Raw genomic sequence first — 106083 nt, forward strand, 5'->3', positions numbered from 1 at the left:
TCTTCCCTTAAAAACCCACCGCTGCATTTTAAGGGTGGGGGGAGAGAAGGGACAGGATCCGAGCCTCTTGGAAAGGACCAGGGTGGCTCTGGGACTCTGTCCCTCTCGCCCTGTGTCTGGTTCGTTTATTGGCTCCCCGGGCAGGAGCTGGCGTGGCGCCGGCGGGCGGGGAGCCGGGCGAAGCGGGGAGCCTGCGGCCGAGCGGTCCCGGGATGCGCTGGGCAGGGATCCAGCCTGCCCGGCCCGGCTCGGCTCGGCTCGGCCCGGCTGCGGGCCACGTGGTGCGGCTGGCGGGGGCTATTCCGAGCGGAGGAAAGGGGCGGCAGGAAAAGGGAAGCGGCGGAGCCGGAGCTGAGCAATTCCCGGGGAGGAGACAGAGCGAGCGAGCGGGTGGGGGGCCAAGGAGCCGCCCCACCCCCGGCCCGGCGCTGCTCAGGGGTGGGGTGGGGAAATCCGGCCGTGCCGAGGATGGAGCCCGCCTGGCAGCGGCTGCGGTGAGTCGGTTCTGCCTCGCTCGCCGCGTCCGGCCGGGGGCCTGCGGCCGGGGGGGGATCGGGCCCTGCCCCCGCGCGGGGGGCCCCCACGGGGAGGGGGGTGTTGTCTCCTCTGGGCGGGGGGGGGGTCAAGGTCCGAGAAACACGCGCTGTACCGGACCCCGGGCTCTGCGCCCCCCAGCCTGCCCCTCCCCCGCCCCCACTGCACACCGGCCCCTGCCTGCCCGGCCCCCGCATCCCGACCCTTCCCCGGCCCCCCTGCACCCCGGCCCTCCCCTGCCCAGCCGCTCCAGCTCCGCTACACTCCAGTCACTCCCTGCCCCCCGACCCTCCACCAGTCTCCCTGCACCCTGGACCCTTCCTGCCCAGCCCCCCTGCACCCTGACGCTCCCCTGGCCCTACTGCACCCCGACCCATCCCTGCCCAGCCCCCGAGTCCAACCATCTCCCCTCCCTGCCCAGCCCCCCCCCCAGCCCGACCCTGCCTGCCTGGCCCCCCCATCCCAATCCTCCTCTGGCTCCATTGCACCTCGACCCCTCCCTACCCAGCCCCCCCAACACGACCCTCCCTGGCCCCACTGCATTCCTGTCCCTCCCTGCCTGGACCCCCAGTCTGACCCTCTCCCAGCCCCCCTGCACCCTTCCCCAGTTCCCTGACCCCACTGCATCCCTGGTCCCTCCCTGCCCGGAACCCCAGCCCGACCCTTCCCTGGCCCCATTGCATCCCTGTTCCCTCCCAGCCCCCTATGTTCGGGAGTCCTCCACACCCCAATCTCCCATAGTCCCCAGACTCCATTGCATACTGACGACCCCCCCCCTTCAATCCTGGACTGTTGCATCTGTGATGCCCCATCCCTCTGGCATCTGTAACTCCTACCACTATCCAATTTCATAGTGATCCCATTGCATGTCTCATCCCTGCCCTCATCCCCCAGCCTCTGCATCTGTGACCCCCCAATTCTGATCCCGCTGGCCAACTGCTCCATAGCATCCTAGCACCCTGCATCCGTGATCCCCCCCCATCCTAACGCCCTGCATCCATGACACCCCCTCCATCCTATCCATGACCTCCCCATCCTAACACCCTGCATCCATGATACCCCCTCCATCCTATCCATCGCATCCGTGACCCCCCATCCTAACACCCTGCATCTGACACCCCCTCCATCCTATCCATCGCATCCGTGACCCCCCATCCTAACACCCTGCATCTGTGACACCCCCTCCATCCTATCCATCACATCCGTGACCCCCCCATCCTAACACCCTACATCCGTGACATCCTCTCCATTGTATCCATGACTCCCCCATCCAGCACTCTGCGTCTGTGACCCCCCATCCTAACACCCTGCATCCATGATACCCTCTCCATCCTATCCATTGTATCCATGACTCCCCCCATCCTAATGCCCTGCATCCATGATACCCTCTCCATCCTATCCATTGCATCCATGACCCCCCCCATCCTAACACCCTGCATCTGTGACACCCCCCCAACCTCTGCTGAGCTATTGCATGCTGACCCCTGCCTATGTGACCCCCACACCCCTAACTCCCTGACCCCATTGCATCTGTCCCCCCATTGCTTACTGACACCCTAAATCTGTGACCCCCTCTAACCCGACTCCCATCCTGTTGTGTCTGTGATCTTCCCCCATCCTGATCCCAGGGCACCACTGGGCCCTCCATATTCTGACCTCCTGCATCCTAAGACCTGTGACCCATTGCATCTGTGACCCTTCCATCCTAACTAGCGGGACCCCATTGTGTCTATGACGCTCTCCAATCCTGATTTCCCTCACACACAATCGCATCGTTGTCCCCCCATCCCTGCCTCTGTGACCCCCCCATGCATTCTGACCACTCTCTGCATCTGTAACTAATGCAGCTGCACATGCACACACACACCCCGCACACCCAGACCCATTCACTTGACCCTTCTCCCCGAATACAGCAAGCATGACCCCCCCATTCTGCTCCCACTGTATGTGTTCACCCCACTCCCCAAACACTAGTGGGATCATCTAGACAGACCCTTCCCCTCCCTCCCACATCAGCTCTGCTTTGGGCTCAGGGGGCAGACATCTGGAAGCAATTGCAACATCTGGCTGCTTGGGATGACTCTGGGTGGGGTGAGAGGGAGGGGTCGGGAGTCTGTGCTTGCCGGCTGATCTCTATGAAGGCTCACAGCAGGGCTTGAGCAGGGAGCCGGGGCTTCGTCAGCCAGGTAACGGTAGTTTATTATTTGCAAGCATCTTCCCGGCTGACTGGAGTGGATGCAGGATGCCCGACTGGCTCCCAGGCCTGCTCTGGTGCCTTCCATTTGGGAAGCTGAGTGTTTGCATTGTGGTTAGCAGAGCAGAGAGGAAAGGGTTAATGGTTCTGCCACCTGCTCTCACACAGGCTTGTTCTCACAACATCGCTGTTGCCTGCACAGTCAGACTCGCACCTTGCACGGGATGTGGGTCACAGGCCCACGTGCATGCTCAGGGCCACAATGTTGCACGTTCACACTCAGTGTTACACACCCTGATGCACGCGACTCTCCCACACTCAAGCTCACAGCCTTCCACACTGGCATGCTCAACACTGCTCTGATGCGTGTGACAAAGCAGACACTCAGGGCCACAACGTTGCACGTTCACACACAATTACACACCCTGATGCATGCTACTTTCCCACACGCAAGCTCACAGCCTTCCACACCCGCACGCTCACCGCTACCCTGATGCGCGTGACAAAGCACGTGCTCAGGCTCACGCACGCACATTTGTACAGTTAGTCACACACACTGGTGCACTCTTTGCACACAGACGCACTCTCTCTCGCTCATCCATACCAGCTGGCAAACTTCTCTCCCACATTGCACACACTGGTCCGATTTTGCTCGCACACTTGATGCTCACGGCTGCACACCCATGCGCAGAGGGGCTGGAACTAGGGGGGGCCGCTGCACCCCTGGGCTTGAAGTGGTTTCTGTCGTATCCAGGGCTTTCAGTTTGGTTCAGTGGCTGTCAGCCTCCTCCCCCCCACCCCGTACAAAGGGTTCCAGCACCCCTGCCCATGCGTGCCATCTCTGCTGCCTTCCCTGATACCTGAAGTGATCTCTGTTGCACGGTGAGTTACTGCTGCTTCAGTCACAAAGTGAAAGAGAAAGCAGCCAAGGGAGATAAAAAGCAATTAAGGGAGGAATCTTTCCCATCACCGCTGAGTAACCAAGAAGCTCAGGGCAGGTGAGAGATTCAGATCTGCACGGCCGCAGCTGTGCTTTTGTAGGGGCTGGGGGAGGTACGCTATTATAGGGGGTAACTCTTGAATCATCTTCCCCTGGTGTTTAAACTACAGGGCCTGGGAAGCTGTTATTATCCAGGATGGTACCATTGTGACCTGGTGGCTGTCAAATGTTGGTATTGGTGCCAACACTTAGTGGGAGACAGCTGGGTGTAGGCAGTGAAGCCAGGTGCCGAGGAGGGTCCTTAGTCCCTCTAGCCCCTGAGCGATCTGCAAACCAGAGCTGTGTTTGGTGCTGCTTGAAATGTACCAACCAGCCGTCATGCTGCATAGCTGAGGCCATGTCTCCCCTTGGGACAGGAGGGACTCCCACTGCTTCCTATAGGATTGATCCTCTCCTGTAGGAGAGAACTGTAGACCATGGAGATGGGCAGGGTACGATAAACTAGTGAGAATCAAGCCGCCCTTGGGGAATTGTGGCCAAGGAGTCTGGCCCTTGCTTGGTGTTTGGGATTGCGTGTTCATGCTGGAAATTGATCCTACCGGTTACTTGCCTACCTGCTTTTGAGGCTCAGGTGCGCCGTGATTCTGCAGCTGGGGAATGTTTGGCTTCTTGTTCACTCAATGTGGGAAAAAAAAAAAGGTTTCTAGGCCTTATGGTTGCAAAGTTCATCACCCAGACGTAACTGACGCAATCATGCTTGTCAGTGGCACCAGGTCAGGTATTTCGGAGGGATTCAAGTTCCTGTCCCTTCCCCCCACAGAGTCTGCAGACAGCCTGAAACCATAACACGGGAGAGGCGAACTGCCTTGTTCATATCAGGTGGTGGTGAAGTCTGAAATCAGTGACGTCGCAATCAGTGTCAGCTATTAAACTTTTGTTGACTATTTAATTGCCAATTAGTATACCTACTACAGTTTATCACAGTTTGCCACCCACACCTTTCCGGGTGCCAAAAACCTCACCTGTCCCCTCCCCAGCTTCTAAAATCCACAGCTGCAGCCATGCCAAGAACTCCTGCAAGGCAGTGATGCATTTTAACTGCAAAGTTCTGCAGCAGACCGACGATTAAAAACGTAGAGGCCATGTAAAATAAACGGCATGAAATAACTGGGGAAGCTGTAGTGTTTACATTATTTGCTTTCCTGTTGGATTCAGTGAACGTCTCGATGTTTCGATTTATCCAACGCTGCTGCAGACTCTCTGGTCAGTCATACAGGGCTGCTGGAGAAGGTAGGGGATTGCTGGAGAGGGCACAAGCCCCACTGACGCTCAGCACACATGCGGTGCATTGTTGAGTGTGTTTCATTATTGTACGGAGGGGGAAACTGAGGCACAGAACGGCAAAGTGATCACACTGTGAGTCCATGGCAGAGTGGGGACTAGGACCCAGCAGTCCTGCTCTAACCCAAATCCCTTTCCAGATTCAAGAATGGAACCCAGGAGTCCTGCTTCGCAGTCCATTCTGTTGTAACGACTCGAACCAACTGCCTGCTTAGCAGCAGGAATAGAACCCAGGAGTCCTGTTCACTGGGCGATGCTGCCTTTGCTTGTCTCAGTCTCACATATAAGGGTTTCCTGTTCAGCTTGGGTTAGGACAACTGCATGTTTTAATGCCAGCCTCTCCTAGGTCTGTCGTGTCCAGGCTTTGGGGTAAGCTCAGGCCTCTTAAGGAATTAACCTGCGAGCAAAACAAATGTGCCACCTCAGGTTGGGTGCAAGCCAGAACAAATAACTGAAAAATGAAGGACTCCAAAGGGTGAGTGAACCGTTCTGAAGGGTGCCCGGTGTCTCCTAGCGATTTCTTGCAGACCGTTGAGTCATCACCCACTGCTGCCTGCGCCGGCAGAAAGTCAGACCAGCATGTGGCCCGGGTGGCACAGAGGGGAGATTTAGATCTGGAAATGTGGATGGAGGGAGAGGGAAGAATCTGGTGTTGGAGGAAGTGTGGGATAGTGGTCAGAGGAGAGAAGTGAGACTTGGGGCTCCTGGTTTCTCGTGCTAGCTCAGGAGATTGGGAGTCCGGGCTCTGGGGTCTCTTCCTGGCTTTGACACACATTCTCTTTGTGACTAAGAGCTACGTTTCAGGTGGCTGGTGATTTCTGGGCATTTCCAATTTTTAGGGAGCCCAACTTGAGATGCCTTAAGGGGCCTTTGCTTTCAAAGGAGCCTAACCCCTACAGATCCCATTGACTAGAGCAACCGTCACTCAGTGTCCCCCAAAAGGGTGGAGGTGCTGGGGATCTGTGGCCACTCTTGGATAAGCTAGGCTTTAACCCTCCTGTGCCTCAGTTTCCCCATCTGGAAAACAACTCGAACAACCCCTCCATCCCCCAAGACCTCGTGGCAGTGGTCTCAGGATGAATTCCTCTTTCCAGGGTCCGGTATAAATGCCAGGGTTTATTACTAACTCCCTTAGTCGCCTGCTCCCCTAACAGACGATGTGTTGTGCTGGCTTTATGGCCTCTCTGTAAATACAGCATCTGAGCAGACAAGTATTATGGGAGCGTGTAAAGGTCATGTAGTGCCCCGAGGTTGCCTTCTCTTTTAGCTTTCCTCGGCCCCGTGGATATAATGTAATGGCTTTTTCTATAACCCCAGCGCCTGCTCTGTGACCGGCTATTCCAGCCTGGCTTGGCTTGCGCCGTCCTTCCCTGCAATGACCTGCCGTTCCCAGCGATGCCCTTTGGCCCTCTTATCGGTGCTGGGCCAGTGCCAGCTGGGCGCAGGGCGGGCTATGAGAGGTGGTGGTGGAGCAGTCATAATATTTTAATAGCTGTGCAGCTTGAAATGGAACCCGGGATTATGAAAAGCTCAATTAGCGTCAATTGTGGATGGAGGGATTTTGAGTCAAAAGGGCTTGAAATCATTCTAATGGGCTTGTTTCAACCCCCCCCCTTTTTTTTTTTTAAATGTAATTCGGCCTGTTGCAAGGCAGTTGGCTCTGATTCTATATTGTTTGTATTACAGTAGTGCATACAGGCCTCGACAGTGAGGGCTAGGTCTTACAGAGACAGTGTGGTGCAGTGGTTAGAACACAGAACTGGAACTTGATAACCCTGGGTCCTGTTCCCACATCTGCCGCTCACCTGGAGCAAGCCACTTTCCCTCTCGTGCTGGTGGCGTTAATGCTTTGTATGACCCCTTGTGCTCTGTTCAGGTTGTTGGCAAGCCTGGTGTTCTCCTCTGGACATGGACAGCGCCTGGCACAATGGGGCGTGCTTGGGACCTCTCTCGTTAATAACACAGCTTGAGAGACAGTCCCTGGCCCAGAAAGCTCGCAATCTAAACAGGCAAAGGGCGGGGGATCAAAGCGGTTTAATGAAGAGAACGGAATGTCTGAATTTCACATGGCAGGTCAGGTCCCCTGCCTCTGCCTGCCCGGAGTGCTTGCTTGGATGCAAAGTGCAGCGCACTGCAGGTAGCTGACCCGGTGTACCACGGGCCGCCATCCCATGCAGTGCCCTTTGGGCTGTTTTCATAATGCGTTGTGGGGTAGAAATGAGTCGTGCAGGGATGCCTGGAAGCAAGGAGTCAAGTTCCCATCGTGCAGTTTTCTCTATCCCATAATGCCATCCGTATCCCATAGACTTCTGAGGCACATCCCACAGCTGTTAGCGCTGCAGGAGGGATTCTTTCCCTGAGACGTATGGGACAACTTGTCTGTCCTTTCTGGGCGTGTGGGGAAAATGGTGAGAAGGCATTGGGGGATGGGCAGTACTCGGATGGCGCTAGCCCAGCGTTTCTTGAATGTGGCCACTGTGGCTGCATGCGGCCACCCCCACCAGGGGCTTTTCTTGCAGCCACAACCACCTGGGCAGTGAGTGGGGGAGGGAAGAGGGGAAAGCAGTGGCCCCTCCCCTGCCCCCTTCTGGAGCCACAAATATCAGGGCAGCAGGCGGCCAGTGAGTTCCCCACCTCCCTGGGTGCGGTGAGGCTCTGGCTTCAGGCTTCAGCCCTGGAGTGGCAGGCAGCAGGCTCTGGTCTTGGGGCTTTGGGCTCTGGCCCTGGACCCAGGCTGCGGATGCCAGGCCTCGGCTCACGCCTGCCCCCCCCGTATCATCCCTGGCCCCCACTGCCTTCCTGGCCCCCCTCTGTCTGCCTATCCAGGGCTTAATTCTGCTATGAAAATTGATCTTAGTATATTTGTTAATATCACTTTTCACAGCCTCCCAGTAAGTCTGCTGTGTAAAGTGATATTAACAAATATTACTTTTCGCAACAGCAGACTTACTAGCTAGCACATTTTGTTTTTTTTTAAAGCAACCAAAAAGCAAAAGAAACCACCACCACAACAGAGGACAAGAATGTGCAAAACACCTTATTTGTGCTTCTATTCTGTTTAGGTCCAGTAAAGAATAGAAACAACTGTACGTTATTTTTATCAATGAGCCTGCAAAAAAACCCCCAACCCTCTATGTAAATAAAGGATAATGATTTGGACTTGTATATGTGCATATTTATCTGTTTTCCATAAAGTTAATTAAGTATTTTAGGAGAAATCGTCAGAGTGGCCCTCAGCAAGAGTAGATGGCCGCGCTCTGAGGTCACTGAAAAATTTGTCGAGAGGACCCCTGCGCTAGCTGGCATTCACACTGCAGAGAGTCTGGGGCAGCCGCTGAGGGCTCTCTCTCTTTGGACTGGCCCAACTCCAGTTACCAGCAGCGGGCATTTGAGCGAAGGGTTTGTGTGCGAATGGGACTTGAGTTATAACTTCTCTGTTAACTTGGCAGTGAAAGCAAGTCCTCTGCCTTTCCCCTGAGTTCTGGGGGAGTGAAGTGGGGTGGCATCTGGGGGTTTGTGAGGCTGGGTCTGGGAATTTGTAGGATTTTTTCCCCCCATGTTGGTTCATAGTGTGTTTTCTGTGGTTGGTTGGAGTTGTTCGTTTGCCCTCTGGGCTGGGTTTGCCGTTGTGATGATGTCATGCTCTTTGTAGGCGTTATTTAATTGAATGCATTTAAGTGCTAATTAGCGAAGAGAGTGGCACTGTAGCCGTCCTCTGGCACATGCAACAGAAAGATCTTTGGGAAAAGCTGTTTGAAGGGGGCCTTAAAGCCCCTCCCAAGAGCGGATTCGGCTCTAGGCACTGTACATACGCATGGTACAAAGCCAGGTCTGCTCTAACAAGTGAAGCAGATAAAGATTGGGAGGGAATGTGTGACTCCCCTGAAGTCGCATTGTGCAGCTGGGGCTAGAAGAACCCACTTTTCCTGACTCCTAGCCCACCCTGCTCTAATAACCCCACCTGTCAGGCTGCATAGACATCTACTCAGAGTTATTCTCCCCCATTTTACAGAGGGGGAAACTGAGGCACGGAGGGTCTAAGTGACTTGCCCAAGATCATGCAGAAAGGCTGTGGCAGAGCTGTGAGTTGATCTCAGGTCTCCTGCATGCTGGGGCAGTGCCTTAACCCCCGTGTCACCGTTAGTTACGCATGGAAGAAAGACATTCCCACATGCCCTGGCCCTTTCCCTGGAGGGACCCGCATGGTGGTGAGAGAGAAGTCTTACCAGCCCATTCCTTTCCTGAGGCTGCCAACAAAGGGGCTCAGCTGGTGTCAGAGGCACCTCTCCGCTAAAGCTCTGGGTTGCAGCCCCCGTCTCATTCTCCTAGTTCCATAAACAGCTGGGCGGAACTTCAGGCCCTACTAATCAGGGTTGGATTTGAACTGGTGGCCTGAAGAAAAGAGGGTGCGCCACCTCCTCTGCAGGTATAATGCAGGTCTGCGGCACCTGGGCAGGCGAGCGATGGGGGTGGGGGTGTTGGTGCCAGGAATCAGAAGGCTCTTGGTGATGAGCGTGTCTTTCTACAGGGCGAGTTGGATTCCTGCCTTGTATTTCTAGGGAGTAAGGGGAGCCTTGTGGCTAAGGCACCAGCCTGGGAGACATCGGGACAGGGATCTATTTCTGGTTCAGCCACAGACTTCCCGTGGGACCTTGAGACAGTCACTTAATCCCCCTCGGCCCCAAATCAGAGAGGAGTCTTACGCTGCTGTAGTTTACACCTTCCTTTGGCCCACTCAGCACGTACATAACACCAACTCAGACTTCCTTCAGCTCGCCCCCACCGGCTGACACGTCATGCATCCCCCCCGTGCTGTGAGAGCCTCGTGCGACACTGGGCACGGCTTGGTGCCAGCTTCAGTTCACGCAGCCTTCTGTCTGAATGCCTGCTGTAGTAGCTCTATCTATGTCACGAGGAGCCTGGGGCTCACATCTTGTCTACACACGAGCGGTGCCGCTTTAACTACACCGGTGTAGTTAAAATCCTGCACCCCCCTCGCAGAGTGGCCACAGGTTTACTGGTATCAATGTGCTTGTCCTGGTGTAGCTTAGACCCTTATGAGGAAGGGATTATGCTCTACCAGTATAAGCAACCTTTTTACCAGGATAACTGCGTCATCCATGCTAGAAATTGTACTGGGATAACTGTAGCCATAAAGAAAACCCCTCGCCCCTAACTGACATAGTGATACCGGGACACAGTCCCTGTGTCGTGCTTTGAGATCTACCGAGGAGCAGGCCTAGCTTTTAATTATCATCAGGTCTTAGCAATGACTTAAATTGCTTTCATCCTCTCAGCTGGAAGGTGATAAAGCCAGCAGAAAGTTTGCTCATCGGCCTCTGTCTTCATCCGCCCCCTTTGCCATGACGACTCGTGTGTGTCATGTCCCCAGCTCCCATCTTTTAGTGTGTGGGGGGGAGGTATTTAGATAGTTCGGGTTCCTCTTCCAGGCTCCCTCCCCTTTTTAGCCGTTCTATTGGCAGAGGTTTCACCGTGCTGAGATCTTTTAAATCCACCATTACCTGGGTTTGTTATGTATCTGCCTCCCGTGTTCCTGGATTTCTCTTGTTTTCCAGGACAGGGGGTTTTCGTTTTTTTGTTTTTTTTTTTAAAATGGCAGTTCATTAATAAACATAAGCTGGTTTCCCTGCCAGTGTGAGATGGGCACCCCTCACTGCCCATTTCCTGGTCTGCTTTAAAAAAAAATCTCGGACACCATCCACCAGCAACCACAGGTCTCTCCCCCGCAGGGCTAATGCCGTGGTTAAGTGGCACGTCTGCATGCTTTGTTCTTGTGGCTGGGCCAGGACTTGAGAGATTTGGGTTTGATTCCTGCCTCTGCCACAGACTCCTTGGGTGATTTCAGGCAAATCTCCCTGTGCCTCAGTTCCCCACCTGTAAAATGGGGATAATGTTTCCTTGGTCAGCTTCTGGGGGTTGCAAGCACTCTGGGGCCAGGATCATCTCACTGTGCATTTGTATGTTGCTCAGCTGCCGCGGGGAGATGACAGGGTCCCTAGGTGCTACTGGAACACTGATGATTAACCACTAGGCCCTGCTTCCTCTCTTCACCCTGGCTCTTGTCATTCTCTTGCAGTCAGGAGTCGCTGTGCCCTGGCGATTCCCGCTGAAGGCCCATCCCGAGCCGTGCGATGGACTCCATGTTTGAGGATGACATCAGCATCCTCACCCAGGAGGCCCTGTGCCAGGATGAGGAGTGGCTGGACAGCCCCAACACGGACCTCTCCAGCGAGATGTGCTCGGCCTCTCACTTCGCCCTCATCACGGCCTACGACGACATCAAAAACCGCCTGACCAGCCTGGAGAGGGAGAACTCCACCCTCAAGAGGAGGCTGAAGATGTATGAGATCAAGGTGAGGTGCGGGAGGGCGAGTGTCCCCTCCCACCCCCAATGCAGCCAGATCCAGGGTGGACCTGACCCCGACCAGGTGAATGGAACTGCTGGGACAGGTGCCAGGAGTCCAGGATAACTGTAACAGCAGCTGTCACAGTGAGGTGTGGGGTGTGCGGCTCTGGGGTCACGCACACAGTAATACACAGCCGGGTGTGCCGCTCTAGGGTTGTACGCCTGTTTACAACTTTGTGGGCAGCAGCTCTGGGGTTGTAGATTTGATTAGACACACCAGGGCAAGGCAGTGGTGTTTCTGGGCTCACATGCGTTTCTGTGGGTTGTATACGCAGTGTGCAGCTCTGGGCTTGTCCCCGGGATTATGCACCGCTAGGCGTGCAGATCCTGTGTCTCTAGCACAACGATGATTAACCAGAGCGCGTCTCTGTTGTGCTTGGTGCTGGCCTGAGCAGAAGGCCACTCTGAGACAGCCACATCCATGGAGCTTTGGGAGTCCCTCTGAACCGAGCCGAGCAGCGCGCTGTTCTCCTGGGCCAGCCTGTAACTTGGTCCACTGGATGCTAGCTGGGGGGCAGCCCCCAGGCTCTTGGGGAGGTGCCGGGGCTGCTATCGGCAGGTTCCTTGATGCCCGTGTCTGCTTTCGCCCCGTGGCTGCAGTACCCGGTGATCAGCGAGTTTGGGGAGGAGCACCTCTTCTCAGTCTACAACACCCAGGAGTGCTCCCTGCTGAAGAGCGAGAAGGCCAGCCTCCAGCAGCAGCTGAACCAGTTCCAGCATGAGGTGGGTGGCTCGGGGGGCGTGGCACCTTGCTTGCTTGGGCCTGTTGGTTCCTAGCTGAAAAGATCAGAGTTGTGGTGAGGTCTGAGAGATGGAGTTAGCCAGGCCCTGTGCTGCAGAGGTGTATGTATATCTGTGGCTTTAAGGGGGTTTGGAGGGCCCAACAGAGGGGGATTCTCTGTCCCAGTGATTGTGTGTGTGGGGGGATTTGCAGAGCCCAACAGAGACAATTTCTCAACCTTTGGGATAGAAGGATCTGTAGGCCCCTATGGAGGAGGATTCTCAGATGCGGGGTGGGGGGTAAGCCTGGCATCCTGGCATATTCCAGCTCCGATAATTATACTTTGCCAACCAAAAAGCCCCTTCCCGAGCCTTTTAAGCCAGGCATGCCATTTTTCTTCTCTTCCGGTCCAAAACATTGCTGGGTGCTGTTAAACAGCTGCTGTGTTTAACCCCAGAGGTGGCTGCATTTCAGAGGCGGTCTCTCCATAGATAACGCTTGTAAAGCACTGTGGTTGCAAGCGGCGGGGGAAAGGGAAGCTATTTATTATCTGCTCTCATCGTTCCTGTGTGCACTTCTTTCTGGCTGGAGCAGGATCAGTGTCTCCCCCACTGCTCAAGTATCCAAGGACCCCACGGCAGAGAGGCTTGGACCTCGCCTTTAGTACCTGTAGCATGTGTCCATAGATGCGGCGTGTCTCTCTTGGCTCCCTGCAAACAGCTCCCTTTGCTTCTTTCCAGCTGCAGAAGAGCAAAGAGAGGGAGGAGCAGCTGGATGAGATGATCCAGGCGTATGAGAAGCTATGTGTGGAGAAGGCTGATCTGGAGTCGGAGCTGGGGGAGATGGTAGGTTCCGACGAGTGCCCTGCATGTGCCACAAACTCATGGCCTGGGATAGTCTTCAACCACTCAAAAATAGGCCAGAGGAAACCAGATTGAATAACCCTTTGGTGGGAGGCAGATAGCTAGGAAAAGGAAGGGTAGTCAGGAGGTTATGGGGCTGGCCTGGGACTTAGGAGACCCAGGTTTGATTTCCTGATCTGCCACAGATGTCCTGTGTGCCTTGGTCAGGACCCTTAATCTCTTTGTGTCTGCTCCCCGTCTGTGCAGTGGAGTAACAACATGGTTGTGAGGATAAATGCATTAAAGGCTGAAGCGCTTAGATGCTGTGGTAATAGGAGGTGGCATAAAGTACCAGAAAGTTTGTTCTGTCCTTTGATCTTGGAGTGTCTCTGGTGGCTAGAACAGGGGAGTGAGAGACAGGACTCTTGGGTTCCATTCCTGGCCCTCACAGGGAGTATGGCCCGGATCCCCAAAGGGATTTCAGCCCCTAACTTCATGGGAGTTTAGGTGTCTAAATACCTTTTGCGGCTCTGGACCCGTTTGCAGGGAACCAGTGTCAGGATTCTATTCCCAGGACTCCTGGGTTCTATTTCCAGGTCTGCTGCTGCCTGTTGCTGGGCAAATCGCTTCACCTCTCTGTGCATCTGTCAAGCAGGGCCGATGATACTGACCCGCTGTACTCTCCCTTGCAGGGCTTCGCTCGTTTGAGCTCTGTGCTAGGGGAATGCAGAGTGCTCCAAGACACAGTTCTTATAGTGGCTGAATTCATGCATCAGGCAGTATAACTCGATTACTTACCTCGGTTAATGCCTGAGTCAGAACCCGCTGCAGTGCGGCTTTGAACGTGACTTTTATTAATGTGTCTTATCACTTCCCCTTCGCTTTTAAAGTGCTCTCGGCTCCCTTGGGCAGCAGAACCTCTTTGCTTCCAGCTGTCCCTCGGCCTCGGGTTGCTCTCAGAGCTTCATGAAGACTGCGAAAACGCTCCCACGGCTGGTCATTTGGGCCCAGATCCACAGGGGTATTTAGACTCCAAATCTCCATTGGAAACCTAGAGCTTAACCACCCTGAGAATTAGAAAGTTTTCCTAATATCTAACCTCCATCTCTCTTGCTGCAGGTTAAGCCCATTACTTCTTGTCTTAGCTTCTGCGGGCACCATAGGCACCAACTTTCTCCAGCGCCGGTGGGTGCCCGTGCCCCCTGCCCCTTTCTCTGCCCCTGCCCTGACCCCACCCTTTCCGTGCCCCAGGCCCTGCCCCATCCCCAAAGTCCCTGCCCTAACTCCACCCCCTCCCTGCCCCTATTGGATCCCTTCCCCAAATCCCTGCCCCGGCCCTGCCTCTTCCCCCAGCACGCCATGTTCCCCCTCCTCCCTGCCCCGCGAATCAGCTGTTTTGCAGCACAAGCGCTGGGAGGGAGTGGGGAGAAGCAGGGCGCGGTGGCGCACTCGCGGAGGAGGCGGAGGCGAGCACTCACCAATTTTTTTCCGTGGGTGCTTCAGCCCCGGAGCACCCACAGAGTTGGCGCCTATGGCGGGCACGCAAAATAGTCAATCGCAGTCGTCTTTGTGACAGCCCGCACCATATTGCAGATTGTTCTCAGGTCCCATCTCTCAGTCTGCTTTTTCTCAAGACTAAACACGCCCAGGTTTTTAAAAACTTTTTTCCCCATGGGTCGAGTTTTCTAAACCTTTGATCATTTTTGTTGCTCTCCTCTGGATTCTCTCCAGTTTGTCCATGTCATTCCTTAAGCGCGGTGTCCAGTGCCGAGCAGAGCGTGATAAATCCCTTCCATGGCTTAGGGCTTGTCGTCTGCACTTAAAATGCTGCAGCGCTTCACCAAAGACGCTGCCTGTGTTGATGGGATTTCTTCTCCCGTTGACCTCCGTGAGTGGCAGCAGCCAGAATTCTCCCATCAATCTAGCTCTGCCTACACCAGCGACGTAGTTACACCAACCTAACTTCCTGGTGTCGACCAAGCCTCACACCTGGCCCCCTTGTTAACACGCCCCAGAATGATCTTCGCCTTTTTGACAACTGCATCACACTGCCGACTCGTACGCCGTTTGTGATTCACCGGAACCCCCAGATCCTTCTCAGCAGCACAAACATCTAGCCAGTTGTTCGATCAAAAGAGAGTTGATATTTTTTTCCCCCCAGTCCTACATACTTTGCGCTTGTCTTTATTGAATTTCATCTGGTTCATTTCAGACCAGTTCTCCAGCTTGTCGAGGTCTCGTTCTGTCCTCCCGAGTGCTTTTAACCTTATTGTTGTTATGTGGGCTGGGTAAAAACCTCTTGCGTTCATTAGTTTAACAACTGCTCTTCATTTTGGTGGAATGTAAGTAACAAAAGCCGTCTCCAAGGCCACCCAGGAATTCAAAAGATCAGGCAAAGAGGATCCAGCCGAGTGTTGTTTTTGGGGTGCGGACATGTCTGTGTGGGTGGGACAAACCGCACAAGAGAAGAGACACAGGGACTGTGGTTTATGCAGCACTCAGGTGTGACGATTGAGCTGGCGGCTTTTGGTGCGGTTGACAGTCCATTGCTGAGATGTTCCTAAGGTGGGATTTTTCTGAAATGTCTAAGGGAGTTAGGCACCCAACTCCTATTGTAATTTGAAAAACTGCCCCCCGCGCTGGGTGTATTTCAGCTACTGAATCTCATAGGTGTTTGTGTAGCCGCCTGGTGAGTGCGCATTACAGGTACTGATCTGTGAGGGATCAGAATCTGTTACACAAGCCAGCTGCAGAGCTTTCACTCAAGCTGTAACAGTTCCTGGTTTTAGTTCAGGAGGTCCCCAGTTGAATCCCTGGTGTGTCAGCCACAGTAGTGGCCATAAGATTAGCTCTCGGGCTCTGGCGTGTAAATTCAGATTGTACAGCCCCGTGTACCACATGGGTCCGGGCCTCATGCAGAAAGGGCCCACAAACCACGTGGTGTGAAAAGGGTTGTATGTATAGAGGGGGGGATATATTTGCAGCACAGATCTCTTCCCTTCACCCTCTTTCTGCAATCCATTTTTTCCCCTCCTCCCCAGAGAGCTTTGGTGGAGACTCATCTGAATCGGATCCGGAGCCTGGAGCAGCAGCTGAGACAGAGAGATGGCAACTCCTTCCAGAACCTCAACTCCCAGCTGCAGAACCAGGAGGTCCAATACCTGTCACTCCACGGAAGCCCTGGCCTGACACATGGTGAGTTTTTCTTTTCTGCCCTAGGAAGATGTTTGGTCTTCCCCAGCGTGGATCCTGCGTAATGTTGGCCATTGTAGAGGGACTTGTAATACTTGGGGGCTTATGCCCTCACTGGCCTGGATTCCCAGCTCCTTAAGGCCACTTTTCTGCTCACTGCATTCTGGGGCACACATGGGCCTGCCCAGTCATTGGTGTTTAGAGCAGCCTCAGGGTTGCTCTAACTTACACTCTGCTTTGCATGGTCCTGTATCGGCCCTGGGAAGCAGAGAATAGTTGGAGTATGCTGCCCTCTCCCTCCTCATCCCGGCCCCCAGAATGGAGTCCTGCTATGAGGTGTTCTTTAGCCCAATGAATATTTTATAGGGTTTCTAGATTTTAGCACCAAAAGGCATCATTATGACTATCTAAACCAATTGATTCTCAACCCAAGACCACTGGCTGCTTGTGGCCCAATCAGCACACAGCTGCGGCCCATGTGACATCCTCAGGGCCATATAGGTAGTATATATAGTGTGTGGATGTGGCCCACATAAGACATCGAGAGCTGCATATGCGGCCCACGTTGGTAAATAGGTTGAGAGACATTGAGCTAATCTGACCTCCTGCACAACGCAGGCCATGGAATTATACCCTACATAAGAATGGCCAGACTGGGTCAGACCAAAGGTCCATCTAGCCCAGCATCCTGTCTTCCCACGGTGGCTACTGCCAGGTGCCCCAGAGGGAATGAACAGAACAGGGAATCATCAAGTGATCCATCCCCTGTCGCCCATTCCCAAGTTCTGGCAAACAGAGGCCGGGGACACCATCCCTGCCCATCCTGGCTAATAGCCATTGATGGACCTACTCAGGGTTGGTTCTGAGTCGGGCCTGTTAGCTTGCAGAGTACTGTGGGCTGTTGATGCTTTCGATATCTTTATGTCACTGCTGAAAAGAAGAACTCTATGGCACAGCTCTGGGCCGCTCGAAGGGATGGGGATCAAACCACGCCAGGGTCCCGTGCTAAGGCACGGTGCTTTCCAGCCAGCAGAGGGCACTGCAGCCCCTTCGATTGTCGCTTCTGTTTCTGAAGCCCACAAGCCCAGTTAATGGCCCGTTTCAGACTCCCTGCCCCCCGGGAACACGAGTCCATTTCCATGGCTTTAGTGGGGCAGATGGCACAGGCCAGCTGTTCACAACTGGGTGGTAGCTCCCGCCGTCGGCGCTCTGATAGCACTTGGATCTCTGAGCGGGAGGGTAGCTCTGGGGACACTGGCCAAGCTGTGCCACGCTCTGGGAGCGAGACATCGTTCTCCTCCAGAGTCACGGGATGGATGCGTGGGGCGGGGGGGAGAAGAGAGGCACAGGGGCGGGGGAAGCGAGCTCCTGCCTCCCAGTTCCGTTCCTGGTCCCCATCCCTCTGTGAGCTGGTGCAAGAGCAGCCTGTAAAGCAGACCCACCGGCTCTTTGATCACCAGCTGCTTCTCCTAGTGGAGGGGTCTTTGGTGGTGGTGGGAGAATGACTGATTCCCCCCCATGGGTGGGAGAATGACTGATTCCCCCCCATGCTGCTTGTGGCTTGACACATGTTAAAGGTGCCCAAGACTTGAAGGATCCCCCTAGGGTGACCAGACAGCAAATGTGAAAAATCGGGACAGGTTGTTGGGGTAATAGGAGCCTATATAAGAAAAAGACCCAAAAATCGGGACTGTCCCTATAAAATCCGGACATCTGGTCACCCTAGATCCCCCTGCCATAGAAAAGGGAACCCTGGCCACCCCTTGTGACTTCTTCACCCCTGAGAGCCACAGCTGCCAGCCTCATCCGTCTGGCACAGGCACTTCCGGGATGAGCTGCAGCGGAATAAAGATGCTCTAATCAGGGCAGCTAATTACCTAGCAGCGCGACTCACTGGGGCAAGCATGAAACCTGCCGTTAAATACAATTAAAGGAAGGGATCATTGAAAACCAAAGAGGAAGCTGCCACCTTGGGTGTCTGGGCACCAGATGTGGACTGCTAGCCAGTTCCTCAGCTCAGGCATTGCTGTCCGTGGAGCTGGATCGATTGATGCCCGCTGGGGATCTGGCCCCTTAGCGCCAGTGGACTGACGCTGGTTTACCCCAGTGAGGGATCAGGCCCCAGGGCTGTCAAGCCAGAGTTCTCAGGCAGGTTCTTGCTGCTCTTACTGGGAGCGCGCCTGGACTGCCTGGGACCATGTGTAACACAGACATGGGGTCATGTCTCCTCCTAATGGCCGGCCCCAGCGAGGAGCGGGGCCTGCCTCAGAGGTGCAGGGCCCTGGTTTTACCCTGGCTGCAGACTGGAGTGCCCGTTTGTACATGACTTCTGTTCCCTGGACAGTTCTTGCTTTGGTTTGTTACCGAGACAGAGCCGGTTGTTGGCTTTTTTCTGTGGGGCTGACCCCAATAAGGCTTTTGTGTTCTGACCTCCTCCCCGGGAGAGAGATGCTGGCGGAAGAGAGACAGGTAGAGAGAGCCACCCTGTGTCAATTGGGGTGGGTCTGCCTCCCCCCAGGGCCTCCCTTCACCAACATTATCCCATCCCCCCAGTGCTGGATCACTCGATGAGCTGGCAGAGCTCCTGCAGCCTGGAGCAGCCCAGCGAGCTGGAAGTGCACAGGCTGGAGGCCAAGCTGGAGGAGGCCCGGCACGAAGCCCAGAGCTCGCAGCGCCGGGAGGAGCAGCTGAAGGCGGAGTGTGAGAGGCTGCAGTCTGAGCTGAAGCAGCTCCAGGAGACCCGGGCGCAGGTGAGGGGGCAGTCGGGCCGCTGCGGGTGTTCACCTGGGCCCGATCCTGCCCCAGACTCCTTGCAGGATCAGGCCTTGTGAAAGAGCAGAGGCCCAGTCCTGTACTGGGGCCTTGCTGCCATTTGCAATCGGGGCTTCTGTTTGCCGGGAGCACCCAGGGATGGCTGTAAACCTGTGCCTCTCCCCCACAAGCTGAGAGCTCGGGCAGGGGCAGGTCCCGCTCTCGGCCCCACTGCTGTAACTCTGGAGCATCCCCCTGGGCCGGGTGGAGTCATGATGGGCAGAGACCTGAGCCTGGTCCTGGTCTCTGTCCCTGGCAGAGGGGGCAGCTGCCCATCGACTGGAACTGAGATCTCCAAGCATGCAGGGATTGTTGGCTTTGCCTGATCCCTCTGGCAGGGGGCTCACACTTGACTTCGTGCCCCCAGGATCCCGTCTCTGGTGCGGAGACGTGGGGCTGGTAGTACTTGTGCAAGGTTTGCTCTGCTGGCCCTTGCTTAGTCCGGAGACATTAGGGGAGGTGGCTGTGTCCTTTCTGTGGCTGATCCACGGATGATAGCCTGCCACTGCCCTCTGCTAGCCGGCCGAGTCCTGTCGCTCAAATGCCAGACAGCAGTTCTCCGGGGCTAGAAGCCCTTGGTCCAACCCCTGCAGCTTTGCCTCTCCTGGGGAAGGGATTACATGTGGTGGCTTGATAGGAGTGTGTGGCTCTTGGTCTATCCTGAGAGAGCAACAGCAGGGGAGAGAGGGGATGGCTGGGTTACCAGCTGGGGAGACTGGGAAATCCACCGGGACCGGATGAGAGGCACCCCAGAGTCTGTGCGTGAAGGATTGGGGCCTCCTGCTGATGGTAATGGGGGTTGTCTGATGTTCCCTAGGACCTGGCGACCAGTCAGTCGGAGCGGGATATGGCCTGGGTGAAGAAAGTCGGTGATGACCAGTGAGTGCCCGTCAGTACGGACGGACATGCTTCTGCATAACCCAGGGGGGAGGGGGAGAATCCTGCCCCGCCCGATGCAGGATGTGGGTGGCCAGATCTGTGAGGCGAATGACTTGGCAGCTGGCTGCTTCTCTTGCCCTCAAGATGGCCCAGGAGCCTTGGTCTGAACTGGCCCTTAGTGGGAGAGAAACGACAAGAGACATGGCACAAGGGCCCCTTCCGCCAGCTGTTTGCCTGCTCTGAGTCTCTGGATCAATAACGGCTGTGAGCCCAGGCCCCAGCCCTCCCTCCCATTGGTGTCACAGAGCAGGAGGGCTGCGGGATCAGGCCCTGACTCTGTTTCCACCAGACCCAGCTCTGAACCACCCCTGGCTTCAGCTCATCAGGAGGCCCTGACTCTTCAATGTTTCTGTATTTGGCGAGGGGGAGCCCAACTTGTGACCCCTTCAAAGGAGCCTGATTTTCCAAAGGGGTGGAGCACCTGGAGCCACTGATTGAAGTTGGCAAGAGTGCAGGTTCTTGGCACTGTGAAAATGGGATCGTCTTTTAGCGGCCTCAGGTCGGGCTCCCTGGACAATAGAGGTGCTCGAAACCCCTGGCTGAAAACACAGCTGGGTGTTCCTTGCCCAGGGACTAAGTGCAGAGCAGGGCAGAGAACCCAGGAGTCCTGGCGTTTAGTTCTTTGCTCTAACCGTTGGCCAGCACTTCCTTCTGCTAGCCCATTCTCCCTCCTGGGTCTTAATCGGCAAGCAAAATCTCCCCTTCCATCCGTTGCTACCCCACCAGGATGGGGAAATGCTCAGCCGTCTTGGGAAAGAGAGATCGTGAGGCTCCCCTGCCCGGCACTCTGGCTGGAACGTGCCTTGGGAGCCAAACAAGCCGTTAGATCGACCCTCTGCTGCCCAGCTGAGCTCTCAGAGCCCCATAGCTCCTTTCTCCTTTCCCCTACGGGTTCCCGCTGGCCCCCTCCGCCCGGCAGTGGGATTCCCGGGATGAGTGTCACCGCAGGAGCTGTGTGTAGCTGGGGATGGGTTTAGCCGTGGGAGGTTGGGGGCTGCAGTGTGTGGCGTTGGGATACTTTGTGCGTGTGTGTGTGTGGGTGAGTGCATAGGGGTGCCTCGGGGGAACGGTGTGTGGCATAGGGATATCTCTCGGGTGAGGGTGTACACGTGTGGCATAGGGGTACCTCGGGGGAAGTGGTGTGTGACATAGGGATACCTCGGGTGTGGGGGCAGCGTGTGGCATAGGGATATCTGATGGGAGGAGTGTGGACTCTGGCATTTGGCATAGGGATACCAGTCCCTTGCCGAATAGGGATACCAGTCCCTTGCCGAGTAGGGATACCAGTCCCTCGCTGAGTAGCTGCAGCATGGCACTGCCTGGCCGCCCCTGGGGACCGGTGTAGGGAGTCTGGCTCGTTCAGGGATCTGGATCTCCTTGTGCTACGTCTTGTGCACGTGCCCCCAGGGCCCCCTGACGACATTTGTGCCCGATGGCTGGCATAGCAAACCCTGTGAGAAAAGCCCGGCGGGTTCGGCTCCTAGAGTCCTTCTCCCGCATGGTTTCTCCCGAGTGCCCTCACCCGGAGTGCCACCCTGGCGCCTGGTATCACATATCACCCGGCTGACACTTCTTGTCAACCCGTCGGGGATCGTCTCCTGGGAGAGCTGTCGCAGGCCGACAGGCGAGGCGCGTGAGCAGCCCCTGAGTGGCGGAGCTGCCTGCGCTGAGGAGGGCAGCCGAGGTGAAGCGGCTGGGTGGGTGCACTCCAGGGGGCAGCAGCAAGCTTGTCCTGGTACCTGGCGTGACCAGTGTTTGAACTTCCCTTCCCCACCTTGTGACCCTGGCCCAAAGGGTTAAACCTTGCAGTACCCGGTGAGGGCGGTATCTACTCTTCTGTCCAGTGCACAGAGGGGTAAACTGAGGCACCGAGTGAGACGGTGACTTTGCAAAGATCCCATTGGCTGCTGTGGGAGCTCGGTACTTGTTCACTTGGGCAGGGACAGAACCCAGCAGGCCTCTGCTCTAACCACTAGCCCACAATGTGGATCATTGCTCTAGTGGGTAAGGCAATGGATAGCATTTAGTAGACCCTGGGGGCTGTTTCTGCCTCTGCTACTAACCTAGTGTGCAACCTTAAGTCCCAGAGGGTAGCCGTGTTAGTCTGGATCTGTAAAAGCAGCAAAGAATCCTGTGGCACCTTATAGACTAACAGACGTTTTAGAGCATGAGCTTTCGTGGGTGAATACCCACTTCCTCAGATGCATGAGGAACCTTAAGTCCGTCCCTTCCCCTCTCTGTGCTTCTCTCTCCCTTCCCCACCCTGTGGCTTCCTTTGGGTAGGGACCTCTCTCCTGTATTTGTACAACGCCTAGCACCATGGGGGTCCCAATCTCAGTGGAGAGTTCTAAGTGCTACTGTCATGTCATGCCCCTCCTAGTGAGTGTCCTAGCGAGTTCTAGATGCCAGATCTCTCTTGCTCTTGGGGCACTGGAGAGACTCAAACCTACCTGGTGGCTTTTCTGTCACTCTCAAAGGATTATCTCCTGTTCAGTGTGGCAACAGAAAGGTGGGAATATTACACTAAGCCCTGCTAACACCCCGGTGTGGTTACTGAATGGGCTGCCCCCAGTTCAGCCATCCCCATCTCGGGAGCACCTGTGACTCCCGATTGCACACCAGCTGCTGAAGAGTTGAAAATAAACAGTTCAAAGCCACTTGGCCTCACATCCTATTCCCAAGGCCCTGGAAGCCAATAGACTGTCTGAACTCTAACAAGCTGGGCGTGCTGTGTGGAGGAGGGGATGGGGAGGAGAAGGGGGAAAGGCTTTTAAAAAATCCCCCTTTCTCACCAATGTCCGAATCACTTGTGCCAGACTCTGTGTGTGTGAGAGAGAGAGACTGTATTACTGGTGCTGTCTGCTTCTGTTGAAAAATACCTGCCATGGCTGTGAAAATGGAGAACTCGCCTCTCTCCTGCTGTTGAACTGATGGTGGGTTTTGTGACGATGGCTGAGAAGTCGAGGGCAGAATGCAGGGGAGCTGCATGCTTTCAGGGGCTTTTGGGTGTCTATCTCCCGGCTGCCTGTTGCCTTGCCCCTTATGGTGGTGTTCATACCGGAGCTGGCAAGCACCCCCGCCGTGCCTGACCTGCAGAGGGTGTGAGCCAGCTGGGGGCACTTGGCTATTTCGCTCAAGCAGTAGCAGCTCCTGCTTTTAGCTCTGGAGTTCCTGGGTTCAGTCCCTGACGTGTCTCACACAAGGGGAAGGCACAAGCAGACCAGCTGTGTGTGCTGGTAGTGACATAGACCGACAATTTCCTGCAATATCCTGAATGGACTTCAAAGGCGTTAACCTAATTCAGTGGGGTCCATTGTTTTAAAAATGCCTCTATGTGTGTGTGTGTCCCTTGTGAGATTGTCTGTGTCTCCACAGGAAGGGTGAACAGGAGAACAGCAGGGGGCGACTGACACTGAGGAAGGGTGAACAGGAGAACAGCAGGGAGCGACTGACACTGAGGAAGGGTGAATAGGAGAACAGCAGGCGGCGACTGACACTGAGAAAGGGTGAATAGGAGAACAGCAGGGGGCGACTGACAGGGCAAATTCCCTCAGGTTGTAACAGAAAGGGCCCCCTGGAAAGGAGCATGGATTCTCCAGGGAGCAACAGACAAAGCAAGGGAGTTTGGATAAGGAGCCTGGTTTTAAACGGGCCTTCTTCCTGATCCAGCAAGCGGACAGGTCCAGAGAAGGCCCCGAACCTTAGGGAGGTTTGGAAGGACTGGGGCTTGTTCGGCGCTGAAGCTGTGATGAACTGGTAACCTCAAGAACTTCCCTTGGGTGGGTGGGCGGGTGTTGAAGGACTTATCCTGCCTGAATCCCTGCTGGCGTCGGGGCGAATTCTGGTGAGCTCATTAGCATGCACGTGGGTTCTTTCGTTATTTGTAATGTTTTTTCTGTAATGCTTTTTACTGTCAGAGCAAAGTAGGCTTGCCTGGGAAGTGCTGCGTGGTGACTTCTAACTGTTGACAATCGCTCTATTGTCAGTCTCAGACAGCCTGTCTGTGCTGGGAAATACACAGTGAAAGGCAGGGAACTGGGCAGCCTGGGAACACCCCGGCCTGAAGGGAGAGAGACACGGGGCTCTGTCCAAAAGAGGCTGGGGAGCTGGCAGCCTGACGACAAGTGCCCTGAAAGTTGCCCTGAACTAGGGTAACTGATCATACAAAGGCCCTGATTCTGTTCCATGGAGGCTTGGTCAGGATGCTCCCTGAGCTTTAAGAGGACTGGAGTTGGCTGTAAACAGCCCTTCAGAATCCCCCGTCCTGGTCCCCCCCCCCACCCCATCCCAAGCAGGGACTGGGTGGAGGTCAGTTAGAGCAGCCCCGAGTCACCTTCGCCCTCTCTGTCCCAAGTGAAAGAACAGAGTCACTGAGAATCAGGCCCCAAAGTGGAGAATCGGGCCCGTGGTTCCTGCTGGAGGCCACAGCAGAGACGGGCCCGGCAGCGAAGGAATCGTGACTCTTGCTCCATCAGGACACCATCCAATCCTTCCATCAAGCCCGTGTCACCCAGGTACTGGGTGCTCCAGGCTGTAACAGGGCCTGGGAAAACAGCGCCTGCAAGGCAGATGGGTATCTGAGAAACATGGGGAACAGCTGGGATGGCTGGAAGCTGTTTGGAGGCCTCCGTGAAATGAACTGGCGGGGGTGTCTCAATCCCATTAGCTGGCACCTTCGTTAGCAGTCTCACCGGAGAGGCTGTGGATCGAAAGGAGGGGTGGTTGGATCTCCATACTTGCCCTCAGCAGTGGTGTCTCTGGGGCAGCGGGCACAATGCTCGGCCTGGCTCTGAACTGCAGAGCGGGGACTCCCGATTTCAGTGCTCTCCACCTCGAGCAGCCAAGAGAAAGTTTCAGGGCTCCCATCTGATCCTGGTCGCACACTGGCCTGGCTCCATGGGCTTCGATGAAGCTCCTGGCAGCTGGCTTCAAGTCTGCCCGAGACGGGAATTGGCCTCTTTGAACCATGCAAGGCGCAGCTGTCCGCCCTGGGAGAACACCTCCGTAATTAAACTGTCGCAGAGTCAGCCCCCTGGAAAACAGCCCACGCTGGCTTGCCTGCTCCAGCGTCTGGGATTCCGCCACCCCCTGTGCGTCCTTGATTATCAGCTGGGTAAACATTTGGTGTGTTTCCAAGTCGGCTCCTCCGCTCATGAAGCTGATTACTGGATTCCCTCTTTCATTATCTCTGCTCTGCTGGGAATCCCTCCCCACGGGATCCTCGGGCTCATTTCCTGCACACAAGGGCCATGCCAGTGCTGCTGTTGCAGCTAATCAGGCAGAAGCCGAGGCAGGCTCTAAAGGAAGCGGGGGAGGGAAGATGCACCTTCCAAACTGTGTGTGTGGGAGTCCCTCATGGAGCACCCCTCCCCTCGACCGTCATACTAACGAACTTCTCCTTTGGGGCTGGTGTTAGTGAGGCCTGGTGGGGAGAAGAGAGTGATAGACAGCAGCAGGTGGTGGTTCTGGGTTGGTGCTAACTGCTGGGATGCCTGCTCCCTGTCCCCTCTGACTTCCTAACTAGCCTGGAAGTCGGTAGCCAGTGAGCCCATCCTGTGTTCCCACGCGGCAGGTGCGCGTAAGAGATCAGTGGGTACCAGCCCCGACAGGATGCGCACCGCCGTCATTCCAGCTTCTTGCCGTTTCGGGATGGATTTGTACCTTGTGATGCTTTGCACTTCCGGGGCTCTTTTCACACCAGGCTCCAAAAGTGCTTTAACGAGCGCTAATTAACGCAGCCTGTCTGCACCACTCTGAGTTGGGGGATGGGCCAGGACTAGGAGTTGGGCCATCTGGGTTCCGTTCTTGCCTTCTCTTGTGCAACCCTGGTGCAAGTGGCATCCCTGCTCTGTGCCACAGTTTCCCTATTTGTAAAAGGGAGCAGGGGATGGTGGTATGAAGCATCCTGACACTGACTCCAGGTACGTTGTAGTAAGAGTCCGAGTGATTCTTCTTTCCTTAGCCTGTTTTGCTGACAAGGAAACTGAAGAGCAGTGAGTTAGTGGCACAGCAGGGACTATAACTGGAGTCCTGGTTCTTGGTCTACATCTGCGTTTGAGTCAGGAGGTGAGGTGCGATTCCCAGCTCGCGTCTGTGGACCTGTGTTAGCTCAAACAGAGCTAGTACACTGAAAACAGCAGCGAAGCCAGGACAGCCTGGGCAGCAGTTTGGGCTTACTCCTGGAGTACGTACCCCAGGGGTCTGGGCAGGACATACTCGGGTGGCTGAGCGCCCCCCGCACCCCAAGTTCCAGCATCTATGAGCGCAGGTACATGGACATGAGCTGCAAATCAAACGTAGTCTTGGGGTCTACTAACCGATGCTTCCCCCACCTGCCTGCGTGAACCACTTGGGTTTTTCTGGCCCTCAGAGTAGGAATCATTAACGCATCATACGCGGCTTGCACATATGCATGCCCTCCCTGTCGCCTCCCAGCATTGACGCACAACCCTATTAAATTGTTGGTGAAGAATGCATGTCATCTAAATCTGTCGCATCAAAATCTATACTCTGAGAACGCCAGCGATACCTTCCCCTGCCATCCCCTCCAGGAAGGAAGGAAAGATCTTTGCACCTTGAATGTGTCATTCAGCTAATGAAATTCAGCTCTCCTGGGTCCTTAATTTAGAAGACATGGTGGCATGAGAAGTTGCCAGCTGAGAGAACTGTATTTTACACCCTGCTAGACTCGGTGTGTTCGGATCATCCAGTCGTTTGTCTGATTGCTGCTGCTTTACTGGCAGACAGTAACCATTTCTTTATCTCACCCTTGTGCTTAATAATACCTTCATTATAGTCTTGTCTGGGCCTTGCTGCCTGGCGGTTCATTTAACACAGGGGTATTGTTTGTTCGTTTGTTTCACCATAAGTGGCATTGGCCGGACAATGCCGTGGGGACGTTTGCAGGGGTGCTTTTTTTTTTTTTTTTCCTTGCAACACACCCTAGCTCAGAGAGGTGTGATGCGAGCTTTTGATCTCCGGGAAGCCAGCTGCATTTGCATGAGCTCATTCTAAAAGTGAGCGTGAATCAAATGTGTGAAATGCATAACACCACTGGCATTCTCTAGCTGTTTGTGCTGAGCAATGAGAGCCCTTAGCAGAGAGCCAGGATGCCTCTGCAGCTAGACGCAGGGAGAGGAGATTAAAGATTTTGAATGAACTGTAAGTACATACTCCCATTGATCGACTCCTCTGCAAAAGACAGATGGTGCTTGGTTGCTGGTCTGGCTGTGCTGGGACCTAACCGTGAGTGCCTCTCGTGGCTAAATGAACTCCCCTGCCCTTCCTCCTTAGGTTTTGAAGAGTGTTTGAGTTTATGTGGCCCTCTTGCATACAGCGGGGCAAATGTGGTCTCTCGTTGTTTGCAGAGACCCAACTGCAGTGTCTGCAAGTCTCGACTGCTGTGAACTCTTCGCTAAGCATCTTCAGCTTTGCTTGCTGCTCCCCTTGGCCTTAAGCATGGCATGAAGTTACGGCAGAGATCCGCTCAGCATGAGTCCATGTGTGTAAGAGAGGCACTGTGGCACTAGAGGCAAAGCATGTGGGTTCTGCTCCCTGCTATGCTGCCTGGCCTTTGGCAAGCGTTCTTTGCGGTAGCACCCAGAGGTTTCAGCTCAGGGTGCCTGGGTTCTATTTCTGACTTGTTTGGGGTGAAACTTACCCCTGTGCACCAGAGAGCCAGCACCAGATGTAGTTGCTACCAAAGCCTTGAAAGGTTTAAAATCGGGCAAGCCGCTTAATCTGTCTGGGCTTGATTCTACCCAGGTGTCAGTGGAGTGGATTTCATGGATGTCAGTAGAGTTCACTCCAGATTTACACGAGCACAAGCAGATACTGGAGCCCATTGTGTGGTCCTAAACTGGCTTCAGTGGTGACTTCTGTTTTAGTCAGGACTTGCGTGGTTTGATCTTTCCAGAGGGTGGAACCTGGATTTATTCTGGCTAGTTCAGTGCGGGTATTCATCTTGGTTTCTCACTGGCCGTTTTTAAATTTGCCAGTTCACGGTGCCGAAAATAAAGCTGGATCTGCTGTCCATGGGGTGTTACTACCGCGCGATGGTAGGAAATGCCACAAGAAGATAGCATCTTGCTTTTGTTCAGTTCTGGGGCATTAAGGAACCTTTGTGAAAAAGATAATCACAAGTAAAAAAAGAAACAAACCACATGTAACTGAAATAACAGATATGGAACACCCCCAGTCCTAGCTTGTATCCACTAATTGCAGGATTCCTCTCCTATATCTAACATTGTAACGCGTCTGTGGCCTCTTAGAAATTGACAACAGAGTAGGATCTGGATCCTCCTGCTTCAGAACCGAAGGAGACCCTCCTTCAGCTACATGCAGGTAGAGCTGGGTACAGGGTGACCAGATGTCCTGATTTTATAGGGACAGTCCTGATTTTGGGGTCTTTTTCTTATATAGGCTCCTATTACCCACCCCCCCACCATCCCATCCTGCAAAAAACTTTGAGAGTAAAATAAATGCCCTGTTCCACACTGGGGACAAAACCAAGACTTTTGCTCGTTTTTTGAACAGTGAGAAACCGACCGACCTCACCCCAGAGCATGGCATGTGCAGGATCTACCTTCAGGCCCTGCTCCAAACCCAGGCAGAACGGGCACCTGAACCTGTCCCTCCTAAATTGCAGGGGAGCACCCAAGCCATTTGTGATTGGGAGATATTGTTCTTGCTTTGATGAGAAAGTCCCTCCTGCACCTGAAATGCTTTTCTGCCAAAGCTTTTCCTACAAAAAGTTTTGGTTTCAGCAAATTGGCCCTTTCTGACCCCCACCCTCGCCCCAGAAAAGTTGAGTTGAAAAATTCTGAACCAGTGCTAGCTGCAGTACAAGGCCTATGGCAGGCAGTTATGCAGTTCCGATGGTATCCAGCAGAGGGCAGCGGTGACTCAGCTACACTAGCCAGTTCATTGCACTGGCTGCTCAGGGAATGGGCCTTTAGTTGCGAAATCAATGAAATGACAACAGAGCAGAATTCTGGAGATGAAACATGTGAGCCTTTAGTCCTGGTCTTACTCCCACTGAGGTTAAATGGCAGGCTCTCCAGGTCCTACATCTGGATCAGATCCTCAGCCGGTATCAGTTGGAGTAGCTCCATGGAAGTCAGGTTTGCTGAGGGAGATCTAGCCCAGGGGATGTTGAAAAAAGCCTGGTGGTAAAAATGCCGCTGAAGATAATCAGGCCTTTAGTTTGTGAAACTCATATGCGTAATTCTGCCACACATTCCCTTCCACTTGCCCTGACTTCAAAAATCACCTTGGAAAATTAAAAAGGAATCAACAAACACCCTCCAGAGTTTTGAAAGAAATAACGGTGCTGAGAAAAATGGCCATAGTTAAACAAACAAAAAAAGAGCAGTTAAGGTCAGTTCTTCTGCGTAACGCTGCAAGACGCTCACTGATTTCCCCGCAGGCCGAGTCTCTGCTCCGGCGTGCTGCTGGGAAAGCATTGTGTGGAGTTACGCTGCTCTACCAATGGGAAGATTCCTGGCTCTGTGGAGGGAAGGGATGGAGCAGAGGTAGTCCATAGAACTAGGATTGGGATTCAGGGACTGATTTTAAGGAGGGCCTGAATAGCAGGAAAGGCTGGTAGACACTGAGCTCTGCTGAGGTGTGGGATTGTCTCCCAAGGGGGGGCAGGGCATCCTGTGACTCCTGGATGGCCTGATCCTGAGCCCCCTGTAGGGCCCGATTCTGGTCTCATGCCACCTGGCACAAGTGAGAGCCGAATCAGAGCCTGATGTTCAGAGACGCCATGTTAAGTCAGTGGGAGCCGCAGGTGGGCATCACCCTCTGAACATCAAGCCCTGAAAGCAATGCGTGGAGAAGGCATGATTAGCTTGTGGTGGTATGTCCTTGGGGATTCTTGCAAGGGGTGCAGGGGAGCATGCCCTCTGAGCGGGTTTATAAGACTTCCTGTCCTGCCTCTGCTCCTCTCTCGGTTTGAGAGGGTAAGTCTCTGAGACAGAAACTGACTCAACAGAGGAGTTTGACAGGGTAAAAATCTCAGAGGCTGACCCGGTTTTCCAAGTAACGCTTTTGTTCTCTAAAAAATAAATGGGCCTGATTCTGATCCTCTGCCAGAGAAGTGCCACTGAAGGCAATGGAGTGTAATGTGAGGCCACTGTGGGTGGGGATGGATGGGTGGAAGCATTTTAGCCAGGAATCCCACTCTCACACTCTGCATGTGTTGTAGTATTTCTCTTTGCTTATTAAGTAACCCCCAAATATCAGGAAGAATGTTGATTTACTAGAATTTCTTCAGTATTGCCGACTGCAACCGTTCCACAGTTGTGAGTCCCAGCCCCAGAAAATCGTGAGATTGGCTTTAAAATCATGAGATTTTTAAAAATAATATAACGAATTTGGGTTTGTTTTTTTGCTTTCTGATTGTTGAGCCTGTCCTCCATGCTCAGGTCACATTTTCTGGCTTCTATCTGCAGCCATAAGGGCTAGAAACATTTTTTTTGTTGTTTTTGAATGAAAGCCAAGCTTTTCCCATATTCACATGTCTCCAGGAGCTGGGTCTTTAATACACCCCAAATACCACAAGACTCATGGTAAAATTGCAAGAGTTGGCAATGCTGCTTTAGACAGTTGCAGTGGGTCAGATCCTTTGCTGTACTGGATTTTACACCATAATTCCCATTGAAACCAACTAAGAGTTCTGCCTAAAGACAAATATGTGCTGTGGATTCCCACCATGGTCAATAGGAGGTCTTGCTACTCAGCATCATTGAAGATATGGGCCCTTCCTTTTTCCCCCTCTGATTGGGGATCAGATCCTGGACTTTGCTTGAAGGGTTGAGAGTCAAATTAAGGTCTTGGATCCACCGGGATTAAGCCAAAGTCATTCCACACACCAGTGTAAATGGAGAGACTCCATATTGATGCTGGTTTAACCGAGAGCAAATTTGTGCCCCAGATGCAGCTGAGTGCTTTCTGATGAGATTGAGAAAAAGAATCCCTTCATGTGTTTGAGGCTATGGGTTTCTTTCCCCACGATCACGCATCAATCATCCTTTAAGCTTTTCAGTGAAACCAATTGCTCAGATCGTCCGTCCTGTGGTTTCTACATTCATGTTGGTTTCCCACTGCTGGATCTGCGTCCGGAGGGGGTTAGCCCCACATGGGTCTAAGAGGGAGCCTTGCGTAGCTAGGAGAAGTAGCCGGAAACCCCCCCCCCCCCACCCCGGTAACATGAAGCGGAATCCTACACGGTTAGGGAAAGTCAAGTTGTCTGTTCCTGGCATGTCAAATCGAACCTCGTCCAGAGGGACAGGACAATGCCGGCGAGGGGGGCCTGACAAGCAGAACAGATGAGTTTTCACAGACTAGATTAACTCTGCGCTGCTAAGATTAGCAAGCATGCCGCCTCTGCTTTGTGGACAGATAAAAGATGACATGGAGCACAAGGGCTAATTCTAATGTGGCGGAGTGTAGATGGGAAAGGTGCTAGTAGGGCTCCAGGGTCTGTTTGGTTCGGTTTGGTTTCACGGCCAGTAAAAGAATGCGATTGATAGGCGAGGTTGTGAGCAGAGGTAGAAAAGTAAGCAACCGAGTTCCACGCGGCAGCCGAACTAAAGTCAATGTAGGTCACGGAAGTCAGAGCCAACTTTTTTCTTCTGAAGCGAAGGGCCCGCTTCTCCATTCGCTCAGCTCCTCAGCCGTGTAAAGCAGTGTCGCTGTGTTGTCTTCAGTGGAGCTAGCCAGAGTTACTCCAGTTGAGAATCTGGCCCTGATTCGCCTGTTCACTTATTATTGGATGAGATCTTCATCTGGTATAAATCAGATTAGCTGCTAGGGACACAGGAGTGGAAGAGACTTCCTGGGTGACTGAGTCCTCTCCCCCCCACACCCCTCCGGAATTGCAGGCAATTTCATTATTCAGCTCCACCCACTGGCTTCAGTGAAGTACGCTCACGTACACCAGCTGAGGATAAGGCCTGTTAGTAGAGGCCACAACTGAGATCAGGGCCCTGTTGTGCAAGGTGCTGTACATCCAAATCTAAATGTATTATCTGCATTTTACAGATGGGGAGCTGAGGCACAGGGAAGTGAAAGGACTTGCCCAAGGTCATAGAATCATAGAATATCAGGGTTGGAAGGGACCTCAGGAGGTCATCTAGTCCAGCCCCCTGCTCAAAGCAGGACCAATCTCCAACTAAATCATCTCAGCCAGCGCTTTGTCAAGCCTGACCTTAAAAACCTCTAAGGAAAGAGATTCCACCACCTCTCTAGGTAACCCATTGCAGTGCTTCACTACCCTCCTAGTGAAATAGTGTTTCCTAATATCAAACCTAAACCTCCCCCACTGCGACTTGAGACCATTACTCCTTGTTCAGTCACCCAGGAAGTCTCTGGCAGAGGCTGGTCTTCTGATGAGCCACCACACCATCCTTCCTCCTCCACCAGCGTGTTCTCACCTCAGGGCAGTTTTTGTTCCCTCTGGTGTATATAGCAATAGGCTGAGGCTGCACAGTCGGCGTCCTCTGGACGTGGATTAAATTTTAGGTCTGTGGTTTAGCGTGGGAGGCCGAAACGATGGCTGAGGGTTGGATTCAATTTGACGACGCTTGACATCATGCAGTCTGTTCTTGTGACGTCCGCTCTTTCTCCCGTTGGGCGTATACATTTTTCTGGATCACCTGATTTGGTGCAATTTTTGCGGTTCTGGGTCAAAATCTCATGAGACTGGCTGAGTTTGGGAGATTTGAGTTGCATCTAAACCAGTAGTAACTGGGCATCGTCCAGTTCTCCATCTAACCTGGAACCCCAATTATAAAGAGGTTTAGATCCATGGAGTGCCGTTGTCCACATGTGATTTATATACGGATTGCTCAGAGGATGGAGTACAAGCCACAGAGCTTTTTATTTTTAAGTCATCAATTCACATCTACCGTGGTTAGCAGCAGCCCAAAGTCCGTTCCAACTGACAGCTCTTCAAGGCCTAAGAGAAATAACTATGCATAAGCTTCTCCATTCCTTTCCATGCAAGGATGTCAAATTATGTAATAAAGATTAATAAATTAAGCAGAGTAGCCTGCCCCACTTGGTGTTTTTCTTAAAGCCCCAGCTCCCCGAGTTCTGTGATTTGGTGAGACTCTTGACATTCATTTACATAAAAGTAAGCGTTTAGCCCTTGTAGGTTGCAGAGCAAAGCTTGAAATTGTGGCCGCAGTGTATCTTAAAGGCTCAAAAGCCAGAAGGCAAATAACAATGAAACCCATGTTTATTATTATTTTTTAAGCCAGTCATGAATTTTGAGGCCTGACTCATGTTTTTTTGGAACATAGGGGTGGGGGTGGTGAGGGTTAATCAGTATTGACAACCCCTTAACTCTCTTGGGACGTAGATCAATATATCCTTTCCGTTTAGCAGATGGGGAAGCTGAGGTACAGATAGGTGACCCAAGGTCGTCCAGTGAGCCGGAAATAGAATCCACATCTCAGGACTCCCAGAGTGGGGTTTTAACCACTACGCCTTCCTTCCTCCCTGGCAATGTGCTTGAGAAAGATGCTCTACATTTTGCAAGGCAGGATTTCCCCCCCCCCCCCCCTTTGTGTCAGGTCACTTGCTAAATTTCTAGAATTTTTGACTGTGCAGTGAGCCCCCCCCCGCACACCCCCCTTGCATGATGAGTGCAAGCAACCAAAATTCAACTATTTTTTTTCTTTAAGAGAAATAAATCAACATTATTTTTAGAAGCCACACACGCCCACTCACACTCCCCCGTAAAGAAAAATCAGATTCGGTTTTAATTTTGGAACAAAATTTACCTCCTCAGAGTTCTCTTTTCTTGTAAATAAGGCTCATTTTTGTAACCTGTTCTTTTCCACCTCTTTTGGGTGTGAACTGTACACTATCTGTATTTTTAATCTTTGGCTGACTTTTCTTTCTTTCTTTTAGCCGACTTAGTCATTCTGCCTCTCTAGTGTAGGGGCAGAGAGAGTTTTAGATTTGCATCACTCTCCTGTTTCAATATTTTTCTTTGAATGGAAGATTGAGAAGATTTCCAAAACCCTTACGGGATATAGGAACACAACTTCCATTGACTTTCTGAAATCTCCCCCAAACAGAATACCTGTGTAAAAGAATGATATTTTGAGTCCAGTCCTCAAATCCTGTAAATTGGCAGCGCTGCACTGAAGATCCTCAGCTCGTGTTGAAGTCAACAGAGCTACATCAGTTTATTCCAGCTAAAAATACAGTCTTTTCTTTCTTAATTTGTTTGGCGAGTCTAAGGATCTTAGTAAAACCAGACAAAATATAACAGGGAGCAATACACGCTAATCAAAGAAATTGACAAGATTGCAGATTTGCTCTGAGAAAAATCTTTATTTCTGTCCATTCCTCTGCACCTTGTGTTGTCATTTATATCAGTGCAAAAGTGTAAAGCTTTTAGCCTTCCTTTGCACTCACGTAAGAAGAAATGGCGAATCAGACTCCCAGTGTTAAGAGCTACATCTGATGTAAACGTAAACACATTTTTAATGTCACTTAAACTACAAACAGAATGTTCTATCTCTGCCTAAAATTTTAACACTCCCAAAAGCTGTCATGTTTTGTTTGGGTTTGTTGTCTTTCTTCTAGCCTGTTTTCTTTTCTAGTTTGGCCAAAAGGTGGTTCAGAGTTTGGACGGGCAGTCGGATTTATTCGAAAACGTAATGCACATTTTGATTCATAACTTGTTCCAAATGTAGAACCCAGGTGGAGGTGGCTTCTGAGCCACACGGTTAAGAAGTAGCAGAGATGGAAAGTAGTGGCAATGATTAAATTGTAACTTTTCCTTCGAAGGCTCTGATCCAAAAAAGCCTTTAAGCACATGCTTAAGTAGCTTAAGTATCCCATTTATTTCCATAGGACAAGTCGTGTTAGGTTAAGTATGTTCTTAAATGGATTTGCTTGCGTGGGCTCAGTTCTAGATCGGTTGTCAGTTACCCTGGTGCACCTGGGCACTGTCTCCATAGACATGAATTTCACTGAGAGCAGAATATGGCCCCCTCACAGTGCAAGGCACATCGTGAATATCAAAACAGGCTTTTTACAGGTTATAGAAAAGTTACTGATGGAAAAATATTGACCCTTCAGAAGTAAATTTTACAATTACAGGTTCCTGTAGACATCACTCTGATGAAAAACACTGAAGTCAATTGGGCTTCTCATGTGAGTAAAGCTACTCGTGTGCACTGGTGCTTATAGGAATTTAACTGTGACATCCATGGGCCTGATCCTCAGCTGATATAAATTGACATTGCTCCATTGAAGTCCATGGTTTGTTTGTTTGTTTTTATCTCATTGACTTCAATGGGAGCTAAATCAGACCTTGTACCTTAGGATTGCTATGTTTAAAATAAGATCTGTCCCAACTCCCCTGAACCGCACTCTTTGATTCTGACTGACTGGCATTCTGCAGAGGTCAGTTTGATTTCAGACTCTCTTGCTGGGAAATGCTGTGTGCTTTCTTCCTTCTTAATTTCTTGTATGTTTGCATTTTGTAGTTGGTTTTCTTGCTCTAAATGCTGCAAAGGAAATCCATTTGCAAAAACAAACACGAGAGAGGTATAAAATAATCTTTAGGTAAAAAAAATTTAACCAGGTTCCTTTGCGTGGGAAGGGAAACTGGGCTGGATTGGGGAGATACAAGAGGATTTGAATAAGGCGTGTTTTTTTGTTTTTTGTTGTTTTTTTTTGCAATGGAAGGGAGAATACATGCTGCATCTGAACCATCACGTATTAGGAGTCTGTTACAGCTCCCAAGCCAAGCAGGCAGAGATTGAGACAGAACTCAGATAGGAGACCTCTGGTGCGGCGTAAGGAAAGATCATTGCAGTTCAGCATGGGATACTTTTCACTGGGAATGGGGGCAGCAAGGCAGGGCCCCGGTCTGGGGTTAAGGACGGTGCCTGTCTTTCAGACATGAGGTTACACCAACATCCCAACTGCTTGTCGCTCTTCCAAGGGAGGGATGTTAAACACGGATGTCCTGCCTTGAGGAATAGCATTTCTCCTCCATGGATTCCTATGTTGGGTACAGTATTCTGCACTTCCTGTCCTAAACTCTTGGCAGGGTCACTGTGTGTCACTCCAGGGCTAACTGCCATTCAGCAGTGGGCTAGGAACTGATTACAAAGTGCTTTGGGCTCCTTCCAGCCCTAGAACTGGAAGCTCTCCCTGCTGATGGTTCTGTTCTCCTGCCGCTGTTCACGTGAAACTCCCATGGATCCCGATGATGGGCAGAAAGCTACATTTCACCCCGCAGGGATCTCTGCACATTTCACAAGTCCCTAATTAGCGAATTAACCCTCCCAGCACCCACAGCTGGGTGGCTTGTTAGCATCATCCTCTTTTTACAGATGAGGAAATCGAGGCCACTGGAAGTAACTCTCCTGGAGTCACTAAATGCGTTCAGAGCTGGGAGGAGAACCCAGGAGTCCTGACTGTGTGACCCTGGGCAAATCACTTAAATTGCTCTGGGCCTCGGTTTCCTCTGTCTATGAAATGGGAAGAATTGATAGTGACTCTCCATGTGCAATAGGCTGGACGCAGGAATCACCAGGTGAGATTCTCTGGCCTGTGTTGTACAGGCGGTCAGAAGAGATGATCAGACAGTCCCTTCTGGCTTTAAAATCTCTGAACCTGCCAAGCTTGCCTTCACAAATGTCTCTTGAACACTTTGAAATCCTAGCGTGGGTTGCGGCAGAGCTGTTGTTATGGCTACTCTGTGCTTGTACAGCACCTGACATAATGAAAAATAATCATATTATTCTTCCATCTGGCAGGCACACAGAGCCCCATGGCACTTTCTGCTTCCCGATCCCATCGGGGTGGGGTTAATTGTTCTCGGCCATTTCCCTCCCCACCCTACCCCAGTGGCTCTGGCTTACGCTGCTGCTTTGCCCACCCCCCATGTTGAGATGGTAGATAAGACTGTGGTTTGTGCTTTTATTTTTGCTCGGGTTTGTGCTGTTTAGCAGGAGTGCTATTCACTCACACCATCTTGGCTTTTTGGCAGTTCTTGAGTAGGTCGTCTTCCCCTCCGGCCCCCGATAATGCTGTGTAGGATGGGGAATTGGGGACTGGCCTTGCTGCAGGCCGGCCTGCAGGGAAGAGTGGAAATGTCTCCTCGACCTGTCCTGGTCTGACCGAGGCATCATCTCGGCCAGCAAAAGCAGGGTGGGTTTTAGTGCTGCATGCTGCCTTGAGGTCAAGGGGTAAAGGTCGTAGAGCTTAAGGTCAGAAGGGTTCTTGCCTGACCTCCTGTATAGGACAGGGCACTAAATCCCACCCAGCTGCCCCCCGCACCAAGATGAACAACTGGAACGAGACCAAAGTATTACAGCACTTAGAAGACTAAATCATCGCTGTGACGCTGCTAGTGTACCCGGGGCTGTGACACGCCACGTTACCACCTGCCCTTAGCGTGATGAACCTGGCTCTGTGTCCACAGGGGCCAGCCATTTGGCTCTCCCAGCCATGGGCATCACGCAGGCTCAGAGAATGGGTCTTTAGTTGCAGAATCAATGAAATGACAACAGAGCAGAATTCTGGAGATGAAACGTGTTTGTGCACATCTCTCATTAGAGATGCCATGTGATTGGGCAACATCCGTCAGATAATAATTCCTAACTACCTCTTTTCATCATCAGATCTCACAGTGCTTTACAAAGGAGGTCAGTAGCATGAGCCCCATTTTACAGAAGGGGTAACTGAGGCATAGAGAGGCAAAGTGACTTGCCCAGGTTCACTAGAAAACCACTAGCAGAGCCAGGACTAGACTCCAGTCACCTAAATCCTAGCCCTATCTATTAGCCCTAGAGACAGATCTGGGGCTCAAAGCATGAAGGATCTTTGGAGCTGACATTTCTGGTTCAGTGGCTGTTTCTTTTGATATATGCATTCAGAAGACTGGGCCAGGTCTCTGCTGATGTAAATCAGTGTAACTCCATTGACCCCAGCTGTTAATTTGTCCCCTAAAAGGGGCAAGTTCATTGGTGAGAGATGGGTTTCAAATTAGCACATAAACCTCTCCCTGGCCGTGGTTAGCAACCTTCTCCAATTTCCTCGGAAGGTGATCCGCGTTTTGCAGAAGGAAGCATTAGACCTCAAAATAGCCAGCAGTTTTGTTTTTAATAAGAGAGACTTTTTTTAAATTGGGGTTTTTTAACCTTTGCAAGCCTTAGAGGCAACCAGCTTTTAATTCGGTGGTTTCCTCATTTCAGTCTCATAGGCAGAGCTTCAGGAACCTCTGACACTGCAATATCACACTGCAGATATTCATCACAATCACAGCAATTAAAAAAAAATCCAAAATAAGTAACTTAATTGCACATATTTTCTGTACACACAGCACCTTCCAACCCAAAGCACTTTATGGACTGTACATCAATTTCAGTTGCACCCAACTGATATCAGGGCCCTGTACATAACAACGCATGAGAAACAGTCCCTGCCCCCAAAGCGCTAGCAGTCTAAATAGACAAGGCCGATGGAGACTGGAAGGGGAAGCATAAGTGAAGTCTCTTGTCCAACTGCAAGTCAGTGACAGAGATGGGACTAGAACCCAGGTTTCTTGAATCCATGTTCAGTGCGCTACATGTTAGCGTCTCTGTTGTGTAGACATGCAGCATTCAAATGCAGCCACCTCTGAGGTAGAAGAGAGCCAGAGTGCCAACTCCAAGCAAAATAAATGAAGGCTTAGATTCTAGCGTATTCACATGACTCCAGAAGTTGGGGCTGTCAGGCAAACACCCAGGTATGGTGAGATTTCTGATAGAAGCTGGAGAATTGGTAATACTTAGGCATTGTATAATAGAAGGGTGAGGGGTGGAGTGTCATTTTTTAATCTAGGACACTAATGCAACCCTGCCACTCACTCCAAAAAGTGTCCCTTAAATGATCGCTCAGCGTTTTCTTCTCTCACGAAATCCTTCCAACCCACTCTCAATGCGCTCGCTCTGGGCGTAAATAGGGGAGCCCATTCAAGTGACCTCGCGCATTTGCCTCTCAGCTCCTGTTTCCCTCCCTGCAGTGCTTGGGGGCTGGCGATGGTAACTGTGCACCTTAAAAGCATGCACAGCAGAGCTGCAAAGCCTCTGCTCCGTCATGAAGGCAGTTGGGAGCATCAGTTGCTCATTCACCCATCAGTCGCTATTGACCCGCCGACCCTTTCTTCGTAAACGGGCGCTTCCTAACATGGTTTGGGTTGGAGCCGGGCCTGGCTCTGAGCGTGGGAGGAAAGGGGTTGAAACCCAAACTCTGGACTAAAATTTGCAAACCTCCCCTCCCAGCCTTTACAATGGGCCGAGCAGACTCCCAGATCTTCCTTCCTCATTCCCTGCTAAAACAGTAAGGTTCTTCGTCAACTACTCCTGTCTTAGGATGGGACTAAAAGTAAAGAGCACAGGCCCCTCACCTCTGCTAAAAGCTGAGGGTAGCTCTGCTTTTTAACCATCAGACTGAGGGTCTGGAACAGCATCCTACTGGGATTTGTGGGGACAAACCACTTCATTAGTTTTAAGAGAAAGCTGGACAGATTGTATGATGAGGTTGCTTGTGATGCTGGTGGCCAGGGCTCACTTCCAGTTGATGTCTTACGTATCTAAAACTCAGGCTTCAGGATTTCAGCCAGCTGCCAGCAGAGGTCAGGAAGGAATACCTCCCTCCTCCGAATATATTTTATTATCTCCCTCCTTTGAAGCATCAGAGATGGCCCCCGCTGGAGGTGGGACCTGGGGTGGGGTGGGCCAGGGCTCTGAGATGACACTGCGTATTTTCTCTCTTGGGGACTTGACTGACTGAGTCTTGCTCCCATGCTGAGGGTCTCCCTGATCGCCACATGTGGGGTCGGGAAGGAGTATTCCCCCAGATCAGATTGGCAGCGATCTTGGGGGGGGGGGGGGGTTTCACCTTCCTCTCCAGCGTGTGGGTCACTTGCCAGGATTATCTGGGTGTGTCTCACCTAATTTCTCTACTACTGCGCGGGCCTCGGCCCCTCCTGTTCTCTGCCTGTGGCACAAAACAGTCGTGTCTCCTGTGCAGTGCTTTGATCTCCTGGCGGTGGCTGGGTTTGGTGGGTGGGGGGCTGGCTGGTGTTGGTGGCCTGTGATGCACAGGTCAGACTAGATGGTCTGGGGAGTCACTTCTGGCTTTAAACTTTATGACTCCCTGAGTGAGCAGTGCTCCTTCTCCGACACGCTGAGAGCGCCCCCTCCTCTTTCAATCTGCTATAACCACGGGCCTTAGTGTTGTGGTAGCCACTTGGCGGCTGATCAGTAGCCAGGCCCTGCGGCACCCCCTGCTGGCAAACCCAGCCTGAGCGCAGAGCGGGTGGGCTGGATCCCCTTAATCTTGCCTTCCTGTTTATTTCACAGCTGTTCAAGGTGTAAATGACCCTTCTTCCCCCACTAGATCCCAGATGCTCCCATGAAACCAGGCCTCCTTGCTAAACATCTCAACCCCTTCCACCCCACCTCCGCCACCCACGCCCACGGGTCACTGCTGTGCTCTCTGCTGACGGAGAGCATGAGGCATGGGGGAGGGGGACGTGTGGGAGTGGGGGCCAGGGAAGGGCTGACCACAGCATTTTATTAAAAGGGTTGAGGCTTGTGGGACTGGGGGAGGAAGCAGAAGCAAAATAACAAAAGAGTAAAAATGAGCGCGTAGGAGCCAGCGCAGCTGCAGCCTCTGCCTGATTTCCCATCTCAGCCCAGCAGCGTGCAAACCCCGTGAGTGCTGCCCGTGTGTGCGAAAGAGAGAATGGCCGGGGGGGGGGGGAGAAATCATTGTATTGAGAAACTTACCACAGCTTATCGGCAGCGCGCTGCTTCCCGCTGATTTGTATCTTGCGATCTGAGAAAAAATAATTTGTCTTGAACTCCTGGTGACTCAAATTATGGTATTCAAGAGGCCCGGGTGTGCTAGATCGTGGGGGATTGTTTTCGAGGGACATGGCCTCTGTCTTCATAGATTCGTCGATTTCAGGGGCAGAGGGGACTGTGAGGTCATCTAGGCTGACCAGGCCCTCACGTTTCACTCAGATTCCCCTCTCGAGTCCAATAACTTCTTTGGACTTGTCTACACTTAAAACACTGCGGCGATGCTGCCAAAGCAGTTCAGTGAAGATGCTGCCTTTGCCGACAGGAGAAGCCCCCGTCGGCGGAAGTGATCTGCCTCGTAGCAGGTCGCCGGGAGAATTCTCCCATCCACCTAGTGCTGTCTACACCAGGGCTTGGGTCAGTTTAACTGCGCCGCTCAGAGGTGTGAGGGGTGTTACACCAGCCTAATTTCCTAGCGTCGACCAGGCCTTTGACTAAAGCAGAGCTACTCAGTCTGAGTCTCCTGAGCTGCAAGTGACTCTTTAATGTGTCTCCTGTGGCTCTTTGCAGCACATGATATTAAAACACCGTGTGATTTAATGATTAACTGATCTAAGTTATTAACCAATCAGGATGCTTTTCCTCTGTTATCAGCCAATTGTACTTGATAAAATAATAATACTTGGTCAGTGATTTTGCTGTGATTATGTATATTTTTATTTATATATCTAATAGTAGATGAAACAATGATCACACGACTGACTCTTTTGGGGAATGTTGATCACTAATTTGGCTCCTGAACCCTTGAGGTCTGAGTACCGCTGGACTCTGAGGTTTTGTCTACCCTGGAACCGGAACGACAGAACTTCAGTCGTTTGGAGGTGTGAAAAAAGCACCCGAACAACAAAAGTTTTGCCGACGAAAAGCCCCGGCGCTATCAGCGTTTTGTCAGCAGGAGGTCTCTCCTGCCGGCTACACTCCGCGCCTTTCAGCTGTAGCTGTATCGCTAAAAGGTGCGTTGTGTTGACATACCCTGAAGCATATCTTTCAGGAAGACAAGAGGGCGAGGCGATATCTTTTATCGCCAAGAGACGAGCTTTTGAGCTTACACGGAGCTCCTCTTCAGATCTGGGAAAGGCAGTGTCACAGCTAAATACAAGACAGAACAGATTGTTTAGCATAAGTAGTTAGCACATTTTCTAAGGGACCACTCGAGGGCAAGTGGCTAAGTAAACACCTCTGCAGACGCAGGACGAAAAAATGGAGGAGTGAGTTAGTTACAGTTTGTTTATTGCAATAAGCCATACATCCAGTGCCTTTATTAAGGCCGTGGTTTTTAGTGTCTAGCAAAACTATGAATTTAAGTTCCCAGGTTCATCTTTTCAAGGTGTTGTGCGGGTTTCCTTTGAGGATGAGCACTGAGAGGTCAGATATGGAGTGATCACTTTGGGAAGAATGTTCACCCACAGGGGATGGGCGTGTTTTTTTGTCTCTGGTCCTTTTTCTGGGCGAGTTCTTTTGAGAGTGTAGTGATGGTCTAGTTTTGCACACATAGTTATTGGGGCGTTTAATGCTGTAGAATGAGGTACACCGTACGTTGTGATAGGCATGTTTGAGACCCCTCGATCTTGAAAAGTAGGGATCACCTCCCCCACCTTGTCTCTCTCATACTCTGGGACACACACGGCTACAACAACACTGAAAAAACCAGTGGAAAATACCTTCCAGGAAGGCATGTGGTCTTGATCTGACAACATCAACAAATGGAGCATCTACCACTCTCCTTGGGAATTTGTTCTAAGGGTTAATCACCTTCATTGTTAAGCATTGGTGCTGTATTTCTAATTTGAATTTGTCCAGCATCAGCTTCCATCCATGGGTCCCTGTTTATGCCTTTCTCCCCTAGATTAGAGTCCTTTAGTACCTGGTATTTTCACCCTGTGAAGGTGCTTTGACACCAGGATACATCACTTTTCAAGTAAGACCATGTGGTCTGGTGCACAGGACTAGGATTTAGAAAACTTGTGTTCTGTTCCCGCATCTGCAACTAATTTGTTGTGTGACTTTAGGCAAATCACTTTCCTGTTCGGTGTCGCAGTTTCCTCCACACCCTTTTTCTATTTACACTGTAAATTCTTTGGGGACGGGGACTTTTTCTTGCCAGGTGTACAGACGGTGCCTACCACCATGGGTCCCTGAACTTGGCTAGCCCTTCAGGGCTTGCTATAATGGGACAGAAGTACAAGTGGTATAAAGGTCCATGGCAGTGGTTCGGAGGCTGGGAAAGCGAGAACGAAAAGCTTTGGATTGTTTAATTAGAGAGGGGACAAACAAGAGGCATGAAAGAGAGAGAAAATGAAGAATGGAAGCAAGACAGTAGATCAGGCGCTCCTATTTATCCTTTCCTATAATATGTGGACAAGGAATGTCCAGGGTCAGTGAAATGCAACATTTTGGGTTTTATGCCCAGGGAACTTCCTGTTTCTGGATATTTATCATAGCCAAAAGCTTAGAAGGATTCCAAAAAAGTTTGGCCATTTACATGGAGAATGAGCATGGCCGCAGTTCCATTACACGGGGTAAACGCTTCATAGAAGTAATCCCCATGCTTCAGGGCATGAGTCAACCTCAGATTGTCTGGGGTCAGGAAGACCTTCTCTCTTATGGGAAAGCACTGCGTGATTTTTCAGTATGGGGGTTTATAGACTTTCCGCTGAAGCTGCTAGTGCTGAGGGGCAGGAGATAATGGCCCATTGCTCTGACTCAGAATGGGCTGAGAACTTTTATTGCATTCAGTCGGAATTTGCATGAGGATTCACCCCACCCCCCCGCGTGAGATGAGTAACAATCACTTATTTATTATTGCCCCTATTTGGCCCTGGGAGAAGCTGAAGTCGAGAGATCTTAAACAACGCACCCAAAGTGGCCATGACAAATTAGCAGCGGAGCTGGGACTGGAAACCAGGAGTCCTGGCTCCCCCTTCTCAGACCCTGCTAGACCCCATTCTGCTGTTCCTATAGTTGTACGGTGCTGCTGGCCGCTCGCTCGAGGAAAGAAGGGATCACATCTCTTTCTGTTGCGAAGCACCAAGTACTTTTGTAAGCAGCAAACAATTAGAAGAGGCTGGTCTTGTGGTTAAGGCAGTAGGTGCATACTTGGAAGACTGAGGTTCAATGCTGCTACTCACTGTGGAGTTATTTAGGGCCAGACTGTCCAGTCTCAGACTCTAGGACTGGAAGGGACCTCGAGAGGTCATCGAGTCCAATCCCCTGCCCTCACAGCAGGACCAAATACTGTCTAGACCATCCCTGATAGACATTTATCTAACCTACTCTTAAATATCTCCAGAGATGGAGATTCCACAACTTCCCTAGGCAATCTATTCCAGTGTTTAACTACCCTGACAGTTAGGAACTTTTTCCTAATGACCAACCTAAATCTCCCTTGCTGCAGTTTAAGCCCATTGCTTCTTGTTCTATCATTAGAGGCTAAGGTGAACAAGTTTTCTCCCTCCTCCTGATGATACCCTTTTAGATACCTGAAAACTGCTATCATGTCCCCTCTCAGTCTTCTCTTTTCCAAACTAAACAAACCCAATTCCTTCACCCTTCCTGCATAGGTCATGTTCTCAAGACCTTTAATCATTCTTGTTGCTCTTCTCTGGACCCTCTCCAATTTCTCCACATCTTTCTTGAAATGCGGTGCCCAGAACTGGACACAACACTCCAGTTGAGGCCTAACCAGCACAACTCTTCCCTTTGGGGCCAGAGAAGTAACACTGCCTGAGAGCTGCCGTTGTGACACACACAGGTCACAATAGGCTGCCCTCTTTGGCAAATCTGTCCCTTGATTTCTCTCTGTCCCTCCATCTGTAAAATGGGGCGATTGCCTATTTAGAATGTCAGCTTTATGTGTCTGTACAGTGCCTGGCGCAGTGAGGCTCCGATTTCAGGTCAGGCCTGTAGGCGCTACCTCAGCACAAATGGTCATAGGCCTCTACCATGTCAGTGGACACGAATACAGAGATTGGAGGTGGCTGGTCTTCTGGAGCTGGTTTGTTCTAAGATCTCTTGTCTTCAGCTACTTATCAAAACCCACTTTCTATTTTGAAATGAATTTATTGGCTGGGGGGGTCATGTTCAGAAACTGTCGAGATTTTCCGTTTTCCAAGCAAGGTTCCTGTTGGGGAGGAGATTAATTACAAACAGCTTTTCTGCTGCCTCAGACTTCCTGAAAGGCTGTGAAATATTTAGGGTGGAAAAATAGATCTTGGTGCTGTTTCTTTCTGCCATTACCATCTGTTCGGGGAGGGAGCTAACACGTTATTCCCCCTCCCGCCCTGTCCCTGCAGTTAGCTGTTGCCGGGGGTACTGCCATCAATAGACTGTGCCTTGTGAACACGGGGCGAGGTGGAGAAAGGATCGCGCCTTATGCACGTAAAAGTTCCCTTTCACTGTGGCGGGTTGAGCCGGCGCGGCCGTTCAGCGAGATGGTGCTGAAAATGCAGCAGCGTGGCTACCGGTTGCCTCCTGCACCTCGGCAGCTTTCGGTGCACACAGCTCGCCTCCCTGCCTCAGCATGTGCGGGCTCTGTGGTTTTGGCAGTTCCTTTGTTAATTTCAGCTTGACTTCTGATTCACCGGGGGGAAGGAACAGGTGTGCAAGGCAGGGACCGCTCCGGAAGGAGCTCGGGGAGCTGAGCGCTGGAAAATCCAGCCACAGGTGTCCTGGTGGGAGCTGCAGTACCTTTGAGTATGTCCATCTTCGGGACAGAATCTGGTCTGCTACAAGTGTCTCAAAACCCATTGTTTCCTGAGGCAGAAATCCGGGTCAGCTCTATCCCAACATAGGCCAGTAATTGACTCCCACCACCTGACCCTTGGTATGGAATATACAAGGAATCAACATGCAATAGGCATAAATCCTGCAGGACCTATTCATTATTTGTGTTACAGTGGTGCAGAGAGGCCGCACAGTGCCAGGTGCTGTACATACTCCTAGTAAGAGCTAAATGGACAAGATAGACCAAGGTATCGTTATCCAGATGGGGAGTTGACATGGATTAAGGCCACTTATCTCTTGAGAATCTGGCCCTTCCTTTGGGCAGCAATTTCTTGAAAATTCGGCCATGTACCTCAATCAAGGAGCCTCCAGAGTCCCAATTTAGGGTGTGTCTACACAGCACCTAAACACCCGTGGCTGGCCCGGGCCAGCTGACCTGGGCTCGCAGGGCTCAGGCTGCAGGACCGTTTCACTGCTGTGTAGACAAGCTCTGAGACCCTCCCATCTCGCAGCGTCCTACAGCCTGAGCCAGGACGTCTACACAGCAACGAAACTGCCCCGCAGCCTGCGTCAGCTGGCACAGGCCTGCCACGGGTATCTGCTTGCCGTGTAGACATACCCAGAGTGTCTTAACCGTAAGGCATCCTAAGCTATGCAGGGCAAATCCCACCCAGGCCAGGGTTTCAGCGCTAGCCTGCTATCTTTTTTTAGGCACACCGTGCTTCCCCTTCTTTCCGGTGGTTTGAAAAAAAATTCCAAGTTTGATCCAGATGCCTGACATTGATCGGTGCTGGAACTAATCCTACACTACATGGGTTTCAGAAACCTCATGCATGGCTGCTCCACTGCAGCTGCCTTCGAAAAGAGAAACCTTTCCCCCTTCTGGGTAGCATCCAGGGCTTGCAGTTGCTTGGAAGGTGTCATCTAGAAATCTTAATTCCCACCCCCGCCCCCTTTCCCTGCAAGGTTCCTCTGTGCTGGGAGCTCGAGCTCAGAAACTTGGCCCTGGCGCTTGCCCGGGCTGTTTGGGGTCTTGTCCCACCGCACAGCTCCACAAACTCTAAAGTCGTAGGGACCACTGTGATCATCTGGCTTGATGTCCTCACCAGCATAGGCCACGGGACTTCTCTGAAGTCCCAGTTGCTCCAACCACGAGGCCACACTGCAGTGGAAGGGTGCAAGGTGCCAAGTGCAGCCTGCAATCGGTGCTCAGAACCATGCAGGATTTGCTATGGGGGAGGTCTGAGCCCCTGTGCACAGCAGCTTTCGGGAGGGGGTTACACGGGGCCCGGCTGAATCTGTAGGTCACCAAGATTGGGGAGGAAGATGGTTCAGGCACAAGGAGAGACAGGGCATGAAGGTCACTGCAGGGCGGGCTTGGGGGCAGCCACAGGCAGGGCTGGGTGTTGCTGGGGAGGCTGTTTCAAGAGGGCAGCTCAGACGCTGGCATCCAGCTGAGAGCGGGAGGATCGGTCACAGGGGCGAGGATGCAGAGGAGAATTGGGGATGGATCCGGGCCCAGCAGTGACGCAGGCCCGTTGCAGCGGCCAGTCAGCGAGAAGCCCAGGGCAGAACTGCCCCAGTGCTGATCCAGAGAAAGCATTGAGTTTGCATGGGGGTAGCAGAAAGCCAGATTGGCTCCCGGGGTCTCTCCGGGGACAGGACAGAGGAAGATCAGCGTCCGTGTAGGATGGGGTGTTCTGGAAGGAAGTGCATGCCTTGGGGTGGGACCCGGGAGGATGAGTCCGCTTGGAGAGAGGCCCAGCGGAGAGCCCAAGGCCCTGGAAGGAAGGGGTGAGGGTGAGGTGGGGGTGATGTTTCTTGGGCCATTGCAATAAGCCGAGTATTGGGGGCTGAGTGTCCCCGATCCAGGCACAGGGGCTCCGGGGACCCCTCACCCAGGCGGGGCTCACCTATCTGCAGCGGAACGCTCCGGCGAGGGGGGAAGACGGGAAGGAGGCGCCTCAGCTCCCTCCCTGCACAGCTTCTGGGCATCGTCCCGCCTGTCGCTGGAGGCGTGGCACCCACCTCGTAGGTCAAAGAACCGCACGCCTTTCTGAGCCACCTGCACCGAGTGGGCCCCCCGAGAGGTTGGTCACCCTGGTTAGGCGGTGGGGGATTTTTTTTTTCTTTTTTTTCTATTCGCTCTTGCTTCTAAAATAAGCCTCCGCTTGCAGCCACACATACCCGGGGGGCCCTTTCTTCTTAACCAGCCTTTATTTGAAACACTCACTTTTCCTGTCTTCAGAAGCACAAACCTCACATAACTCTCTTCTGCCGCCACCGACATGTGCCCCCACTCTTAGCCCCGGCCTTCGCCTCCCCTTACAGGAACCGGTTCATTTCTTCACTGTTGTTTGCGAGGCCAAAATCCCAGTGCCCTGGCTTGGGACGGCACCAGTCTGTTATGTCATGCCCCAGCGTGCCAGGCAGTGGTGGGGGAGGGCAGGGGCGAGTCCTGCTTTGCCAGGCATGGGCTGCTTTTCATTTGATTTGCATTGCTAGTGATTGAGCTGGAGAAGAGAGTTTCCGCTCTTTGATCTCTGAGGGGCAGAAGGTTAGTTTGAAGGAAGGGAAGGTTACACACACCGCAGGGCTTTTTCTGACTGGCTCACCTGCCGTTGTCAATGCGGGACCCGCCCCAGCAGGGCCTGATGGGCAGGGTCGAGTTTTTTGTTTTGGAAGGCAGCAGAAGAGCCAGGGCATGGCAGGTTCCCACCCTGTGCTAAAACATGGGCTCTGAACGGTCACACTGTTTCGGGTCAGAAATATTCATGGGGCTGCGGGCGAATGTCGGACATCGGGCAGCTATTCGGGCCTCAGTGAGAGAGGACAAAGTGCTGGCAACTTCCTGGCCTATGTGAGATCAGCCAACCTAGAAATCCCCTCCCCTCCTCATCTTGCCTTCCACTGCAGCGTGGCCTCGTGGTTGGAGCGATTGGGACTTCAGAGAAGTCCCGTGGCCTATGTTGGCGAGGACATCAAGCCAGATGATCACAGTGGTTCCTACAACTTTAGAGTTTGTGGAGCTGTGCAGTGGGGCAATGGAGACCTGGGTTCTCTTCTCGGCCTGGCTGCTGGGTGACTTTGGGCATGCCCGGGCCTCAACTTCCCAGACTTTAAAATGGGGAGAATGAACCTGACCTCCTCTGTAAAGTGCTTGGAGATCTAGGGATGAGACGAGCTAGGGGTGAGGATTGTTTGTTATTCGTGGGTCTCTTTCATTCACACCCAGCCCGTTGCATCTTCAGCGTGAGCCCGTCTCTGTGCTGCTGTATGTCACAGGCTCCTATGCACCGCGGTCACCCCCTGGCTTAGAGAGTAGGGATGGCTTTAGGGGGATGGATTCCCAGCTCTGCCACCGGTTTGCCCTGTGACCTTGGGCAAGTTGAGAAGGGGTGTGTCTCCTCAGCAGCGAATCTCAGAGCCGCCATCTGCCGAGTGGGGACAAAGATGTTGCCTTGGCCTGCTGCGGGCAGGGGATTAGTTTCCTCATTTTGCAGAAGGACAGGGAAGGCGGAAAGGTTAACTGACATAACCAAGGCCCCAGAGACTGCTGCTGCCAGCGGTGGGATCGGTGGTCTCTTAATGAGGTTATTAAGGGCCTGACTCCGGCACCTGTTGAAATCAGTGGGAGGCTTGGTTGGGGGAGAAGGGGGCTGCTGCTGCTCTCATGAGCTGACCCTGGTGGGGCCAGAGGAGCAGGCTCAGCTGCTGGGAGGGGTCTCGTAACAGCCCTAGTGCCACCAGCCATAGCTCTGACAGCACAGCCACAAACCATCCCCCAAACCGAGGGGTCGCAGGCTTTATGGATCCCAAGGGCATCCACCTCTGGGCAGGAGCGGGTATGACCCGCCTCCTTCAGGAAACATCAGGGCTGGCTGCTTGTCCCTAGCGATCCGTACCCACGGCAAGTTCAGGGCTCTCTCTGCGAGGCTGGCTAGGGACTGGACTCCAGCTGGGATTGATGCCGAGTTCCTCACCCCCTAGAAGAACCGGGGAGCATGAGAGTTTCAGGACACCGGGGAGCTCCAGGAAGTGTAGCTGCTGGGCTGACAGAGGTGAACTATACACGGTTCCCTGCTGCCTTCTAGGGCTCACGAGGGTTTCCTCTGTGTGCACCTCGCGCCCGTCGTTCACAGAATCCTTCCAGTCGGATCCTTCAGGGCCCTTCGTTTCATCGCCTGTCACTCCCGCCGGCCGCACGTCAAAACAAACAATCGCCCCCTCGCAGGGGGATCTGTCCTGTGAACGCCGGAGTGAAAACAACCCCTGATTCTTTAGGGGTGGCGGGAGGGGGGGGACCTGTCCATTGCTGTTACATGAGCCATCTCCCAGGTCCCCTCAGTGTCACAGTCACTCAGCTCAACGCAACCGCTCTCCCGTGCCCGGCCTGACAGCCCCTCGATAACCTCATGAGACAGGTTCTCCCTTCACGTCAACATAGCGAATCTGGGTTTTTTGAAGGCAACACGGAAGTTGTTGGGGAGACTTCCATGCGTTGACGACGTTGGCAGGGCCGCGGGAAAGGCGTTGATGGGGACGGCAGCCCGGCGGGAGGGAAGAGTCATCGTTTTCCTGTTGCATTGTTGTTTGTTTGATGGGAAAGCCAGGACGCCTGGGTTCCATCCTGGCTCACTCGGCGACCTTGGGCAAGTCGCTCAACCTTCTTAGAGCCCTGGGCTCGGTTTGTAAAGGGAGCTTAGCACCTGCTGTCTGCTTTTGTCTGGCCCTATCCTGCACTGTGATTTATAATGCGGGTGATGGTGCTGCCTGGGAGTGGACCAGGACTCCCTTGAGCTAAGGTCTGGTTAAACCCAGAACAAAAGGCCAGTCTCTGCCCCAAAGAGTGTCCAACTAGAGTGTAGGACCGGAGACAACCGCTGGGTACAGACAGCCTGGCCTCTCCTGGTCACTGTGATGAGCAGCGGCCTCGGCTTGTTTTGTTCTAACCTTGTTCTGATGATCTGGGTTAACGCGCTTCCCTCGGGCTATAGGATCGCAGGCCCTGAGGGGGAGATCAGATGGACCCCTGGACGTGAGCCCTAGAGCTCTCCCAGGGCCTTCCCCAGGCTCCCAGGAGTCCCTCTGCTAGCAGGGTCCAACACCTGCCCCTGTCTCCCATGGCAGTTGGCTCTGATCTGCCCTGGCCATGGCTTCCCCCCTGCAGTCACCCCTCACAGTTGAGGGGTCACAGCGGCTCAGCAGAACCGGTGCAGGGGGCTCTCCCTGACCCCAGCCAGGCTGTCTCCATGGGGGTCGCTTTATGCCTTGCTCTGTTGTCTCGCCCTGTGTTAGGGTGAACCTGGCGCTGGCCTACACCGAGCTGACCGAAGAGCTGTGCCAGCTGAGGACCCTCAGCTCCCTGCAGAGCCAAATCCTCCGGACCCTGCTGCAGGAGCAGGCCATCAACGGTGGTGAGCACATTCCCGGGGGCAAGGGGTTTGTGCAGGCTCGGTTCTTCGAAGGGAGATCGGCACCGTCCCCCTTGACCAGAAGGGCCCGGAGTTTGGGATCTGAGAGGGGCTGGGGAGGGATGCAGAGCCCCGAGGTCAGGCTGTCACCCCGTCACCCGCTCCCTGGGACGTCCCTGCTACCCTTCCTGTACGCCTCAGGCCTGGAAGGGCCTCCTCTAGGGGCAGAAGGGGAGATGGCTTTCAAGGGCCTGGATTCTTTCTGTGATCGGGATGGTCCCGGTGCCCGCGTAGGCTGAGCTGGTCCCTGCCCGGTGGTACCATCCCCAGGGCACTGCTGTCTGTGCGCACATGGGGAAGGGTGGGGTTTCCCCTTGCTGACTTGCTTGTCTTTGTCCCATTGCTTTGCAGGCCAGAGGCACTCCCCACTCTCGCAGCGCCGCTCCCCGGCGCCACCCTGCCCGCCCCCAGTTCAGCAAGGCCGGCCCCCGGTCCCTCAGTGCCAGTCTCCCGCGCTGCAGCGGCGGTCTCCTGTCCCCCCCAACCAGTCCCCCGCCCAGCAGCGCCGCTCCCCGGCGCCCCCCGCATGCCAGTCCCCTGCCCAGCAGCGCTGCTCCCCAGCGCCCCCCCCGAGCCAGTCCCCCGCCCAGCAGCGCCGCTCCCCGGCCCCCTCCTGCCCATCCCCTGCCTCCCAGCACCGGGCACCCCCCGCCAGTGAGAGGAACATGATGGATCTGGGGTACTCGAAGCCCCCAAGCCACCACATCAAAGCCAGCTTCCAGGGGCGTCGCAGCTACTCAGAGATGAGCGACGCTGCCGTCTACCGGCAGAGCCACTCCCTGTGGCTGCAGCCCGAAGCCTCCACGCTGCCAAAGCACCGTCCCTATGGTGAGGTTTACATCGGGGGGGCTGGCGGGCCCGGGAGCACCAGGGATGCCTTCGAGGAGCACCTGCGCTTCGAGAAGCAGTCCTCGGACGAAGACGAGTGGAGCGTCCCCAGCCCCCCCAGTCCCGAAATGGGAGCCATCCGCTGCGCCTCTTTCTGTGCGGGCTTCCCCATCCCCGACTCCACCACGCACCGGACAGCTGCCTCCTACTCCAGGGCTGAGCATGCGCAGTCCTGGCCGTCGATCAATGTAAGCGATAGCCTTTATTACTACCTAACCCACTGCTTATCCCGCTGCGAGCTTCTTTGCAGCAGTGCCACCTCCATCCTGGTCTGGGACGGCCTAGCTGAACCCCCGGACGTGGGGATGTTTGGCCTCTTTTCTCAGTAATGTGTCTGACCCAGAATGTAGGACCCAGGGAGGAAGAGGAGTGGTGGTCCTGTGGCTAAGGATGGGGAGAGCTGCATTCAGGTCCTGGCTCTGCCGCTGCCGAGCTGCGTGACCTTCGGGAAGTCACTTAACCACTGTGTGCCTCAATTTCCGCATCAGTAAAATGAGGGGGCTGTGATACTTTCCTACCCTGTGAGGGGCTGAGGCAGTTGGTTACTGTGGTGCTGGAGGCCTCGGGAAAGCCTGTAACCAGATAAGGAATGTGGGGAAGTTTGGCTTCCAGCCTTGAGCTGAGCTGTGCCTAGTGGACCCTAGTGCACCTCTCCCAGAAGCAGCCCCTAGTGACTGAGGGGAGCTGATAACTGCCACTCTGCGTCCTTGAAAGCTGCCAGGAGAGGGAGGGTGGGGCATAACCCCCCAAGGAGTGGGTTGAAATTAATGAGGGGGGAATTCAGGCTGAAGATCCCAGCAAAGCCTGAGAAGGGGAAGACCTGGTGGGCTGCAGAACAGTCTCCCGGGGCTGTGAATTGGGCCTGCTCCATTGACATCAGTGGAACTCTGCTGCTCATCATCCGCTGGGCTTCCGGCCCCACAGCTCTGGGGAGGAACCTGGGACTCTCCTTTCAGCAGAAAGGTCATTTCTTGCCTCTTCTTGCCCCGCAGCTGCTGATGGAGACGGTGGATTCCGACATCCGAAGCTGCCCCCTCTGCCAGCTGGCGTTCCCTATCGGCTACCCGGACGATGCTTTGATAAAGCACATTGATTCGCACCTGGAGAACAGTAAGATCTGAGGCTCCTCGTCCCGACTTCCTTACAGCCCTGGCCCCCTTTGGATGCTGCATGAAAACGTGGGGAGCAACACAGCTCCCTAAATACCTCCAAATCTTCAGTAGCTGCAGGAAAGACTGAACTGTAAGAGACTCACCTCTCCCTCTTCCCCTCCCTCCCCCCATGTCCCCAGGATCTGCAATACCTGGTGATGCTTGTGCCAGATGGGGGGATGCTGCGGTCCAGGCACTGGGGGAGAGCAGACCCGTCAGTGGTGTCTTCTTACAGAGGGTGTTGCTTGCCGTTTACTCCTGCTTCCTTTACAGCTCTGGCTGTGTCATTTGGTTTCTCTGGATGATCTCAGGGAGGATTGATGGAGGATGGAGCCCCCCTCCCCCCCCAGACCCCCACTCTGAAAGCTGCTTCGGTGAGAGGCGCAGAGTTTCCATGCACTTGTCTGCGAGAATCTCGGTGCAGTTTGAGTCTCTCCCCGCAGGGGTTTAATTGTTACAGGGTGGTTGGTTCTCTTCAGCTTTGGTCACTGTTGGGTCCCTGAGAGCTTTCAAACCAACCTGCCTTGGCCTTTGGCTGCTAGTTGAAGCATCTTTCCAGTCCACTACCCCTTGTCTCAGTGACGCTGATGAGAAATGAAACCCACTTTCTAGAGGTGTAGCATGGACATCCTATAATATTGCACTGAACTTCCTGTCGGCTAGGGGCCGTAGTCAATGGCTAGTTTTGTCATTGACTCCGGCGGCACCTATGTACGTCCCTGGTGTATTTCTGTTCTCTTTGACGTGCCGTTGACTCCTCCTACATCCTGACACGTTGCTTTGAGTAGCTAGTTACCATGTAGCAAGGATCCTTTCTGTGTCCCGCATAGTGGTCACGCCCTCACCTTGCCCGCAGTCCCGTGACGGCCTGTGACACTGGCGTGACGGCATCGTGTTAATTCCGCGGCAGTCACCTGCATGGGTCCATGATCCACTGTCTCTCTCCGGCCTTACTAAGCACCTTTGTGTAGTACTGATCTACGCCAAGTCCATTCAGACTGGCCAGCTGCCCCTTTTTCCCCCGCGGGGACTGTCTCAATGGATCTACATGGAGTCATTTGTTCATCAGAAGTGCCCGTACAGTGAAGATGCTTTTCCTAGCAGGACCCAGAGATCATTTTTGTGGTGGTCAAACCCCCAGTCCTTTGTCATTCGCCAGGGTGCTGATAAAACTAGCAGCTGTAGCAGTGCTTCTCTGGGTAGGCGTCGGCTGTTTCTCTGGGCCAGATCCTCGGCTGGTGGCATTCGTCCATACTCTGGGGCGGGGAAGGGAAGGAAGAGAATCTCGCTCGCTCTTGGCAGCGCCGTGGGCTGGGAGATGGAGTTCGTCCTCCGGCATTGGAGTGGAAAATGTAATTAATAACGAACTGGCCCTTTTTCACCCCAATGCTCTGCCTAGAGATGAGCTGAAACCACTAACAGTTAATCTGGAGTGACCAAATCCCTGGCATTTCAAGGGGTATTCAGACGCAGGGGTATTGGGCCCCCTCTCAAATTGTGCTGGGGAGTGGGTGTGATGTGAAATTGGTTTACTTAGGGTGAGGATTCTCTGGGCCCACGGGGAATCCCGAGCTCCTTGTCTGAGGAAACTTTCAGAAGGGAAGGGCTTGTCCATACTTGAAGGTTAATGCAGATTAAAGCACAGTGTAAATGGAAAGTCTATTAGTTGTTCCCGATTAACCCCCATGCATGGAGCCTTTTATTCCACACCAAGAGTGCCCCGTTCTCATTTAGTTTCACTCTGGCGCATTAAGCTGACCGGGGACAAGGCTGGAATACGCGGATCCACAAATGGAACAATTCCATGGCTAGCGGAGCCCTGGATTGTGGGGTTTGTCCATGGAACTGAGAGACCCCTGGAATTTAGAGGTTTCCAAATTGCCATAAGAAGGGTTTGTGATTTAACAAGGATCAGAGCAGGGCAACCTGTGGCTCGGGCGACCTGGGGGCTGGCTGGCGTGATGACTAGCCTCTGACCCCACATGCTGAGTGGCCCACGGGTTCGTTACCGACTGATGGTGCTGACGATCCGGGGTGGACGGATGCCGGAATTATAGGACCATGAATTTACTGATGGGCTTGATGTGGAAATCACTGGTTACGGCGCCCTGGCCTGCGTTATGTGTAACTGACATACAAGCCACCCAGGGGTGGGTCTGCGCAGGAGCGTGGATCATTTTGATCCCTTCTGGCCTTAATGGGTGTGTCTGCACCGCAGATAAACTCCCATGGCTGACCCGTGTCACCTGGCTTGGGCTTGGGCTGTGGGGCTAGAAAGCTGTAGTGTCAACGCCTGGGATCCTTCACCCTTGTGGGGTCCTGGAGCCTGCACCCCGGCCTAACGCCAGACAGTTACAGTACAGTCTTATAGCCCTGCAGCCTGAGCTCCGTGAGTCCTGGGTGTTTCATCGCAGTGTAGACATACCCAAAGTCTATGAATCAGAGCAATTCCAGACGCTTCCAAGCAGTGCTGACGCCGATGGCCCGTGTGAGGTGCCCGAGTCTAACGGGGACATGGGCCTTTGGGAAAACGCATTCAAACCGGTTTTGTGCATTCTGGGGAGGTGGGGGCTAACACCCCGCCACTCATGGCTTCATCCTCAACCCCATATCTCATGTTGTGCTGCATCTTGTGGCGTTGGGCAAACAGGGCCCAATCCTGCGAGATTGCAGAAACATTTTAAGCAGGCTCTGAGCACCCTCAAGTCCCACAGACGTCAGCGAGGGCTGAAAGGGCTTGAGTCTCTTTGGAAGGCCACTTGGCATAAATCAGTGTATCCCCTCTGACGTCAATGGTGCCACGTCGATTTATGCAGACAGAGGAGCTGGCTCCGTCCTCCTTGGCTGGTGGATCACTCCTTTCCATGCTCTGGTAACATACTCACCCACAAGCTGTGGATCACAGGCAAGGACAAGCATTTTCAGTGGACGGAGGATTCCAGCCATATTGAAGTCATGTCACTTTAAGGTTGGGGGAGGGGCCAGCATTTGGGGGGGAGGAGTCAAGGGCTAGAGAAGTGCCCGCGAGCAATTTAATTTCCCCACTACTGACACCACTTGTCCCACATCCACATGAAATCTACCTCAGAGCCAACGAGAAGCAGAAATGATGGAGAGGGGAGGTTGGGCTGGGCCACCCGGGTCCGTCCCCAGGGGTCTGACGCATTCCGCATTGTGGCGCAAAGCCTGATGTGACAACGCACGGCTCTGTGTGAAGAGCCCAGCGCGACCCCTTCCCCATGCATGGTCTGCAGTGAGCTCTCGGTGTGTCATTTACTGTAGGCTGCTCCGGGCCTGTTACTTCAACCCCCCCACACCCACGCCCCGTTCTAGTCCAACAATCTAAAGCAGAAATATGTGATGTGGTATAATCTCCACCCCTCTTCCAACCGAGCACCCAGTCGGGAGATCCAAGCGGCCTGTCAGTCATTGTTCTGTGCTGCATGCTCTTGACTGACCCAACAAACATGATCCCCAGCTCAGGGGAATGTGGAAAGACATTGGTCTATCTGTATCTTCCTTTTGTGTACGTTCTCTTTGAAGAGATCCTGTGCTCTGTGAAACAGAATAAGTCGAATAAAAGTTACCTATAGACTGAAGCATCAGTTGGCAGCCAAAATCTCTTCTCTTTTGGACTGTGTGGGTCAGTGCTGGCCTGTTCGCTTTTGCATTTAAATTCCCCGGGATAATATAATCAGCTTGGTCGGAGACAAAGTGTTGGTCTAGTACTTGGAGTAGAGGATTGGGAGTCAGGACTCCTGGGTTCTATTCCTGGCTTCTGGAGGGAGTATGGTCTAGTGGTTAGAACAGAAGACTGGGTGCCAGGACTCCTGGGTTCTATTTTTTAACTTGTGAGGGCGAGAGCATATGGTCTAATGGACAGAGCCAGGCACAGGACTCCTGGGTTCTGCTTCCAGCTCTGGCAAGGAGTGAAGGGCTTCCCAAACTTTTGATAGAGGGAGCCACCCCTTAACAGATAAATTGTTTGTTTCATGCCCCCTCCCCCTGCCTCTCCTTTTCATGATCACAGCTCAAGCCCATCTCTAGTGGTCAGGGAAGTTATATCACTGGGAGAGGGAAAGAGAATGGGCCTGATTCACTCCCAGCTACACTGGAGTCAAACTACTAACTCCACAGAATTACGTAAAGTCAGCATTGGATCAGGCTTCAGCTGGGTGGGCTGGAACCTGATTCACCATGTGAGAACAGCTGGTTCATGAGGGTCTGTCTTGGCTATGTTAGCGTGGGGTGAATCTGTTGGTCTCTGGGACTTAGCAAGAGCTGGCCAGAAACTGGAAATCCCTTCCTGAGAAAAAGTTTACTTTCTTTGTTTAATTTTGTGTCCCAAATGAAAAGTCAAAAATGTAAAAAAAATTTGCAGGAAGGGAGGGATTTCCAGATAAAATCTGTATGGGGAGAACCACAACGGAATCTTTTGGCTTCTCCAGGCATGCTTGGGAAGACTGTTGTCAGTTTCACTTTCCCCCAGCAGGCGGCATGTGAAATTGACAAGGGTCTTCCGCGGGGATCCCTCTTTTCAATTTTCCACCAGAGAAAATCAAAAAATGTTCAGCAACATTGATATTTTCCACCTTAGTACAACAACAGAACCCTGATCTCAGGTACCACCCTAATACAAACAATAAGACCAGGTCTCCACTAAAAAGTTAGCTCGACCCAGCTACGTTGCTCCGGTACAGACAGCGCTGGGTTCTCCCACCGCTGTAATGACGTCTGCCCTGACATGCGGCAGGCGCCGATATAGCAGTTGAAGTGTCGTCGTAGCCTAATAACCTTCCCTGCTTGGAAATGTCATGGATCATGGGGAAGAACCCTGCAGACCAATCTTGGTGCGGGTGTGGGAAACAGAGGCACCGAAATCAGGCTGAAGTTCACGCAGCTGGTGAGTTGAGTGGCAGAGGTGGGGATCGAATCCACACCGCTTCCCTCTCACCCAGGGCTGGGGAATGGACCAGCTCATGTGTTTTCGCCACTACACAGACCTGATGTTAGTATCGCAGGCCAGGGAAGGTGAATGAGTTGAAGCGACCTCGTAACCGGGCCCTACGGGGGTCTGATTCACATCGTTGCTGGATTGTTTCAGATTTACTGCGGTGTTTTCACAACAGTAAGATTAGAACCACGGTGGCGGGGGGTGGGAGGGAAATAGGACAACCAAAAGCAAAAGCTTTGCAAGTCCCCGGGCAGTTAGGTGGGACGCCTGTGTGAGAATGCTCCCTGCGTTACCTCCTCCGGCCCTGGCCCTGCCATGCCCCCCCCCCCACACACCGCTGGATTGGGACCTTTCACATCCCTGTGGGGGGGGAGGGAGAGGGAAGAGGCACGATAAAAAAAAGCCATGGGAAACATGCTGACTACTCTACATGCTCCCCCCCATCCCCGATCTCACTTCTGTACTAGCGTGAGGCATTGATCCAAAGCCCACTGAAGTCAGTGACGGGAACAGCTGCTGGGCGGTAGATTCCCCCTCCCACGTTACACAGCCTGGCTTTTCCAGCCCCTTCAATGGAACCCCACTCCTCATGGCAGGCGGGGGGGTGGGGAGGGGAATGGGGCTTAATTGAGGCACGGCGGCGCCCCCTGGAGTTGATTGGGGGAACTGCAGCATGTCACGTTTTTGGTGCTCGGGGTTACAATTCAGGATGCCGTGGTACTGCTGTGCTTTAAGAAACGCAGCCAGATCCGTCGTAAATCGCTGCTGCTTTTCAAGACTGAAGTGCGGCCGTCAGGATACTTCCCTAGGAGCTTGGCCACTTCCGAGCAGGGATATTATTATTACTTGTATCACAGTAGCAGCTAGAGGCAGGGATGGAGATCGGGGCCTCAGAATGCCAGGTATTGTACCAGCACATAGTAAGGGAGAATCTCTGGCCCCAAATGCTTACAGTCTAAATAGACAAGCCCGACAAAGGATGGGAGGGGGACAGAGGCCCAGGCTGGAGAAGTGACTAAAATCCCACAGTAGATAGCATCCAGGTGGCTTGACTCTTCACCAGTGCCCTATTTACAGCCCCATACCTTGGCTTGGGATTGGACCTTTTAAGTTGCAAAGAGGAGAGACTGACCCGCCACAACAAAGAAACAAGCTACTGTTTATAGCACAGCTCAGTGGTCACTTCCCATTGCAAAATGCCAACTGTGCAACTGCCAGCCGCACGATAGCGCGCCCTCAGCATTTGCATGTGCATCACTTCACACGAGCGGTGGAATGAAACCCCCTTCTTGCACACATCATTTGCACTAATCAGGTAAGCTTGGCCCCAGCTACCTGAGTTCAGCAAACAAATCCCTGTAGGACCTGCAGGGATGCAGCATTTCACAATGGATTGCAAATTGGGCGGGCATGTTTTTTTGGAAAGGGTGTTGGAAATCTAGACTAGGGGGAGGAGGGGGGACAGGAAAAGTTCCGGCCTTCAGATCTCTGAATCTGAACCCACAGAACAAAGGTGCAAATGAATTCCTGTCCTCTTTGGGGGAGAATAAAGCACTTTGCTCTGCAGCTGAAGAGGCGATAAGCATAAAAACACAAGCCCCAAGACCAGGGGAGATATGAGGCTACAAAGCACATAGTGGTTGAAACCACAGAGGAAGTGTGTAGCAAACAAAATGTTTGGTAAGCAAAATACCAAGCGAAACAGAGGCGATGGAGGAGAGAATATGCCTGAAGAAAGAACATGGAGAGAGAAGGCCAGATCCCCAGCTGGTGTAAACCAACCTAGCGCTATTTAAGTCAATGGACCAGATCCCCAGCTCGTATAAATCGGTGTTGCTGCCTTGAAGTCAATGGTGTGACACCGATTTATACCAGCTGGGGATCTGGGTGAAAGCCTCATGCTGTTGAATTCAATGGGAAAACTCTTGAGGCTTTCCGCCCTTGTCCATAATAATTATCAAGCTTAGCCAAAGTCTACTGCAGCCAATGTAGAGACTCCATTGACTTCAGTGGGCTTTGAATTGGGCAGGCTGGTAGCATCCAGGTAAGTCTGAAGGAACCACAAGAAGATGGAAATACCTAATGGGTTAATAAATGTTTCTTCTGCAGGAACAATGCCTGAGCAGAAATGACAAACAGAAGCGAACTCCTGGATGCGGGCTGAACAAAATTGTGACTTTCATGTCGCACAAAATTGGGAAATTTTCATTTTTCATACAGATTCGGGACGAAAGGAAACGTTAGACTTCCCCACAGAATGGGAGTTCTGCATTTTGACCAGCTCTCGTCCTGACACTATTGAAAATCTGGCTCTTACTTCGGGTTGGTCAAATGGAAAGTCAGTGGGACTTCACTCTCCTAATTGACATAGGGGCTGCCCACACGGCAGTGGGAAGGTAGATACCGGAGTTTTACTCTAGCTAGCTGAAATACCAAGAGCACTGAAGCCATGGCAGCCTGGGCCAGCCACCCGAGTTCCTGCCCAGGCTCCTGCGTACTCTGGCAGCTCGCCCGGGCTACAGTTCATGCTGCCATGGCTTCTCTGCTATTGGTGCCTGAGTCACTTAGATGAAAGCTAGTTCAGGTCTGGCTACAAAAGCTGCAATCACACTGCAGCCTTAACAGAGCCTTTAATGCATTCGAAAACTGTCCCCTCAGTGCTTGAATGGCAGCTGAGCTCTTCTGAAACTCTGGCCCCGATTCTGGGTGCTGAGCAGTGCTAAGTCCGGCCTTGAGCTCTGTGCAAAACAGAGCATCATGTGGATGATACTTTCCACTCTTTTTTCCCCTCAGTTTGTGCTATCTTTGTTTCAGCTCCCACATGAGAAGGCTTCTGCTGGGCTCAGTTCTTCTTTGGTGAGAGCAACTTTGCAACTAGGCAGCGAAACCTGCGAAGCAGTCTAGGTTAACACTCCTGAATGGCGACATCAGAAATAGGGTGTGACGCTTTCTTGGCAGCACCCAAAACCTTAGCTTGCTGTGTCGCCGCCCTGCCTCAGCACGAGAGAGATTTGCCAGCGCCAAACTGGGGCTGACAACTCCCTGTCCCCGCAATCTGTTAGCCACCCCAAATCAACTGCTCAAAACTCTGCCCTTCATGCTGTTCTCTTTACCTTATGCTTTCCTCTGTTCTATTCCCTTCACCCAAAATAAACAAGAATAAAACCCTGTAACCTTTGCTTTGTTTGGTTTGTTTCCCACCTTCTCACTGGGGAATTGCATCACAATCCAGTTTTTCAGTGCCTGTAGCATGATTCTGAGCCACCCGGCAAGCTGTGTGTCAACTCTGCCGACTACGTCCCTGCTACGCTTTCCCTGTTTTGCATCAGCAGATCTCTTGCTGAGGGAGAAGGGTAATGAGGCGCCTTGTAGTTCTGGACGCCCTGAGAAAGCGTCAGGCGGGGGCACCCCAAAACCACTTCCAAACATTTTCTCAGGGCTAGGCTATTGCTCTCAACAGAGCCCTGAGGCTACAAGGAAACCACATGGATGCAGCTGGGTTCCAAATAATTCTACTAAACAATTCACGGACATACAAGGTCTGGCCACATATCCATCCTGCCGTTCTGTTTCGGGCTGGTGGCTTCTGCAGTAGAATACAGGGAGGCCCAACCACAAGGTCTTGTGTGAGCATGGGGATATCATTTAGCCTCTCTGTGCCTCAGTTTCCCCCCCCTAACAATGGGGATAACAGCCCTGCCCGGCCCCATAGTGGGCTATGAGGTAATACAGGAAAGATTATGAGGTGCTCAGACACTGTGGGAAAGGGGCCCATCTCGCTAGCTGGAGCGAGGGAAGGCTCCCCTACTATTTAAAGGGACGCTACCCGATTCTATACATGACGTATTCCCTCCTGCTTGAAAGGACACTTACCAAAAAAGCACCAACTTATTCTTCCAAACCCCCTCTCATTAGCTATACAACACACAGCCACAGTGGTGCCACGCTGCCCCGTGGTGATGGCGAGCACTGCATGTCGGGCCTGAGCCCCGTGGCTGGGAGAAGGAGGTGTCCCAGCTCCCTAGGGCTCCAGCTCTGGTATGGATGTTTGTCCCCTAGAGGTTGGCCGCACCATGGGAAGACCATGGGGGCTATGGTTAGGAGGTGGGATTCCGGTGGGATTGATAAGGCAGATGTTTCCTCTGCATTGTGTTATTTCCCCTCTCTGTGCCAACCCCCCGAGGATAGGAATCTGTTCTAGCCCCCGCATCAGCCTGCCCTCTAGCTCAAGCTGTCGCAGCTCATGCTCCTAGGTCTGGTAATCCCTGGCTCAACTCCTGATGCTTCGGCCAAGAAGGCAACCGGCAGATGTGCTAATTACACTGTGCTAATTACAATGCAGTCCGCAGCCCCTTCCCCTGTGCTCTGCCGCGTGCCTGCACCCTGCTTTGATCACAGGCAGAGCCTGTGAAAGGTGCCACCGTTAACCTCTGCACAGCCGCAACCAGCTACCTCAGTGGAGGGGCAGGTCAGCCGGGCCTCGGATCGCTCGCCCCTTGGAAAAAAAACCCCAAAGCCACTGGGTCCCCCGCCCCTGCGAGCTCGTGAAGCCAGCTGGCCTCGGGGCTTGTGGTGTAACCACGAAGTAATGCGCGGCCGTGGCAGGAGAGCGAGCTGAAAGCGGGGAGCGTGCAGCAAGCCACACAGGCACCTGCCTCCTCGGCCAGCTCCCGAGCAGGGTCGCTGCAGCCTGCGGAGCTGGTGCAATCAGCAAGCTCCCCGGGTAGGGGCGCTGATGTGTGCCGCCGAGATTGCCAGAGCCTGCGTGGTCTGGTGGTTAGGTGGCCGGCGGGGGGGTGGGGGTATTGGGGAGCCACTTTTTCATCGCGCTGAGGTCCCTTTATAGAGAGGGGAGGCAGAGTCGGTGCAAAGGAAGCCCCCTGCTTAAAATCACCTGGGGATCCACAGACTGGCTTCCCCCACAGCTGTGATAGCCTGGGCAGAGGGCATGGCAGCCCCAGAGTGCAGGGGGCGGAGTGGTTAGGGGGCATGGGTGGGCTAGAGGAGGGAGGGGTGTGGCCAGGGCCGGTCTGCACCCTGGCCTCCTCCAAGGCTCGGAAGCAAATTAGATGCACATTGGGGTTGAACTGGCCCTGGGCAGTTTCTGAATAGAGACACAAACTCTTGCACCACAGCAGGGCTGACCATGCTCCCCCCTTCCCCCCCACCCCGGGGAGTCAGGACTCCTGGGTTCTGTCCCTGGCTCTGTCGCTCACTCGCTATATGACCTCAGCCCGATCACTCCACTACCCCGTGCCTCCCTCCCCAGCTCTGTCCAATGGTTTAGCTTCTGAGGGGTGTTGGGTGAGTTCCTTAAAGTTGAGGAAGAGCTTTAGGGTGACCAGAGGTCCTGATTTTATAGGGACAGTCCCAATTTTGGGGTCTTTTCCTTATATAGGCTCCTATTACCCCCCACCCCCATCCCAATTTTTCACATTTTCTGTCTGGTCACCCTAAAGAGCTTTGAGATTCCCAGGCTGCCGGCGCTATGGACCGGTGCATGCGCCCCATCGGTCTGCCCCAGGCAGGGCCAAAACAGACAAGCTCCCCATCTATTTGGGTTGGTTAACTGGGGCGAGTCCTTGTGCCCCGCGGGACAAGTTCTGCAGGCGAGATCCACAGGATCTCTCCACTTAACACCGCTGATGCTCAAGGCTGGCCAGCCAGCACCATTCTGCCTGCAGCTGGGAGAGACCCCTTCGGACCTGGCCCCTCTGCTGGGAAACCTGCAGCTTGCAGGCCTGTCTGCGCTCGCCCTTGGCTGCACGAGTGGCCACTGGCCTTCTCCAAATGTAAGGCAGCTTGGTTCCTCTGCTGCAAGGCTGGATGCTGCTCCCTCCTGCTAAAGCCCGCTGCATGGGTCTGCAGCCTGCCCAGCCACCTGCCTCGGTGCTCTCCCATTGGTGCGGGTGGCCTGTCCTTGCCCTGCCCCCAGCTGGAGGCTTGGCTAATCCTCGGCCTCTTGCTGCCTGCACCTCTCCCCTTAAATGACAACAAAAAGCCGATCGCTCAATCTCTCATCTCTCTCTGTGACTGCAACAAGGAGGTGCCCGCCCCCCAACCCAGGAGGACCAGGGATGGGGTGTACTGTCCCTTTAAGAAGGAAGCCCAGCTGATTCTCCTCTAGCACCTCCGACTGTGGGAGGGAAAAGGCGCTGTAAGAAAGGATCTAGAGTAGGGGTTCTCAAACTGGGGGTTGGGCCCCCTCAGGGGGTCGTGAGGTTATTACATGGGGTGTTGCGAGCTGTCAACCTCCACCTCAACCCTGCTTTGCCTCCAGCATTTATAATGGTGTTAAATATATAAACAAGTGTTTTTAATTTATAAGAGGGGTTGCTCTCAGCGGCTTGCTGTGTGAAAGGGGTCCCCCGTACAATAGTTGGAGAACCACTGATCTAGAGGCCTCTGCCAGACTGAGCAGGATCCCAGGCTGAAATCATCCTGGTGTTGCTTTAAGCACGGTGGTAGCACAACCTGCCTGTCCTTGCGTGGGATGCTGTCTCCGTCTGGTGGCTGGCCCCCTACAGAAGATATTTTCTAGCTGCCTGGCATCATAGAGTGACTTCTTTAGCTCAAGCAGTAGCAGCTGGGGCTTTTTCAGAGGCCAAGGTCCCAGGTCCAGCCCCCACCTTGGACCCAGGCAAGGTGAGGGAGAGATTTGCAGAAGTCACAGCGTGTGGTGGTGCTGGGGGAGTTATCAAGGGGCGGGCTGCATTGCTGTTCGCGATGCCCTGGTCCTTAGCCGATTGGTGTGGCTGGGGATCCTAGTGCCTGCAAGCCCAGCAAGCCAGACCATCCTACAGCATGCTTATTGTCCCCTTCTGTGGGGGGCTAGCTCAGTGATTTGCGCATCGGCCTGCTAAACCCAGGCTTGTGGGTTCAATCCTTGAGGGGGCCATTTAGGGATCTGGGGCAAAAATCTGTCTGGGGATTGGCCCTGCTTGAGCAGCAGGTTGGACTAGATACCACCTAAGGTCCCTTTCAACCCTGATCTTTTATGAATAGATTCTCAGCCAATGGGTGGGGGGGGAGATGACCTCCCTCCTGCTCCACATCCTTTCTGTGATTGGAGAGGTTTCTTTCTACTGTACCGTGGGCTCGCAGTGTGGTAAGTGTTGAGCACCAAGGCTATGGCTGGACCCCCCCCCGCCGCACCCCACACTAGGGGAGTCCATAGGCCAGTCTTCCAGCAGCATTACTGCACCACAGAGCTTGTAATGAAACCTCCTCCAAAGAGAGACAGGCGTCAGCCCCCTGCTACCAGCAATTATGTGTGTGTGGGAGGGGAATTTACAAAGCAGCTAATTCCTGTGGTCCATCGGACTTCGGGCTATCCTCCAGGGGCTCCCCCTCCCCCCTTTGCTGGGAACAATACGCCCATCCTCTGAGCACCTCTCGCTCTTTAACGCGTCTGGCCTCCAAATGTTCTGGCAGGACAGCACCTCTAGAGCTTGTAGGGGCCTGACTCAGCTTTTAAGGCCCGTCGTGATCAGCTTGGTTGACCTCCTGACACCCACTGAACTCAAAGAACACCCCTGCCCCCGTTACTGGTCATAGCATGCTATGGTAGGTCCAGGCTGAACCGGCAGCAGAGCCGCACGTGGCATCAAAGCAGATTGATGGCAGGATCTTTTCCTCCACCAGCCAACACCTTGCCACCTCCGGAGGCAGGCAGGTGAGAGCTGCGTTAATGAAGTTTTTCTTTCGGGCCCAGGGTTGTGAATCAGACGTGCTAATGGAAATCACTTGGCCGGGATAATTAGAACTTCATTAGTGGCTGGTACATGCTCGGAGGGGAGAAAAAAGAGCCCAACCTCACAGAACACGAGGCTGAGCGCATTGCAAGGGAGAGAGGATGTGTTAATCAGCTTATTCCTTCTTTGGGGAAGAGGGTGCCGCTACCCCCGCACCGCTGATCGCTCTCTCACGTTGAGTTCTTGATGAAGTGGGTTCTAGCCCACGAAAGTTTATGTCCAAATAAATCTCTTATGCCACAAGGACTCCTCGTTGTTTTTGGTTAACCAAAGAGGCTCTGGGACACAGTTTGGCTAGAATGAGGACTGACACCAGAACTGAACCTTTTCTAAGCCTGTGAGGAAGGGGGTGGCTATCTGGCTGGCTCAGAGCTAACAGTACACCAGTTCAAACCCAGCCTAAGGTGGATAGCAGCTTAAAGCCAGGGCTGGTTGGTGAGTCAGCTGGGTTCAGACCCTGCTATTATTTCTGTTACGGTAGGGCCTAAAGCCCCCTGCCCTGAAGAGCTTGCAACAGACAAAAGGTGGGAGAGGAAACTGAGGCACAGAACAGGGTGACGTGCCGTGGTTCACTCAGCAGAGCAGGGGAGAGAATCCAGGGCTCCTTAGCTGCCCAGTGTAATGCAGCTAACTATGAGCTCCCTCCAAAGCAAGCCGGGGGGCAGGATCATGATGGACCTGCTGTAAAGTGCAGGGGAGGCGCCTTCTGCTGAGTTGCGCCCTTGGAGGAATGTGGGGTGTTTTGCTCTGCCCAGGGGGAAGGGCGTTGCTTTGTCTCCAGCCCCTGGAGGAGAGTGACGCTGGTGTCACGTAGCCATTGGGTGTGACTGGCCATTAGAAATGAACTATTGGTGCCCAAGGAGGGCTCGGACCACACCCTTTGGCAGGGCACGGCTACATGCCGGACACATGCTCAGAACACAAGGGGCTTGGCTCTGCTTCCTGGCGCATTGCCCAAGCAGGCTGGGCAAGGCCATTGGTGATCACGAGCGCTAGGAGAGCACGGAAGACGCTGGGGATAATAACGCTAATGGGGACAAGCTCTGGAGCAGAGCCGGGCACTGACGATGTCCTGGCACTTCTTGTGCCAGCAGAGCCATTGGAGAGAGGAGGTTCTGCGAGAGCAGGGTGGCCTTGGCCAACTCTGTCCATCCCCCTTAACGCTCCTCCAGTTTCCCCTTCCCGGGCAGGACCCCAGCAATGGCCTGCGGAGCAAATGCAAAACCTGTGTGGTGCAACCGCCCCGCCGGTGTATAACTGATGCATCCAACTTCGAACAAGCTGCACACTAGCCCTTTAAGGCAGCCTTTTGGCCAGACTGGGCTCTGGGTCCTCTCTGCAGCCCAGAGCAAAGGCATTTTGGGGGCTGTAGTCTGGAGGGGCTGATGGGAAGTGTAGTCCAGCGAACATGTGACTGCGGTCAGGTGATTGCAGGACTATATAATGCAAACGAATCCTTAGGCCAGATAGTTTGAGAGGGTAAGAGAATGGACTCAGATCTGGAATTCTGGATTGGACTTTTCCTAAAAGGAGGCAGGATCTAGAACAGGGATTCTCCACCTCTTTCTTTCTGACCCCCGCCCCCCATGTGCTATAAAAACTCCACACCTCACCTCTGCCACAGCAGCTGTTTTTCTGTATATAAAAGCCTGGGCCGGTGTTAGGGGATAGCAAGCTGGGCATTTACCTGGAGCCGCATGCCACAGGGGCCCCTGTGAAGCTACATTGCTCAGGACCCTGGACGTTAGCCCCATGCATTGGGGTTCGGCTTCCTGCCCTGGGCCCCAGCAAGTCTAATGCTGGCCCTGCTCGGCGGACCCCCTGAAACCTGCTCATGGCCCCAGACCTCTGGCTGAGAACCAGTGATCTAGCAGAACTTGTATTGGGGTGAGGGGGGCAAAGGAAGAGGTTGTGGGCAAAGGGAGCATAGACGGGGCTTGGGAAGGAAGTGAGTGCTGGCTTCTTGGAGAGGGCTGCTGGCTGGCAGTGGCAAGGAGGCATCTCTGCATGAGCTGGCAGTGCACCAGGGCAGACCCTGGGGGAGAGGTCTGTGGAGCTGATCGGCCTGGGGAGGGGGCATGACTGCATCCCCCGGGGGAGAAAGCTGTAGCTGGCTGCGGCGCTGAAGGGCGCTTCCTGCCCCCTGCGCTGATGGGGATGAAGAACTAGAGAACACTGGGAAAGCAGAAGATTTGTTTTATGTTTTGGACTCTTCGTTTGGCCCGGAAGGGAAGGGCGGAAGGACCAAGCTATTGCCCCACCCCAAGAGCCGGCAGCCCAGGAGGGAAATGTGGCACCGCTCCGGAGGAGCAGCGGCTGAGGCCGGAAAGGTAAGACCTGCTATGTCATTCAAGGGGCCATAGTGAAATGAAGGGAAGACGGACCTGGCGCTGGCTGCGTTTGGATCTTGGAGCCATGGCAGTTTGCAGATTGGGTGGGGGGGGAAATTAACAACTGTGTTTAATGAACCGTGCGAACTGCAGAGAAAGTTCTGGCTCCTCTCCTTTTGTGCCCCCCCCCATACCCCTAGCGGCCAATGAAACGCCTGTAGACCGGTGACCCACTCAGTGTTACTCTCCCTCTAGTGGTAGTGGGGCCACGTACTGTGGTTGATTAATCCACTGCTGCCTGAACTGATGGTTCAAGATGCAGCGGTCGGGGACGTGATTCCTGCTGACCCGCCCCTGGGAGCGGCGTTACGGAAGGATAGTGGCAGCATCAGAACCAACCTGCCGCGGCCGAGTCTAGCTGCAGGACCCAGTCCCTCTTACCCACCTAGCGGCGCAGCGGCGTGTCACGAGCACATCCATCGGGCGCTGTCATCCAGGTAGCAAAAAAACGGAGATGACCCTTCCGGTAAGTGAGCCATTGCGGTTTCTGAAAGGATCAAAGAACAAAGTGAAAGTGACTTTTAAATAGACCATCTCCACTTCATAAAGAATTCTCACTTCCTTCAGCTGCGGAGGGCTGAGATGCAGGGGACAGATGTTCAAGAAACGGGCCTCTTCCTCCTCCTTCTTTTTCTTTTTGCACCTGGTTCTCTCCAGGCTCCCATTTTCTCTCCCATCTCTTTCGCACGGGAGGGTTCTCCCAAAGGAGACACCTTTGTGAGGCTTTGATTCTGTTGGGACCTGATGCTATTTGCACAGAACAAGCCTGAGCAACTGCAATCCAGATAGGGGCTAAGCCCGTTCTAGTACAATCTTTAAAAAAACTCCACCAGCATGGGCTGACATTGCAACGCAACAGTTTGACTGCAACACAAACCGTTCACCGTGGTTGACTTTGTCCTCACTGAGGACGCACACGAATTCCAAAATCTCAAGTTTTCAGAGAACGGGAGAACGGTTCTCTGCCTGTCTCTAGCTCTCTTGTCCCCCATCTGTGAAAAGGAGATAATGCCTCCCTACATCAAGGGGTGCTCTGCCAGGATAAAATCCATTCCTGACTGGGAGGAACTCGGATACTATCATTTTTAGAGTTTGTAAGTTCCTCCGGGCAGGGAGATACTGCATCTTGCACAACGGAGCCCTGAGCTTGGACTGAGGCTCTCGGCACTACTATAATGCAGGTTGGTACCGAGATGGTCAGAAGTAGGCTGACCAGATGTCCTGATTTTATAGGGACGGTCCCGATAGTTGGGACTTTTTCCTATATAGGATCCTATATACCCCTCCATCCCCGTCCTGATTTTTCACACTTGCTATATGGTCACCCTAGTCAGAAGTCGCCTACCCAATCTGGTCCATGAGCAAACCAAGCTGTATGGCTGTTGTATATCTGCATTGACATCCCCACGCTGCAGCTTTGCCGGTGTTGCTTTCTGTGCTGTAGATAGCCCCCTCCCCTCCGGCCATCAGTGGAACCCCAGAAAGCGGAAACAAATTAATGCGACTTCTTCCTCCAAAACTGAAACTTCCCCATTTGTTCTGATTTTGACCAGACCGCTTCTTCCAAGCTAGCTGGGGACTGCGCCAGCCCCCTTTGCCCATTCCCCCCAGGCTCAAGTCCGTGCCCCATGCCGGTGTTTGGGGGCGCCAGGATGGTGTTGACTTCCCACATCTCTGCTGCTTCCATCAACTCATCTGCGTCTCATACAAAGCTTGTCATGTCAGTTTGTTAGTCTCTAAGGTGCCACACGTCCTCCTGTTCTTTTTGCGGATACAGACTAACACGGCTGCTACTCTGAAAGCTTGTCCTGTGTACCTGCTGACATGGGTGCCATGGGGTGCTTCGTCTCAACAGATGGGCCTTGTGAGCGACTCTGGCTTGGTCATCCATCAGGCCCGATAGAACCCCAGGACCCAGGCCTCCCCACCCAAAACAAACTGCTTGGGCATATTTGATCCAGTGGGACAGATCGCCCTGGCTCAGGTAAGGCAGGTGGGCCACCTGTGCTCCATATCCCATCTCCAGCAGTGGGAGGCAGCAGCTACTAGAGAGGAAAGGGGGCATCCAACCCTGTATGTAGCCAGTTGCCTCTTGGGCCTGTCTCTGTCCCTAACGCAGCTGGACCACCCACCTCTATCACCCCCCCGGGAAATCCCTCCCAGGTCTCCTGGTCTGGCAGAGGCTCTCTCGAATTCCAGCCAAGGAGACCAAAGCAGATTTGGAGTCCCAGGACCTTAAGAAATAAGGGCCGGTTCAGAGGCGCACTGGGCTTCTTCCTCCCCACACGCTGAGCTGGTTTCCATGCTAGGAAATGTGCTCCTCCATCTCCCCGCCCCCACCACCCATTGCACAACGCCTCCGTGTGAGATTCTCCGGGGAGGCTGCCAAGCGGGGTGGGAGAAAAGGGCCGGTGAGATGGTGTGAAGGATAAAGGCCCCGTCTTTGAAGAAACAACAGCAGCAGCTGCACAACACCCTTTACCAGAAACTAATCTTTCTATCTTGAGAGAGCCAAAAACAAAACAAAAAAACCAACAACCCAGAACCCGCAGGGCTGAGCGGGGCTGCAACTCTCTGCAGGGGGAAGGGGAGCGGGCTGTGTGGGAGGGGAGGGGGGAGCCCGGTGCTTGTCTGTCAGAGATAAGGGATGGGAAAGACATCAGGGTTTGTCCCTTGCCTGCAGGGAAACATACAAGGGGAAGGGTGGTGTCAGGCCGCGCGGAAGCAATTCGGTGCCCTGCGGGCAAAGGTGAGCGGGCTGGAGGTGCGCGACATCCCGTGATCCGGGTCCGTGCCTATCCCCACGTGCGCTGCAAACTTCCCCGAGGGCTGCATGGGCTGGATGTCTACAGCCACAGAGGTGGGACTTCCTCAAGTCACAGGTGACACTGGAGGCCCGACTTTGGCCCTTTAAGGTGCTTAGGGTTTTTTTTTTCCGAGGGGGGGATGCTCAGCGCTTCCTTAAAAACCAGGCCCCTTTCCAGGTGGTTCAAGTTGGGAGTGAGGAGACACAGTTCACAAGTTTTGGCCTGGATCCCCGTATCTATCTGGAATGAGCTCCTGAGGCAGGGGGCAGGAGGTGCTGTGCTCCGCTGGAAGGGAAGAAGGCTTGGGTAGTCTGCGTTGTGGTTCCCTCAGGTCATTGGTTAGTCTTTGCTTCCCCTCCATGCGCTGGTAGCAACTGACCTGCAGAAAAATGGAACAGAGCAAGCCCTACTGAATTTAGGGTGAGGAGGAGGGGAGGCCCTCCCAGGAGGGGTAAGAAATTCACCCCCCCTGTCATATGATAGCATGGTGAGGGGATTGCATACCTATGGCTCACCAACATTAGACCGAGACAGGAGCAATCACATCTTTGCTCCCGTTAAGAGGGCTCATGGACAGTATGGCCTAAGGGCTAGGACATTGGCCCGTTTGGGAGGCGCTGGTTCTGTTCCTGCCTATTCCTTCTTCGTTTCTCTTGTCTCTTGTAAGCTCTCTTGGGCCGGGGTCATCCCTGGCGATGTGTATGTACAGTGCCAAGCACACTGGGACCCCGGTAGCTGATTTTTCCCCCTCTTCCCCTTTCCCCACCCCTAGGATGGTGGAGTTACCCTAGGGCTGAATTAGCTCCTATGTGTCAACTTTTTAAATCACTTTTTGCACCACCCCTGATCTGGACCCCCCCGCCCTTTCTCTTCCTCCCCCACACTCCTGATTCACCCGAAGGCTCCTCTCTTTTTCTAAATCACGTGATAAATTTCAAACACCCAGGGCTGTTGCTGTTTGAGCCACTGTTACTCATCCCTTGCCTGCCGGGGGCCGAGTCAGAGAGGGTTTCCATCGGGGGTGGGGCTGATGAGTCAGGATGCTCATAAACATACCTGACGAGGTGTTATTTGGGGGGGGGAGGGACCCACTCCTGCACTTGCCCCACTTCAAAATCCCAAAGACACTGGCCGAACTCTCTGATGATGGCTCCAATGTGGTCACTCCTGATATTCCCTCCATCACCCAGGGGAGGATCAGGGCCAGAATCTGCCTTTTCAGCTTTCCCCGCTTTCTTGGCCAGGGGAAGCCGCTGCTGATTGGAAGCAGGTGCCATGCTCCAGTGGGTAGGGCTGCGGCGTGAAAGTTTGGTGACTTGGGTTCTGTTCCTGGCTCTTTCTCCAAACTGCTGCACGCGCTTTGATCCTCTTCAACGACAGGTGCAAAATGCTACAGAGCCGAGACTTCTGTGCTGTGGTGAACCAGCAACACCTGGTGATGAAGAGAGAACCTTGCTCAATCCTCTCAACCTGTTTTTTGTTCCAAAACGACTCTCCTCGGCTCTGAATTCTCAGTCCAAGCCAAGATGTTGCTGCTGGGTGGCTTATCTTTGGATTTTCTCTTCCCACAGCAGCTGGCGTCTCAGAGACTTTAAGGTCAGAAGGTACCATCATGACCATCTACTCCTGCACATCACAGGACACCGAACCTCACCCACCCGCTCCTGTAATAGACCCATAATCTCTGGCTGAGTTACTGACGTCCTCAAATCATGGTTTAAAGACTTCACGTTACAGAGGATACACCATTTACATTAGTTTAAACCCGCAAATGACCTAAGCCCCCGGGCTGTGTCTACACCGGCGTAGACAAGCCGTAAATCAGTATATTTCCTCTCTGTTTACGTAACAGCACCTGCTTGGAGGGATTGAATCCAGGACCTCCATCTCCCCAGCACACACTGCCACTATTTAAGTGACTAGACTAATCCGCTACTCAGCTTGCAGGTTGCTGCTCACCTGGGTGGGGACGTGGAGTACCCTTTGCATACATTTCATACCTAGCTCTAAATAAAACGATATGAAGTAGCAATGGGCTTGCACCAGAACCTTGGATCCCAAATTTGGAGATTACGTATGGGGAGGGGGGCAATATTTAATCCAGACATGAATTTCACAGTTGATCCAAATCCAAACACTTTTCTGGGAGGTCTAGATATCTTGATCAGAGTCTTGGGGAACCAGCTCTCCAAAAGGAGGCGTATGTATCTGCCCCGTATTATCAGAATCCCTGAAGCACATACAGCTGACTTAGCTAAGGCGCTGTAACCAAATGGTGATTGCATGACTGTTTGCTTGCTGAATTCTTCAACGGCTTGATGTCTCTGCTGTAGCATTCCAGGCAGGGTGTGGCCCCTGGTAAACAAGCATGATAAAGCAGGAACTCAAGCTGTGTGGAAGTTTGCACATTTGGCTACAGTTGTAGCTGTTTATTAAACGCCTCCAGTTCAAGAGGGACCGGGATTCTGTACAGTGTGACAATAACACCACTGACACACAAGACTGTCTCAGTTGTGATTCTCTTAGCAAAAACGATTGGGAGGAGGGCAGTCAGGGGCGGCCTTTGCAGACTGGTCAAGTAGCAAACATCCTCCGTCAATCTATCTCTAGCTTGAATGTGGTCATTGCTGATGGCTAAGTGCCGTCTCTTGTTGAGCATGGGCTTTTCTCCATGTCCCACTTCCCCCTTGTCTATGCCATGAACAAAGCCAAGACCTTCCTAATGCCATCCTCTTCCAGTGCACCTTCCTGAGCATCACTTTCAGTTCTTCTCCACCAGGCGTTGTGGACTGTTACTGTAACAAGCTCCAGCATGGCCGAATGCTTTCTTTAGGGGCTGTCCTTGGGAGCGTCTTCCAAAAGTTGCCAGAGCATTGCTCTTTCTTGGAAGAGTAACGGTCCATGCATGTCTTGCCCCAGGTGGCTGTCAGTCCGATCATCCTAGCTGAACCCCCAGCTGGTGATCAAAACGTCCATGCTAGCTGGTGAGATTGCTCTTCTTCTAATCGGATCCTTTCATGATCCTGCTCTGATATGTCAAAGGGACCTTTCCAAGATGCTGCTAGCCACAGATTTGCATCTCAGCACCGTGTGATAGCATTGGAGACTTGGCTTTTCCGTTCCACGCCAAACCGTTCTCGGTTGAGCAGCTGCATCGCAATCTGCTGGCAGTTCTTAATCACTACAGTCAGCCAGGGTCCTCGTGACCAACGCGACAGGCAGCAAGGCCTGCTTCAGCTGGGATGTCACTCTGGACTCAATGTGCCAAAGTTAGAAAGCACGCTGCTTGTTGTGTGTGGAGAGACACATACAGTGCTGGGCAGCGGACTCAGCTTGAGGTTCTATTCCTGGGTCTGCCACTGACTTGCTGGATGACTTGGGCAAGTCAGTTGCTTGCCTCAGTTTCCCCACCTGTAAAAGGGGGATAATGACACCCCCTTGTAAAGTGTTTTATCGGTGGGTGCAAAGCACTAGGTGTGTTGGTCCTTTTTTATAACCTTATTGAAAGGGGACTGAGGGAGGGGAGAGGAGCGATTTGCACTAATCACTCAAATTCCAGCTAAACCTTGAGCTTCAACAGAGTAAAACTTCAAACCTCCAACAAACTAAAGTTTTCCCCAAACCTATCATAGGTGTTTTTTTTGTTTAACCTCCAAAAGAGTTCTACTCGAGTGGGAGAAATCATGAGATCTCACAGGGGTTTTCAGTTTTTGCATAATCAGAACCACTTTTGTGAATCCCAAACCAAATGCAAGCCTCTCTGATCTCACGCTTCCCAACCCTGCCTTACCCCGCCCACCCCGGCTTGACTTTCTTGTGAGGGCCTGTCCCGCCTACCCCAATGCGGGATGGAGGGAGGAGGCATCGGCAGCGCTGTGGCCTGCTTCCTCTGACCCCGCTGCAACTCCTTCTCCCCGGCAGCTCGAACAAAAGCAGTGAAACCGCACTGCTGGCTTGTGGTTTGGTCTCGTTCTCTCTCGTACTGTAGCAGCGCGGCTTCCACTCTGAGTCACTGGAGATGGGGCCGAGTGGGTTCGGGGATGGGGTGAACCTGGCGCTCTCCACAGCTTGCTTTCATTTTGCGCAGTGGGGGTGGCATAGGGAAAGGGGGTGGTTTCTGCTCTTCGTGGAGGATCAGAGCCGAAAGGGCCAGTGTTCCGCTGGGCTCTCTACAGCATGACTTAGCAGACGCGGCTATAGCGTCACTGAGCACTTGCTAGGGCACCGATGTGCATCGGGGCAGGAGATCAGTGGGATGAAGCCAGAGGCTGCAGCAGCAGAGGAACGTGGACATTAGCCTTACGGCAGTGGGGGCACCCGCTGTTTATTCCTGTAGCTGGGGATCTTCTCACTGTGTGACCTTACCAAGTCCTTTCACCCCTGGTTTGCGAGCTGCACAATCGGGAAATTTGTTTACCCAGCGGTGCAGCTGTGAGGCCTGATTAACTCCTTGAGGTCCCAGACATTATGCTGGACAAATGGGTAGCACAGTCCCCGCCCTGATGCCTGTAAAGCGCTGAGATGCTGCAAGAAAAGGAGCCCTTTAAGTGGCCATGCGTTGTGTGAGGTTCCTTGGCTGAGCTGTTCAAAGCAGCCTGGGGGATTTAGACACCTTTTTTCCACGAAATCTATTGGCAATTGATCTCCTTCTAGACGGCTTTGAAATCTCACCTCCCATTTGGCACCCTTTTGAATTTTAACGCACATCCTTTAGGGCACTTGCTTTCTTCTAAATAAAGCCGAGTTACTGGTATTTGCCAGGTGCTATACGAAGACTGTAGAGCAGTCCCTGTCCTGAAGAGCTGGGGTGGGGAGGGGAAACTGAGGCACAGACTGACCCAAGGTCATGCCATAGGTCCCAGAGAGAACCCAGATTTGGACTCTTACTTCAGGGTAGTGTAACGCTGACAGACCCTGGTCGTGGGCAGGCAGGATTGAACCAGGGACCTCTGGAGCTTAGCGCATCAGCTAAAAGCCAGCTGGCTGTTAGCGAAGGCTGTGGAGCAGAATCATTGAACTCTCTCTCAAAGTGGACTCAGTGCCACTAGCTGGGACACCCCACATCCAGGAGGTGCGTGGGTTACCCTAGACGATGCTGCTACCCAGTAAGTAGCAGCACAAACACAGACCAAGAGAAGTGTGAATGAAGGCTTGGAGCCCGCAGAACTGGCTGGGAAAAGTCCAGGGAAGCGTTGTTTTCTGGAATTTGTTGGTTTGGGAGGTCTGGCGAAATTGGAGGCTTTCCACCAAAGTGCCATTGGAGCTTAAGCGGGCGTCCACTGGAAACCTGGCTTCCCGCCAGTGTGCCCACCTGGCAAGCTTCTGGCAAGCCCAAGGCTACAAGATCCACTGTCTCGGGGCACCTAGTGGGGAGGAATTTGAAATTCTTGGATTTATTCCTAATCGGAACAAAGCCAAATCTTGAAATACCCAAGTCCTCCCAAATGGAATTGCCTGGCTCTGCTCGCTACTGAAATCAGATCAAAACCAATGCATTTTTGGTGGGAGAATCTCTGTACAGGTCCTGATTAAGTGGACAGTGGAGGGATCATTCGGTTCCACGTTCAGCTCGTGCTTTGAGCTTCCCGACCCCTTCCCCATCCGCTGTCGCCCCCTTTGCCGACTTATGCATTTATATTTTTTTAAGGTGTTTGCATCAAATATCCCGTGGACTGTTATCGCTGAGTCCCACAATGGCTTCCAGTGTTATCCGGGATTGATTACCCAGAATGCCTGGAGCCTAGAAGCAGCACTTAGCCCCCCGGGACAGCAACTGGCGTAAGCTGATGTAGCCCCACTGAAGTCGAATGGCGATATGCTGGCTCACACGAGTTAGGGGGCTGGCTCATTGTGTGGTGTTTCCCATTGGTAGCCGCTAGAGGGCCAGGCTGCCAGGAACCTACCCTGGGCTTGATTCATTCCCGGCCCAGCTGGCATTTTCAGGGGTGGCAAGTTAAGAGAGGCCAAGGCCTGTTGGCTCAGATCTGCTGCCTCATTCGATCTCTTGTTTGCTTCCCTTTTCTCCCGGCGATGTCTTCATCTTCTCTCTCCATCCTCTTCTGTTCCCTGTCTCTCCCTGGGGCGATCCTGCCGCCTTCCCTCTGCTTTGCTGGCAGCTGGCTGGTGCCAGGTTTGGGGGAGGCAGCTAGCGGATTATAGGGAGAGGAGCCGGGGGGGGGGGTCTGCACAGCGTGATACAAGCGAACCCCTGTGTTGTCCCCGCGATCGGGGGGTGCCCATGCGCACTGCAGCCAGAGCTGCCTGACGAGAGGGGGTTTAGCCACTGCAGGAGCACGGAGGGATCCCCTGGTTTAAATGAGACACTTTGCTTGGCCTGGGTTTCCCTGCCAGAACCAGCTTGGCAGCCCCTTGGCATCATATTTGGCCTCTGGCTATTGTCCAGCATTGCCATTGGTAGCTGCTTGGCTCCAGTCTTCTAGCCCCTCCCCAGGCCCAATCTCTCATCTCTCATCCCCTGACTATGGTGTTCCTCTCCTTTGCTCCCTCTTTCCCCAGTTCTCTCCCTCTCCCAGGCAGTCTCCCTCTCCAACCATCCCGTCCTTCCCCTATTTCCATCCCAACATGCCCTCCCCTCCGAACCGATGAGCATCCCCTGAACTGAAACATAAATGGTGCTCGCTGGATGGTTCGGTGCTGTCCCTCTTGCCTGCTGTCTGTGACATCTTCAGGGCAGGGCCTGGCTAGGTGGCAAGTGGCCCTGCATACCAGGGTGTTGGCAGGCCAGGCGCAAGTGTTTAGAATGGGGCACTCGCAGCTGGGGGTGGATTTCCCAAAGAGTTCGGGTGCCTGGGCAAGTGGCTGAGCTCTGGGGCGTGCTCTGCACCTGAAGTGCCGACGTCTTCTGCAAAACCAGTCCCTGCGGCGGCCAGCACGTGGCGGGCGCTGAGGCTATGGAAATCCGGTCCTTCTCAATGGCAATACCTGGGTGCAGCCGGCTGAGACTACGCTTCCCAGCGTGCAGTGCTGCCTCTGGATTGAGCGGGCAGGCTGGGCGCTGGAGCTCTTGGGGGACTGAACCGTTAATTATTAGTAATATGGCAGCCCCTAGGCAGGGCTTCTCAAACTGGGGGTCGCGACCCTTGAGGGGGTCACAAGGTTATTATATGGGGGGTTGCGATCTGTCAGCCCCCACCCCAAACCCTGCTTTGCCTCCAGCATTCATAATGGTGTTAAATATATTTAAAAGTGTTTTTAATTTATTAGGGGGGTCGCACTCAGAGGCTTGCTGTGTGAAAGGGCTCACCAGTATGAAAGTTTGAGAATCACTGCCCTAGAGGCCCCAGCTGCCATTCGTGCCCCCTTGTGCCAGGCGCTGTACAGACCATAAGGCGGTCTGTGCCCCACAGAGCTTACCATCTATGTAAGCGAGACAGATGGTTGGGTTTTTTTTAAATCACCTTCACCCTAAGAGTTGACCTTAATACCTGATCGGGATAAAGCTCTGAATGATCTCGCGATGCTAGCTGCTGGACCCGGTCTGATTTAGTTGGGGATTGGTCCTGCTGTGAGCAAGGGGTTGGACTAGATACCTCCTGAGGTCCCTTCCAACCCTGATCGTCTATGATTCTAGCTTTGCAGTTTATTAAAGCGCAGACGCTATTTTGCCTGGTGGAAAGAAAGGCTGACAAAGGAGGTTGCTCGGGAGAAGCAAACTGAATGCTCATTAAATGAAAAGCAAGGTGCTGGGCCAGGGTCGGAGAGACTGGAGAAAGAGTGTGTGTGTGTGTGTGTGTGTGTGTAGAAGGCACCCATGGGGGAGCGGCAATGGGGGGAATGTGGAGATGGCCCCCATGGGAGGAGGAAAGATCAGAAGAGGAAGGCAGCCAGCAAATGAACATGCAAAGCTGGAGCCGCAGCCAGGGGCCCATGGCAGATTCAAGAGCAGCGCTTGACCTAAGCCTGAACTCAGACTGGGGTGAGCTCCCCCCTATCAGTGATGGCAGCGTGCGAAGCTCTTAGCGTCTCGTGGTGTGGCGCCGCTGGGGATGCCGAGCACGGGCACCAGGGTTGGGGGGAAGGTTCACAGATCTGTCAATATCCGTTTAGCCGAGCCAGGCCTCTGCGGCAGGCCCCGTAATGCTGCTCGCCCTCTCCAGAGAGGGGAGCCGAGGGGAGGTTCTGCTGCTAAGCAGGTGCCAGGATTAGGTGTCTCGTGCCCACTCCCCATAGCTCTGGTGGGACGGGGAGAGCACGGGGCGTGGGCACTATAGAAATACGCGTTCCCGAAAATAGATCTCCGGGAAACGCCTAATGCTAGCGCTGGCTGCAGCAGCTGTGAAGGCAGGTGTAATATCTTCCACGCAGCCGTGGCGATGCAACTCGATCCCAACCTGCAGGCCCCTCTCTCCCCATCCCACTGCAGCTCAGATGGGCCTCGGTCCTGCCCCCCGTTATTTCAGCCCAGCCCTGCAATTCCAGTCCTGGGACCTGCTACCCATCGGCCCTGCTCCCCTGCTACTGCCGTCCCCAAACACAGCTCAACTGCTCCCCTCTGGTCCTCGGTACCGTCATGTGGGTAAACACTGGAGGGTGAAGCGCCCGGAAAACGGGGCCAGATAGCAGACAGTGATGCCAGTCCTGCCTGTCTGACTAACCCCTTCAGTGCCCCTTCCACCCTGCCGTGGAGTCTGGAGGCCTGTTGCTGTGCTGGGAATAAGCCCTTGGGGTAACTGCTAGGCAGCACTGTCTCTCAGGAGATGGGTGGTTTAGCGAGGCACGAACAAGGCTGGCGTCGGGGACAGGCCTTCCAGCAGGGTGCTGGTGGCTGAGCGCCAGGTCTCCATTAACGAGACATGGGCATCCCCTTGCTAAAGTTCCCGTGGGGCTATTAAACACAGAACCTTTCTCGCCCAGCAGCTGTGGGGAAAGCCTGCCTGGGCAGCAGATCAGCACTACCCTCACCACGCGCCGTCCGTCCGCATGGAGCTTCTGGCCTTCCTCTTCCAGGAAGGAAGGCAGGACTGGTGCTGGGGGATGAAGGCTGAGACGGCGTAGAGACTGCTGCACAGGGCTCTTGTACCAGCCTGTAGTTGAGTGCCCTGCTGCTCTCTCCCCCACAAGTGCAGCGCTGCCGGCAGGCTCATGGAGGGGGAGCTGCTTTGCTGAAATCCCCATGGTTTCTTGATGATGCCTCCTGAGCTCTGGTAGAGGATCAGGGCCCCGTTGCTCTGGGTGTTGCACACAGACTTGTGACAAAGCCAGTCCCTGGTCAAGAACTGAGGCAGGCTGGGGGTGAGTGGCAGCGTGAAATCACAAGATGAGCAGAGCTTAGCAGGAAAACTGACCCCTCTCCCAAGTGTATGAGCGGATCCCAAGTCAAAGGGTTTAAGAAGAGACCTGACCTGGTGGGCGAATCATACCACTTCTGTGGGGTGCTGCCACCTTCCTCTCCAAAGCAGCTGGTGCCAAGCGCTGCCAGGGATGGGATACTGGGCTAGCTGGGCCCCAGGCTGGGAATTCCTAGGGCTCAGGGAGCTGGCTCTCCTCTGAGGCTTCACCGACAGCTCAAAGTGGGAGTGTGTGGGAACTGGAGTTTCCATCTTGTGGGAAATTCCCCAGCTTTGAAAATTTGCTTAGTTCCAAATGGGGATGAAAAAAAGACACTGGGGTTTGAAATGAGTCCAAAAGAAAATATCTGATTTGGGAAATTTCAAATTTTCATTGTCTTATTTTTTAAAAAAAATGAAAGATCCGGGAGGAAGCTCAACTGAAATGAGATGCTTTTCATAGATTCATAGATTCATAGACTCTAGGACTGGAAGGGACCTCGAGAGGTCATTGAGTCCAGTCCCCTGCCCTCATGGCAGGACCAAATACTGTCTAGACCATCCCTGATAGACATTTATCTAACCTACTCTTAAATATCTCCAGAGATGGAGATTCCACAACCTCTCTAGGCAATCTATTCCAGTGTTTAACTACCCTAACAGTTAGGAACTTTTTCCTAGTGTCCAACCTAAACCTCCCTTGCTGCAGTTTAAGCCCATTGCTTCTTGTTCTATCCTTAGAGCCTAAGATGAACAAGTTTTCTCCCTCCTCCTTATGACACCCTTTTAGATACCTGAAAACTGCTATCATGTCCCCTCTCAGTCTTCTCTTTTCCAAACTAAACAAACCCAATTCTTTCAGCCTTGCTTCATAGGTCATGTTCTCTAGACCTTTAATCATTCTTGTTCTTCTTCTCTGGACCCTCTCCAATTTCTCCACATCTTTCTTGAAATGTGGTGCCCAGAACTGGACACAATACTCCAGTTGAGACCTAAGCAGCGCAGAGCAGAGCGGAAGAATGACTTCTCGTGTCTTGCTCACAACACACCTGTTAATGCATCCCAGAATCACGTTTGCTTTTTTTGCAACAGCATCACACTGTTGACTCATATTTAGCTTGTGGTCCACTATGACCCCTAGATCCATTTCTACCATAGTCCTTCCTAGAGTTGCTTTGCGTTGGCCGAAACACTTTGACCCAAAACATTCTGGTTTTTCGGAAGTGCCACCAAACTGGAAGATCAATTCACCCAGCATGAACCATGAGGCTTTTCCTGAGCATCACCATCCAACTTCCCCAATACACTGTGTGTGTGGGGGGGTCTTTGGAGGTCTGTACCTGTGGCTCCCAGATCCACTAGAGCATGAGCTCCCGCCACCCCACTGTCGGCCTTGACCCTGCCCTGCAATCACTTTCTGCCCTGGCAATCTCGCTAGGAAAAGCCAGTTAGTACCTGTGCTGTGCACCCTGGGGGATGGCCCAAGCACCCCCCAAACGCAGTACACACTGGCCTCCCCCAGATGGTAATGTTCAGTCTCAAAGCTCAGGGCCACCGGTCCCATCTGTGTTTGTACTGCACCTTGCACAGTGGGAGGGTCACTAGGTGCTATTGTAACCTCACCCCCTCACTGTGGCACTCTGTCCCCTTCTAGTGGCGGCTGGACCGCGTAGGGCGGTTGAGCCTGCTACAGCCTTGTCTGACAGGTCTGGGTTGCTTCCCCCAGTCAGAGACTCATGCCCCTGGAACCGAAGGGCCAGGGGTCAGTCTTGGCTGCTGGCGTCCCCCCCCCCCGCACTGCCCCCACAGAGGCACTGCGTTAATGCGGTGCCCTGGTCACCCTGTGTGGGTGAGAGTGAAGCAACCGCATACTAATAACTACAGCCCAGGACCTCAAAGCAAAAAGGGACCGTTAGCCCTGGCCCCCGCGCTCCCGTTCCTGGGCTCTGTGGCTCACCTGCCTCCGCTCCAGAAGCTGCCACACACCTGTTAACCACATCTAGGGCTGGGGGAGGCCGGAGAGCGCTGCCTTTCCCCTCCCACCCATCGGAAAGCCTGGCTGGGCTCCTGCGCTGGGACTCCCTCCTCCTTCAGAGAAGCGGCTCCCTTTATAGGAAACGCCAATTCGACGTGCTGCGAGGAAATCGCCGGCTGCCCCTGCCCGAGTGAGCGCTTCTTTCCAGCCCAGCAGGGGAAGGGCCCCGCCATGAAAGCGGCGTGACTCAAACCCAAAGCCCCAGTGCTTAACCACAGCCCCCGGCCTGCTGTGTCATACGGGATGCTTGAGAAGGAGCGTTTATAAGAAATAGATGGTGCTGCTGGGGCTGGACAAGCCCGTAGAGAGGCAATGAGGGTGGTGGGTGGGTGTGTGTGTGTGGGAGATTCCGAGCTAGGACCGCCCTTGTCCATCCCGTCTCAATGCCTGCTGCTTCAGAGGAAAAAAAGACCTGCAAGAGGGCTAACGGGACCATCTCCCCCACAGGGAAAACTGCCTTCTAATCCCCGCTAGCGAAAGGCTGGCTTGTGAGGTGAAGCACAGGGAGGTAGTGTGGTCTAGTGGAGAGAATGGGGAACTGGTGTGTGGGAGACTTGGCTTCTAATTCTGAGCTTGGCCTCTGCCCTGCTGCTGGACTGCTCTGTACCTCGGTTTCTCCATCTGTGACATGAAGTGCTTTGAGAGCCACTGATGGAAAGGGCTACATAATAGGAATACTGAGCTCTGGCAGCAGGTTTAAAACAGACAAAAGGAAGTATTTTTTCACACAACGTGCAGTCAACCTGCGGAATTCCTTGCCAGAGGATGTTGTGAAGGCCAAGACTATAACAGTTCAAAAAAGAACTGGATAAGTTCATGGAGGTTAGGTCCATCAATGGCTATTAGCCAGGAGGGGCAGGGATGATGTCCCTAGCCTTTGTTTGCCAGAAGCTGGGAATGGGCGACAGGCAGGGACGGCTCTAGACATTTTGCTGCCCCAAGCACAGCAGGCAGGCTGCCTTCGGCGGCTTGCCTGTGGGAGAGCCTTGGTCCCACGAATTTGGCGGCAGCCTGCGGGAGGTCCGCCGAAGCCGCAGGACCAGCAGACCCTCCTCAGGCATGCCGCCGAAGGCAGCCTGCCTGCCGCCCTCAAGGCAACCGGCAGAGCACACCCCCCCATGGCTTGCTGCCCCAAGCATGCGCTTGGCGTGCTGCTGCCTGGAGCCGCCCCTGGCGACGGGCTGGATCACTTGATGATTCCCTGTTCTCTTCACTCCCTCTGGGGCACCTGGCATTGGCCACTGTCGGCAGACAGGACACTGGGCTAGACGGACCTTTGGTCTGACCCAGTCTGGCCGCTCTTATGGCTATTGTTCTCTATACCAATGTCTGAGCCTCTTAGTTTATTTTCGAGTCCGCTCTTGGGTGAAAATACCCAGTGGTATCTTGTAGCACTAGATTCCCATGTGTAAAAATATTGCCTCTTCAATGGGCTGCCTTCGCCTCTTTGCTGAATGATCCCCTTCTTCTTGCACCGCTGACTTATACAGGTGTAATGGAGAGGAGAATCCGGCCCGGCAGTGCTAGCTTTCAGAGGCCCTGCCCACCCCTCCTTTCACCAACCTTTTACTTCCCCTCTTCCTCCAGATCACATGCAGCTTCAGAAATCTCTCCCCCAACCCCCACACTCTCTACACTCTCGCCAGCTGCTTGACCTTTTGCAGATGTTCTTCCCCAAGTGAATGTTAACGGAGGTTATTTTTTCTCGCTCCGTCAGTGCCAGCCGCCCGCCGTGCCCTATGGAGAGTTAGTCACAGCTCCACACATGCTCCGCTTGCCTCTCCTGACTGCTGTGTAGACCCGTCCTTAGCGTGCAATGCCCAGGTGCCAGCCTCGTGCCCGATGGGCTCAGGCCTGTGCTCTCTTTGTCCATCTTTTCACTTGAGCATCTTCTGCAGGGATGGTGCCAGTAAGGGGAGCAGGAGACCAGGATGGCGGCGTTCAAACAACTCTCCGTTCAGTAGCAACCCGCAGGAGGTGTGAGTGCTGGGATCCTGCAAGGCACCCATGTAACGGGGTGGGGGGCTTTCCTCCCCCAGGATTGGGATGATGCAGCCGGGGGCGCGTCTCTCTGTCTGCGGCATCACAGCTCTGCTCCGTCACCCTTCCGCTGACTAATGTGAGAAAGTGGAACGTGTTGCTTCTATTAGCACGTTCTCTGGGATGTTAGGTGCTGATGAGCCTCTGGGGACAGGGAGAGGAGGGGTTGAGAGAGGCGCAGCCTGCGATCTCGCCATGAGACCTCCATCCCTGTCAGGTCAGATCAGCGCTCCCCGGAGCAGTGCCCAGCGCTCCCCCCAGTGGTAACGGGCTGGGGGGCAGCCGAGGACTTGACTGGTCTGCGGAGAGGAAGCATTGAGCAGGCTCCGTTGCCCGGATGGAAAGGTGGTGGGGGGAACGTGCTGGTGACTTTGAGTTCTGGCCTCCTCCAAGGAGCCTAGAATTGGTGTGGGGGGTGTCAGCTGGCAGAGCATTGGTCCTGGTGATGAGTACCCATAATCCTCTCCTTCCACAGCGCTCCTGTGTGTCGCCGCTCAGTCAGCGGCGTGATGGTCAATGCAGCATGCAAGGCATCCCTGTTTTCAGCCATCTGCCTGAAATTCCTACACCCCCTCAATCCCCCCAAAGCCACGTCTGGATCTGAATGTTCCACAAGGTCCCCCGTCCCTGCGAGACCATCCTGCCTTGCGGTGAGGGCGCTGGCCCGGGGCTGGGGAGACCTGGGTCAAAGCCTGTCTTTTGTTTAGACTCTTCTAGGTCTCCCCAGCTGCCTGGTCTCCTGCCCCTTGTAGTTCTCCATCACTTTCCAGCTGCCTGACTGGGTCTCCCCACCCTCATTTCCTCTCCAGTTCTCCTTAGCTGGACCTTCTCCTTCCACGTGTGCCTGAGCAGGTCAGCCCACCTCTTTCTTCAGCAAACCCCATTTAGATCTTCACTCTTCTGGACTAGCTCTTCCCCTCATCCGCTCTGCCTAGCCAGAGGCAGCTCCCTTGCCTCTCCATCACACTCTCTGGAGAGGGGGCCCCACCCCATCTGGGGCAGGAGGAGGCCCAGTTGGTCCCATCGCTGGCACCAGGAAACACAGCTGTAGGAAAGGGAAAGCCCTGTCCTGAGATCTCATGCCCCCTTCCTGCATGGAAACCTTAATCCACGAAGAGAGGAAGTCCGATCTGGTGGTTCGGATACTTGCCTGGAACTTGAGCTGTGCATTCAAGTCCTCGACGCTCAGGCAGCGTTCCTCCACCTGGCCAGGTTGGTGACAGCTCATTAAAAGTCCCAAACAGTCAGTACCCTCCTCGCACTCCGATTACCATTTTTAAACTCTCCTGTAGTAAATGCGTCATTGATAACGATGCTACGCCTGGATATCCGTATCTGTCTGTTTGGAGAAGTCCCCCAAGGAACTGAACCTTGGTGGGTGAGGGGGTGAGGGACAGTGAAATCTTCTTTGCTTTTGCTTGGAATCAAGCCTCCTGCCTCGATTGCCTTTGACTCCACTGCGGGTTGGGATGAACCCGCTTAGAAACCCTACACTAAGGGGATGGGGTCCCCAAGCCAAGGGGTAGGGAGAGAGAGAGAGAGAGAATAGTTCCCTTGGCTGCTGGCTGAGTGTCTGAAATCTTTGCTAGAAAGACACTTGCACTTCTCAGACTCTGGCTCGGTCACGATCGCTTCTTTAATCTCCGGTCCTAAATCTTTTCCCCAATTACCCTGCCCCTCCCGCATTGCGAGCGGGCTGAATAAAGTCAAGGTCTCTTGTTGCAACTGATGACTGTGGGGTCTTGCCCCTCGCACACACACCCCCCCACTGCCTCCATACACAGCGGAGGAGAGCTGCATCCCAGGCTTCTCCTGGGGTGAGGGGCAGCTGCCGGGCAGGGGGTGCATGGCTGGTGGATCTGCAACGGTAAGACTCTCCTCCCCCTCAAAGCCCCACATGGGGGTGGGGAGGTGCCTTGGACGGGGGGGTCTGCTGCAGGTTGGAGTGGTGGGTGCAGAGGCATTTCACTGGTGGTTGCGGGGAGTGAGTGAAGAGGGGCAAAGGCGCTCTGCCCTGCCCTGACTCCGGGCTGAGCACAGTCTCGTCTTCTGTGGGCCGCCTGGCTCTTGCCCACGGTGCCAAACCGGCACGAGGCAGGACCTGCGTGAGACCTACTGAACTCGCTTCACTCATGCTCCGGGCTGGCATCCCTATGGACCGGCTTCAATCACACCAAGGACCCAGCCTTGCGTCTATCTCGTTATCGATTTCCCCCCCCCACACCCCAAGGCGACCACTCACCCTGCACCCAGCCGTGCTTTTCGCTAGCTGGGCCATGTGCCTGCTGCCAAGCTGTGACCGAGCGTGCAAGCTGGAGTCGGAGCTGTTGAGAATTCACGGCAACCGTCCTGCTAACTTCAGATGCCAGGAGGAAAAACGTGTGTGTGTATGGGGATGGGGTGAAGGGGCAGAGGAGCCTGCCCACTCCGGCTCTGTGCTGAGAATAACTTTCTAGCAGGAGTCTCTACAGGGGCCCATCTTTCCACTGACTTCACCGGGCTTTGGATCCGGCTCTACGGAGCATCTTCAGCCCTGCCGTGGGCAAAATCCATCTCTTGCGTCTCTGCGGGCAGCTCAGTGACTTTACGTCGCTATTCAGATCGCAGCCGAAAAGAAGCGAGTGGGAGATGAAAGTAGAGAGAACCATTAAGCCACGCTCCCTTGCAGTGCTCCAAATGGAACCTGGGAGGCCCCGACTTCCAGCTCGCGCGCACATGCTGCTGCTCACCGTTGGCTGCAGGCTGTGGAAGCCTGGGCCAGGGTTCACCCCACTGCAGCCTGGCATGGCGCTAAGCGGGTGCTGGCTGAAGCAACCTCTCTCCAGCTGTTGGCATTCGAGTGGGAGTTGCCTGACTTTAGAGAGCCAAAAGGAAGGGATCACAGCAGACGTCCTCCCAAAAGTGGCAAGGCTGCCAAAGTCCAGGGGGTGCGGCCCTTCAAATTAACTGCAGAGCCAGACATGTGCCCAGCTCCATCAGCCACTGTGGAGCAGGGAGGGATGATGCCTTGCACTTTTGGGGAATAGTGGATCCTACCAAAATCCCAAGCGCCAAGGGAACCTGACGAGAAGCCTGCAGGGGCTGCAGGATCTTGCTGTCGGGGGGCGACAGGGCTGAACTCCCAGTGACACAAGCTCACATGATTCTCTTCTCTCTCTCTCTCCTCCACTGCTGTGGTCAACGCCTGGCACACAGCTCCAGCCGGGGGGATCGTTCTCGGCTGTCAGAGCCAATCTGTGTTGGGGGTAACGTTTTCCCGAGCAGTAAGTGGGGTTAAATTCGGGGTCACCCATCTCAAACATCAAAGGGTGTTTTCTCTCTCAGAAAGCAATTTCGCTCCAGCCAGACACGCCCCCCACCCCCACCTTCCTTGGCTCTGCTAGATCAGAGGTGCCGGCCCCGATGGACTCTGGCTGAGTTGGGCCATGCATCTCCTTCAGTGGCTGCAGCCCCTCAGCGTTGGAAGAGGGGGAGTGTGTGTGAAAAACTGGGAATTAACTAAACCAAAAGGGGAGAAGGCAGCTATGCTCGGAGGCCTTTTTCTAGGCTGCCCGGCCGTGGCACCTTTTCTCACCTGAGGTTCTGGCGGCCGGTTTTGTGTGGTGTTGCTTTTGCAGAGATTCCCAATTGGGAGGCACCTGGGGTGGAGGGAAGGAATTTGCTGTAGACAAGATTTCTGGTTTCTTTCCCCTCTTGGCTTGATGGCTTGTGATGCTGCTGGCGACTGGACGCACAGGGCCCCCGTGGCTTGGTTTGGGGGGGGGTCCCATGGCTGGGGCATTCCTCTCCTCCCCCTGCCCATGCATCCAGGAAAGAAATTGGGAAGCTCCTGGGTTTAGCTCAAGCTGGGAATCACACCCCTGGCTCCACATGTCTATGTAACCTGGGGGTCTGGCTCCAATGTCTCTCTAAGGCAGTGGCATCTCTGCCTGCGCTGTTCTCTGGGCTGAAGGAATAGGGACTCGGACTTGTACGGGGTGCCGCTTACAAAGCACCCGGTCACCGTTAAGTGCACAATGCAGTGATTAGAGCACAAGACTGGGGAGTGGTGTGTTGGGGGGAGGAAGGAGAGGGTCACATCACTGCCTCGTGCCTCAGTTTCCCTACCTGTGGAATAGGGACAATAATCTTTGTGTGCGGGGAAGGATGGTCTTGCGGGTCAGGCTCCAGTCAGAGACGCTCAGTGTGACCTTGGCAAGCCCTGTTGATTGGTCAGTAAATTCTTCCTTTATTTTATGTGCATTAACATGGCACCTAGGAGCCTGCCAGGGACCAGGACCCCATGGCACTGGTCGCTATCTAAATGCGGAACCAAAAGACAGTCCCTGAAGGGCTGAAGTGCTTGTATTGTGGTAGCAGCTTAAGATCAGGGGCCCATTGTGGTCGGTACCGGACGTCCACACAGTGTAAATGTCGGCAAGGCTGAGATAGGGAGAGTCCAGAATCCAACCCGGACTCCGACTCCCCAGCTCCCAGTCCAGCTCTCTAACACTTCAGTGGTTCAGGAGCCAAACTAGCGATCAACATTCTCCAAAAGAGCCTCAGCCGCGGGAATTCATTGACTATAATACTAGTCGTATTTAAAGAGTATGGGAGAGGAAATTCTCAGGTTGGTTTTTTTATATGACACACACACACACAGCAAATAAGTGTGAGTTGATCACTTTATTGGTTAATAACGTGGTAGAAGCATCCTGATTGGTTAATAATTAAATCACTTGGAGTTTTAATAAGCTGCAGGAGACATGTTAACGAGCCACTTGCGGCTCCTGAGTATCGCCGCTCTAGCCACTCGACAGCATTGCCTCTCTATTAAACAGGTGTAGTTCTACAATCCCCCCTCTTGGGGGCGTTGTGAGAGTCAATCCATCAGAGCACCTGGCAATGGGAAGCCAGAGAAGTAGGTAGGTAATGAATTCAAATTTCCTCCTGTGCTTTGAGATCCAGGGAGGCGCTAGAGCAAAGTGGTGGTGTCTTGTGCCAGCCTGGTTGCCCATTGTAGGGGGAGACCTCTTTTCTGACTCCATCTGCATGTGCCAGACACTTGTGGGGGGCTCGTGATCTGTCGATGGAATCAGTTTTTCTCACAGGTACCAAGAGCTGAGAATAACCCTCTAGTTAGAATTGAAGGAACAAAATAACACCCCAGACTAGGCCCTGAAATGTCCAATTGTGGCCTGTCATGCAGAACAAGGCAACTTTTATCCCACACCCCATGGGAGGCCAGTCCTTTCGTTAGAAACGTGGTTAATGGCGATGCTCCCCGTTCCGTCCGATGCTCCCAAAGCCTTTTCCAAACGGCCGTGCGTTCAATCTTGCCAACGTACCTGTGACATAGGTAAAGGATATAGAGGATTCGCTTCCCTGACACTGAAATGGAGCCACCTCTGGAATAAAACGGGGCAGCTGTTTCTGCCCCCGAATTTGAAGTTTCAGACGAGATGTGAAGAATCTTATATCCTGGTTTTAAGCCTCAAATGATTTAAAACGAGTCAGCTCTTTGAGGGTGAAGCATCCAATTCTGATAGTTCTGCAACATCATTGTTTCCATAGTATGAATAGGTTCATTAAGTGATTCTGCGGCTGTGCAGAGAGGCTGTGATCTGGATTGGGATCTGTTATGTGAAGCAAAGAATGTTTTTTCTGACCAAGTCTCTGCGCAGGTCCTGGCACAACAGAGTCTGTGGTTTGGTTGTGAGTAGCTTTTGGTGCTATTCTAATACAGGCTTTTTGTTTTGTTTGGGTCTTTAATATAGTTTTTGGTGCCTTTTGCTTTGTATGTCCAGAATCCCAATTTAAAAGTCCTTTTCTTTTGTGGAATTTGCATGAGGATTGTTCGTAGCTAGGATTAATTTATTGAATTGACCTGCCAACTTTGTAAGCAACGAAGTGCCGTCGGCCTGGCTGCTTCTCCACTGGAAGCAGAACAATTGCTACATCTGTAATTACAGGCCTGTCGCATCTTACGCTGGGTTACGTTCTGCAGTCGGCGCTTAAAGCGAAAATCGCCTATAGTCAAAATTACACTGAGTGTAATGGCAGGCGGATTCGCCCGCTCTACAGGTACAGTATTAAAATTGTTATTTTTCTCTTTTTTTTTTTTTTGCCGACCGCGTAAAGCTGAAATTGCGCATGGTAAATGTGCGTAAGATGCGACAGACCTGTACTGCAAAGGACTAGAAACAGTTGTGATGGGGGAAGGCTAGCACAGGCCACTGCGTCCTTAGCTACGCTGAATCAGACATACCCATACGCTGGCTTTGGTCTAGCTCAGGGGTCGGCAACCTTTCAGAAGTGCTGTGCTGAGTCTTCATTTATTCACTCTGATTTTGCCAATCATACATTTTAACCTTTTTAGAAGGTCTCTCTCTATAAGTCTATAATCTATAACTAAACTATTGTTGTATGTAAAGTAAATAAGGTTTTAAAAATGTTCAAGAAGCTTCATTTAAAATTAATTAAAATGCAGAGCCTCCTGGACCGGTGGCCAGGACCTGGGCAGTATGAGTGCCACTGAAAATCAGCTTGCGTGCCACCTTAGGCACGTGTACCATAGGTTGCCTACCCCTGGTCTAGCTAGTGTGGCTAAGCCAGCAGTTAAGCTACGGCGTGCTACCATCACGCCTCTGGCTGCAGTGTAGACGTACCCTGAGAGCCGGGGGGAGTGTCGAGTGGGAAGAATGGAGTTTACTCAAGGCAAAATCTAGCCAAGGCATGTGGCTCAATACTCTAAGGCCAGGTCTCTGCTACAGATGTCATTGGATGGCTTATTTCACTTGCGGGAGGAGCAGGGACTGGAATTAATAATATTGATGCAAAGCACAATTTTGCTGGCCTAAGCTGTGTCCGCATTAGGGACACTTTACCAGTATAGTGCACGTACACCATGTGCACCGAGCATACATCTGGCCTGACGCTTGGAGGTCGTGTGCGCTAAGGAATGGGGCCCAGGAGTGGGAACTAGACAACCTGGTTCTGGGATGTACATGTGGCCATGTTGCCTTTATCTCCCAATTTCTGTCTGTAAAACAGGAACAATCTTGTCCTAGGTTTGTAGCTCACTCTGCAACCATCCCGTGCTCGAAGGATTCTTGTGAACAATTGCCCTTCGCTTGTGTCTCTCTGGCAGATACTTGGCTGGATCTTCCTTTGCAGCTCCTCTATTCAGCTCTCTTTAACGTTGGGTCAGAACCAACCTCCCCCCACACAGGTGCGATCATTCTTGAGCTTTTGGGAACTTCAGAGCCAGCTCCCAACTTGGCGCTTTGGGTCTGTTTCAAAATGTTCTATTCCGGACACCTTCACATCCCTCCACCAATCACCTTGCTCCTGGGTTTCCTTCTATTTCATCTTCCCAGCAACTCCACAGTCATTGTTGGGGTCCAGTCCCCTGCGCTGCTAACAGTTTCAGGATAGAGAGGGACAGTCAGCCAACCACATCTCTTGTGGGCCAAATGGGGTAGGGGGAGACAGAGAAGCTTGTGGAGGACAGAATTTCTAACCTCCAAAACAGCGTCGGGAGATGGGTTTAGAAATTGCTGGCAGGATCCCAAGCACTGGCTGAAGCCCGGACTCAGCTCAATAATTATCTTCTTTCAGCCTCTAAAACTCCTGACCAGCTTAATTGAATAGGGGAATTGCTTCTCCTTCTGCTAACGTGCAGCCACTTCTAGGGTGGAGTGTGGCAGTGGTGTGGGGACAGGAAATCAAGAAGAATGAAGTGTTGGGTAGAAACTGCAGAGGGGATGTAGATGGGGGAGTGTGGGGGAATGTAGTTACCCAAAGCACAGTGCAGCCAGGACCCTATCCCCGGGATCAGTGTTTTATTCACCTCCCACTGGGATACTCGGGGTGTTCTTTGATCAGTCTCCCACCCAAGCATTAACCTGGCCTGATGCTGCTTAGCTATATGAGATCTGATGATGTGACCCCCCAAAAAGAACAGGACTGGACCGGCCCCATCACAGCAGCATCCAATCAACGTCGTGGCAAAAGAGCCAGTCCTCTACCAGCTCGGGAACCCGAGGAGATGAGCGAGAGACCATCCTGCAGCCCCAGCCATGCAGAATCTCCATCCCCCCACCCTGCAATGGATACAAATTCTGAGGCTAGTGGTGGAGAACTCAAGGGGCCAGGCAAAACTGCGTCTGGCATCCAACGCAAGGGTGTGAAACACATCAAGTGCTGGGCCATTTACTGTCTCTTCCACTTAGTCACTCATGGCCGCTGCTCAGCCGAGCAGCCAAGACGACATGTGATGTGCTGAGACGCTTGGGCACTACCTCAAGGCAGCCGGTCAGAAGGCGGAGAGGAGTTGGATGTGGACCTCTGCACCAGACGCGCCCCTCTCCAACCAAAGCAGGATCTGACCCTGGCTAGTGAAGGTTCCTCTGTGGCCCCTGGTACCTTTGCATCGGAGTCTCTCACAAGCTCCCTGTGAAGCAGAGCAGCGCTTCTGTGCCCACTGGGCAGGCAGGGAGCTGAGGCACGGAGGATAAGTGACATGCCCACGGTCACGCAGGAAGTCTGTGGCAGAGCCAGGGTCCACCACCAGGCCTCCCAAGTTACAGGCTTGTGCCTTAACCGCAGGGCCATCCTTCCTCTCTGTTCAAGGCTGGCCCTAATGGGTCCCCTGACCATACAGCCAGCCTTCAGGGGTTGTGGGGCTACATCCTGCATCTACTCCCCCCACTTGGATGCAGGTTTCATCTCCCCCTCACCACTAAGCCAAGCACACCCCAGGCTCTGGCTTGCCACTGCCCTGCTCAGTGTGGTGCTATTCACACCACTGCCAAGCTGAGTTTGTCGGGGCAGGGGGTTGTTTGAAAGCTACCAAAACTGAATGAGTACAAGGCCCAGGGTGTGTTTGTGTGTGTGTAACCGTAGGTAGGTATGTGGCAAAAATAAGACCAGATCGTTGTCAGCTTGCTTGTGGCCTGGCCCAAAGACTTCTGTGGAACCGATTTGGCAAAATACTTGTTAGCTAGTGACGGGTTCCCAGAGAAGATAGCCTACTGTTGCTACCAGCTAATGGCTACTCCCTCCGCTCCCACTTTCGGCTCTCTAATTTTGGCTGTGACATTGTGTACATTACAATCAGGGCTAGAGGCCCCAGCCAGGCCCCATTGGGCTCGGTTCTGTATACAATCTCTGCCCCAACGACCTTACAGACCAAACTTCCTGTCTCCCGTGCTTAATTATTGTTCCCATTTTGTGGACGTGGACCAGAGAGATGAAGTAACTTACCCAAAGTTGTTGGATCACTTGATCTAACCGTCCCCTCTGGCTCAAACTCTCTGAAACCCACGGAGTCTGTGAGTCAGGGCTGCCCGAGGTGTAGGGGGAAATTTGCCCCAGGCCCCGGGTCCTGCAGGGGCCCCCACAAGAATATAGTATTCTATATTATTGCAACTTTTTTTTATGGAAGGGGCCCCCGAGATTGCTTTGCCCTAGGCCCCCTGAATCCTCTGGGCAGCCCTGCCATGAGTTGAAGTCAATAATCCTGAGTTGCCAGCTAGTTCCTCTATATGCTAACAGCAGGGAGCTTGCACTGGGCTCCAGCCTGCCTTCTGTCATGGGCTGGCCAGCTGGACTTACTGGCAGCCGCGGGGAGCCTTGTCCCCCACTCAGCCTTTCCTCGGAGAATTCATCAGCCTGGGCCTGCTTCCGGTTCTTCATCTCGGGGTGCTGCAGCTGTGTCTCGCTATATGTAGCCCGTGGCAGCTATAGGAAGCTAGCGGTGTCTCTGTCAGGCTGAACTCCCTGTGACCCTTTCAGACAGGAGCGAGAGTGGTGGAGCCTGGCGAAATACCCCAAAGAGAGCTAGCAATGCAAGCGCTGGGGCGGTGCTGTCCCTGGTGGAGAATCCGGGCTCAGTTTCCCGCAGCCTGGCTTTGGAAAGTCTCCCCGGCAAACCTTTCCTGGAGTCTCAGTGCTAGGAACTTCTCCTGTGGCAGGAGCTGCAAAGCGGCTTTTTTCCATGGGAGACCAAGTGCCCTGTTCTGTTCGCCCTCCCTCCAACTCCTCTTCCTGCTGCTCTTTACCAGGGGCTCCCCTTTTAGCTTTAAGGGCGCTGGTTCCAAACAGACCAGTTTCGACCCAAAGTTGTAATCGCTAGGGGGACGTAGCCTAGCCCCGCTGGAGCAACGGGGGGTCCCCCGCCCCCATTGCAACAGTCGTGGGCACAAATTTAGGCAGGCTCAGCTGAGAAGGTTTAATGGGTCATGTGGGCTAAATGCTCTATGTGACCTTGGTCAAGTCACTTAGCCTCTGTGTGTTTCAGTTATCCTGCTGTCCGATGGGGATCCCAGCATTGCCGTGCCTCCCGGGGGTGGTGGGAGGTTAAATACATTACAGATTGTGGACTGCCCGGCTAATATGGGTTGTGAAAGTCCCTTTGCTGGAGCACAGGGTGGAGGTGGGGTTGATCCTAAGGCAGAAGTTATCTCAACACCGGCCTGTGCCCGGGACCATAAGTGCTGTGTGGTCTCCCCTCGGGGCTCATGCCCCTGGCTGGCATCCCAAGTTAAAGCCCAGCCTGCGTGTCCTGCAACCGGCTTCACTTACCATGTTTTCACCCCTTGCCGGTTGTGCTGGCTTTGGGATCTGATGTCACCGCCCGGGCTTGCATTAAGCATTCTGTAGCCGGGGGCAGATTCTTTTAACTAGCTGCCGAAATTAAAACGGCTTTATCTCCTTCCCTCTGACCTATTTTTAACATTTGATTGGATTCTCTTCCCCGAACGCCAGCCCCTCCTGGGGTTGCAGTGTCAGCCCAGCGTCACATCAATTAATGCACGCGAGGCATCATTTGTCACTTTGGATTTCCAAAAGCGCTTTCTCTCTCTCTCTCTCTCTCTCTGAACCAGTGGATCTCTGGCTTGTAGGCTGAGGGTATTTATTTTTAATTTGGAGGATGGTGGTGGATTGATGAATTGTATTTATTTTTGGGTGTATTTTTTTTGGGGGGGAGAGGTTCTGTCCGCCCCCCCCCCCGCACAAGGAGTCACTGGAGAGGGGGGACAAATTAGGGCAACCCCTGAGAGCTGTGCCAGAGGCCAGGAAGTCCCTGAATGGGGAAGAGGCGAACTCCCTCTCTGCTATCCTGGTGCCACAGGCTTCAGTGTGCTCCCAACCCAGTTACAGCCCAGGCAGTGTCAGCTCCTGCTTCCCTGCATCAGTTCTAACGCTGGGCGAGCAATGCAAAATTTTCACTGCAGCATCACCAACTCTGGTGCGATTTGACGTGTGTCTTCAAGCCCCAACTGCCAGAGTCCTGTGATTACATGTGAATCTCGCTTTTTTGTTGTTGTTGTTTTTAATGAAAACCAAGTTTCTAGCCTTTGTGGCTGCAGAAGGCAGCTGGAAAACATGATCAGAGGGCCTTTGGGAAAGGCTCAGACACCAGGGGCAAAGAAAATATGTTTTAGCTTAAATGTAATGAGTCTATTAAAAATCACCCTACTTGAAGGACAAAGAGCAGGAGGACTTGTGGCACCTTAGAGACTAACAAATTTATTTGAGCAAAAAGCTTTTGGGGGCTACAGCCCACTTCATCGGATGCATGCAGTGGAAAATACAGTAGGAAGATATATATACACACAGAACATGAAACAATGGGTGTTACCATACACACTATAAGGAGAGTGATCAGTTAAATGTTTCATGTTCTCGGTGTGTATATATATCTTCCTACTGTATTTTCCACTGCATGCATCCGATGAAGCGGGCTGTAGCCCACGAAAGCTTTTGCTCAAATAAATTCGTTAGTCTCTAAGGTGTCACACGTCCTCCTGTTCTTTTTGCGGATACAGACTAACACAGCTGCTACTTGGAAACCTACTTGACGAGGGTCGTCTGACTTAAGATTTTTGAATTCTTGGGGCTAGTAACATGGCGCTGCTAATATTGCATCCAACTCTGCGTGAATTTGTTCAGACCATGTTCATGTAACATGCGTACAGTGTGTGCTGTGGCTAGTCTGCATGCAGGACAACGGTCTGCTACTGCTACTAGCTAAGGGGGTTGTTCTTTTAGCTCAAAAGGCCTATGCATTCTGTTGACGGTCGAGGTTCAAACCCTACTGATGACCCATCTTTGGTGTAAAGGCCATGTGTGATCAATGGAGTTCTCTGGGCACCAGAGCACAGATTGAGCCAGTACCAAGCTGTGCTGCCCACCAGCCCCTCTCTGATGCTAGGTCCCCAGAATCTCAGCTTTATAAATAAAATATCCTTAAGCTGTCCTGGCTGCAAAGGACGCCTTCAAAAATGTGACCTGAATGAAACCACAGCCTGTGGATGCAGCAGGAAGCCTGGGCCAGTAGCTACAAAAGGGGATGAGAGTCCCATTCATCCCAAGGAGAGGTTAACTCTGCTGCCCTGTGATCATAATGTGACTGTCAAGTGGGATAACTATTTCATCCCCCGTGTAGGAGAGGGAGGGGCCCAGATCGGCACAATGTGTTAGGAGGGACAGTAGAATGTGGGTGCCCCGTGTGGCTGGTGACCATGTCTGGGAGAACCCACTGCACAGTTTCTCTCCGGCGTGCATGGTTGCATGCAATCCCTGAACTCTGGGAGCTGCGCGATCATCATCTCCAGGCTGTAATGTGAGCAGAGTTGCATTTCACTCCCGTGGGTAAGGCTTGTTTTGTGGGTGACTTGTAAGAATAGCAACGGATCCCTCCCTCCGCCCCCCACCTGCCTGGCCCAAACGTTCATGGGATGTCAACCAAATTACACCTACAAAGAAAAGAGACTAGATAAAAGCCCCCTCCCTAAAGCAGAGTGGTGTGCTGAAGAGACCAGAACCCCAATGCCACGTGTGGCCATGGGACATGCAGACCTTTGCATCTGCTTTTGTTAGAGAGAGGCTCAAGAGTACTGGATTTCGCTTTAAAATAGGGGAAGAAGGAATTAAATGAGCCAGATTCTGCTCTCTGTTACACCGGAGGGAGCTTCGGGGTAGTCTAGTGGCCAGCTCCTAGGACTAGGGATTCCGGGGGTCTAGTCCCAACTCTGTGGCCAACCTTGAGCAAGTCACTTTCTGGCTTTGTGCCTCAGTTTCCCCCATTTCTAAAAGAGAGTTAACGATCCTGGACAAAAGTGGGGAGGTGCTCTGAGATCTTTGGAGGAAAAGGTGTGATATCTGCTCTCAGTGGTCTTCACCAAGGGCTGAGTGAGCTCCTGTGTGTAAGGGGAGCCAGGATAACATCTGGTAAATGGCAGAAAGGGTTGCCCAGCAGGGTGCTGGAATAACAGGAGAATTTAAAATGATGCATCTTTTAAAATGTCCTCTTGCTGAATCCAGCTGAAATTGTTTCTTATTACTCTCAGCTTCCAGGTGCTGTACATGCTCTGGGGACCGCCTCTGTCCCCCAACAATTTACACTCCAGTTAGCCCAGACAACAGTGAATAGTTCAACCGGGCTCCCCCAGCAAAACCGGGTCTCCTGACTCCCAGCCCAGTGCCCTATTCCCAGCCAGCTCTGCCTCCTGTGATGGAAAGCAGAATAGACTGTTTCCAGGGGGGAGTCAATAGGGAGCACCCCCAGAATACCGGACACACTGGTACTTCTGATAATGGGGTGACCCCACTCCCACTGGCATCCAAGCTCACGCTGCACAGAGGGCACTAGTTTGACTAGCGGGCTGCCGTTCCCGCCACTCCCACCCACCCGGGTGCAGAGCTCCCCGATCACCGGGCCATTCCTTAAGCAGATCTGAAATGCTGACAACCCCGCCCAGGTGAGGCCAAACACCTCAGTTCATTTTTAATCATCCATCTCTTTGTTTGTAATGGGCAAGTGCTGGGCATTGTGAGGCCGGCGTCGCCGCTCGGCAAGGCCACGTGTGGCTTTCCCCCAGCTTTCATTGAGCAGTTTTGTCTCGGAGGCTTGATTCACCAACTTTCTCGCTGCTGCGGCCCTCTCCCCGTTCCCCTGTCGCTCGAGCGTTCCTTTCGGGATCGCAGTCTGTCGGTCAGCTGGAAACGCTTCCGCGAAGCACGATCCAAAGCCTGTCCCAGCACGAGCGCCGGCTCTGATGAAGCCAGTTGTAGGAAAAAAATCCCGCAGCTCCTACTTTTGACGGCACTTCCTTGGGCTCCCGGACACGGGGCTGTGTCGTGCTGGGTATTCAATGCGGCAGGGAGCAGGGTGGATTTTCAAATCCTAGAGAAAAGGAGAAAGAGAAACCATGATTGCCTGTTTGTGCTTTCTCCCCTGCCACCCTCTTGGTGTGTGGAAGAACCATCCCCTAATCCAGCGCTGCCCCCTTGAACTCCATCCTCTGCTGGGATCACTACAAAACACTTCACAGTGGTCAGGCAGCCGATGCGCTGGGACAGCTGCTTTGCATGTTGATCCCAATTCTCTCCTGGGTTTGTGGTACTGGAGAGCCTGGGTGGGGTACCAGCCCAGAACAAAAAGACAGCCCCGGCTGTCATGTTATAGCCACTCGTTGGCTCTGGTTTCCCGTGTGGGTAATTTCAGGCTGTGATTGAGTTTGTGGGTAACACGTGCACTGGCAAAGAACGGATCCAAGCTGCAAAGTGGCCTAGGCAGATGGGAGCAGGAGAGGCCTTCGGGCATGGATGATGAATGTAAAGTCCTGCAGTCAGGAGGTTGCAGAGTGGTTGCTGGATGGAAGCCACGGGGTCCTTATAGGAGATAAGGGAGGGGATCACATGAGGATCGGGGCCTTAGTGGCCACGGGATGAGATCCACCGCTCTGGCCCAGCTTTGCCACATCCAGCTTGAAGAAACTGGAGGGCTCCCATATCACTTATCTGTTGCCTCAAGGAAGCCTGACTGCAGCAGCCACTGTTAACCTGCCTTGGGGGAGGCTGTAGAATCATTCGCAGCCTAGATGGGATCTGAAACAACCCCCCTTTCTTATTATTAAGGGACCACCACACAGAACCGTGGATGTGATCCCCTCCCCAGCCCCGGACCTGCAAGGATGGGGATCAGATGGATCTGCACAAGCCCTGGCTTCGGGCTTTACAACTGTGTGTCACCTGGGGGACCTGTTGGAGAGGGCCACGAGCCTTCCCCTACCCCACAGCATCCATCCCCGCCTCCCAGGGAGAGCTTGAATTCTCCTCCTGCACTCCCAGCTTGGGGAGCGTACTATCCATCTGTCCATCATAGGGACCATCACCCTAGTATCTTTAATGCACAGCAATTCTCCTTACACCTCAGGGCTATAATCCCCAAGGGGTGGATGGGGAACTAAGGCACTGAGAGGTTAAGTGACTTACCCAAGGTCATAGCTAGAGTTTGTGGCAGGGAATTAAACCCAGCTCTTCCAAGTCCTAGATGTAGGGCCTTAACCACTGGGCCCACCGTCCTCTCGTTCTGTGCCCAGAGGCTGCTTTGATCTGGGCTGGTGTGGGCGCAGGTTGGCCTGATGGGGAAGAAGGAAATCAGGCCATCAGATTTGTCCCTTTCTGCCCTAGATACTGTGTGTGTGTGGGGTGGGGGGTCCCTTCCCCGCTGGTCTTCCTGGCCAAGCGAGGTGGGAGGGTCTTGCGCTGCTGAGCTCTCTTGCACTCACTCCTCCTATGGCACTGCTCTCCCATGGGTATGTGAGAGGGGAGAACTGGGCAGGCCCAGGAATGGAAGATTCACAGGCCGCGATTCCCTTCCCAGGAGAGAGGGGCGCTCGCTTTCACCCCTCTGATGCCTGCAGGGTTAGCTATCCCCAGCTGTCCGATGCCCTGGCTGGAGCATGTGCTGTGCCGGAGGGGGGCTCCATGGGCTGCTCTCACCTGGCCAGTCCATCAAGGGCAGTGGAAGGACCCAGTTTTGGTTTCCATTTGGCAGGGCCCTGGCCTGTCTCCTCCCCTCGGCATGGGGAGACAGTCCCCCCCCCCCCCAGGTGGGCCAGGGCAGGACCAATCCCTGCAGTCTTTCCTCTGGGGCTTCATCAACAAGGTAGATCCGGTGGGGGTTCTGCCCTTCGCTGGGCGGGCCGATTCATCCACCCACTTGGATCTCGCTTTTGGGAAGATTTCCCTAACTTTCAGCCTTTATTTTCCCTTGTCTGAGTTATAACCCTTCAGCGGTTTATCTAGGATGCCTCTTTCTGCTGCTTGCTGGGCCAGAGAGGTAGTGTGGGTCAGTGGATCAGGCATTGGCTGGCAGGCAGCTCAGGAGACCCACGTTCTAATCCCTGCTCTGCCTGAATATGTCACTTTCCCCCTTTGTGTAGGTTCTGGGCTCTTGTTGCATGTCCATGTAGTATGAGGGGTCTCTGATCTGGCTTGAGTGCTTAGAGGAGTGTAAATGATGTGCTCCTTAGCCAAAATGTGCATTTTTAGTTACTTTTTAACTTATAACTCACCCCCTCCACCCCTAACTTTTCCACCCCCTGCTCTTTTCTGAGCGCCTCCCAGTTTGTCAATATCTGGAAAGCCCAAACGAAGCACAGCTGCATTGGAAATCCTTTCCGAGCCATACAACAGGAGAGGGACAGTCGATGATTGTGTGTTTACCCAGTCAGCACCTAGTGCCCCGGGGGGTCCTGACCTGGTTGTGGCCTTTAGGTGGTATCGCAATGTACATGTAAAGTAGCAAATGCTGCGCGGTTTCCTTGTCTGGGCAGTGATTTAGGGACAGTGGCTCTATAATGCAGGAGCGCTCGGTGGGAGCCGCGGGGTGGTGGTCATGTGCCCATTGTAGTTACGCTGCATGCAGGTGTATGTCTCTGTGCCCAGACTTAAGCATGTTCCTATTCTTGTGCCTTTCCCCACCACCAGCATTGATTCGTCACTGGCTCCTAACGAGAGACAGGGCAAGCCGAGTGAGTCTAGCCACCGATGTGTAGGCCAGACAGTCCCACTGTGATCGACCCATCTGACCTCTTGTTCTGAAGGGAGGGACTGTCCAGAAATTGTAACCTGCTGAACCTCAGCTCGGGCCAGGTTTTTGAGAGCGATCAGCAGGCGAGCTGTGCTGAAAACCCAGCCAGTGCTGCTGCAGCTGCTGGGCACACGTGAAGCACTTCAGAAAAACTGGCACATCCTTAGGTGCCTCCGGGGCAGCCAGGGTTCTCTGAAAGTCCGTCCTTTCCCGTTGACCGCTATGGAGACTTGAGCTTGGGCGAGTTGCGTGAAATCACCCAGCTGCTGGCCTAGTAAGAAATCCCCACAGGCTGTCAGCTGAGCCATTGGCCACTCGGTCACCAACATGAAAATCTCAAAGTATTTTGGATCATGGCACATAAACTGAGGAGGATCAGCATTGTCCAGTGGGTAGATTCCTGCATAAGGGCTCAAGAGACCTGCATTCTAGTCCTAGCTGACTTTGGGCAAGTCAGCTCACCGCCCTGTGCCTCAGTTTCCTATCCATTTAACAGTCTGCTTTATTTAAACTCTAAACTCTTTGCAGCAGGGACGGTCTCTCACTTTGTGTCTGTGCAGCACCTGGCACAGTGGGGCCCTGATCTCGGGTGGAGCCTGTATGTGCTGCTATTATAATTATAGACTGGCGCACCAGACAGATCCAAATTGTTTAGTTGTAACAACAGTACCTGTCCTTTCCCACCCATGCATCTGAGTGCTTTTGCAAGCAAGACTGAAGCATCACAAGCCTCCTCTTTGAGGTAGGGAAGCAAAAAAGTTCCATGGGTAGATGGGGAAACTGAGGCAGAGAGTGGAGCTGGGAAGTGATGTGCCTGAGCGAGTCGGTGGCAGGGCTGGGAATACAGTCCCAGGATTCCCAGGGCTTTCAGCTCAGGGCAGGTGGGTGCTGTGTGGGGGGCCTTGGGCACCGATCCTTCCCGGGCGTCTGGGAGGGGAAACGCTGATCACCCCCAGCAGCGAATATCCAGCCTCAAATTGGGCCCCGTACGCACCTTTCCTCTTCACTCTGCCTCCCTCCCGTCCATCCTCTTTCTCTTTCTCTACCACGCCCTCTCACTGGGCCTCTCCCTCCCCTCCGCTCCCCTTTTCCAATCCTTCCTTTCGACCTTCTCCCTTCCTCCACTTATTCCTTCTCTCTGCACTTCCACACCCCACCCTCTAGCTGGGCAGGCACACAGCCAGAGGGCTGATAGTGTGTGTGGGGGGGGGGTTACACCATAAAAGCTCTGGTGGTATGCAGTGGGGTTCAGGGCAGGCTATAGAAACCCTGGCAGAAATGGGGGGGGCACGTGCTCCCCCCATGCATCGCTTCTGCATCCCCCCCTCATTTTAGCATCCCTGCACCTAGGGTGACCAGACAAGTGTGAAAAATAGGTACGGGGTGGGGGTGGGGGTAATTGGCACCTGTATAAGAAAAAGGCCCAAATGTTGGGACTGTCCCTATAAAATCGGGACATCTGATCACCCCATCTGCACCTCACTCTACCTCCACTGCCATGTTGTCTGGCTGTCCTTTCCCTCCCTGCCTTTCCACCTTCTCTCTTCCCACCCACCCCCCACTCTCTGTCACTCCATCTTTCTCTCCCCCCGCCGCCCCACTCTGGTCCCCAGGCCCTTGGCGGATCAGCAGATGACAGGAGCTCTGACCCTTGCTTTTTGTCAGAAGATGTAACACATGTTGTGTTTACCAGCTTGCTTTGGCGGTCAGCGCCCATCACTTCCGCGCCTTTTAATCCTTCTGATGAAGGAGGAAACCTCCTGGCCATCCGCCCAGAGACTTGGCTTTCCAGAGTTACGCTAAGCCAGGCAGACAGGGACTGGAGACACCCCAGGAGCGCTGGGAAGGGGAAAGCTTGTTTTCAGAGAAAATCTGGTTCCCTCTGAAACAAATTGCGTCGTACAGGAATCAGACAGGAGGTCAGGGAGAGGCGGGTTGGGGGGGGTGGTGAAACGGACTCGTCACCTCTCTTCCCACCCCTCCACTGGCCTCCTGCTCCCTCTCCTGCATGGCTGCTTCTCGGGGGGTCTTAGCGCACGGATGGTGCTGCGCCGAGTGCCCACGTGGTGTCAAAGAGGGCTGGCGCCGGGGATTTTAGTGCAGCTGTATTACCGGGACAGGGCATAACCATCCCGACCCAACCCAGTCTAGCAAAGGCCCTAGGATCAGCCGGTCTGTGCATTGAGACAGGCGCTGTCTCGGCTCCTGAAGGCGGGCTCTGACGTAGTAGCCGCCCCGGCTAGCTGGACCTGAAGGCAGCATGCATGGCAGGGCCGGACACAGGAATGAGGACTGGACAGGTTTTTCCCAGATGTGTAATAGCTTCTGGAAGCCCAGAATGAAATCTGACTAGCCAGGAAGTGTGGGATAAGGGAAGGAAAGACACTCCCCCGCCCCGCCTCCTTCCAGGGAAGCTGGTTAACTCACCAGCCTGCCACCCACCTCTCCTGAATTGGAACTGAATGGTGGATTGGTCACACATGCTCTTCATACCATATCTTAGGGTTGGATCCCTTCCAAGCATGTCACTCCCGCACTCCCTATGCTTAAGAGGTGGGGGCACAGCTGGATCCTATCTAACTTCCATTCCCCCCCCCCGCACACACACACAAACATATGCCCACCGCATACTATCACAACCATTGTCTCTGGCTCATGGAAACACAATGGCTGGGAAACCCTGCAGGGTGGGAAGCATCTTCTGCTGCAGAGAATGCACCACCGTTCCCATTGGTTCTCTCTCGCACATGCTCCCTGGCCCTATTCCTTCCACGTGCTGCTACAGACGGACAAAACCATTTTTTACACCAGTGCAGAAAGTATGCTAGGGACTCGTAGAGTGTTAACTGTCTCATCTGGATTAGCAGCTCGGTCACCTTCAGCAGCAGCCGAAGAGCCAGTTGCTGACACCCCTTGTTGGAGTGCATCAATTTCTTAGCGGACACGGGATCTAAGTCAGAGACCAACTTCTATTAGGCAGACTCGTTTGGTGATCCCACCTCTGGTTACTTAAGACAGGTTCCAATCGGTCTCCCTATCTATTTATCACAGTGTCCTCAGCGCTTTGCAGATATGGATTTATTGACTCCTGGTCCCCCGACTAACCTCTACAGCTCTCCCTGGTGGTTCGTCACAGCTCACTTTCTTGTGCACACCATTTTTCACATCTCCGCTTTTGAATTTCATGCCCCGCTTTCCCCTGGGTTAAGTTTTTGTGTGGCAAAAAGTGGGGTGTGAACACACGGCTCCTGTTCACACCCGAAAAAACTCGAGGCTGGGCATTGCACCCTCGCCGGGCGTGAAATATTGTACGTACAGCCAAATAAAACATGTAGGCATGAAAAACGATCAAACGTCAGTCCATTAGCGGTGAAAAAGTGAGGGCCCGCCAGATCAGTGGGGAAGAGCTTTCTGATAGTAGACAGTTCTTTACCCTAGCAGCAAAAGGCTTAACGAGATCAAATGGTTGGAAACTGAAGCTAGACACATTCTGACTTGAAACAAGGAACAAGTGAGGGAAATTAGCCATTGGAACAACTTGCCTAAGAATGTGATGAATTCTTCATCGCTTGCGTCAAGTCTGGCTGGCTGTCGTTCTAGAAGCTCTGCCTTAGCACAGGCAGAAGTTACGGGCTTGAGGCAGGAGCCTCTGGCCATATGATGCAGGACGTCAGAGGAGATGGTCAGAATGGGCCCTTCAGATCTATGGATCATGGCTGAACGGTCCCAGGAGAAACATCTGATGCTGAAGAACGAGAAGCAGAAATAGGGGGCAGGAGGGGTCCTGCTTTTTGGGGTTGGTCATGCAAAAGCATCCCGAAACCCTGAAAGAGACCTGGGCTGGGGATGCAGCCAGACTGGCTTCCTGAAACTCTGAAAGAGACCTGGGCTGGGGATGCAGCCAGACTGGCTTCCCGAAACTCTGGAAGCTGCTCTGGGAGGCACCAGCAAGAAACTCATTCCTCTGAGGCTGATCCAAAAGCCCACCGAAATCAAGGGAAAGACTTTGGTTAACGTCACTGAGGGCCTGATTCTCCTCTCGCAGGTGCAAATCGGAAGTAAGCCCCTGGAGGCTGATGGAGTTATATCACTGTGAGTGACCCACAGGGGACCAACTGGCCCAGGCTTGAGCATGTGGCTATGTGGGGCCAGGTTTAATGGCCACACAAATGACAGGTTAAGACCATTAAGAGCTGCCATGCTGGGTCAGACCAATGGTCCATCTAGCCCAGTATCCCGTCTTCTGAAAGTGGCCAGAGCCAGAGCTCCAGGGTGAGCATATGGAACAGGGCATCTGGGTTCATCCGTGCTTGTCTTCCCCTCATAACTTCTGGCAGTCAGAGGCTTAGGATCACCCTGAGCATGAGGTTGTGTTCAAAGCATGAGATCAGCTTAAAAATCCAGGAGATTTCAAAAATGGTGGTTATTTTTATTTGCCTTTTGGATTTTGAGCTTTTAGGCGGTCTCCTTTCCAAGCTTTTCTCCCCAGCCATGAAGGCGAGGAACCTCTTTTATTTGAAGAAAAAAGGGGAGGGGGGTTCTCATACTCACGTGGCTCCAGGAGCTAGCACTTTAAGAAAACTGCAAGTGATGTGACAATCGTGATAATGATCACAAGAGTTGCTTTTCCCAGCGTCAGGTGGCACTGCCTTGCAGCCACCAAGGAGATAAGGCTCTTAGATTGATTTCCATGGAAGCTATGGCCCTAGATACCTTTGAAGATCTGGGCCTAAACGTCTTGTTTCCGCTTGTTAACAGCTCTGACTGCTCTGCAAAGAAGCTGCAGGGAGTGGCATTGACTGTTCAGTGGAAGGCGCTGTTCCATCTGACCCGCCTCTGAACCCAATGCCCCTGTCTGGTGACGGACCTTCTCCATTGTGCT

At 53.3% G+C, this 106083-nt stretch overlaps 1 protein-coding gene across 1 annotated transcript; it reads left to right on the plus strand.

Annotated features, from left to right (window-relative positions):
* Positions 1–411: 411 nt before the first annotated feature.
* On the plus strand, positions 412–56643 carry TBKBP1 (TBK1 binding protein 1). Its single transcript, XM_030541634.1, has 10 exons — positions 412–494; positions 11107–11383; positions 12037–12159; positions 12898–13002; positions 16041–16194; positions 18745–18941; positions 19820–19881; positions 50853–50971; positions 51380–52104; positions 52909–56643. Exons 2-10 carry the CDS (start codon positions 11162–11164, stop codon positions 53035–53037), a joined length of 1836 nt encoding a protein of 611 aa, XP_030397494.1. The 5' UTR covers positions 412–494; positions 11107–11161; the 3' UTR covers positions 53038–56643.
* The last annotated feature ends 49440 nt before the right edge of the window (positions 56644–106083 follow it).

Source organism: Gopherus evgoodei, chromosome 23 (assembly GCF_007399415.2).
Source record: "Gopherus evgoodei ecotype Sinaloan lineage chromosome 23, rGopEvg1_v1.p, whole genome shotgun sequence".
Lineage (NCBI taxonomy): Eukaryota > Metazoa > Chordata > Testudines > Testudinidae > Gopherus > Gopherus evgoodei.

Coding starts and splice junctions, on each gene's coding strand:
- TBKBP1 (XM_030541634.1), top strand. CDS start 11,162: ATGGACTCCATGTTTGAGGATGACATCAGCATCCTCACCCAGGAGGCC. Junction 13,003..16,040: donor AGTCGGAGCTGGGGGAGATG/GTAGGTTCCGAC, acceptor CCTCCTCCCCAG/AGAGCTTTGGTGGAGACTCA. Junction 16,195..18,744: donor AAGCCCTGGCCTGACACATG/GTGAGTTTTTCT, acceptor CCATCCCCCCAG/TGCTGGATCACTCGATGAGC.